Raw genomic sequence first — 144,179 nt, forward strand, 5'->3', positions numbered from 1 at the left:
GAAAAAAAGAAGAAAACACTTAGGAAAATAGAAAAACAAGAAAAAAAAAAAAATTAATGAAAAAAAAATTAACATTCAACTGAAACGGTAAAGTGATTTCTGTTAACTTATTAACTGAATTTCTTCCCAATAAAACAAGCCTCATAAGAGGTCAGTGCTTTTACATTCATTCAAATTCCTCCTCTATAACTTAGTGAGCCAGCTATGGTCAGAAAACTCCCCGGCTAAAGAAGGGGCCCACTCTGGCCCTGCACATAATTATAATAAAAAAGTCGTTTTAGCGTTTTTGTTCTCTTTCTTTTGTTCAACGTGGATCAGGAAATGTAGGCTGTTTGTATTGAGACAATTTTTTTGCATTCTACACTCAAATTTCCCTTCCCTCTATACTAAATATTACAACAAAACCCTACACAATATTACAAATCATAAGTGTTTATACAAGCAAAAAGTAACAGACTATACTGTCATGATGCGTTTGGTTAGAGTATAAAAGAAGGGCGGCACAGATTCCAGCGTGTATTATTTGACCACTAGACCTCTGCATCGTGTAGTGCAACTGAAAACAAGTGCTAAAAAGCACAATTAACATGACAAACTATGAAAACTCAAAGTGACCAAACCGCACCATTATTTATCAATTTTTTTTGTCCGGTCTTTTGTAAAGTTTTTGATTGTTGTTGCCCGTAGCAGCACGATAGCAGACTATTATGTTAGTTTCCTCTAAGTGAGGTTCATAATATCTAAATAAAATACAAATTTCTCACCTACAAGTATTTTTAAAAATGCACGTTTATATGATGATTAATGTCTCATCTCATCTCATTAGCTGCACAGCTTATCCTCAGTAGGGTCGCAGGGGTGCTGGAGCCCATCCCAGCAATCATCGGGCAGTGGGAAGGGGACACCCTGAACTGGTTGCCAGCCAATCGCAGGGCACACAGGGACAGACAACTCGCTCGCTCATTCACACCTAGGGACAATTTGGACCGGTCAATCCACCTGAAATGCATGTCTTTGGAATGTGGGAAGAAACCGGAGTGCCCGGAGGAAACCCACGCAAGCACGGGGAGAACATACAAACTCCGCACAGGAAGTCCGGTAGCTGGATTTGAACCCAAACAGGAGGTTCCCAAGACCTTAGACTGTGCCGCACACACGCTAACCACTGCGCCGCCGTGCTGCCTGATGATTAATGTATTTTTGTTTATTTTTTAAATCACCATTTTTGATTAATGATTTTTTTCACACACTGTCCTTTTCATTTATGAAGTTTTGTATTTTAACTCCAAAATAGAATAGAATAGAATAGAATAGAATAGAGTATAATTTACTTTTATTGTCTGACTCCCAACACAGCAGTTGGGTCTGAAATGGCGGCGCCCTGTTTGGCTGCGGCTGCATCGGCTCGCTACAGTTTAACTGGACGGGTCAGGTGTATCGACATATTAAGTAAGTTGAGTTTACGATAATTGTATATTATGGATAACCATTTGTCCACAGTTATAAACCCTCCCCTCCATACTAAATGTAGATTGCTCAAAATGTACACTCACCAGTTAAACAGAAAAACAACATCAGACAACACAGCAAAGACAATGGCAGCATAAGGAGCCCTGATGCACTTCACAGTGCGTCTGTTTGCGCACTCCCTGCTGGGACCTTACTGCCATATGTGCTGACGCTTAAGTCCACGAGACAACAAAGCTTTGACATGCGTCAGGATGCGCTGCCTTTTATTCGACTGATATTGCCCCAGTCTCAGTGAAATGCCCCCAGGGGCCGACCTTCGACCCTAGGCGGCAAGCCTAACAATGCAAGTGACGCTCTTTTCCATTTGGCAGCCTTGATCGTGCACGTAAAGGCTTTAGGATTATATTTGGGCCGATACGTTAAAAGAGTGTGGACGTAAGAAGAGCTATTTATTCTATAATTGAGAAGGTCTTGCCTATCCAGACCCCAAAAAATAATTTCCCAATAACTGGCAAAAAGTGTTTCTTTTAAAGTGTATTTTTTTCTTATTTTATTCTTATCTTTTGTTGTGATTTAGTAAGATTGTAAAAATAACGACTGATTCAATTTTAGAACGTTTTTATTTTTCATCAAGATAAGAAAAAACTGCATATTTGTTTCTTAGATAAAAAAATACGATTTAAAAGGTGCTCTCCGGGATTTTGAAATGTTCTAGTCATCATTACACTGTCAGGACCAGAACTGAAACAGGACCCAAATGCGTAACGTTTGACACAAGTTTTATTGAAAGAAAGAGGAAGGGCTGCACCCACGATCCGGTGTTCGCTGGACGCGGGAAGCAAGTTGTTCTCGCACTCAGACTGTGATCCGAACACGGATGTGGATCTCCCATAGCGAGCGATGGCGGTGTGAGGAACAGAAAATTGATCGGTAGCTGGGACTAGGAGAGCAAAGCGTGGTCATGGTCAGAAACGAGTCATAAGCCAGGATGGGAGAGTAGACGTAGTCGGGATCTAAAATGGGTCGTAAGCCAGGACGGGAGAGCAGGCGAGGTCGGGATCAAAACAGGTCGTAGCCGGAGACAAACGGGAGCAAAAACGGGACAGGCGGGAGTCAGGGTCGAAAAAGGCTTGCCTTGTATAAACAGAGGTTCGCAGACGGACTGACAACACGGGATTGACAGGACTGGGTTTAAATAGGGACAGCGAGCCAATCAGAGCCCGCAGCGGTTGGCGCCAAATGAGCGGGCACAGGTGATTCACATCGGTTATTATGACATACACCCAGACATGGGGACTTGAGACTTAGTGACTTGGACTCGAGTCGACTCGAGTCGCTGTTTTTATGACTTGTGACTTGACTTGGACTTGGCAATCTAAGACTCGGGACTTGACTTGTGACTTGACTTGCCCAAGAAAAAAATACTTGGGACTTACTTGGGACTTGAAGGTGAAGACTTGAGACTTACTTGAGACTTGCACATGTGTGACTTGGTCCCATGTCTGCATACACCCTCTGTCAAGCTGCTTGTATTGCGAGTGCAAGTACGTGCATTTCCAAGAAATGAATCAACTCTTCTTTATTTATCTTTTTGGGGGTTTGGTTTAGTGTTTGGACTGTATTTGAAACAGTCCTCTTCTTACTTTCACTATTTTCATGCTACACTAACAAATATATTTTTGGCTAGTATTGAAAGCGATGTTTTTCTTTTTTACTGAATGAAAGTATTTGGAGCACTATAAGGGGCACTAAATATTACACACTGTCCCTTTAAACACAATAAGTCTCAAATGGCTTTAAAGACTACTATAAGACCACCCCTAACCTAAAACCAAGAGGGCAAGAAAAAAACTCAAATACCTCAGCATGAGGAAAATGAAGAAACCTTGAGAAGGGGGCACACATGAGGAAATCCCCCTTCCATGATTACCAGGCTGCAATGGATTTTGCAACAGCATCAAGGGACTATGAATGAATGACTGAATGAATGAAAATTTTTATTTCGAACATAAAAATAAAAACAGGACAAAAACAAGGAGTCAACAACAAAATAATGTCACATAACATGTTCGAAAGGGGGTAGTCAGAAGCAGATGCTTATTTTTCCTACCCCTTTATCTTCCCTATTAAATACATTTTATAGATAGCTCCTCTTGTGTCCAATACAACAAAATCTCATGGATATACTTATTACATAAGTCAGATATCAATAATTATAATAGTTACAATAATCACATATTTTATACACTAATCTTCGCAATACCCATCCCTCAATGTCATTTACATATACATATACACAGACATCCTCAACATGGAATAAAATTACTTAATTTTGTGCAGGCTTGGGGAGTAACGGAATACTTAGAACGGCAAAAATCATGTTGGCAAGCTGTTTGGATTTATTTTCATTTTGTTTCTGTCGCATTTTATGTTAGTTTTACCGGAGATCAAAGAGATCAAAGCCAGGAGAGAAAGCTTACCACGTGTTGTGAGTCATAATTTCATTCATATTTAGTTTCTTTTGTCTTTTATTAGCATATTTGGTATTGGAGTAATCCAAAAATAATTGAAAGTAATCAAGTTAAAGTAACCCTACCCAACGCTGAATATAACGTGCCGCTGTCAATGACGCTAACCGTTGCTAGGGGATACTAGCCGACGCCCTGCGCACACACAGACAGCTGCAGATGAAGCGCGTGTCCGCCCCCCGCCCCACCACGTCCTCCACCCCCTTCCCCACTTAAGTAAAACACCTACAATCAGGTGTCATGGAGCGCACTACATATGTTATCGCTTTTCACGATAAACGTCTCTTTGGACCGAGTCGTTAGGAGTTATGAGTCTGCCGTGCGAGTGGGGCTTCTCGGCTAAGCAAATGAGCCTGGGGGAGGACTTTTTCATCGACTACGGCGAGGAGGAAATAGTCGATTACCGAGACCCCGGTCAACTCGTGGCTGCGCTTAAACAAAAGGAGGAAGAGGTTATTTTGGCTGCCCAGCTGGGGAACGCGTTGCTCCTGGAAAACCGTCAACTCAAAGAGAAGAACGACAAACTGCACGATAAGTACGAAGGGAAACTCGAGGTAAGTTGTTGTTTTTTTGTATTCAAAGACAAGGTTTGTTTGGAGCGTTTGATGTAAGTTAATAGCTGTGTTAAAGTGTAACGCGTCATCGCTTGAATAACACACACCCATTTTTATTGAAATCATTTTTTTTAATAAGAAGTTTTGTCGCATGCGTTAAAAGGTTGGGTCCGTTTGAGTGAGTATATATTTATATTTTTTACATCAAATAATACTCTTGAGTCGACAAAACAATAATTTTTCCATGTCAGCATAATCGACATGGGTTGCAAGGAATAAACATGCAAGCGATGTATTTTACATTGATAGCACTGCGCCACAAAAGTTTAAATATTTGTTTAATTTACGACAAAAAGGGGAGTGTGTCTTTGTCGTAGTGAGGGAAAGGAAACAATACAAAAATTAACAAAATGAGGAACATTGTTTTTGCAACCTGAAATTATTTTTTAATCCACATACGAATGCAAAAAAGTTTGCCGAGTCACTAAAAAATACTCAATGTCAGACTTACGCAGGGTTGGGTAGGGTTACTTTAACTGGATTACTTTCAATTACTTTTGGATTACTCCAATACTAAATATGCTAATAAAAGACAAAAGAAACTAAATATGAATAAAGTTACTAAATTTTGTGCAGGCTTGGGAAGTAACGGAATACATGGAACGGCAAAAATGATGTTGGCAAGCTGTTTGGATTTATTTTCATTTAGTTTCTGGCGCATTTTATGTTAGTTTTGCCAGAGATCAAAGCCAGGAGAGAAAGCTTACCACGTGTTGTGAGTCATAATTTTATTTATATATAGTTTATTTTGTCTTTTATTAGCATATTTGGTATTGGAGTAATCCAAAAGTAATTGATAGTAATCCAGTTAAAGTAACCCTGCCCAACCCTGGACTTACGCAAGTTATCTGGGTTGTTTTAATATATGAGGGGATAATATTACAAAATATGTATAAAATTTTTACAGCAGTGACGTCCGTGTTTGCTTGTGGATGTCATATTTTTACACTGAAATTAAATTCTTAAAAAAATTGACACAGAAAAGAAAAAAGCTGTTGACAACCCCAACAAATGTGAATGGGAAAAAATATCATAAACCACAAAATTGGATGCTGCTTCTTCCGACATCCTTCTTTTGCCGACACATCTCTACATGCTCAGCTATGAAGATGACCAAAGATGTGCAAAGATGTGAATTTGTTTCGCAGAATGTTCGCATTATATTATGAATATTATTAAGTCAAGTCATGTTTATTTATAGCCCTTAATCACAAAGAGTCTCAAAGGGCTGCACAGACCACAGATTATTGCAAACCAGACTATTATTCTACCATCCCCTGATCTAAAACATATATGAAGGCAAGGAAAAACTCAAACATATTGCTGTTCTGAGTATCAGCAGACTTAGATTGAGGCACACAATTATCTTGCCTCATATTAATAAAATTTGTGTTCAATGTAAGACTTAGCTATTTGTCTGCAGATGCAGGGTGAGGTGTGCAATTATCTTGCTTTATGGCAGACCAGAGGGAGACCAAATAAAAGTTTTAGGGATAGCATTAGCAAGCCAACATCATGCCAGCCAGTCCAGTAATTGTTTTCTTGTTGCATGGACTTTCATAATGGGGGATAACCTATCTGTTGATTCTTTCATTTTTAATTTTTGTTTTTCTTCAAAATGACGAGCAGCACATGGACTTCTTTTATTAGTAAAAGTAAGAAAATAAAATACATTTGTTTGATGCTACATTATACATATTGCTTTCTTGCTCTGCCAATCAAATGGTGAATAAAATTTTAGGTTCATTTATCAGTAAATCTGACAGTGCCTCACCAAATGTCACAGTATTGCAGTGTGGTAAGACTCAGTGTTCGACATTTCAAGCCCCAGCTGGTATATTGTAGCACCCTTAGCAGTGGATAAATACATGCTTCATTAAATAAACAATATTACTTTGAATTATGAGCAAAAATAAGTGTATTCAGTATATATGAATTTTCGAAGCGCTCATGTCCTGTTGCTTGCTGAATTGCTCCTTTGGTGTTGCAAAATATAAGAGTAGGATTTTAAATGTTGTGAAGTGGAATCTTTCTGGGCTTCCGAAGTGCGTCTAGTTCGACTGGATACATTTGGGCTCCATTCCATGATACAGCCAGGCTGAAGTTACACACGGTCTCTTTAAAAATAAACAGATGACTCATTTGATTTTTCCTCCCCCTCACTCAGGAGCTGGAACAAAGCAATCATGATCTACGCGTGAAGCTGGAAAACTGCCGGTCTCAGTGGGAGAATCAGGTGGGCTACCTTGAGAGGGATGCCAGGGAGTTGACTGCGCAAGTTGAGCAGCTCACTCAGGCCTTGAGCCAGGCTGAGAGGGACAAGACACGAGCTTTGATGGATAACAGTGAAAGTAACCATAGACTGAAGGAGAAACTCAATGCGGTGAGTTTTAAACTTGACTCAAGCGGAAACCATCCTCCTCCCCCTACGCATGCAAGCAAACACTGTCTGTGTGTGACAATAACTTACTCGTGTCTATGTGAAAAGCCCTAAAGGTGATCAAGTAACACCACACTTTTCCTCGAAATCAGATAAGACGAGCACTGACCCAATCCACTGTGCTCTTAAAGCCTCTCAGGTTTGAACCTGACACACGAGGCCAAGCTCACAGAAACAACTTCCAACTTTGAGCTCTCTCGCTGTGCAAAGCAAGGATTCCTTTTATTTGAACAATATAAACTGATTATATAACCACCCCAATTTTGTGGGATACCGGTTCTAGTTAGGTTGTGAGCAGAATAATGCAAGAGTACAGTATTTACGAGCTTATAATGCACATTTTCTTTACCTAAAAAAGAAGTGACGTTTGGGTGTGCATTATACACGAGTTTTTACGGTAGTATATTACTGTATTTATGTATGTTCTATCAGTCAAAAAATAACGTTGACTACAATTGCAAAACATTGGATGCAACAGGAAACGAACCTCTGTCCCGGCAATGAGAGCACTAAAGCCTAACCACTAGAATACCAGTGATATAAATGAAATATACAAATTCATTCAATTTTTTTTCTCTATCATACTATTTGTAGTCACGCTGGGTGGGTCGGTTGGTGAATCCCTCAACTACTATGTGTCTTGGGCAAGTACAGCCTGGTGGTGCCCATTCCTCTCCAGGCTAGTCATTTTACCAGAGACAAATATTAGAGAATGGAAAACAGAAAATTGACCTGAACAATATAAACAAACACAAAAAAATGGCGGCGCCCTCTGTTGGCTGCGGCTGCATCGGCTCGCTACAACGGGTCAGGTGTATCGACATTTCGTTCTGTGTACATTGTTACACAGAATGACAATACAAAGGAAATTATTATTATCATTATTAAAAAGCAGGACAAGAAAAACAACTCTTTGGTGTATCTGATGATAATTTTTACTTTAAAGGACATTAAACAAATACATCGAAATGTTATGTTGGTATTGTGTTCATAGTTTACACTGTCAATAACCCAGGTATTCAAGATTGTTTTTTTTTTACTTCCGATGGTTAGTTTGAGCTGAGAAAAACAGTAACAACATTTAATACAGTTTTAATCTAAAACTAGGGGTGCGTGTTACACACTAATAAATACAGTTCATGTTTGGCCTGCCATATAGACGATTAAAATTCATCTGATTTTTACCGATATAGTTCATTTGATTTATAGCCCAGCCTAAATTCATTGTACAATACAGTTTCAGAAATTAGTTTGTTCTGGTACATTGTGTTACTCCCTGTAGCTATTTTTGTTCACCACGTGGCCTAAATAGACAATTATCCACAGTGGTATAGCAAATTCATGCTCATTTGATGTCAGTCAAACATTAACAGTTATGGGTTAAGGAAACAAAGTTTACTTTAAGGAACATCCAAGCTATGACGTGTTTAATGATTTCTTATCATCTAATATACAGAGACTCTGAACTTTGTGATCATAAGAAGTTAATGTGAACTTGTGAATGTGTATTTTGCCTGATGTAGAAAAGTTGTGCATCATGCAAGATGATTAAAAATAAGTTATTTGTGCAGAACGAAAAGATTAACCATTTCGTGGCCGCTCAGTTAAAAATGAATCCCAAACAACATTCCACTCCTGTGGATCAAGGTCCACAAAATATCAGACTGTTGACGTAAATTCCTTCCTCCAACCATGTGCTTGAGAGTCTCTTGAAGTGCAAGACACAGCAATTTTATATGAAAACCTACTCCCTTTGTTAAAGTTAGGACAGAAAAGGTGCATACAGGAGTCCGTTTAATGGCATTTTTTACCCGACTGTTCATATTTGCGATGGGCCTTTGGTGAGGAAAGTCGATACAATTGTACCATTTGTGTGCAGTCGGGGAGCAACAAAAATACATGTGAACAGGAAAGCTGTACAGTCGAGGGAGTGTTTGTATGAAAATAAAGTTGAATGTAGTACACTGACGTTTAGATTGCCACTTAAGTGTTGAGGTGGTATGCGAAAGAAAGATGACTTACATTTTTTCACCACAGTTCCCCATTAAAGCACTTACTGCAACCACCAATCCATCATTGTTGGAGTTAATATTCAAATCCACCTGTCATTAAAGCCTTTCGTAATTAGATTTGTCTAAAGGTCATTCTATAGGGTTCCTCATTTGCATACTGTACATTGTTACTTCAATTATAAATGAATGAGCTTGCAATAAACCTTTTGTTAAGACTCGATGAAAACATTGAAACACTTAATTTTACAGGGCGTTAACCATTTGCTTATGGGTGAGTTGAGGATATTGGATGACTTTGCATTTGATTTAATAGGACACAGTAAAGTACACTCTTATATGGGCGAAACTAAACTGGAGCAGTCTAATCAGACGCTTAACTTTCATTTGAAGTTTGTACTCTTGCTATTGAACTTTACATGAATGTCCATTTGTTTTTAGTTTTTTCATCGGAAGCAATTAATTAATAACATTATTATTGCATGAATAGATAATGTATCATTTACTATAAAAAGTGAATGTTAACTTGTTATGACATTTTTTGGTCTTACACACACATACGCTTAGACCAGGGGTCGGGAACCTATGGCTCGCGAGCCATATATGGCTCTTTCTATGAGTATCTATGGCTCAGAGACCAATTTGATTGCATGCAAAATTTCTCCATCTTGTTCAAAACCGGGATTGTCTATCCTATTCAGGTACACGGAAAGCCAAACCAAAGCTAAATGTAGAGGAAACACTTCGCAGTATATATAGGGCACGTTTTTCACTACAATTTACAGTCAAGGTGTCACACAAAAAAAAGGGGGAAAAAACTCGTTTGGGCTGTACAACGCTAAAGAATCCTTTATTTAAAAGTTCACTATATAATCTGTGTTCAGTGTTCAGATACTTTATGATGAATCCACAGAACTGTAAATACGCCAAAACACCGGAAGAGAACTTAGTCATTTGATTGGGTGAGTGGGAGGGATGGGTGGAGCTATGCAAAAAGTACAAGCATTCCCTCCCATCTCTCGCCAAAGGTAAGCACATAAGGCTCCCTATTCTCAGAATGTTGTGACGTTTTTACAAAATAAATGCTTGCATCTGGTTTTGAAACAAATATGTATGAAAAAAAGGGTCAAAAGGAGTTTAACTGATCTTAAGTAATTGCAAGAAAGAGACAAGTTTAAAGTGGTCTGTTTGTTGAATTTGGGACAGGGGCTCTGGCATTATTCTCTTTTCATAATTTTTATCAAATCATCAAAAATAAATGTGCTGAAGACTAAGCTTTTGTCTGGGGCGCGGGTTTAGCAATTTAGTAAATTTGTCTCATAATATATGGTGTGGCTCTTTCCCAAAATAAAATAAATATTTTTGGCTTTTATGGCTCTTTGAGTCAAAAAGGTTCCCGACCCCTGGCTTAGACGGTCAATTGGTTGGTAAAGTAAGACAGCAGTCAGGGGGGTATGTTTGCATGCAAGGAATAGTCTGTCTGGAATCAGAATTAAGATTTTTGGAGCAATCTTTATTGACATTGATTTTTGTCAAAAAGTTGACATGATTCTGCTTTCAAGATTATATTGTGTTTTTTGTTGTTGTGAATTGTGTTTCAGGTCTGTCACTTTTAATCACTTGGTAAACAAAAACAAGTTTAGTCATTCTGCAAGCCTCGGTAAAGTAATAGGATTCGTTTTTAGCCCTATCTCCCTACCAGACACACTTCAACAAATCAGAGATCTAACGGTGTTACTTTATCAACAGCAAAATTTCCGTTCAACAAAATGTTATGATAACAGGTCTTATTGTTTTCTAAATCCGATTATGGCTCAACATAGTTTGAAATAGGACGGTTTTGGTTCCTCAAAATGCTCAGGTTAGCATCATCAACCTTAATTTCAGTCCATCTGCTTAAAAACTTGTATAAATTAGAGCCAATGCAAATAGCTAATTTCTTCAAATAAACTTTTTTTTGGATCATGTTGTCTCCGCATGCTATATAAACATCCAGATGCTACCTCGGCGTGCATTTGACATTTGCATGGGTGCCAATATTGCACATTTTGGAAAAAAATCGATAAAGTCCGTTACGGTTTTGTGTCTTTCCTAGTTTCGGACTTATAAACCTTTTCTTCAGGCATTGTTATAACATTTGTTCTCTCATTAAAAAGAACAAAACATTTTGGCCTCATAAATACAGTGTTTTCATACAAAAATGGTTTTCCTTAACACGAAAATGAAAAGGCGGCACAGTGGACGGGTGGTTAGTGTGCAGCCCTATGGTGCTGAGGTCCAGGGTTCAATTCCAGCTACTGCAGCCTCCCCGAGCAGAGTTTGTGTGTTCTCCCCGTGCCTGCCTTGGGTTCCCTCCGGGCGTTCTGGTTTCCTCCCACATCCCAAAAACATGCATGGCAGGTTCATTAGTGACTCCAAATTGTCCTTGAATTTGAATGAGCGTGTGAATGGTTGTCTGTCTCTGTGTGACCTGCTCTCGCAACCAGATAAGGGTGTCCCCTGCCCGTTGCCCGAGGTTGGCTGCGGATGGATGGATGTTTTTTCCAAATTGTGAGGGAACATTTTATATTCTAAATATATGTATCTGTCTAAATTTAATTTGAACAATCATTTTTATGCAGAATCAATGATTCTGATCAACCAGGGTCATCGCTATTGGAAGATATTGAGTTTAGGATGTAGAAATGATAATGATTCCACGAACATGGAATTTATTACACTGTTACCTTGAAATCCAACTCTGTGAAATGTTGGCATCCAATCTAGGACAGACTCCAGTTTAACAACCTGTTATTAAAAGAAAAATGCTTGGCTTTGAACTTCTCAGTTGAGTGCAGACATCGCTTTGTCACCTAACATCAAAAGGAAAAATAGTCATGTGTACCAGAGGCGTGTTCAGGAGAGTGATCAGACATGTAGTCTCTTGTTAATCGCTTGCCGCGCACTGCTGAACGGTTGTAATCGCTCACTGTGATTGCCTTACTGATCCAAAATGGCCGACGACATTTAATGGAGACACAAATTTTGTGTGCGAGATGTCAATGTGTATCAGTGTTGAGTGTATCATTATGAATCAGTGTTTATTATGAGTGAAAATAGACTAAAAGGGGTCATACCTGTCTTGCATTGTTCACAAACATTACCAGGCAATGTAAGACGATATATTACATCGCCAACAGCACTCGTCAGGGTGAGATCCTCCATCTTCTGCACTGTCGACGCCATGTTGGAAATCAAAGTAAGCGGTCTTTCTCCCGTGATTACTCGGGCACGCGAGCGCTCAATAATCACTGGCCGTTCAGAAGCTAGCGATAGCTCGCGATAGCAATCACTCACTCTCCTGAACACGCCTCTGTATATACAGTGGCTTGCGAAACTATTTGGCCACCTTGAATTTTGTGACCTTTTGCCACATTTCAGACTTCAAACACAAAGATACAAAACTGTAATTTCTTGTGAAGCATCAACAATAAGTGGGACACAATCATGAAGTGGAACACACTTCATTGGATATTTTAAACTTTTTTTAACAAATAAAAAACGAAAAAGTGGGTGTGTAAAATTATTCAGCCCCTTTACTTTCAGTGCAGCAAACTCTGAATCATTCAGAGATCCTCACTGAACTTCTGGACAATGTTGATCTAAACGACTAACGATGATAAATGGAATCCACCTGTGTTTATTCAAGTGTCTGTATAAATGCACTTGCACTGTGATAGTCTCAGAGGTCTGTTTAAAGCGCAGAGAGCATCATGAAGAACGAGGAACACACCAGGCAGGTCCGAGATACTGTTGTGGAGAGGTTTAAAGCTGGATTTAGATACAAAAAGATTTCCCAAGCTTTAAACATCCCAAGGAGCACTGTGCAAGCAATAATATTGTAATGGACGCAGTATCAGACCACTGCAAATCTACCAAGATCGGGCCGTCCCCCCTAAACTTTCAGCTCATACTAGGAGAAAACTGATCAGAGATGCAGCCAAGAGGCCCATGATCACTCTGGATGAACCACAGAGGTCTACAGCTGAGGTGGGAGAATCTGTCCATAGGACAACAATCAGTCGTATATTGCGAAAATCTGGCCTTTATGGAAGAGTGGCAAGAAGGAAGCCATTTCTTGAAGATATTCATAAAAAGTGTTGTTTAAAGTTTGCCACAAGCCACCTGGGAGACACACCAAACATGTGGAAGAAGGTGCTATGGTCAGATGAGACCAAAATTGAACTTTTTGGCAACAATGCTAGATGTTAGGTTTGGCATAAAAGCGGCATATCTCATCACCCTCAACAAACCATCCCCACAGTCAAAAATGGTGGTGGCAACATCATGGTTAGGCCTGCTTTTCTTCAGCAGGGACAGGGAAGATGGTTAAAATTGATGGGAAGATGGATGGAGCCAAATACAGGAGCATTCTGGAAGAAAACCTGATGAAGTCCGCAAAAGACCTGAGACTGGGACGGAGATTTGTCTTCCAACAAGACAATGATCCAAACCATAAAGCAAAAGCTACAATGGAATGGTTCACCCAAAAAACATATCAAGGTGTTAGAATGGCCAAGTCAAAGTCCAGACCTCAATCAATTGAGAATCTGTGGAAAGAACTGAAAACTTCTGTTCATTAACTCTTTCCATCCAACCTCACTGAGCTCTAGCTGTTTTGCAAGGAGGAATGGGCAAAAATATCAGTTTTTCGATGTGCAAACCTTTTTTATTTGTTAAAAAAGTTTAAAATATCCAATAAAGTGTGTTCCACTTCATGATTGTGTTCCACTTGTTGATTCTTCACAAGAAATTACAGTTTTATATCTTTATGTTTGAAGTCTGAAATGTGGCAAAAGGTCACAAAGTTCAAGGGGGCCAAATAGTTTAGCAAGCCACTGTATATGTTGAAAGATATATATTTTTCATTTGCTGTTTTCTTTTTTTTTCTTGATCCCGAAGCAAACTGTTTATTGTCCTAAGGTAAAGCCCTCCTTTCCGTCCCCTTCCTGAGGGACTTGGATTCTCATCTGCCCTATACTGTAGCTCTTCTCGTGTGTTTGACATTGTCTGAAGCAGGGGGGCCAACTAAGGGAACATTATCTCAGGCTTTGTGTTTCTAACAAATGGTGTGTTCCCCTTCCACTTGTGTGCTTATTTCCAGCGGGTCGCTGCCTCTATTGTGAGATGTTGATTAGTCCAGCCGGTAATTAAGGATTCTCCAGAAATCGGGCTTCTTTTTCCTCATTGTGCTTTTGCGAAGCAACTCGCTTTTTCTTTTGTTCATTATGTACTGTACTATGTGTTACTTCAGATGCACGCTTGCACAGGCCTCATATCCTATTTCCATGCCTTCAGACACGTACGTTCAAGCTGTCCCCATTTCACCCTGCTGGCACATTTGATCCGTCTGCAGATATTTTTTAATTATGTCACAAATCATCTTGTATTATTCAGCCATTATGAGACCTGACAGCAACCCTCCCAATTGCTCAAAAATTCAACCTAAGATGCCCTTTCTTAAAAAGCCTTTCGGGAAAAGTTATCTGTTATCTGTCCAAGAAAGCGGATGTTTTGGTCCCAATGTGTTAAAAGAGAATGTTGATACCGAAGTTAAATTACTACTAAATACTACAAACTATTTAACCTTTTTAAATGTCATATTTGTAAAGATACCCCCCAAAAATGAACCATACCAATAAAATGCTGCTTTGAAACAATGACACCAGTGTTCCTATCCCGGGAAGTCTTTACTTATCTTTCTTTTGTTAATGAATTAAGAATACCGTTTTGTTATTGTTTATTTGTTATTCCGATAGACATTGACATCACACACAAACGCTAAACGTCCATGCAGCCACAAAAAAAAAACTTCAAAAAGTATTGCAACCTGAAACTGTCAAAAAGAATTGGCCCATTCATTAAAAAAAAAAAAGTCAGCATGCTGCACTGCTGCGTGTCTTCAGCCTTTCCTCTTTCTACGTTAACTGAAGTCCTGCTCTCCGATTTTATGGTTTTGGGCCTTTATACATAAAGCTCATTTACAGTGTGTTACACAAATGTTAGTTAAAGTACCATTGAACTGTGCTATCTTTCACCCTCTCTTTTTGATGCTCTCTCTCTTTCATTTTCTGCTCCCTCAATGCTTGAATCGAATAGAATAGTCCATCTTGTCACTGATATCAACAAGGTGAAACATCAAAATCAATCGCACCACGAGCTTCACCCAGTGCATTTTATGTCGGATGCCAAATACAACTTTAAAATTGATGCCATGGTATATCTGTGTGCTGCTCTTGATACATTTTGGTACCTTTTCCCGATCAATGTAGGCTAAATTTGACATTGGATTTTTGTCCCACAACTATAGTCGGCCACTTAATCCGTTCTTTTAAGTCGTAAAGTCTTTATGTCCATTTTGGCGCTAGCCTCCTGCATAAGCAAACCTAAAGTGTTATGTTGGGTTCTAATTTCTATAAACAAACAAAAAAATCAAACATTAACATTTTTTAGACTTTGTTAACTCATTTCTGGTTTGTGTGTTGTGAATTATAATCCCCTCCTTATGTCTCATTTATTTGTCTTAAGCATGTTTTTTTTTTTTTTTTAGAAATTATTTTATTGCTCTATTAACAGGGGAATCATTGAGTTTCTTGTTGTTAGACAACCTAAACATTGGTAAAGGAACCGCTTCAGGCTTCCACTGTGTTGTGAAATGCAAGCATACATATAATCTGGGTTGGGTTGGGTTGGGTTACTTTATCTTGATTACTTTCAATTACTTTTGGATTACTCCAATACCAAATATGCTAATAAAAGACAAAAGAAACTAAATATGAATGAAATTACTAAATTTTGTGCAGGCTTAGGGAGTAACTGAACACATGGAACGGCAAAAATGATGTTGGCAAGCTGTTTGGTTTAATTTTAATTTTGTTTCTGTCGCATTTTATGTTAGTTTTGCTGGAGATCAAAACCAGGAGAGAAAGCTTACCACGTGTTGTGAGTCATAATTTTATTCATATTTAGTTTTTGTCTTTTATTAGCATATTTGGTATTTGAGTAATCCAAAAGTAATTGAAAGTAATAAAGTTAAAGTAACCCTACCCAACCCTGCATATAATGCACTAGGGCCAAGAAAAAAAAAACATTTATCGTACATTTTTGAATGGGTTTGAATTACATGTATCATAGTGTATTTCAATGTCCTTTACAATAGGAACAATAACAGGATACATCTCCAGAATTCAAAGGAAGATAGCTACTGTAAACACATTCTTTGGTGCACATGGTGTTTGAAGGTGAATCTTTCCAGATTGCACGGCTTGAATCTTGCCCCCCCTGCTCTCAAAGACCTCACAGACAATCTCAACTGAGATTTAGAAGATCACATCAGGCTAAACAATATGGTTAGAGGCCATATTCAGATGTTTTACTTTGGATATTGTGGCCTTAAACAGCACACACCTGGAAGATTTTACCTCTTAAGACAACAAATTCCATTTGGGTTTGTTTTTACAGTGTCGCCCTCCCCCTTACTTTCCTTTTCTAATAGGATAAGACAGAAAACACTTCTAATATGCTCTGAAGTAACTACTGCCTACTGTTTTCAGGCAATGGAAGTGGAAAGGGTCATGGCCAGTGAGTTGCAGACCCTTAAACAAGAACTCAAACAAAACACAAATCACAACCGGTCCCAGGACGAGGAGGTGATCAGCGCTATGAGAGAGCAGGTAAGCAAACACATACCTGTCAACCTCCAGGGCTCCATGCCCTTACAAACTGTCGTATTTTCCCTTACAAATTACAAAATAATCTTACACCATATTTTTTTTTCAAACCTGTTTTTTTATGTAGTTTAACATGTTATATTGTACATGTGTTTCGTTATATCATATATATTGTTACTTAACATTTTGTTGTGAGATACCGAGTTGCTCGACATGAATGAGGTTTATTATAAAAAAACAGTTCAAAAATTAAGTAGCTTAGACGTTCACTGTAGAAGGAAAAAATAAATGCAAATATAATTAAGTAGAATAATACATTTTCTTATTCAAATTATTAATTCATTTTCTGGATTGAATTATTTTTGGTAATATACTGATTAAAGGGATAACCACAAACCTGTCTTTTCTCCTTTTATACTTCCTTTTTTTTAAACTTCTTTATACAACATAATAATTCGTAATTATAATGCATCAAAGCAAGTGAGCCGTTTGAGAGCCGGCTCTCTTTAATGAGTTGAGGCGAAAAAGCTGGTTCTCTAAAAAGAGACGGACTTCCTTTCATTACACAACTCAAACTTGTTTGACTTGATTGATTTGTCGTATCGTGATAGTCAATGTATACCGAATGGTACTCATCATTGCCAAATTTGCGTTTTTTCCGTATTTTCTTGTACGTCGTACACGTCTTAAAAGGCATAATAAACGAACTTTGTACGGCAAAAACGTAAAGGTTGACAGGTATGCAAACACTAGACGAGAGACCTAGCGTCAGCTGTGATATATTTGTTTCATTGAGTTTCTTTTGAAGTTAAGCTTTGATTCCCTACACCACTTAAATACAAGTGTGACCACAAATCTGTGTTGGGACACATTATTTTAGTGAAGAATAGCGGTTTCCACTTGAAGTTTTTACATTGTTTCAATAAAGAAGAATTTTGTTTGAAGTGTTATTGTGCACAAGTTGGTTTTTGTTTTCACAAAACTGAGGGAAATTGGAAACACATCTCATAAGAACATCAACCTTTGCATAATTTATTAAGGAGTGTAATGGAAATAAAGATAAGCTTGTGGATGTGTCTCCAGGTGTTACGCCTCACGCAGAGGGAACAGGCTCTGGAGGAGCGTTTGGAGAAAGTTTGCCTGGAAAATGCTGGGCTGAGAGCCAACTTGGCCACTTTAAACCAGCGTTTAGCTATGCACGAGCAACTCAACCAGAAGCAGAATCAACGGGTATGTGACATCAATGCTTTGTGTCTTTAAGAATTGATAACTTCTGTTCTCTTAGATCCCACAAATATCCCGACACAATTAGTTGAATCTTAAATACAGTTCAATAATAATATAATTTAAAATTGCTGTCAAAGGCTCAGCAGGAATTTGAATGTATACCAGAACTGACAAGATTTACAATTCTTGCTGTGACTATCACCTGCAGGACTGCATTCCATACATTCGTCGAGTTTTATGTTTGTTTCCGTAAAATTCGGACTATAAGCCACAACTATTTTCCCAAGCTTTCAACCCGGCGGCTTATCCAACGATGCGGCTAATTTATGCATTTCTTATAATGGCCGCCAGGGGCGCCCTAGCAGTAAAGGTAAGGGTGAGACACGTAGAATATACAGTGGAACCTCGGTTCTCGACCAGAACCCTGTTCGAAAACCGATTTGTTCGATCACCAAAATCATTTTTCCCATTAAAAATTATGTAAATCGTTTTAATCCGTTCCAACACCCTGATTGTTTACCTTGAATGTTTAACGTAAACAAAGCTAACCCAGGCTAATCGTATGTTCGCGTTATCGTAATCTTCCGTACGAAAGATTACGCTAACATGAACGTGTAAAAATTTAAAAAATCAGGTCGTTTACAAGTCATTTAGCACCTGGGTCTCCACAACAAGTGGTGAGCGGTTCATTGGAAAGGGGGCTCCGTTCCAACACCCTGAATTTTGGGCTCCTTTACCAACACCCTGAATGTTTAACTTGAATGTTTAACGTAAACAAAGCTAACCCAGGCTAATTGTACGTTCGCGTTATCGTAATATTCTGTATGAAAGATTACGCTAACACGAACGTGTAAAAATAAAAAAAAGGATAAAGAAAAGAATTATGAATAGGATTTCTTACCTTTGTGGTGGTCAGCAGAAGCCGCAGGTGGACTGTGGGGTATTCCCTAGCAAGATCAGCACACCTTCTTCATATTTTGCTATTATTTCTTTCTTAAATGCAATAGTTGTACGCACTACTTTTCTTTTTTCACCTGTAGCAACTTTGCTTGCACTGACTTTCTTTGCAGGAATAATTAGGGGCTAAAACACTTCGTACACCTATATTAAAAGCGAAAGCAAAATGAAGCACGTCCGCACGCGATAACACCCGTACGCCGCTCAGCATCGCATCCTAGCGTACGCACTCACGCATTACCGGCGTTCGAACTCCGATTTTTTTGACCGAACAGCGAAGCAAGAATTTCTCGAAATTTTGGGTCGGACTCCGATTTGTTCGAACTGAGAGGCGTTCGAAAACCGAGGTTTCACTGTATGTGTCAAAGATGACGCAAGTTCAATGTAACTTTGTGCTTTATGCATGAATTAAACTTGCATGGACGAACCCTCATCATGGAAAAGGAGTCAATCGAAAGGGGAGCGCTAACTACCATATTCGGAATAATTTCACGAGTCTGCTTATTTGTAAATAGAAATAATGTGGTGAAACGGACGATTTTTGAGATTCCTTTTGATCTGTCAGCCTTATCGTGTGCTTTGGAGTAAATATTTTACACGATTGCATTCTATGTAACAGTCGTTTTCGCAGAGATTCAAAGTTAAAGACGGCCAGGGGACGTATTGGTTAGTTACCTCGGCTTTATAGTTTTCGGGTATCTTGTTTCAGACTGATCGTGATGTTTTTCTGATGAGTTTATTTTGAAATGGTCATCATATCTTAAATCCCAAGAGTTCAAACCTTCCAATGTTATGTGGCATGACTTATTTCAGTGACTAGTGACATCGTACTGACTCATATTTGTTTATCAAAAGTCTGGCGGCCCATCGACAGGCCGTCGGAACGTTAAGGGGTTAAGGCACCATATATCATTAAAACTCTTTCTCCGTACCGCCTCTTTTTGTAAATATCTCTTGTTTCAATGTGGGCACATGTGTAATAATTAGGTGCAGCTTAGGTAAGTACAAAGTGTTTTTTCTTTTAAAATGTACAGGGTGTGGCTTATAATCAGGTGCGCCTTCTAGTCCGAATTTTACAGTAACTAGGAATGTGGCTTATTAGATTTTATCATTTAATGAACTTACACAACCTAAATCCAAATGGTTTTGGGACTATAAAAATGGCCGCATATTGATTTAGAAAAAATGTTCAATACTTTAAAGGAGCTTTGGTTGCTATTGATAAGAAGCCTACAGTTTCTCTTTTGCTTTGCTGGCATCTTAAGCAGTAGCTGACGGCTTACACCTCCAAAAATGTTATCTTTTTAGGGGAACGATTAAAGTGCACCAGTTAAGATATTCAACACGTTAGATTGGGAAAAAATAGCTGAGTAAATCTACACCGACAAAATTAAGGAGTGATCAAAAATAGATAATTGATAATGGACATGAGGTTTTGGCCTGCCACAAGTAATAATTTTAATGATTGTGTTGTAATTTATATAATCAGTTGACGATTTCCTTTTAAATTGTTGATTTGGTAAATTTTGGTCTATTTTTGTTTAGCTCGCTGAAGCGTTCCAGAAGCTAGAGGTGGCGCAAGGTCGGTCACGGCTGCTACAAGAACAGGTGGAGGAGCTCGAAGAACAGGTGTCCTTACAAGAATCCAAGAATCTCGGCGATGCTTCTTTACTTTCCGAGTTGGACATGGCTGACTTAGGAATCAGTAAAGAAGAGGTACTAAAAGTTTTTAACTCATCTTTTCATAGTTTCACAAATATTGCTTTACTTCAATACTTTACTAGAGCCTAACTTTAGTCTTGTTTGTTTGTTAATCTTTTCTGTTACTAATACGTCAGAGATTGTCTTAAACTCACACTTATCATATAAGAAATCTGGATTTAAAGAGACTCAACTTGAAAGTATACTATGATTGTACATTTCATATAAAGAACAGAGTGCACAGTATTTTTGGGGGGTCAATGTCTAAAGGAAACTAAAGAATTCAGTGAGACTGACCAGCAAAACGCACTTTATTCATTCAAGCGCTTACCTGGTTAAAATATGATTTACCCAATGAGTCATTCTTCATTCATTAGGTTTCCTGTTTTTCACCCGCATTGTTGGAGGGCTTCCTTGTTCCCTACAACTTCCAGCACGTGTTTACACATACATAATGGCCAAATATTTTTTTTCCCAGACCGATATCGGTGCGGGTATGCAACTTTTGTGTAGTTGCTGATACTAGTTCTGATACCACCAGTGCGTTTAGTACTATACCACCCATTACATTAAAAAATAGTTCTTCCTTTTATCGATCTCCAAGTGTTATACTTTCACTTTAAACTACATCTAATTAATATCAATTTTCTATTCTTTTAAGTTTCAGTTCAAGATTGCCATGTACACTAGATAGACAGAGATAGCCGTTGAAAGTCAGATAACTGGCTGGTGGCACAAAAACTACTCCTAACTGGAACCAGCATTTGCCAATCAGTTTTCACAAGTGATTGCATTGTTTTTTGTTTTTTCAACTATTTAAACAATTATTTAAATTTTTACTTTTCAGTTCAAAAGCAGTTTTACAAATAAACTTCATGCGTTCATTATGTTTTTAAATTTTGATTCATAGCATATATTAAATCCATATAGTAAAATCTAAATTGACATATTAAGCAAAATAAGTCAATCTATGTTTATTTGTATAGCCCTTTATCACAAGGAATCTCAAAGGGCTGCATAAACCACAGAATATTGCTAATGGCAGACTACACCATCCCCTGATCTAAAACCTACATGAGGGCAATGAAAAACTCAAAACCTTAACATGAGGTAAATGAAGAAACCTTGAGAAGGGACCACACATGAGGTAACCCCTTTTAGGATGACCAGGCTGCAATGGATGCTGCAATAACAAATAACAAGCAACCTGTATTACTTCATGCCCCACCGTAACCATAAATGTTAAAAAAAAATCTACTGTTAATTCAGTTAACATTATACGATAAAAAAACAACAACATGAAACTAGTGTCATAAAAATCATTTTTCAAACACCTTTTATGGACAGTGTGCTTTAAGATTTTTTAATAGAAAAAGTGTGTCTTGGCACCTAAAAGGTTGGAAAACACTATATTAAATAATGAGGAGGAAGGTGTCAAGTGTTTTCCCCAAATAAAGCAGATGCTTGCAAGTCTCAGTTTGATGAGTGTGTTATTTTATGATTCAATTCAGATATTAAAGTATAATACATGCCTTTTCAAGAGGACAAAATAAAAAAAATTGGGGTATTTTAGCTAGAATATTACAGGTGAAACATAGCTAATCCACCATGTGTGTTTCCTGGTTTAAATTGAACAAAAAAGTTTGTGTTTTGTCCATGCTTTGAACATAATATTTTTGTCTTTCTCCCTTTAAATGTAGCTAACAGAAGAAATTGCATCGATCGTTCAGAGACTGAGGCCATTGGTGCAGAGCAGTGCCACGTGTTGTGCTGATACAGAAGAAGAGAACCTAAAGGGTGTTCTGAACCAACTGAAGTCACTGGCCCAAAGTGTAACGCAGGCCTCCGGAGAACAGGTGACACAACTACAAATGAATGAATGCACAAATGTCATTTTTTGAGAAACATAATTGGAGGGCTTTACCTTTCAGTGTAGGTGAACAAACACTAAAACATTAAAAAACAAAACAAATATATTAATGATATAAAAGAAAAAAAAACGTATTATAATTATTCTGAAAAAATGTTCAAACATTCTCATTCGCATTACAAAAAGTGAGCAAAGATATTTAATGTCACACACTTAAAGCCCCAATGTGTAATATTTGACCATTAGATGGCACTGTTGTCTAATGCGATCAAAAACCAGTGTCACAGCAAGAAGCAAGACAACAGACAAACATGGCGGCGACCTTAGGTATGGATTCCACTATGTATGAGAAAAACAAATTTCTCGACATCAGATTTTCTATAAAAATTAACATTGGGATGATAGTTTATGTAGTTTTGCCTAGAATTCAAATCAATGTATTTTTTTGTAACACGAGAAGGCACTAAATATTACACACTGCTCCTTTAAAGAAAAGTGTGCAAAGTTTCTGTAGACACAGCAACTTTCTTGCACCTGTAGATGTTATGTGATAAGACATTACGCTGCTTGTATCTTTGTTCTGGTCACACTGTAAACTTTGGCTAATTATTACAAGTGATTAGGCTTTCCTCAGCCTTACTTGAATGTGGCCAATCGTCTACTGCATGAGCACCTACGATCCATTCCTGTAACTAGATATGTCTTCCTGATGCATTGTCCGCTTGTAAAAGCATAGGAATAGGTGTAAAACATCATAATGTCGTTGGGGGTAAAATGTGGAACAAATACTGTACGTTCCTGCAATCTGATATTTTGGTTCTGCCTGGAGCTGCATCATGCTTTGTTTGTCACCGCATGATCAGTGTCGGAATTCGAGCTCAGTGCATGGCTAAAGAGATCAGGTGACACAATGCCGCAGGGGAGGGTTTGGACCTAAGTGTTTTTTTATGAGTGATCTCATCTATGTGCTCTCCTTTCATTCTATCCAAATACAAATAGAACACGTTGCGTCAAAATAAAGAAATTGTTTTGTCCTAAGAACAAATAATGAATGCATCTACAACTAACCCATAAAATAATCTGCAATAATATCATAATGAATCCCAAGAGCCAAGAAGAAATCCGCAGGTTTGAGAACGTTCTTCATTCGGGCCCGGGTGCCTTGGAATGCTCTCCCCTCTGAGATTCCACCTGCAACCTCAGTGGAACTATTTAAATCTAGCAATAAAACACACTTATATTCTATACTATAGCTTATGAATGACCTATATTTCATGTTGATGATGTCTGCGTATTCTTTGTTGATGCCCTTGCAACATCCATTGCAGCCTGGTTATCCTTAAAGGGGGATTACTTTCAAGCCATGAAATGTCAAGGTTAAAATTTGAGATTATATTATGTTGAAGAAAGAAAACACTCCGAGTCGGAGTTTAGGTTTTTGATAGCCCTTTCAACGGAGGCGCGTCCCACCTGAGCTTTCCACTAGATCTGCTTCCAAGATGGGCACAGAGAGGAATAACAACACCCAATGACTTCAGGCTCATTTATTGAAAACACAGGCGTAAAACAACACATCTAATTGGCTTAAACGAGGTCACATGAATACATGACACAAATCTGATAGGTTTGGACAGAAATCACACGTTTAAATGAAGCGAATAATGCTGGTTGATAGATGCTGTGAGAGCATAATAAATGAGCAGTAAGAAAAGTGAAACTTTGTAACACAAAAGGACAATGCTTCACTGTGAAGACAAGGCAGTGTAAAAGGGAGGCAAGTTTGTGACCAGACTTCCTGGCACTAAAGTGGAGGCCGTCTTGATTAATAGTTAGCGGGGCCCAAGAGGATACAATTGTTGTAAGAATACAAACATCACCTGGATAATCTTTGGCTTTGCTAAGGTACTTTTGATGATAAAATCATGCAAAGGCACATTCAAACTATAATCAAACTATGATTTCCCTTGCAATTATCTCATGTGTGGCCCCTTCTCAAATTTTCTTAATTTCCTCATGCTAAGTTTTTGAGTTTTTCCTTACCCTCATGCAGGTTTTATGTATTAGATCAGGGGATGCTGTGATAGTTGGTAGCCAGTACAGACCTTTGAGACTTCTTGTAAGTAAGGGTTGTACAAATAAACATGACTTAACTTGACTATCCTTGTGTCAAAAATACTTAGTCCAGCACTACCATTACTGGCATTGTAGTTAATATCCAAAGTTGCCAACTTAAGAGGATTAAATTTATAATAACTTGTAGAAATATGACTCAACAACACAGCGCACAATCATCATAGTAAATTTCCAGCAAACAAATAAACAAAGATTTTTTTTTTTATCTTCAGAAATTGCAGCTGCAGCAGGAGAATGCCGCAATGAGACAGACACTGCAGAACGTGAAGAAGGAGGCGGAAATCACCCAGCAGGCCATCAGAGACAGAGATGAAGCAATTGCCAAGTCAGTCATTCTAAATTTCTAAATCTCCTTAAGTCAGCATTCATGTTTGGGGTCCCGCTTAGCCATGGAAATCCAGAGTCCTACATTAAGGCCTCATTATCCTTAGGGTGTCAAATAATCTTTTAATACACTGTCTATCTTCTGACTATTATGATCATACTTGATTTTACGTACATTCCTACATTTTTGTTGGACAAACACAAATAGATAAATGAATAAATTAATTTAGAATCCACAATCCTACAGTAATGTAAAAAACATACAATATCGTCCCCACATCTTAGAATATTATCATGTTACCCACATCAACAACACATTTGCATTCTGTGTTATTTTCAGTTTATTTAGGGTGAATCTGAAATTCAGAATCCAGAAATCACATTGGTTTTGCTCAGTAGTGTCAGGTTTTTGACATGTTTACATTGTTGTTCACATATATGCATGTGTGAAGCATGCTAGAAGACCTGAAGTTTGAATAATTGGGACGCAACATGCAATTTATGTTTACTTACCTTTTAGTTTACAGGAATTGATCATTGCATCATATATCAATATCTATTGTTGGAAAAACATAACAAAACAAAATAATTATGTTTATTAACAAAAAATAATCTGATAATGCCACAAAAATGAAATTTTGTCACCTGGTTGGATTTTTTTCCAAAACCTGACCTGATGGAGAGAAATGGATTCTATTTCCTGATTCGGCACTGACAAAAATACCCTAAATGAAATGTGGATATCCAGACAACATTCAAAATGTAAAACAAAAAAAAAGTGTTGGAATTAGAGATGTTCGATACCACAATATTTTAGACGGATACTCAAACCTCAGGTAGCCAGTGATGGTGATTCCATAAGTAAGTCAAATTCCCCCTCCCTTTGCAAAAAAAATAATATTTTTCATGAAATGAATCTCAACATAACTTTTCCTTAATATTGCTTTTATTTAATGTAAACTTATCATTTAGTTAATTCTAGGTTCCTTATTGTGAAATGGCACTAAAAATGCAGCTGATTCCTTTATTAGCACAAAAATGAATGAATGAATGAAAACTTTATTTCGAACATTATAAAATAAAAACAAGACAAAACAATGACTCAACAACAAAAATAATGTTAACATAACATGTTCGAAAAGGTAGTAAGAAGCAGACGCTTATTTTCCCAACCTCCTCATCTTCCCTATTAATTACTTTTGACAGATAGCTCCTCTTTTGTGTCTAAATATAACAAAATCTCACCGATATACATATTACATAAGTCAGGTATCAATAATTATAATATCAATATTCACAATTTTTTTTACACTAATCATTGTAGTACCCATCTATTAACGTTATAATGCTACTAGTCACTAAATATCATTGTGACACCAATGATAATAACAACAATAGCAATAATAACAGTTATGATTTCATAATAGTAACAAGAACAACAAGGTTAACTATAGTTGTAAACGCATTATTTCCAATCTCTAGTATCACTCATAACCCATTTTCTTCATCTCTGTATTCTGCCAGTAATGTTATTTTTGTATCTAAATTTGAACACATGAATAGTTGGCCATTGTTTGATCTCGTCTTGTAAATTGTTTTAAAGTTTGACTCCACACACAGACACGCACATACTTTTCCTAGTGGTTCTCACCTTTGGGGTTTTGAATTTACTACAGCCCCTTAAGTTATAACTTCCATCTTTCCGAGTGAATAATTTTTGGAAGTTTTCTGGCACTATGTTTTTGTTGACCTTAAATGGCAGTTGTGAAGTGAAAAATTTGACTAAATCATCCAAATGATTGAAACTATCGGTAAGTATATCTAAAAATGCTGAGAATTTTGGAACTAAATGTGATACATTTCCAGGTATTTAAATTATGATGCAATATCATTTAAGTTTTCAAAATATTCTGACTTTTACAAAAAATTTCCATATTGGAAATATATATTTTCAAAAATAATTTCATTTTTCTGGGTCAAAAACAGTTCATTTCGAAAGAAGAAACATCCTCACGCATAACCTGATTGAAAGACATTGTTGGTTTGTTAAAAATGGGAATTTGAGAATTATTTCATTTTGGTATACTATTATTAAGACATGGCACATTTCCGTGGGGGAAAAAAACAAACAACCTGAAGTCTCAAAACGTACCCTGCATTTCACATTAGGCTCATAAAACCCATTTCTGTTTCACATTAAGGAGTTTAAAGTGCTGAATTCTGCCCAAGAAAGGGCTTTTACTAAACACTCCCAATTTTTTTTTTGCCTTCGCTATCAGTGCATTTTAGAATAAATTAAAATAAAGAACAACAAATAATCCCAGCAAATCTGGTTGGCAGCTGGAAGTTCTCACAAAGTTCACACACCACTGTAGCCTAAGGGTGACCTACTTTTTTTCTCTTTTCTATGAAATACTTTAAAGAAGACTAATGGGATCTGTGGTTTTGGTTTACAGTCACTAAAAGTAACGTGTATACTATATTTTTATCACTCCCTTTCGAATTGGTTTGAGGTTAGCACATCCGCCTAGTACGCAAAGGGTCCATGGTACGAGACCGGTTGGAAAAATACGTTGGTTTGTAGATGGATGGGTGCCATCAGGTTGTACTTGCCCAAGACACACCACATGAACTGGTGCCCCTACGGCCCAAGTGGTTAAGGGATCCAACCAACCAAGTCTTATTATGAACATTTGTCTTAAAGTGGTAGTTTTTATGCACATGTTTGTACACAAATAACGTCTAACACAAAATTATTTTCTTCACATCCTGATTTGTTGCAGGAAAACCTTGATGGAGGCCGAGTTAATCCGGAGTAAAAACGAAATGATGTCTCTGAACAACCAATTGTTAGACGCTATTCAACAGAAACTAGCGCTTTCGCAGGAATTGGAGGCCTGGCAGGTAAAGTGTTTTTGCAAAACCGACAGAAATTTGGGACAACTTAGCTTGGTGTTTACAATTTTCTTCCTGTGAGGAATAATTTAGAATTTATTTTCAGTCACCAATTTAATCTTTGTTAAGGGTTACATGATCATCTTGTCTAAATTCTCAAGTTTTTCCTATCATTTGTTGTCATCGTATAGCTCAGCAAGAAATATAGGTTGACTTTGGTGAATAATTTCGCCGCACCATATTTATTCGTGTGTAAAGTTTGGGTGCGCACTATAGGGTTTTCTATATTTGAGCAATGGTTGAAAAGTCGAAAAATAGCTGACCAGAATCGCAAATGGAAAACAAACTATTTTAATCATGGCCGCATATATTCAACAACGTTTGTCACTTACAATGATTACTAGAATAGAAGAGTAGAATAAGATTTACTGTCAGTGTAACATGTGAAATGCAGAACAAAATTCTGTGGTATCAAGAATAAAATAGTGTAAAGATATGAAAAAAAACCCCCCAGAAAAATGCCCTTTTGTGTTAGTGGTTAGGATTCGGCGCTCTCACCACCGTGACCCAGGTTCGATTCCCATTGCATTCAATCACAAAATTTAAGCTGAGAAAAAATGAAACTAAATTTTATACTGGATTTGTGCGTGTCATTTACAAACAAATACCATTTGAATTTTACTATACATATATATTTTTTTAAGGTTATCTTTTTTTTTTCTAGAATAAAATTACAATAATGATTTTTAAAATAAAAACGAAGCATCTGCCAATGGACAAAAAGTGTTTTACTATATCTTTTACTTTTTAAAAAAAATATTTTTTAATAGTACAAAATGCTGCAGCTAGGCTTTTGGCTAAGACAAGAAAGTTTGATCAAAGGAACTGTTTAAACCTAGGCTTATGACACAGTTTTATTTTATAGCATATGAATAACTTATATTTTACATTGACAATATCTGTGTATTATTTATTATTGCAACATCCATTGCAGCATGGTCATCCTGGAAGAGGGATTACCTCATGTGCGGTTCCTTCAAAGTTTTTTCATTTTCCTCATGTTGAGGTTTTTGAATTTTTCTTTGCCCTCATGTAGGTTTAAGATCAGGGGATGGTGTAATAACAGTCTGTAGTTTGCAATAATCTGTGGTCTATGCAGCCCTTTGTGATTCTTTGTAATTAAGGGCTATACAAATAAACTTGACTTGACCTATTTGATGAGAAAATAATTAACATCAGCAAAATGATGAGAGATTTTTACATATTTTTATCAGTTTTATAATTTTTTTTTGCAGTGCAGTCTTGAACCTCTTCATCAAACAAAATTTAAAAAATGGTTATTAAATATATTTCCCTGTACAACTTCACGAGCAAATAATTAGTCAATAAAAAGACAAGAAAATAGTAATGTGCTGCCACCTACGGATATGGATGAATGTTACAGTTATGAAATGAATGATCTTCATTTATATAGCGCTTTTCAAGTCAATGACTTCCCAAAGCGCTTTACATTGTGCTTCACATTTCCCAATAGCGGCCGTGATCTGTGCAGCCATGTAAGGGGCTAACCTGCTTATTGGGGGTTCAATGTCTTACCCAAGGACACTTCAGCATGTAACACGGACAAGCCGGGATTCGAACTGGGATCCCTTAATCCTAAAACGATCGCTCTACCTCCTGAGCTACTGCCGCCCAATATAGTTATCAGGCTGATCACTGGAAGAAAGTAAAGATCCTGGACAATGCTTGTTTTTACGAAGTTAAAATTGAGCAATTTCCTGCAGAGCGCAAGACGAGGTCTAGTTGTGGCCGGCCGGCAGATGGAAAAACACTGCTGTTAACAATCGATTTTGAAATTTCTTCTTCCCAGGATGACATCCAGATCTTCATAAACCAGCAGTTAAGGACTCAGCAGCAGTCTGAACAACCTGCAAAGAAGATCCCCTCACAGGGGATTTCATTCTTCCGCAAGTCCAACAAGACAGCTTTCTCTTGGAAAGTCGACACCAATCCGGACAAAACCCAGACCCCGTGGCGGGAATGGTTAAGACGTGGCATAGGAACATCATACAGCACTTAAAAAAAGGAAGATCGAGCCTGGATCAACCTTAGGATACTTGAGCAACAAAGCACATTCAAAAAAAGCTTCTAATATTACAAACTGTCAGTTCCCCCCGCTCCCTACTGAAGTTTTGCCTCAGATTGTAAATATTGTTCATTTTTTTGGAATGTTAACTTTTTTGTAAGTGTATTTGCTTTGTTGCTTTATTTGTTGGTCTATATCCAAGAGGCAGCTTTGATTCTGTTGTAAAATTAAAAAAGAGCACCAGGGAATAACGATCGAACATGGCATTTGTTTTGTAATATTATTTTTACTTACAATGTAAGAAAGTACACGCTACATTGTCTTCTCGAAAACGATTCTCAGAGGATTTCACAGTTTTTATGAAATCTCTTCTATTTTGGTTTTCTGTGAAAAATTATAGAAACGTTGAATGAATCAATCGTTTTGTTAACCGTTTTAAATTACATTTCGAATGTTTTCCATCTGTCATCTGATAAACCTTTATCGGGTTACTTGATATTGTGAGTTTTTATTTAAACATTATGACAGACAAGTAAAATCACCATCCATTTCTGAGCATCTAAAACAAGAAACAAGTCTCTCTGTAATTTCTATGAAAAGTTCTGATTTTTAAAATGAATTCAAAACAAATTCTCCATCTGGTCATTGGAGGGCATCAATGGATTTACTCTCAGCTTTAGTAGGCCCAGCCAAGTAGTTTGAGCTGATGTTGTATAATCTTATTTCCCATGCAGTGCAAAAAGCTTTATTTTGTATTTTTTTATTCATTTCAAACCAGTACAACAAATATGGAAAGCGCTTTATTTGTTTCAGAACTCCAACTTGAATTTGTGGTGAGTTGGGTCAGGTGTAAAACTGCTTTTACTCAACTGTTAAAAAAAAATAGTTAAACCAAGTGTGCAATATTCGACCACTCAAGGGCACTGTTGTCTAAGGAAAACTAGTGCCAAATGATAGCTGCGCAGCAGCTAGATGCCAGATAAACCTGACGGCGACCGCCATGTGAAAGAAAAACACATTTCTCTACCCCACGTTTTTTTTTTTAAATAATAACATTGGTATAATAGTTCATTTATTCTTGCCTAGTATTTAAATCAATGCTTTTTTTTTAACTGAGTTTTTTTTGTAATGCTAGAAGGCACTAAATATTACACACTGACCCTTTGATGCATTCAAAGACAAACACGACAGATTTTTCCCACATGTTTTTGTGAATAAACGTGTTATGCCTAAAGAAAATCCCGTTGTCATCCATGATTATGATATCTAGGGTAGGCTATTAAAGTAGGCTAAATGAGAAAGCCATATATGTGTACAAATGCCTTTGTTAAAAGTAAACTTTAAATGAGACTATCGCTTTTAACTGTAAAATGATATCACACCCAAAAAAGCAAAGAAAACTTTAAACATGATTTTGGCCATATCTTTAAAATTCATCATAAAAAAAGCTTTGACTACGGTATCATTTTAGGCTAATTTCTTATACTTTCCATTGATACCAAACCCCCGAATTTGATATTTGCCTCACTGTGACTCATTTCGGTAGATCGGGTCACATATTTGATCCTGCCCCCAAGACCATTTTGAAAAAAAGCACAAAACAAACATAAGCTACAGTTTTAAATACTTCTACAGGATGTAGCCAAAGAAAGGTGCTTCTCTCAATGCAAACCACCCACTGCAGCTGTATTTGCTGACTGCCATTTATCAACCAGAGAACATTAAGAAAACACTCATCCTAATGTTATTTTCTTGGAGAAATAAAGAGAGAGAAAATGTGCCTTTTCTTCTCAAGGTTTCTTTATTATTCCCATGTTGAGGTTTTTGAGTTTTTCCTTGCCCTAAAGTAGCTTTTTGATCAGGGGATGGTGAAATAATAGTCTGTAGTTTGCAAAAATTTGTGGTCTTTGAAGCCCTTTGAGACTCCTTGTCATTAAGGGCTATCCAAATAAACTAAGTTAGATAGATAGATAGATAGATAGATAGATACTTTGTTCATCCCCGAAGGGAAATTCACATTTCCAGCAGCATCCCTGAGCTGAGAACAATCGAGAACAATCGAAAATAACACGGGAGCTGCTGGAGTGGCTGCCATTCGTGACGGCGCCGGAAGAAAAGATTCAATTTGAATCATGTACAAACAAACAAACAATTGAATCATGTACAAACAAACAAACAAACAAAATATTCATGTTTCAATAAGTGGAGTGTTAATAAAATGGGTGGGAAAATAATAAACTGAAAAAAAGAGTAAATTGATATTCTTTTACTGATCTGGCCCGCCTCAGAATAGAAAGTCTGGATCTGGCCCCAGAGAAAAACTGATTTTGACATCACTGCCTTATGATCTCCTTAACATTTTAATATTATTGATAATAATTGCTATAACGACGGCAATTTACTGCGCCAATTTCATCATCTCGTAAAATTGTGATGATGTAATCCCATGTACTACTAACAACCACTAGAGAGCGTAATTGCATAGCCACTGCACTGTATTGTCTCAGCTAAAATATATTGCTGCAAGATCTCATACAATTTTTTTTATCAAGCTATAAGCATACGCAAAATTCTTGGTGCATTGTTTCAGAATCAGATAACCACACGTCAGAGTACTTTGGCAATTATAATCATTTTATTGAAATAATCACATTTCCTTAACAGGTCAAGATATAAGTGCATAATCATGAGGTGAGCATGAGCAGCATGTTTACAGAAATAGATTGACATTCAGAGGAGCATTAATCGAGGAAATCTGGGGTTGCATAACACATGACATGAGAATATTCAATAGAAAGTACTGCAGAGTTTGTATTGAAACAGTAACAATTCAAAAGCTCGATTTCAGGATATAAACGTTTATATTCTAATTGTTAAAATTCCTGTCGGAGTGCCTCGATCAGTGACTTGATCTTGGGATTTAAATGGAATGTGGGAGCAGAGTTGGCAGTGTGGTCAATGATGAAGTACACGTGGAGTATTATAATAAATCAGTTGCAGTTGTTACAGTCATCAATGGAAGCACATGGAAAATGTCAGTGTAACATTTTGGGCAGGTATGAGTCTCTTTGGCTGGCAGTATGAGCTCCAGATGCTGTGGCAGTTTCAGTAATTTACTCTAGGAAAGTATATTTGGTCATTTTTTCTTTAATTTTTACTATAGAATTGTTTACCCTAATATAGCTTCTGCCAAAAGCAGTCAATTTTGAGTATTGTTTTAACCATATATCAGTGGTGGGCCGTCAGGGCCTGCAAGGCCTTCTGTGCTAGCCTGAATAATATCTGAAACATCCCGTGCTCACAAAAATGCTGTGTACCGCAACATCAGTCTTCGAGAAAGCTGTTGGCTTAGCCCATCCATCCATCCATCCATTATCTGCACTGCTTATCTACAGTAGGGTCGTGGGGCTGCTGGAGCCCATCCCAGCCATCTTCGGGCAGTGGGCAGGGGACACCCTGAACTGGTTGCCAGCCAGTCTCAGGGCATGGTTTCGCGCAGTGCTTCTCAATTATTTTCCGTCATGCCCCCCCACAGAAGAAGAAATCCTCGAGCTGAAGGCCCAGGTGTAATATGCATGGCCCACCACTGCAATATATGGTATCTTTATGGTCTCTTTCCTTGATACCAATACAATTGAGTGCAAACAGTTATAAAGTTTGTGGCAGCAGTTGGTGTAATGTGTTACACTTGTTTTTTTTTTCTACAGCCGAGTATAATGTACCGTGATAACGTACTTCATATATTGTGAAAATGTTTTTTTGGCCTGATACTATCATTTGTTGCTATTATGTACACATGTATTTGAACAGCAAACTGAGACAACAGGCCTCTCATGACAAGTTAGGTGGATTATATACAATATAGTCTAGTTAGTATTGCAGCAGTGCTTGTACACAGTTATCTGATGATTAGCATTGTTGCACTTTAAAGTAAACGGACAATGGTGAGAGTTTTTGTTCACATACGGCTAAAGTACTTCAATCTTAACATATATGATATCATTCAAAATGAGTAATATTTGAGTGCACAGAAACTTTGGCTTTCAAGTAATACATTATCCTCACCCATAATAGTTTTACTTTTATACCATTGCAACTTGCCATGATACTTCATACCAGTGTAAGGTAAATGCCAACTTTGGACAGTTTCCAGGTGTTCAAAACATATTAGTGTTGAAAGAAATTCTTTTGAGTATGTGTGTTTTCAATAGGACCCTCTGAACGCTACAAATTATTCACTTTAAATTGCCCTGTAGCCTAACGTCAGATTATGACATTGTGGGGTAATTCATCCGTTCTCCTGTTTGAATTTTACTCTTTAGATGTTATTTAGACACTGTTTGTGTTCACTTATCACGTAAATAGTAAACTTTTATCACTACCCGATCGAACATAAGGTCCTTTTCTACAGTGTTATATTAACACTGCTTACTAGACTGTGTGCATACAGTACGACGTTTGATGTATGACAAATTTTCAAATGCAACATACTTCCTCCTTTGTTTTTGTAATATTTACCATCCATCTTAGCATCAATAGCATCAATAGTATCTATGAAAAGTGCGAGAATTCTAACACATTCACTGTGAGATACATTCCATGGGACAAAATCATCACTCTTCTCTGTTCTAAAGCAAGTGATCAATCACATTTGATACAGATCCCGAAAGTCGTACCTCAGTACAAGAAAAATAGACATCAACATGTATGAGATTCAATGTATATCCGTCTTCTATAAATATATTCAATACATCAGCCCGATTTACCGCAATACCCTTACTGTATTTTACAGTGCCCTCAACAGGCATTTTGTCCTCACGCATTTCTATAGTGTCTTTTGACACATTATTGCATAATAATATCTGTATTATTGCTTCCATTGAAAGCAAAAAGGAAAATTCATAACATAAATAAGAAAGCATCTGGCTGGCCAGATTAATATGTGTACCAAAAAATAATTGTATGGATGTTAGGGTGGTCCTTATATACACTACAGGGAGAATTTCCAAAATGAATACTTTGACAAAAGAAGACCTGAATGTGGTGTGAAACCAGGAGAAAATACATCTTGTGAAGTTTCAGTTGGATATATTTAGGAGGGTCCCCCAGGCCAATTTGGCACGGTAATGTAAGCAACCAGAGCTTTGCTTTGAAAATTGATTTTTAAAATTTTTATTTGGGTTAAAAAGATTCACACAGGGTGTAAAACATCTCACATAAACACGTGTGTCACATTTATGTGGTAAACTGTATTTTATTTTTCGCTAAGTCAATTTCAGATGTTATTTGGGCCGAGCTAAGTATTGGAGTGAAAAGTATGACAACTGCCGAGCTCCAAGCTGATAATAGGAAATCAGCTGTTCTCCTTGAAGGAAGTGTAGAGTATTTAACGTTTGGTCAGAATTCCGTTTTGCAATGTCAGAAAACGATCAAACAATGTCAAAATATGTGACTTGAATCCTGTGTTATCTGACTGATACTGGTCGACTGTGAGGCTGGGGGAGTAGCTTGCATTTGCGCAACAAAGGTTGCTGTGACAACTCCACCACAGGGGGTCCACCCCTCCCAGGAAACTGTAACCCAGAGCTGGTACACGTCTCACCTCGCAAGGGCAGTCTGAATTTGGCCAGCAAGACGCCATATCCTAACAAGAACAACTGGACCAAAACCCTGGCCGGTCCTGACCAAGTCTCAGCTCAACAAACAGCCAAGCTTGATCAAGCAAGTGGCCAAACCAGTGGGACAAAGCCAAGCGACCTGAGAAAAGCCTCAAGCCACCAGCAGTTAACATTTGCCTTAACACCTTGCATCCTGTGGTCCTCGTCCCAACTGGCTCTCAAGCCTGCCAGGATTACTCATCACTCTACAGCCAAGGACATAAAGACTGGGCCGTTCTGGGCCAAATTGTGCCAGTTTAAGTTCTCAACTTCTAGTTGTCTTTGTTTTATTTTCTTATTACTGTTTTGTGTTCTATTCAGGCTTCTTCGGTAGATGATTAGTAAAAGAAAAGTCCATAAACTCAAGTGTGTGTCTTGATTAACGTATATTGAACTATCAAAAACGATAAAAAGAATTCCCCTTAATTCTGTGTAGTCATCCTTCAGAATAATTCAACGAGGTTTTTCGTCTGTTTTCCTGACGTAATGACCTAAAAACATATGTGGTGCTCCAAAAAGGCGAGAGAATGATTTATTTACCACCCATATTCGCTCCAGAAGTCCTGAGTCGGTTCTTTCACTATTAGATTACTGTGCCAAAATGGCTTTGGGGTACCTTTTAAATAAGTGTGGTCGATGTGAAACATCACAGGATGTGTTTTCTCATGGTTTCACACCAAATCTAGGCTGATGAAAAATCAAAAGTTCGGAATCAAGGTCCACCGCTGAAACTTCTAAATGAAAAGGGACAAAAAAAGAGTTGTGATTGTTGGGAATTGTTTGCAATTTTTGTATGAGAAAATAAGAGTTGATTTGATTTGTGCAGCCACTTCAAACAGTGGTAAAGTGCTGTGTTGTGAAGGGGCGATGTTGTGTCGTTGTATGTGAATCATTCAGCTGTCCCATTTATCTCAGGTATGTGCAAGGGTGTAAGGTTGGTTGTGTATGCCAACTTCTCAAATAGCTCTCGTAAACCTGTGCAAGGGCACAGGGAGAAGCAGCTTGCAGCCAGATGGCACTAAATCATTCCTTTTGCATTTTTTGGGAAATACGAATAAGTTATATTCTAAAATGTAAATCATTTAGCAGTATTATTCCCTAGACCAGGGGTGTCAAACATACACCGGCCCCTAGGAGGTTCGATCGGGCCTGCAGGGTAATTTAAAAGTGGACGACATGGAATTCATAATTTTAATAAGATGCAATACACGGTTTGTCCACTAGGGGAAAGAGTTCTGCTGTTTCGATCAATGCAGTGTGGGTAAATTTGCCTCCGTAAGTCTGTACAAATTTTGTCTACTTCGAGGAAACCCCAAAGTTGCAAATAAATCTTCTCAGTAATGAATATCAACAAAACAAAAATGCGTTCAAAGCTGTTCTTTGATTTCCACATAGTTTAGGGCAGGGCAAATCTGCTTCTGTAACATAGGAGATATACTAAAAAGAAAGGGCTTGAGGGAGGGCCTTTAGAACAGGTTGGATTTTCTTATCTGAAGGTGTCTCTTCCTGTCTTCGCAAGTTCAAAACTCATTGCTGTCTTCTCTCCTTATTTTGAGTGTTTACCAAACTTGAAACTAACTGTAAGAAAAAATACATTGACTGTCAAATACTTCATGTATTTTTACTTAGTTTTTATCAATCAAGTTTTTTCCCACGAGGAGGCGCTGAATAATACACACTGTCCCTTTATGAAAGGGTCCTGAATTAGTAATTGTGATGCCAGTTTAAGACCTGCCACATCACAAAACTATTAAACATCACCAATCAGTGTTAGAATAAAACAAACAAAAATGGAGTTTGGTTTTGGTTGGTATGTTAATTGCAATTGTTTATATTGATGACAAAATGCGAGAAGTTTTGCAATGTATGGTTATATTCTAATTCCATAATGACAGATACAGGCCAATGTTTCATCGAATGTATCTGGAGATTTTTTATGGAGGACCGGAAAATCAAATCAAATAAATGAATGAATAAATGAATACATAATTGAGTGACTTAAGTAATATATAAAATAAGGCTGTAAAAATATAATTCTAATTAAATTAAAACATATATCAATGCAAATTTAAACAACAATACACATAGATGAACACAAATGAAATCAATTCAAAAAAGAGAAAAAAAACGAGATTAAAAAATAAAATATTCCAAAAATGAATATGGAATGGAAATAAAAACACCATGAATCGTGCATTTTTTAGAATTTAAATATAACGATTTGCTCTCTATGTTAATTTGCAGTCAGTGTCAGCATTGAAACTTGTGGATGAATGTGGCTCAAATGAGGGAGCCATCTTAAAGGGACAGTGTATTATTTACCACCTCCTAGTGGTTAAAAAACCAAAATCGATTCAAATAATTGGCAAAAATATACAGTATGAAAACATGCATTTTAAAAATAGGTTGAGAAATTATGGATATTATTTATTTCATGTAACATTACCTGCTACTGGTACAAAAAAAAAAACTAAAAAAGGCTGGGCAAAAATTGAGAAGTAAAATGGTGCATTTTGGTCACTTTGAGTATCCGTATCTTTACTCTTCCTTTTGCTTTTTAGCACTCGTTTTGGGTTGTACTACACTAAACAGCTACATCTATTTATCAAAGGTCAAACAATACACACTGTCCCTTTAAGTGTGCATATATATATATATATATATATATATATATATATATATATATATATATATATATATATATATATATGAATAAACTTTATTTATTTATTCATCTATTCATTTGGTTCTTCCAAAATTTTCAACCATATGAATTTACAAAAGTATTCCTCCTGTGATATTGACAACATATAAATCGTCTAAAATGAATGCATGCTCTAAAAGGAATACAATTTTAAAAAGGGACATATCCTATTGACAAGTCAGAAGCAACATGATCCGTTTCATTCTCTTCACGGCATTGGGTAGTCTTGAGATTGTCTCGGATGAGGTTGAGATAGTTCACTACCCCCGCAAAATATATCTTTTTTACAGAAATTCTCCCATCAACAGAAGGAGAAGCAAAACAGGCACCTAGGCTTTTCCTAATCTAAAGCAAAACAATACAAAACGGGGAGAACTGCGATGAGGAGTATCATTTGTTTGCAGCCACTCCAAATAAATATAAAATCGGCGCACTTTGAAACTGCCTAAGAGAAAAAAATATGCAGTGGAGTACATTGAACAAGCTCAGTACATAAAGAGTGACTGAGTTCTGATGATATAAACCAATGCTTTTCAACCTTTTTTGAGCCAAATCACACTTTTGTTTTTATTGAAACCCCATCCGTTAAATATATTTTATAGTGAATTCCATGCACCAGTTTCATGTTTTTTTTTCAAGATTAAATTATCGATTTGCCTAAATTGACAGGATAACATTTAGTAAATAAAAAAATATAGATTTGCTGTAATTCGGAATTTAACTACATTTTAAACCATTTTTTTCTTTGTTGTAGAAAGAGAAATACTTTAAAAGATTACAAATAATTTGCCAGTGAAACCAAAAATGTTTTACAAGGGGATTACGTTTTCAGTTTTCAGTAATACAGTGATGCCTCGTTTATCACGAGGGTTAGGTTACAAAATGAACCTGTGATAGGCAAATTCCGTGAAGTTTTTTTTTTTTTTTTTTTTTTAAATTACAATTATTATACAATTAAATACTCTACAATACACTGAAATCAAAGAACCATTAGAGGAGCCCAAGCATTCATTTGACAAAAAAAAATACTTTAAACTGTAAACATTTATTTCTTTATGACCAGTGTTGGAATTAACGCATTACAAAGGACGTTCTGGAATTCAATTTCTATTCTCAACGACCACAGTAACCGTTATTCATATTTGTGACTCTGGCGTTACTACATTACTCCACTACACTGTTATTTTAAAAACATTCGTTAATGTGATCTCTGATCGTTGAGTACCCCTTACTTATTTTGTCACATACATCCCCCGATTTAGGGAAGGTAGTCTCTGAAGAGTATCTCTTTTACCTAAAAAAATCCAACTAAAAACAGTAACGGTCTGTCTGTCTCAGTCACGAGTACGAAGACGCTGAATTTCTCCCCATGTAGATATTCTCCCTACCGTACCTACTGGCATTCAAACCGAATATACAATAATCAAGCCAACGTTGTTGTCCGTCACGATCAGTATTTATATCCAGTCCTGTCAGTCCCCTTTTGTCAGTCCGTCTGCGAACCTCAGTTAACACTAGTCAAGCCTTTTCGACCCTGACTCTCACCTGTCCCGTTATCTGCTCCCGTCTGTCCCCTGGCTTCAACCTGTGTTTGATCCTGACCACGTCTTCTCTCCTTTTCTGGCTTACGACTTCCAACCCCGACCACGTTTTTGCCCTCCTGTCCCGGCTACTGACCCGTTTTTCTGTCCCCAACAACACCATCGCTCGCCACTTCCGCATTTGGAGCACAATACGAGTATCCGAGCGACCTGCTTCCCGCGTCCAGCAATCACCGGATCGTGTGTGCAACCCTTTCTCTTTCTTCCAATAAAACTTGTAAGAAACGCATCGCAAGTGGGTCCTGTCTCTGTTCTGGTCTTGACACCCAATGCATTATGCGAATCTGTGAGTCAGCAAAACTGAAAGAGTAAATCACGTTATAGCGAGGGATCACTGTATTACAAATTATTTAAAATTAGCAAAAGTATCTTTATTTTTATCTTTATTTTTGGAGTGCAAAGATAAACAGTTTCATCAAAATTAATAAATATTTTGTTATATTTTCCTGTAGCAACTGATCAGTAGATAGTATTAGAAAGAAAAAAAAAACAGTAATCTGCTACTAACTACTGATATGGATAAATGTTACAGTTACTCAGGTGATTAATATAAGAAAGTTAAAAGAGAAAAATGGCATACTCTCTGGAAAAATAAAACTTAGCAAATTTCCTGCGGTGCATTACACAAGGTCCCACGGTCCACTTGTGTGCCTCGGCCCTCTGGTTGAAAAACACTGATATAAACCATGAGTGCTGCAATAAATAGGTATCCTTGGAGATAAGCTTTTCCCCGATTTTTTGAATTTCAAGCGTTAATGTAAGTGTGCATTTGCAAGCGCTCTATTTAGCAACAAGATAAAACAGTCCATTCATTGATCATGTACATGAGTTGCGACATATTTACAAACATACAGACGTACGCTGCGTTTTCGCTCATGCCTTTGGTGTTCCTTTGTTGTCGGCTTTGGCTCCTGTGTGTCCATTTTCAGTGTTGTCGTTCCCTGAAGCGTTAACCAGGCACTCTTTACTGCAAGGCCATTGAAACAAGAAAAAGGTTAGTGGATCAAGTATTCGCAATTGAATAAAAACTATTGCTATTTCTAAATTTAAAAAAAAAAACTTCATTGCACACGGTTTAAATCTAAGCATTTAACAGTAATTGACAATAATCATTAAGCATGTATATTTAGATGATTTTTCAATTCTAAAACTAACATTTTTTTAAGCAGTGGCATATTTATTAATGTATAGTCAATCAAATCAAACCATTCCAATATTTGTATTTAGAGCACTAAATGAAATTGAAATAATTAGCCAAATAAAAATTCGCCCGTTTTATTGCCACTTCTCTTGCCCTTCCAAAGATTTTCTGCAAACGCTAGTAAGGCGTTTACAAGTAAGGATAGCTCGATACTACGTGCTCATATGATATACTGATACAAAAATTGTGTCGGAACAGAGTACTTTTACTCTGCTACATTAAGTGACATTGAAGTCGTTACTTCGTTACTAAATAAATCCCCTCCACTTGAGTACGCCTGTCTTTATTTTGATGCAGACCTCCGGCAGGCTCTACCATGTTTAACCAATCAAACGTAACAGCCTCGTCACGTGACGATATTCAACTTCAGCGGGGAAAAAAAGTTGTTTACGGATTAAACAGATGGAACATGTCGCTTAGCAATACCAACTATGAAAACACAGAAGAGGAGGAGCACCCCTGGCCTCACATCAAAAGCATGTCCCCCTTAAAAGGGTGCCAAACACCAGTCACAATATGCAATGTCTCCTTTGTTCGAGTTCATGGGCTAGCTTGTTGTTCTTGTCAGGTTCAAAACGATGTCAGAAACTTTTTAGCTACAAATAAACTTATTTATTAAAGAAAAGCAAGCTCAACGGAAAAGGTAGAAGCACCCTTAGATCGGCATGTAAAGAATTCCACAGACTAATGCGTGAGCGGCCTTCATATTCCGTTTCATGGATTCTGATTGGAGGATAGAATAAACCAAGTGCATGTAAGAGTATTTTGATTAGTTTAGACAGGAATCACATATTCAAATGCAGTGTATAATGTTGGTCGCTAGATGTAGTGAACTTTCTCAACACTGAGAATAAATGCAAGCTTTCGCGCGGCTTGAAATATGGGAGTCAAACTCTACCAAAACCGAAACATATATATAATGTGAAAGATTATCGATTTTGAAAAAGAAAATCCGAAGATTATGAAATTTAATGGGAGAGGAGGAACTTTAAAACCAAATGAATACAACCATTTCATATATTTTGATTTTAACATATCCATAATGAAAGGAGAGGCACAACCTCCCCTGCCACTCGCGACTGCATGTCAATGAAGTAGACACATCAGCTCCACCTACACTCAAACATTTTGAAAAAAATTCGACCTAGTTTAAATATTAAAACTGAGCAAAATAAAGCTACAAACTTCTGTTTAAATCTGCATAAATGATGATTTTTTTGCATTATCTTAAACATAAAATTATAGATCTGTCTCACTTTTTCGTTTAATGGTGGAGTGCTTCGTTTGAGGCGTCTTTAAAAATTTGAAAGTTAAATATGTGTAAACAATGCCCAAATGAGTTCGAAGAGCCCTTATGCTTTCTTTTCCACTGCGCATACCTGCTTTTATCTGACTTTTATCAGGGCTGTTTGGGGCGGAACACAATAATTTCAAAGAACGGGGGCTGGAGGGACTGCTGAAGACGTCTTGCTCATCTTCGAATGCTTTGTATTTGTCAGTGTCACATAAACACGATGAAAATAAGGAAAGGCCCAGGTCTTAGTAGAGTCCAAACACCCCTCTCAACTCCAATTAAGATTAAAAAATAAGAGTTTATTTGAACACATCTAAGAAATGGACGTACTTGCACGCGCATCATTAATGAGCTGATTCAGGCTACAATCATGACTTTAAGCCAGGAGATGGCGGAAAGGAGTACAAAAGTTCCAAATTCCGTCCTGCTCCTTTAGTAACTATATTAGGTTTATTCTTTAATCAAGTTCGTTGTCTGTGTTTAAAATTTCCTATTCTGTAAGGGAGAACAGCTAGCATGAGTTTTTTCCCTCAAATTAGTTAGCGTCCGTTGAAAAAAATGTATGCCTTGATTCAAGAATGTCTCTTGATGCATGGGGTGCCAAAGTATGAGTTTTAGCACCTATCACGTCCACTTTTAGTGTTTATTATTCATGTGGAAGGCCTGTGCTGGTAATATTTTGCGCTAGCATGCTAAAAAGGCTAATGATGTGTTTCGCATGACTGTTTCCATTTTTATTTATACCTGCCATTCTTTTTTTGAATTCAGTGAAAGTGCTTTTATATATTTGCCTTTGTTTTGATTAATAGTGAGATCATGTGCTTCGCTGAACTTTTAGAATTACAAACTAAGTGACTCCACAACAAGTAAACAAGGGACCACCGTTGATAAAAATTTGCTCCTCTGACCCTATTCGATCCTGAAACAGATATTTTTCCTGCGCTAAACCGGGAATGATAGTGTGAATTTGATTGAGTAATCCCTATTTATGAATCTACAATAAGTTTGGAACCATTTCACTAGCATGCTGCGTTGAGCGTCATTTCCCACCAGGGGACAACTTACTTTTTCTCATCATCCTTCATCAGGAATTGGACCACCAAGGCTTTTATCACCATAACAATGATAACTAAGCCAATGACTCCGCCCAGCGCAGAGACAATGATGACAGTTAACGTATTGTCAACCTCCCTCACTGTAGGCGTGGACAAAGACACATTCAGTGAGAGTTGTTTAATGGGGAAACATAATCAGGATGATAAATATCAATATTATGCTTACTTTGATCCACCACTCTGAGAGTGAAGATAGCGCTGTGGTTGCGATCCTTCTCTTTCGGATTTCTTGCAAAACAGGTGTATTCCCCATCATCTTCAAATGTGATATTCCACAGCAGGATGGAGATGTTGTGATTCTTGGAGGAACCTACAAACTCGACTCGAGGGTGGTCCACTTTCACTCTGGGTTCCACCCCTTCGCTCGGAACCACACCGTCGCACAACTATAAACACACCCCAAACAATATAAGCCACGGTTATGCATCAAAGAGCCGACAAAAAAAAAGTTTTACTGTTTCCTTGCGAGGCTTGTGAGGTTAGTACCTTGTCCATTGTGCCGTTGTTGTTATAATGCCAGCTGAAGTAGAGCCTGTAGATGCCAATGCAGGAGGAGAAAGTGCATGGGATAAGCACCGTGGAGCCATTCATAGCGTCAATTGATGACACTTTTCCTGTTGATACTTCCAATCCATCAACGTGCAGCACATCTGAGTCAAAGACTGCTGAAGAATGCAGGAAACATACAGTGTGGAGTGTTCAGTGAGAGGGGAGTGCAGAAAAGTCAAATATTTCTTGTAAATGTTGCGAAAAAAGTGTAGTAGGTTAAAAAAACAACAACACCACGTTGCTCGGGAAAAACTGCATGTTTCTTCCATTACATTAAAATACATTTCCAAAGTACCGTATTTTCTCGACTATAAGGCACACCGGGTTATAAGGCGCAACCCCCAAAAATACTTTTTTGCCCTATATTGTCCATACATAAGGCGCACCAGACTATAAGGTGTTGCAGTGGGAACGTCAACAAATCAGTCAGACAATTCAGTCAAACTTATTAACCCCTTAACATTTCGACGGCTCGCAAAGAACCAAATACGGTGTCTGTACAATGTCACCAATCACTCAAATCATTCCACATATCATTAGGAAGGTTAAACTCTTGGGATTTAAGAAACGCCAACCATTTCTTAGGTTCTATTTTCTTTTTCGCTGGCAACTGTGTGGACAGCAAAGTAAGAATTTCATTGTGCAGGGAAACGTGGTTATTTACTGTGCATAAGACAAGAAACACTTTGAATTGATTTGAATTTAAAAATAGTCTAATTGTCACAAGCCAGAAACGGAGACAGGACCCAGTTTTATTGATTAAGAGAGAGCAGAGCTTGCTTCCACGATCCGACGATCGACGGACCCGGGTAGCAGATTGCAGGAACGCCGAAGTGGCACTTCCGTGTCGAGCGAGGATAGTCGTACGCAGGAGGAATACTGGTCGATAGCCGGGACGGGAGAGCAAAGGCGGTAACGAGTCCAGAAAAGAGGTTGGCAACAGGTATCAGGCAGGAAACAGGGCGAAACAGGTCGATGGTCGGGACGGAAGAGCAGGGCAGAAACGGGTCCAGAAACAGGTCGGCAACAGGTATCAGGCAGGAAAATGTCGGAAGGTACGGAGCTTGCCTAGCTGGGAGCATAGGTTCGCAAACAGTCTGACAGCTTCCTCTTGGAACCCGGGAGTTTAAAAAGAGTCCTTGAACCAATCAGCGCTCAAGGCTGTTGGCGCCAATTGGGCAGTCGCACGTGCCCCGAATCAGTAATCAAGACACTAATCACAGAAACATCAAGATGAGTCTGAAACAAGATACTGGGAAAATATAAAGCCAGGGTAGCTCACCAAAGTCGTCTTGCAGCCATCACGTTCAATAAAAATACGCAACCACGGTCCTCTTACATCTGGAGTGTAGTAAATCTAACCGTGTCAAATATTTACATACTCCAAAACACGCAATAATGCTGACAAAAGAAAAAGTCCGCCTTGAAGCTTCTGCATCAATGGATGTTGCTTGTTGCTAGCTGTCTGTTTAGCCCCATAATTCCAGTTTACAAATACAGACTAGTAAAAAATATTTACATACTCCAAAACACGCAATAATGCTAATAATAACAAAACTGGAAACAGATATTAAACAGGACAATAATGAACGGGAACAATACCGGACTGGGCATACCAACAGGAAACCTGTACACTTATCAGAATAAGTGTCCAAAATAAATACAAATAAATACATTACAAAAATATACAGTTGCAAATACATATTATACATGGTTACACATATTTACAAAGAAAGACGGTACACCGAGAGTTTTCAAAGCTTTAATAATAATATCATAACTTTCATCCCAAACCGTGCCTGTGAAGTGTAGCAAAACGCTACTAACAACAGGCTCGCAATACAGTTAACGGGTCTGTTAAAAAAAAAAACATACATGTAGGAGTCACTTCAAATCGTTCTCGTCTTCCCCCCTATAACTGACCTCATCAAAGTTGTCCTCCTTTAGATGGGAAAGAGATTTTGTCTTACAGACTACGTCCCTTGCTCCCTTATTCAAAAACACACTAGCAAGGTAAAGTTTGCATGCAGTAGCTCTGTTTCCTTCTTTATCGGACTGCTCGATTACGCTTGTAAGCTGCGTCATGTGCCTTGAACTCGAGCGCCGCTGGCGGCTGTTAGAAAAATGACATCAATTGACCGCATCACTGAATAAGCCGCAGGGTTGAACGTTTGGGAAAAAAGTAGCGGCTTATAGTCCGGAATTTACGGTATATACACCGCGGACTACTTCACCTACAGGGGAAAATCTAGTTGGCGTCTGCTTGCCTTAGTTGCAAGACCTTGTGACTCAATATTGATCCACATATAAGGCGCACTGGATTATAAGGCGCATGATCAGCTTTTGAAAAAAAATGAAGGTATTTAGGTGTCTTATAGTCTTGAAAATACGATACTTGATACCGTAAAGGTGTTTTTGTTCAATGACAGACACTTTAATCTTAACATTATTAGTGTGGCGTCTGGCAACACATGAGGCCTATTTATAAACGCTGTACTCGCGACACTGACCACCACGAGATCACATTGCACTTTGCACTAACTGGGATCAACACATGCACTTGACTTTACACCTCTAAATTGGGGCTTAAGAGATAATGATTCATCCCAGTTTATATTCTAGTTCAAACTACAAAAATAAGACGGCATAACTGGACTTTTTATTATTAGGATCGAGATATTTGTCACCTCTAAAATCCTTTGTTGTGTTCACATCTGTTAAGTCTTCACTGGGTGCGAAAGCAAAACTGTTACTATTACAGAATGACACCATGTGTCAGCTCATGTCATCCTGGGTTTTGTTTGTAACTAATTCCGCCTCCTGATCTCTCGCTTTTATCTTGACTCCGACTCTCGGATATTTTTATCTCCTGCCCGCATTCGAGTTCACTCGTCTTCAGAAGCAATTTGAGCTTGTCGAATGCACCTTATTTTTTTTTTCCTGTTTTAGGATCTTGTCACTGTTAATGCACTTTCACTTATCTTTCTGCCTCGGTCACTTTTAGCTCGGGAGTCTTATTGTTTGGAGAATGCATCGGTGATGTTAGAGCGAGATAGGATAAGAAAATTGCAAAGTGGTCTGCTTGCGTATTCTTAGAACGATGTTGTGTTATCGATGACCACACAAAGATTCAGAATATGCCCATGGCAGGACAGAGGTTTGAAATGTTTGGGTCAGCATATCAATCCTTGTAGAATGGGATATTGTCAATTATTTAGAGCATTCTAATTTGGACAATAAGCAAACATACATCATCTATTATACAAAGATGCTTTTTTTTTTAATAGTCGATTTTTTAAAATTGATTTTACATAATATGAGGCTCACCTAGAGGGATTTGGCAAGCTTTTCCACCATCTTGCTGCTTAAAGTACCCACAAGAACGCAAAACTTCGAGAATCGCCGGGATGAAAAAAATAGAATAAATGGTGTTTTTTCTGTCACTCAGAGTCCTTAGTTTGTAAGTTTGTATTCTTCCTTGTGATTTTTAACACTCGTTTTTGATTGCAGTAGATGTGGTCAGGATCAAAAACGGGTCGAAGCCGGGGGACAGCAGGGAGCAAAAACAGGTGGGAGTCAGGGCTGAAAAAGGCTTGCCTAGTGTTAACTGAGGTTCGTAGACGGACTGACAAAAGGGGACAGACAGGAGTGGGTTTAAATAGGGACAGGAAGACAATCAGAGTCCGGGGCAGTTGGCGCCAAAGGAGCGGGCACAGGTGATCACATCGGTAATCATGACACCAATGTTGCTTAGGAGAACTCCAAACTTTTTGATGAAAGGTGTAATTTAGTACAACTATTTTAAATACTATCATTTTTTTTTTATTGTTTGTTAATGATACGGTTTCTATTGAAAAGGAGTCCAAATGAAATTGAATACTTACAATTACATTCATATATCGTAAAATGTATGATGTTGGAGTTTATCGATATTCCTTACAAATAAATAAAGAAAAAAATACTGTATAGGTTTACATTGGAATTCACATTATCACTCACAAAAGTAAGTAATTGCCTGTCATGATTACTGATGTGATGCACCAGTGCTCGCTCATTTGGCGCCAACTGCCGTGGGTTCTGATTGGCTCCCTGTCCCTAGTTAAACCCAGTTCTGTATACCCCCTGTTGTCGGTCCATCTGCGAACCTCACTGTATACGAGGCAAGCCCTTTTCGACCCTGACTCCCACCTGTCCTGTTTTTGCTCCCGTCTGTCTGCGGCTATGACCCGTTTTGATCCTGACCACGTCTGCTCTCCCGTTCCGGCTTACGACCCCTTTTTGTTCCCGAATACGTCTACTCTCCCATTCTGGCCTACGACTTGCTTCCGACCACGTCTACTCTCCTTTCCCGGCTTACGACTTGCTTCCGACCCCGACCACGTCTACTCTCCTTTCCTGGCTTAAGACTCGCTGCCGACCCCGACCATGTCTACTCTCCTTCCCCGGCCACTGACCCGTTTTTCCCGTTCCCGACACCACCATCGCTCGCCAAGGAAGATCCTCCTCCGCGTTCAGAGCCACCTGCTTCTTGCGTCCAGCTATCACGGGATCATGGGCGCAACCCTTTCTCTTTCTTCCAATAAAACTTGTGAGAAACGCAACGCAAGTGGGTCCTGTCTCCGTTCTGGTCCTGACAGTTCCTTATGGTTCAGTGTGTATTACGTATGAAAAAATATATGATAAAATACTATTATTTTGGCGTTATAATTGTGCAGAAAATACGGCGTTCTTAAAGTAGTAGCTCCATGTCAAAGATAAAACATCAACATCCGGATCACTTCAGCTAATGGAAGGATGTGCAACCATGTCCTTGGCAGACAGTCAAGGTGAAGTGTCTTATTTAAGTAGGCCAGATGTTGAGGGGTTAATGTATTTCCGAGCAAACCCACAGAGAACCGACCGGGACACAATTACCACTATGCGAGAGCAGGGTGAGGTAGCGATGCTGGGAAGAATGGAGAAAAAAAGAGTGAGGAAATGGTTACAGAGGAAGACAATTAAATCGGGACATGGACGAGAAGGGAGATGCTGAGCATTTCCAGGAAGAAGAGGGACTACCAAAAATTCAAATGTTTTTTCCAATCCGACTTATTGACAGAAGTGGTGAAAATAATGCTGGTTTGATACTCATACATATGACGATTTAACTAAAGAAATATTAGTTAAAAGGCTACTGCAGAAACTTCAGGAGAGTTAACAGGGTTTAGAACTGGGAACAGGTGTCAGAACCAGAACAGATACAGGACCCAATCGCGTGACGTTCTTACACAAGCCTTTATTTTACGGGAAATGGGGAGTCATGCACGTTAGGTAGCCGGTCTGGCGTGGAAAGACCGGAAGCCAGAGACCGACTCCAATTTCCGGAGTTGATATTGGACAGATGGGGTGGATACCGGACAGGAAGTGACAGACAGAATAGATAACAGGTCAGGACATCGAAAACTAACAGGAGTAACTAGACGGGAACGAAAACTGGAGAAAATGATAAACAGGACAAAAACAGACAGAAACTAAACTGGAACCCGGAATTAAACAGGACAACAATAAACGGGAACAATACCGGACAGGAGATATCACAGGAAAACAGTACCGAGTCAGAACCCAAGTCTTGTTGGGCAGAAGTTTGTTTGGCGGGCTGACACTGAAGCAAGAGAGCGCTGAGCTTTATATAAACAGAAAGTCAATCTCTCAACGAGCCGCAGCTGGCACCACATGGGCGGGGCCAATCAGGCAACATGGCAACCATGACACACATGGGCGCGGCCAAGTGGGCGCCACGGTAACCATGACAACAGTTGTGTCCAATCCTGACCCTTTATAATGACTGTTTGGACAGCACACAGGGTCAGGTCAATTCCATTTCAGGTTTGTTTTTTGTTTCTGGTTTCTTGTTTGGAAATGGTTACAGTAGTTTCGTGCCCACTTGTTTTCTTTTTACCTTGTTTCTTGTTTTTCTATTTCTGTCTTTGTTTTTGGTCTGGATCATGTCAAGTTTGGTTTTCTTTGGACATTTCTGTCATAAACCGGAACAGGATCAGGACCCAAACGTGTGACGTTCTCACACAAGCCTTGTATTATACGGGAAATATGGAGTCATGCACGTTAGGCAGCAGTCTGGCCTGAAATGATAGGAAGCCAGAGGCCAACGAGATCGATACCAATTGCCAGAGTGGATTTCGGACAGATAGGGTCGATACCGGACAGGACTGACAGACAGGGTTGATAATGAAACAGAATATCGAAAATAAACAGGACAAACTAGACGGGAAAAAAAAACGGAGAGAATAATAAACAGAACAAAAATAGACTGGAACAAAACTAGAAACTGATATTAAACAGGACAATAACGGGAACAATACCAGACAGGGCATACCAACAGGAAACCGGACCGAGTCAAAACCCACGTCTTGTGGGGAAGAGGTTCGTTGACGGGCTGACTAAGGAAGAGTGAGAGCACTGAGCTTAAATAGACGGAAAGCCAATCCTTTAACGAGCCGCGGCTGGCGCCACAAGAGCGGGGCCAATCGGGCGCCATGGCAACCGTGACAATTTCGTTGATTTGTTAGCCTTTGTTTGTTAAGTTGTTTCTTTGCATTCCCATTTCAGGGTTGGTCTTTGTTTCTGGTTTGGCTATTGTGAGTTCTGATTTTGTTTGGACATGTTACTTGTTTTGTGCTTCTTTGTATGATTGTTACTTTGTTTATTGTTTTCCATTTCCAGTCTGGTTTTTGCTTCTAGTTTGGATAATGTTAGGTTTAAGTTTGCTTGGATGTGTTAACTGTTTTGTAAAACCTTGTAACTTAGCTCCTGGATCTGTGATCAGGGTTGGGTAGGGTTACTTTAACTTGATTACTTTCAATTACTTTTGGATTACTCCAAAACCAAATATGCAAATAAAAGACAAAAGAAACTAAATATGAATAAAATTACTACATTTTGTGCAGGCTTGGGGAGTAACGGAATACATGGAACGGCAAAAATGATGTTGGCAAGCTGTTGGATTTATTTTCATTTTGATTCTGTCGCATTTTATGTTAGTTTTGCCGGAGATCAAAGCCAGGAGAGAAAGCTTACCACGTGTTGTGAGTCATAATTTTATTCATATTTAGTTTATTTTGTCTTTTATTAGCATATTTGGTATTGGAGTAATCCAAAAGGAATTGAAAGTAAACCAGTTAAAGTAACCCTACCCAACGCTGTCTGTGATTATGTGCCATCCTTATTTTGAAAATCCCTGCTTCCTGTCACTTGGGTCCACCCGCAAAACTGTTTTCCAAAAAGTGCCCCCTGCACACCTGACGCCATGAGCAAAATGCCAATCCCCAGTGGTGTCGCAGGGCTTGAGCATGACAATGCATCACATGTTTTCAGAACATTTCTGTTGTAGGAATGTTTAAAGCAAGAATACTGCAGTGCTTTTGGAGACACAGGTTATGTTTTCCTTGCTTTGTATGTAACCATAATCTACACACCTGCCTGATAGAGTGGCCAAAATAGACAAGCGCTAGCTGCTATCGTAAAACAAGATAAATCTTTCATGTGAGACCAAGGATAGAGAAGAGAGAAAGAGATGTGCTGCAGCAGGCAAGTTGCACGGAGGATACAAAAAATTGGGTCCACAAAAAAATAGGAAAATAAATAAAGTGTTGCGTTCACTTGTGCACGAAAAACGAGAGTTATCCCTAAAGGCAGTTGTTCCGAACAGTCCTTGAGCTATAACACAGAGCACATTGACCGGCTAAAACAGGGGTGTCAAACTCATTTTAACTCGGGGGCCACACAATAGAACAAACATTCTGTCGGGGGCCAGACTAGTAGATTAAAGAGAAAGAAAAAGAGATAAAGAAATAAGAGAAAGAGGCAGTGAAAAGGAGAGAGGGCGGGACAAAAAAGAAAAAGAGAGAGAGGGAGAGAACATGAGAAACAAAAGATAAAAAGTCGTGAGAAAGGGGGAAAAGAAAGGGAGAGGAAGAAAGAAATCCAAAGAGAAATAGGAAGACAGAAGTAGAGAAAAGAGAAAAGAAAGCACAGATGGTACGAAAAGAGAAAGAGAAAAGAGAGAACAGGAAAAAAAGGAAGTTAGAGCAAAAGAGGTTAAAAGACATAGAGAGAGAAAGAGACAAAGAGCAACAAAGGAAGAGAGACACAGAGAGTGAAAGAGAGAGGGACAGAGTGGGAGAAAAGGGGCGGAAAAGAAAGAGTGAGAGTTCGAGAGAGAGAGAGAGAGAGAGAGAGAGAGAGAGAGAGAGAGAGAGAGAGAGAGAGAGAGAGAGCGAGTGAAATAAATACAAGTACAGTGTCTTTGTGAGAGGCACCTGGCTTTGGCAACATCCAGTTGACATATTTCAACCTGCAGCTTGTTTTTCTCTTGCGCTTCTCTGAGTATTGTCTCGCGGGCCGGATTCAATCCCTTAGCGGGCCCGATCTGGCCCGCGGGCCCCCTTTTGACAGATGAGGGCTAAAACAACATTTTGCGTCCCCAAAACAGTAAGGATTCCTTGGCGTATGTTTGGGACTCATCTATTTATAAGTTAAAAATATTCAGTTGACTAAGACCTGAGCTTCGTATTTTTATTTGCATCTGCTGCACTGGTGCAAGAAGAAGCTGCATCATATTATTTTACATCTCGCAAGCTAGCTGAACTCTAGCATCTTATGATCGTTGGAAGCTACTGGCTCACAACAGAAAAGGTTTAAAAGTTGAAAACTTTAGTAGCCAATCAAAATAATGGGGAAATACATGAATGGATTTGAAACATGCAAGGAGGACCAGGAGAGAAGCCTTCAGATAAGAGAATTCCATTCCATCCTATAGCCCTCCTCCGAGACCCCTTTTTATTAAAAAAGTTTACAAAAACAGATCAGATCAGCGTGATTCTATCAAAGAACAGCAACATAATTGGTCAATAACCACAATGATGGAATAGACAAAACAATTAACTGGCATCCTATGAAATCTCCTTTGCATTTTTCCAGTATTCCAATATTAATAACATAATAAACTAATTAACTAATTAATTTAGATAATAAGCAAAAATACTTGTACAAACGTTCACTTAAAAGAGATAGCTGTTGGGTAAGAAATTTGCATTTATTTCCTACAACATTAGCCTCACTTAGAGGAAGCTGAAATAAATGTCCGACATCTTGCTGCTACGGGTACTCAAAGATCCCAAAATTTATGAAAGGCTCTGCGAAAAAATGAGAAGAAAACGAATGTGGATGGTCACTTTGATACCTTATTAGTTTGTATTCTTTTTTTGGGCTTTTTTGCACTTGTTTTACATCGCCAACTAGTCGTCACACAGTTCCTTTAAAGTTTTTTCCTAAATGCTTTTCCTGGTTTTGATGAAGGATTTTATCACTTTTAATCTCTGTAGTTTGTATTTTTCCCTGCGATTTCTCACACTTGTTTTACCTCAAAATCTAGTGGTCAAGTAATATAGACTGGCCCTTTAAAGCTTTTGTTCGATTATATTCCTGGATTTGATCAATTATTTGGTACTTTTGGTCTCCGTAGTTCATATTCTTCCTTGTGCTTATAGCACTCGTTTTTGGTTGGGCAACACAAGCGCCATCCAGTGTTCAAATAATAAACACAATCATAGTTTATGCCTCAAAATAGTGATGATGCCCTCAACCAACTGCCCCTACGGGAAGTGACTGGACTCTACAGCAGTGTAATAAAAATTGGGAAACGGCTGACTGCTCATTTATAATCAAAAGATTAATGATCTGCAACTGTGTGTTATATTTAGGCCAGGAATTATTTCAAGGCATGTCTGAAGTAAAATTATAAAATCATAATCATTAAAGCTGTTATAATTAGAGAACTCAACGCTCAATTTCATGATTTAGGAAATGATCAAAACTGATGAATTCATTGAATGAATTTGAGGGAGAATAGAAAGGGTATTAACAATATTTATGCTTGTTTGTTCAATTCAACAATTTATTTTAAAAAAAATACAAAAATGAATACAACTAAAAAACAATTTAAAGGTTTTCTATTGTCACTGTATTTTAAATAAGTGATACTGCATACATAGCAGCCAATAGCAGACACACTATAAACTCAGATAATAGTAATAACTTATATTTTTTATTAGACTGTAAAGAGTAGATATTGGTGTGTAGTCTATCCAATTAAAACGTGTTTACATCTATTAATGTTTTATGACCCATACAGTAAATGGGACTAGGCTAATCTTATGATTTATAATTATCTCAATTGGCTTCTGATTAATTGTTAGTTGTTTTGGTTTAAGCTGCCAGTCCAAAATAATATTAGGTTGCGTAAAGTTCGTCTGTTTTATTTTACGAATTCAGTTTTTGTTTTGTTTTTACAACAAACGATTGATTTTTGACCTTATCATTTTAAACAAACACCAAGAGACGTGAACGTATCTTTCCTGTTCTTGATTCCCTTATGAGATGATCATCCTTTTTGAAATTCATTTTAAACTTTTAATGTCTGTTTTAAAATCTCTTAATGGCCATGCACCATTATATTTAGAAGAGCTTTTAACTGTTCGCAATCCTGGTAAAGCTCTAAAGTCCAAGGATCAACTTCTGCTGGAAGTGGCCTGGTCAAAAATATAAAAGCCGGGGTGACTGAGCCTTTTCTGTTGCAGTCCCCAGGCTCTAGAATCAGATTTTTGACCTGGGCCTCTTTAAATTTAGGCTAAAAACCCACTTCTTCAGGCTTTTAGACCTAGTAGTGTGATGACACTTCTGGTATATCAAGTCAAGACAAGAAGTTTGATCTAAAACCTACATGAGGGAAAGGAAAAACTCAAAACCTCACTATGAGGAAAATGGAAAAGCCTTGAAGAAGGGACCGCACATGAGGTAATCTCCCTTTCAGGATGACCATGCTGCAATAAAATAATAAAATAATAAAATCCTGTTGTATTTATTGTCCTATTTGTCCATTATTATTTTAATATATTTGATTGGTTTTTGCTAATTGCTTCACTTGTATTATCTACTGTAAAGCACTTTGGTACCCCGAAAGGACTGTTGTAAAGGGTTGTATAAATGAAGTACATTTACATTTTGCAAGTACAAAAGACTTAAATAAAATGTTTGTGAATAATTCCGGTATGCTTACAATGTTCAAACATCTGATATTTGGATTTTCTGTGTCCTTGTGACCAAATCCCATACATTTTTCTTCTTATTTTTGCACAGCCTTTAGTCTTTTGGGTAGCAGCAAGATGCTGGACAACGATTTTAGCTCCGTTTAGGCGAGGCTTATGTTACGCAAAATGAATGCAAATTTCTTTCTGTATATATTCATATGTTTTGAAAAATTCATGTTTGTATGATAGTCAATGTATTTTTTGCTCACTGTTTAAAGATACATTTGTTATATTGTTTTATTTTACCACTAGGAGGCACTAAATAAATCACATTTTCTTTTTAAATGTAGTGTATGAAATATTTGGGGCCTCCTAGTGGGACAAAAAAACTTTCATTCAGTCAAAAAAACATTGATTTGAATACTAAGCAAAAATACACGATAGCAATGATTGTCACGGTTGCCATGGCGCACAATTGGCCCGCCCTTGTGGCGCCAGCTGCAGCTCGTTGACAGATTGGCTTCCCTTTTATTTAACCCGGAACTGTGTCACGAGACGTGGTGGCGTGGAAGGGGACCGGACCAGAACAGAGGCAGGAGGCATGAAGGGAGAACTCAAATGCGTTGACGATCCATAAGTTTTATTTAATAAAATAAAAGTCGCCCAATACTCCGGGGCAAAACAGAACAATACAGAGTTCCTCCGGCACGAACTCAACGGGACATGGCATAACAGACTAAAACAGGACAAGGCATAACAGACTAAACAGGACAAGGCATAACAGACCGGGATTGTGAAGAATGAGTATTAATGAACCCGCACCCGCCAAACCCAAAATCCAGCCTTAAATTGCAGAACAGCAATCAGCTGATCTGCTTCAGCTTGAGTTCAGGGGCGTGGCATACTGGTCGTCATGGCGACCGTGACAGAGCCCCCCCTCTTAAGGGACAGCTCCCGAGGTCCCAAAAAAGAAAAAATTACTACCTCGCGCCCCGGAATGTTGACGATCGCGATTGGGGCAACCCTGCTCCCCCCTCCGAACACGCAGGAACGGGGAGAGGCAGGCGCCATCTGCGTCGGGCGGATCGGAATCGGCGCTCGGCAGGGGGGGTCTGGTGGCCAACTGGACAGGGGATGACAGACAGGCAGAACCGACGAGAACAGGACAGATAAACAGGACAGGCAAAAACAGGACAGATAAACAGGACAGGCAAAAACAGGACAGGTAAACAGGACAGGCCGATGCAGAAGAGTCGCACTCAGGACAGGCCGATGCAGAAGAGTCGCACTCAGGACAGGCCGATGCAGAAGAGTCGCACTCAGGACAGGCCGATGCAGAAGAGTCGCACTCAGGTCAGGCCGATGCAGAAGAGTCGCACTCAGGTCAGGCCGATGCAGAAGAGTCGCACTCAGGTCAGGCCGATGCAGAAGAGTCGCACTCAGGTCAGGCCGATGCAGAAGAGTCGCACTCAGGGGGGTCAGATTCAGAAGAGTCAGACTCAGGGGGGGATCAGATTCAGAAGAGTCAGACTCAGGGGGGATCAGATTCAGAAGGGTCAGACTCAGGGGGGATCAGATTCAGAAGAGTCAGACTCAGGGGGGAACAGATTCAGAAGAGTCAGACTCAGGGGGGAACAGATTCAGAAGAGTCAGACTCAGGGGGGAACAGATTCAGAACAGACAAGACAGGACAGGAAAGACTGAACAAAATCAGTACAGGGAGAGTCAAGGCAGGCATGGGAGTCGAACAGGCAGGCTTGGGAGTCGGAGTCGGGCTGGCACGCAGGGGAGACGGAATAGCAGGCAATCGGCACGGGAGTCGGGCAGGCAGGCATGAGAGTCGGGCAGGCAGGCATGAGAGTCGGGCAGGCAGGCATGAGAGTCGAACAGGCAGGCATGGGAGTCGAACAGGCAGGCTTGGGAGTCGAACAGGCAGGCTTGGGAGTCGAACAGGCAGGCTTGGGAGTCGAACAGGCAGGCTTGGGAGTCGAACAGGCAGGCTTGGGAGTCGAACAGGCAGGCTTGGGAGTCGAACAGGCAGGCTTGGGAGTCGAACAGGCAGGCTTGGGAGTCGAACAGGCAGGCTTGGGAGTCGAACAGGCAGGCTTGGGAGTCGAACAGGCAGGCTTGGGAGTCGAACAGGCAGGCTTGGGAGTCGGAGTCGGCCCGACGGGCAGCGGAGTCGGATTCGGACATGCACGCAGGGGAGAGGGAATAGCAGGCAATCGGCACGGGAGTCGGGCAGGCAGGCGTCAATTCTTCGTGGGACCCCATTCGAGGCACAGCAAGGGCCACGACGGGCGGGGCCGTGGTTCGAACGGGCAGGGAAGGCCAACTCAGTAGGCGCCTGCCGAACTGCGCTCTCCAGCTCTCCCAAGTCGCGCTGGGATCGTTCGCTGAGTTCTATTTGTTGGCGGGTTCATTCTGTCACGAGCCGTGGTGGCGTGGAAGGGGACCGGACCAGAACAGAGGCAGGAGGCATGAAGGGAGAACTCAAATGCGTTGACGATCCATAAGTTTTATTTAATAAAATAAAAGTCGCCCAATACTCCGGGGCAAAACAGAACAATACAGAGTTCCTCCGGCACGAACTCAACGGGACATGGCATAACAGACTAAAACAGGACAAGGCATAACAGACTAAACAGGACAAGGCATAACAGACCGGGATTGTGAAGAATGAGTATTAATGAACCCGCACCCGCCAAACCCAAAATCCAGCCTTAAATTGCAGAACAGCAATCAGCTGATCTGCTTCAGCTTGAGTTCAGGGGCGTGGCATACTGGTCGTCATGGCGACCGTGACAAACTGGTTGCCAGCCAGTTACAGTAAGGGTAAATACTATACTGCCAACTAGTCCTAATACAGATAAGTGATCTCATGTAAATGAAGGTGTGAGAGGTGAATTCCAACAATAGTGATATTGATGTTTGCATTTGAAGGTATTGCTTTACTGCTGTGGGCAATGAGTAATCTACCTTGCATACAGTTTGTCTGGCACAAAATAATAATAATAAGTTAGTAGACGTTTGAGGTAGACATTAAGGGTGGGAGATACTTGGATTTTTGGTACTGATCCAATTCAAGTAGTATCTGGCAATACTGATCTGATACTGATACTTTTAACTCAAAAAAGACATGATTGGGGAATGATTGACACAACCAGCCATCTTTAAATTAGGTAATAATTATGATTAACACAGCACAATAATTTTGGGCACTAAACTGGTATATTTAATAATAAATAACTACCATGCAAAGTCAACCAGCACAGAAAATACATATAAATATTTTATTACAATTGTTTGAGAACAAAAGTTAAGGAAGATAAACCGAAAAAATCAATCAATCAGATCAAAGCATTTACTTAAAATCGATATGTGCTTCGATTCACCCATCCTTGGAAGACAAAGCAAAGTCTAACTCACCCAGCAGAAGTGTAAGTAGCAGAACTGGAACACTCCAGTGGCTGTGGTCTAATGACGCCATGACACTGCCTATCTTGTTTGATTCCTCAGGAGTTTTCCAATTTCTGAGTCTTGTCCTGCCACTATGAAATGTACCTTTGGGGCAAATTTGGCTCTGCTTCTCAGTTCCTCACTTTCCCCTCACTCATGTCCCAGGAAGGAAACGTACGGAGTTCTGTCCAGGCTGAAGAGTACGAGCCCCCTACCCCCCTTGTCTGTGTCCCTAATCTTCCCCTCTCACCAGTCTCAGGTCCAGCACCCTAATACAAAAAGGGAAAGCGTCCAAGCTTTTTGGCGACGTGCTGTGGTGTCAGAGAGCCTTGGCACTCTGGCAGCAACGGAATCCGTCAGGATATCTGGGAGGGAGGGAACACAGCCTGGATGGAGCATAGGGGGAAGAGGCAGAAAATAGGATGCTGGTGCAGAGGAGCTGAGAAGAGCAGAAAAGCAAACGTCTCTGGTCCCCGGCCGGCCAAGGGAGAAATGAGTGCAGGAGGTACTGCAGAGGGAGAGAGGGGACGAGAGAAAGCGAGGGAAGGGGGCGGCGGGTGCGCGTTGGGGTTCGTGTTGAAGGGGTGAAGGTGATTACCAATGCCGCGTACCGACACGTGGCCATTCAAGAAGATTTGGCTGAGTCAGCCTTACTTTACGAGCGTTGCAGACAAGAAGAGTGCATGGCTTCTGTCACGCCACGGCACGGCGGTTCTATGTCTTCTTTTGCGGCATCTTTTTCGTTGTGTCTCACTTTCATGCGTCTTTTACTTGTGCTTCTCCCTCCCGCTCTCTTGCACCGGGCACCGTCTGACTTTCTTCAATGCAAGACAGACATCGTGATGTGTTTGTGGACGTTACGGTTGACCCCGATAGACTATCGTGAAACCTCCAAGGTCAGATGTGGAAAGAAATAAGCCTTTTGAGATTCAAAATCTCATCTCATCTCATCTCATTAGAAGAAGAATAGAATATACCTTTATTGTCATTGTTACAACATGGGATATTCTGTGACAAAGAAATTGGACGTGGCACTCCAGGTCCACATTTTACAGTGAGGATAAGGAAAACAAAGAGATGAAGGAACAAAGAAGATGTTTCAACTGTCTTTGTTGTATAGGCTTTGTTTTCCTCCGGAGGGGGGGGGGGGGGGTCTGAGGGGGTGAGGGACAGACAGAGATGGGCGGATCCAACTAGATGTTTGATCTTACTGTACACACGGTCCAGTGTTTTTTCCCTAATTGCTCAGTCCACGTGTTGAATGGATTTGGGAAGTACAGTCCTTAAACATGCCCGATTAGGTGGTTACCTTGCGGGGGTGCTGGAGCGTGTTGGAGCCCATCCCAGCAATCATCAGGCAGTGGGCAGGGGACACCCTGAACTGGTTGCCAGCCAATCGCAGGGCACACGGGGACAGACAACTGGCTCGCTCATTCACACCTAGGGACAATTTGGCCAATCCACCTGAAATGCATGTCTTTGGAATTTGGGAGGAAACCGGAGTGCCCGGAGGAAACCCACGCAAGCACGGGGAGAACATACAAACTCCGCACAGGAAGTCCGGTAGCTGGATTAGAACCCACACAGGAGCTTCCCAAGACCTTGGAATTGTGCCGCACACGCGCTAACCACCCGAGATTCAAAATGTAGGGAAATATTTATTTGTTTGTGGATTATTATCGAGGCATGATCTGCTAGTTATAGGAACGGAGACGGGACCCGATTGCGTCCGTTTACTCAGTTTTATTTAGAAGAGAAAAGAGGACTTGCATCCACAATCCGATGATTGTCTGTCACGGGTAGCAGATAGCAGGAACGCGGAAGTGGAACTTCTGTGTCGAGCGCAGGCAGTCATTGACAGGGAGAAAACAGGTCGATGGCTGGGGCGGAGGAGCAAAAACATAAACGGGTCCAGAAAAAAGGTCGGCAACAGGCATCAGACAGAAAACAGGGCAGGATATAGTCGGAGAGTACAAAAGCTTGCCTAGCTGGGAGCATAGGTTCGCAGACGATCTGACGGGTTCTTTTCGGAAGACGGGAGTTTAAAAAGAGTCCAACAGCCAATCAGGGTCCGTGGCTGTTGGCGCCAACGAGGCAGCCATAGGTGCCCCGCATCAGTAATCATGACACAGTGTGTAATATTTAGTGCCTCCTAGTGGTACAAAAACTTGAATTCAGAATTTTTTTTTAATATTAAGGAAAAATATCATGAAGTATCATAAGATGTTAATTTGTAGAAAAAAAAAATTGACGTCAGGAAATTTGTATGTCTTTTACATAGTGAAATCCATCCTTAGAAGTACAGCCATGTTTGTCTGGCGTTTTGCTGCTGCGCTGTGCTCTGTGGCACAGGTTTCCATTCGCATTGATGTATTTTGTGAATTGCTATGTATGTGTTTCTTTGTGTGTGTGCATGTTTTGTGTACTGTTAATTTATTGTACCCTGGTCATCCTGGAATGGGGATTACCGCTTGTGAGATCCCTTCTCAAGGTTTCTTATTTTCCTCGTGCTGGAGTTTTGAGTTTTTCCTTGCCCACATGTTGGTTTCAGATCAGGGGATGGTGTGATTGTAATCCTGTGCAGTCCTTTGAGGCATCTTGTGATTAAGGGTTTTATACAAATAAATGTGACTTGACTTGATTGGACAACAGTGCCATCTAGTGGTCAATTATTACACACTGGGGCTTAAATGCAAAATTTCACTTTCTTAGAAACCATCTCACACTCTTAAGCAACTGTTGTATTTCTCACTTAGTCTACTTCTAATTTGAGCTCAAATCGATATTTATCTCACAAAGAGGCATCACTGCCTACTAGATTTGTTGGGTTTGTTTTTTGGCTTTTTATTTAGGGGCAGCACAGAAAACCAACAGCATCCATAATTATTATTGTATTGCTAGTGTACTGAGACAATATTAGCAATCTACTGTCCAATGACATTGTTGTCTGCTACTAGTGAACAAGACAATCTGAATTAGAGCCAAAATCGGCCAAACAAGAGCAGTCTAGCAAAAAAAAACTATGAAACAAATAACATTTTCCCATATAAAAATACGGGACACATATTTTGAAATGTTCACAAAAACATAAAATACGGGTGAAATTTACAAGTTGACAGGTTTGAAGCCCTTAATCACTTAAATTCTCGAAAGGCTAAACAGACCATTTTTACATTAGTATGAGATCAGCATTACTCTTAAGTTATAGAGTAAAGCACTTTCTGAACAAATTTCAACATAAAACCAATTGTTTTCTTTTATTGATGTTCACTATGTTTTGTGTACTATTGCCCAATGCTAAATCTATTGCACCCTGGTCATCCTGGTAGGGGGATTTTCACTTGTGAAGCCCCTTCTAAAGGTTTCTTATTTTCCTCGTGCTGTGGTTTTGAGTTTATCCCTGCCTGCATGTTGGTTTGTGATCAGGGGATGGTGTCATTGCCATCCTGTGCAGTCCTTTGAGACATTTTGTGATTAAGGGCTAAACAAATAAATGTGACTTGACTTGATGTGTCTTGGGCAAGTACAGCCTGGTGGCACCCATCCCTCTCCAACAAATGTTTCCACCCGGTCTCAAACCGGGGACCTAAAAAATGGCTAGATAACTGGAATAAAAAAACGAAGGTTCAGATGAGGAAAACACATGAATAATACAGTGTGTGTGCTAACGTTGGCTCCATGTAACTTTATAAAACAAGCCGTCTTGCTGTGGTCTTAGAAAACTACTTGCAGATGAATCATTTTAATGGAAGGGACGATTTCATTTACAGTGCAGTGCTGGTAAAATGAGTGACGTAGTCTGCAATGATATGCAACTGTATTAGCTAACCACTGCGTGGATGTTGACCACCCTCTAAACATGCCATTATTTACTTAAGACTACTCAACAATTCCCCCGGCCTCAACCATTTTTGCTATTAAAACTTGTGTAACTCTGTGGCGGTGTGCCTCAAAAGTTCCTGTCTCAGTTTTACAAATTGCAATTACAAACAAACCAACACAATGTGTCTTAAAGTTGAAGAAATGACAGTCCTGACAAAACTAGTGTTACTTAGTAACTCACCACAAGAGCGAGTGACTCAGATCTTCAGTTTTCTTCTCTTTTTGCTATTAAAAGCAAACTAAAAAAAGTAATTCCGGAATGTAAAGTGCTTCTTGCATTAAGCTCACTCAGTGCCTTGTGCATTAACATTAGACAGGAAACACTTTTGATGTTTATCGAACCAAGGATGTGGTCATTTGATGTCATGCCTGTGATGCTTTTTAAAACGGCAATGATGGATAATTTAACCTCACAGAGCCTTGTTCCCTAAAGGGAAACATGTAATAATAATAATAATAATAATAATAATTTCCTTTGTATTGTCATTCTTTGTAACAATGTACACAGAACGAAATGTCGATACACCTGACCCGTTTTAGCGAGTCGATGCAGCCGCAGCCAACAGAGGGCGCCGCCATTATACCAATTAGGTATGTCTCGGCCGAGGCGCGAACCAGCGACCTCCCAGTCTCAAAGCGGGCACACTACCATCTAGGCTACTGAGCTGGTATTTGACCAGTGGATGTTGCTGTCTTGTGTAGTGCAACCAAAAGCTACAAATTATGAGGAAGAATACAAACTACCGAGACCAATCAGCACTCATTTTTTGCAAGCCTTTCATAGGGCTCTTGTTTTTTGGGGTGCCCTCAATCCCTGTGCACAGTAACAAACATGTGTGATGATTTTGGCACTTGGTCACCAAATTCCTTAAGAGGAAAACAGTGAGCTGCTCTTCGCATGCGCTCTAAATACAAAACACCATGGTGACATATAAAAACATTTAGGACGCCTTTCTAAAACAGAAATTAGTTAATGTTTTTGCAAAAATTTTTCATATCATACATAAGGAGCAAAACTGGCAGGTTGACATTACTTTATTCAATATTTACTACGTACTCACAATATTTCAACGTTTTCACCCATAAATCAAGAAAAATCCTCATTTTATTTTCCCAAAATTTAACAGCAGGGAAGTTCCACATAAAAATCATTACAGTTCTCTTTCCCTACTATCAGAGTCATTGTCAGATCGCTGGGGTTTCCTTTAACCCGCCAGGGCCGAGGACAAGTGAATGCAAGTTGGTCTATTACCACGGGAATGAAAAATGACTACAACACAAAAAGATGATTTCCTATGTTTGAGTGAGTGTGTTTTTTTCATGAATTAACTTTGTTTTCTATGACTGACTGGCACAATATCCATTTAGGAGAACTTCATTAGTCTGTTGTGTAGTTGCACCACATTTTGAGATTCTGGTCTCAGTTCAATGAAAATATGACTCAGAAAATTTTCCTTATTCTGTTATATAGATGGCGGGCAATTTTTTTAAGACACAGGCAAAATAGGGTTAAAAAAAAATCAGTTGGTGGGTTGGGATCAGAAGAAAAAAATGATTATATTTTATACAAGTCGATTACAGTGTTCAGAATTCGATACCTCAGCAATATATGAGGAAAAAGGCTTACAGTTTTTTCTCTTTAATAAATATGCATGAAGACTGTTAAAGTGAGGCGCGCCTCCATCCAGCAGAGGGTGCCTAATCAGTTTGTAAGTGGGACAGGTGTGTCCAATCACCCCAAAACTGTCCCTAATTAGACTGGCCTTTCATAGGGACATTTTGGACCGCTCCCAGTGTCAGGTGATTATTTTCCACATCCATTTCCTAACAGTTCTGGTTTCTAAGGTTTGTTTTTTCTGTTTCAGGCAGTTTTATTGTGGTTTTGACCATTGTCTGTTACTTTATTGATGATTTTGTTATGAAACGCCATCTTTTTAAGCACCTTGCCTGGCTTCCTGCTTACTGCGTTTGGGTCCACCGCAATATCACAACACAGACATCTACATTTACAGGTAGTGTTTAATCCTAAATTGGTTTATAAATAAGCCATTTCTAAAAAATTGGTTTTGAAACATTGAGAATTAATGTAATATTAATCACTTTTTAATCATGAAACTGACAAACTCAGTATGCATTAGGGCTAGCTCAAGTGTCTTTTTTACATGAATTATACGATATCTTATATCTATAATTAAAAAATAGCATGTACAGACTATTAGATGAATGGTTCCTAATCACATGATCTACATCCTTGGTGGCAAACATGTTGGATGGATATGTGTATACATTTTTGTTTCCTTTGACAAACGTTTTAGGCTCCACTAGGACGATAAATGGCCACACATTGTCATCTTCTGTGGTTGATGTACTTCCATGTTTTTTTCGGACTTTCTGTAGAATTATGCTCTAAGTGTCATGAACCAGAACAGGATCAGGACCCAAACGCATGATATTTCTCACACAAGCCTTTTATCTTACGAGAAATGGGGAGTCATGCACGTTAGGCAGCAGTCTGGAGTAAAATGATAGGAAGCCAGAGGCCGACGAGATCGATAAAATTGCCCGAGTAGATATCGGACGGAAGAGGTCGATACCGGACAGGACGGGATAGACAGGATTGATAATGAAACAGGATATCGAAAATAAACAATAAACAGGACAAACTAGACAGGAACGAAAATTGGAGAGAATAATAAACCGGACAAAAATAGACTGGAACGTAACTGGAAACTGATATTAAACAGGACAAAAATAAACGGCAACAATACCGGAAAGGGAATACCAACAGAAAACAGGACCGAGTCAAAACCCACATCCTGCGGGGCAGAGGTTCGTTGACGGACTGACAAAGGAAGAATGAGAGCACTGAGCTTAAACAGACGGAAAGCCAATCTGTCAATGAGCAGCAGCTGGTGCCACACGGGCGGGGCCAATTGGGTAAGATTTTTGAAAGATATGATTTCACAAAGAGTACAAGGCAAATGGTTTGCCCGCTAAATAAAAATTCAGTTCAGAACTACGGTAATTCAATGGGAGTGTAAGGCTGTAGAATTACAATATGTAAAAGAGCATTTCTGTATTTGGCTTATGTGGACAGTATTGGAGAAAAGTACCGATAGTTGGTACCTAGCCTCAAGAACAGACCAAGTGTTGTTATTGTTAAAGCTGGCACTTAGTAGGAAAAACAAATGTCGGGCCTGACAAGTAACGTTAAGTTACCTGTTTATTCAAAAGACAGTCAACAAGAAATACAACATTATACATCATATATTTTCCGGCAAGCATGATTAAAAAGGCTGACGGGCAGTAATTTGCCCACCCCTGTTCTACATGAATACCAACAGGCAGATACACTGGTTGGTTGTATCTACCTTTTATAGAGCACAAGAGTACCGTATTTTCACGACTATAAGGCGCACTTAAAAGTGTTTATTTTTTTTTTCAAAAGCTGACCATGCGCCTTGTAACACAGTGCGCCTTATATATGGATCAATATTAAGTCGCAAAGTCTTGCAACTAAGGCAAGCAGCCGCCGACTAGATTTTCCCCCGAAGGCGAAGTAGTCCGTGGTGTATGTTGGGATATATATACACCTGCATTTCATTTCCTAACCAATGTGTCAATCATCATTTGAATCAGTCACTATTGGCTAAAGTTTTTCGGAGGTAAAGGAGGCGGATCCTTTTCATCATTTACAGGCTTGCATAGGCTAAAGCGGGGCAAAACAAAGCCCGAAAAAGATGAATGTGAATCACACGTTGGGTTGCACTAAGGCATAGAGAAAACATTTTTTACTAGTCTGTATTTGTAAATATTTGACACAGTTAGATTTACTACACTCACGGTTGTAAGAGGACCATAGTTGCGTATTGTTATTGAACGTGATGGCTTCAAGAGAACTTTGGTGAGCTATGCGGCTTTATATTTTCCCGGTATCTTGTTTCAGACTGATCTTGATGTTTCTGTGATGAGTCTATTTTTAAACTAAATTCAATTCAAAGTGTTTATTGTCATATGCAGGGTAAAGAACCACGTTTCCCCTGCACAATGAAATTCTTACTTTGCTGTCCACACAGTTGCCAGTGAAAAATAAAACAGAAACTAAGAAATGGTTGGCATTTCTTGAATCCCAAGAGTTTAACCTTCCGAATGATATGTGGAACGATGCATTTGAGTGATTGGTGACATCGTACAGACACTGTGTCCGTACATGTGTGAGACACGTATTTGCTTCTTTGCAAGCTTTTGAATGTTAAGGGGGTAATAAGTTTGACTCAACTATCTGACTGTTTTCTCGACGTTCCCATTGCAGCGCCTTATAATCCGGTGCGCCTTATGTATGGAAAATATAGGACCAAAAACTATTTTTGGGGGGTGCGCCCTATAACCCGGTGCGCCTTATAGTCGTGAAAATACGGTAGTCCTTTATTTTCCCATGTTTACGCAGTCACCATCTCAGACAACATCATGAACCTGTAAGCCTCCCGGAGCTTTAAATCGCGCTAGCTAGGTCACATACCTTATCTGCGAGGGACCTACTTGAACCCATAAAACGAGTCCTTCGCCAAGATTACACAATGCGGAGAGACCTTTCATGAATCTCATCTAAACCACCAACTCAAGCCTGCAATAACAGTGAGGGATTGCGATCCGTGCCCCAATGTGCGCACTGACCTCCTTCACTCAATTCATCCTGGCTTACCGGACTCTGATGTTCTCATCAACATCTGAGCCTAAGACTTACACGTCTGCAGGTTGGGATGGTGAGGTTCTACTGTCACATTGGTGATATTTAATTACTGATTATACACTTATCGGGTATTGTAATTGACATGGGTTGTCCAAAACTCATGCTACAATTTTCTGCATTTTGTTAAGTACACAGAGAAGGTTGACAGTTCATAGATCTCTTCACTACCAAAGTCGTAGAGGGACCACTTCCTGTGGTGTGTCTTGGGCAGGTACATCCTGGCAGCGCCCATCCCTCTCAAAGCCAGTTTTTGTGGTAAAGGTTTGCTCCCCCACATGAAACAGATAGTACTGGGTTACATGGTTACCAGTATCAGGAGTAGCCTCCTGATCTGACTCAGATACAGCACTTTCATCATCTGGTCGCTGTTCTTTTTTTTTCGGTGTAAAGCGTCATCCCACTCTTCAGAGATGAGCAGGACCTCTGCATTGACGGGCAGGGGCCCCAGCTTGCTCCCAAAGACTTCTGGTACATGTGTAACATGTAACTTCTGAGGTATTTACAACTGAAAGGTTATCCATTTTTTTTTTAAACACCCGGTATAGTCCAGTACAGATTTTTTGTTAATTGATAGGCTGCATCTTATATACAGGTGCAACTTATAGTCTGGAAATATACTGGCTTCTAAAAAATGTTATTCACACACTCTAAAGCTTTAGTATTTACGAATTTTTCACTAAATTATAGAACCTTCTATAATGTCATCGATAACAACATAGTTAACACTGTTTATAGCAAAAATCGACATGGCACTCCAGCATAAACAGGTAAGAAAGACTCCAAAGAGAAAAATATGTTAATAGGCAAATATATCTCCAAGGTAGTGCTCTAGTTGTGAGCGCATCAGAACAATAGTGCAATAGAAAAGTAATGCAATAACATTTAGCAGCAAAAAAAATAATCCAAAATAAGTCATTAAAAAATAATGATTCGTAATTTTCTTAACATAAGAATGATTTATATACATTTTCACAGTCTTGTGCACTTGTGCCCGCGCCTTTGGCGCCAACTGCCTCGGACTCTGATTGGCTCCCTGTCCCAATTCAAACCCATTCCTATCTGTCAGTCCGTCTGTGAACCTCAGTTTAAACTAGGCAAGCCCTATTTTTCGGCCCCGAGTTCAACCTGTTTTTTTCTCCTGTCTGTCCCCCGGCTTCAACCCGTTTTTGATCCTGACCATGTCTACTCTCCTTTCCTGGCTTCCGACTCGCTTCCGACCCCGACCATGTTTTTGCTCTCCTGTCCCGGCTGCTGACCCGTTTTTTTGTTCCTGACATCGCCATAGCTCGCCACGGAAGTCCCACTTCCGCGTTTAGAGTGACCTGCTTCCCCCGCCCAGCGATCACCGGATCGTGGGAGCAACCCTTTCTTTTCTTCCAATAAAACTGAGAGAAACATAACACAAGTGGGTCCTGTCTCCGCCCTGGTCGTGACATATTTAGGATGGTGAACGCCATGAGGACAATGGATTGTATCACTGTCTAGTTTCATCATATTTTTGCGATTTAAGATAAGTCAAAACATAAACAAAGCATAATTACTCTGATGAACTTCACAAAACATTATTACCAACAGTTTTGTAAAATTATTGTAACCCACCTAACTGTTGGCGGCCGGGACGCAGGGAAGAAACCATCCAGGGTGGCATCTCATTTATTAAATCTATTACTGTATTTTTTATCCAACTACTATTTGAATGTGTTTCTAGGGTTCAGAATTGTGTTTCAAAGCCATTTTGGTATAACCTGGATGATTTTGGAAAGTGTGCATGATGGCAGATCAGTAGCTACCACTTCTGCTCAACAGTCTACAAGTCCCTGGTTCAATTCCATGTGTCTGTGCTGCATTTGCATATTCCCTCTGTGCATCCATGGGTTTCTTCACTGCACTTAAGTTTCCTTCTACATTCAAAAAACGTGCATGGTATAGATTTTTCGAAGCCAGGAACGGATTAATTGGTTTTCAGTGATTTTGTATTGAGAATATTGACTCGAGGTACAAGAAGATCTAGGTACTGACATGAACCAGGAACAAATCATTTTTGAGGTACCACTGTATTGAATACATAGATTAGATTTGTTAAAGCGCTTCCATATAAAGTTTTCCTTAGAGGTGTACAGCCTAAATGGGTCATGTGGGTGTAACACCGTTGAGTGTAAATCTGCCTCACATGCTTTGGACTGAACCACAAGCTTACTGTGATGTTTCGGCTTTGTATATTCTTGAATACAGAATCATGGAGAAAATATACTCATGAAAAAGGCCGTATGTGTTTCGTGAACCATAGGTTACCGAACCCTGCTGTGTTGGTTTCTAATACAGTGGAACCCAGGTTTTCGAACGCCTTTCAGTTTCGAACAAACCGGTGTCCGACCAAAAATTTCGAGAAATTCTTGCTTCGCTGTTCGGTCAATAAATCGGAGTTCGAACGCCGGTAATGCGTGAGTGCGTACGCTAGGGTGCGATGCTGAGCGGCGTACGGGTGTTTTAGCCCCTTATTATGCCTCCGAAGAAAGTCAGTGCAAGCAGCAAAGTTGCTACAGGTGAAAAAAGAAAAGTAGTGCGTACTACTATTGCATTTAAGAAATAAATAATAGCCAAATATGAAGGAGGTGTGCGAGCGCCTCCTGCTGACCACCACAAAGGTAAGAAATCCTATTCAAAAGATTACGATAACGCGAACGTACGATTAGCCTGGGTTAGCTTTAAGTTTACGTTAAACATTCAGGGTGTTGGAATGGAGCCCAACATTGAGGGTGTTGGAACGGAGCCCCTTTTCCAATGAACCGCTCACCACTTGTTGTGGAGACCCGGGTGCTAAATGACTTGTAAACGACCTGATTTTTTTATTTTTACACGTTAATGTTAGGGGAATCTTTTGTACGGAAGATTACGATAACGCGAACGTATGATTAGCCTAGTTAGCTTTATGTTTACGTTAAACATTCAAGGTAAACAATCAGGGTGTTGGAACGGATTAAAACGATTTACATTATTTCTAATGGGAAAAATGATTTCGGTGATCGAACAAATCGGTTTTCAAACAGGGTTCTGGAACGGATTATGGTCGAGGACCGAGGTTCCACTGTAGTAAAAATTGGTATCAAACGATTCCCTAACTATTTCTTACCATCAGTCTAACTACCATTTATAAGTCTGTCATTCATTAGGTTGATTTACTGCAAATTCATACCTGGTTGCATGCAAAGAGACAGGACACATTGTATTTCCTCTGCATGTGCTCTCTAATACGTAGTGGCAGTGGCATATGTTCCCGCACACCTGCTCCTGCACAGGGTGACCTTGGAGTGCTTGGAAGGTGGAGCAAGAGAGGACATTACACTGATGAGAAGAGGTGAGAGGAGAATATTAGTGAGCAGTGGGAACAAAATAATGGCGGGGGGGAGGCAGGAAAGGTCTAAGGGGAGTCCATGTGACAGGAGGCAAAAGGGAGTAACATGAGCGGGAGGGGTTTGGGGGAGGGTGAGGAGAATCTCTTTCTGGGACGGTGCTGAAATGCTGCAGTGAAGCCACATGGTTTGAGATCACTGCTACGCACACAAACTTGAAAGTCTTACATGTTTAACCTGGGGTGCCATGTCTAATTTGATATTTCACCGAATTGATATCAATAGAAATAAAGACAATTCTATTCTATTCTAAACACACATACGCAAAGGTCATGACCCTTCTTTTGCACATCATCTTCCTGGTTGTGACTCCCACCGATACGCACACACACAAGGTCTGATTAACCTTCCTATCACCTAACGCTTCGGCCCGTTCCATCCTCGGCCCCCTCCACCCCACACACACACCCACTTTCTCTCTTTCTTTGCAGCAGCCGGTGAGTGAGCACATTTCAGAGAACATCCTGAGCGGGCCTGCCTCATCTCCACATTTGGGGCCGGCAAAGAACCTTCTCTTTTGTGACAGGAGCACGCCCCAACTGACTGGTTAAAAGGTGAGTCCAGTTTAAAATGGAGCATTTGGAGACCAAATTTTGAGTTGCAGACATTGCATGTGAGATGTTTGAGGGGCATGCGTGCATGGAGAGATGTTGCGATGGAGAATAGTTTTCAAATGGTTGTGGTGAACTTGATAATGAAATAAATGTCAGCTTGTTGTTTTTAATATGTTTTATTGACTATGGTGATAAGTTGTGCACAGAAATAGCTTAAGTCGAATGAGTATATATACAGGGGGTCGTAGTTGACAAGTGCACATAAAGAAGGAATGTCAGCTCGGGCCCTCTCATGTGAATTTGCCCGCTGTTTCTGTATTTTTTTCTTCTTGTTGCCCCCAAACATGCTTTTTAGAGTGTAGTTTATTTAATTTAACGGTGAGGCTGCGTTGTTTGAGGAGTCCTTAAAAAGTTCAAACTGAAATACCTTCTTTTTAAGTATGTGTTAACAATACTCGACTGAGTTTAAATACCCCTTATGCTTTATTTTCCACTGCGCCTATTTGCTTCTATCTTACTTTTATCATATCTGTTTGGAGTGGAACACATTAAGTTCGAGGAATGAGGCCTGAGGGGAGTGCTGGAGAGTGATGTCTTGCTCTTTTCTTACATTTGTATGTCAGGTAAGCATGAAAATGGTGAAAGTAAGAAAAGGAAAGTTTCGAGTAGAGTCCAAATGCCAACCCAAAGGCCAAGAAAGATGAAAAAAGAGTTTATTCCTGTGTACTTGCAAGTTAATTATGAACGAGCTGATTGTGTAAGATTGTGTATGATGTGAAGGTTTGATCCCCTGAATTTGCCCTACCACTGATATTTCCATATTAATGAGGACGAATTCTGGCTAGAAAATAAATGGAGGGATTACACAAATTGAAGATTAAGCACTTAGGAATTTAATAATAGTGTACACGGTTCAAGGTGTTCTTAAAAATAATTAACTTTAAGTACACATTGTAAAGACTATTTAAATATTTTAAAAATGTAAAAGCATTGAATAATATGTACAGATACAAAATGAAAGTGTATTTCCCAATGCATTTTAAAACAAAACAAAGGTAAAATGTATTTATTTTCTTTCTTGACACTGACGTTCTTTCGACACAAAAAATCAAAAAAATCTGACCGGGGTACGAATAATATCATATTATGTTTATATTATATATATATTTTTAAATAAAACAGGTGAAAATTTAGATAAAAAAAGTAATTTGTCAGGGCAGCACGGCAGCGCAGTGGTTAGTGCGTGTGCGGCACAGTTCTGAGGTCATGAGATCGAACCATCCTGTGTGGAGTTTGCATGTTCTCCCCGTGCTTGCATGGGTTTCCTCCGGGCACTCCGGTTTCCTTCCACATTCCAAAAACATGCATGTCAGGTTATTTGGCTGGTCAAAATTGTCCCTAGGTTTGAATGGGCGAGTGCGTAATCTCTCTCTGTGTGTCCTGTGACTGGCTGGCAACGAGTTCAGGGTGTCCCCTGCCCACTGCCTGAGATAGCTGGGATGGGCTCCAGCACCCCTGTGACCCTACTGATGATAAGCGGTGCAGATAATGTTTGAATAAATGAATGAGATCAATTTGTCCTTTGTACTTAAAAAAAAAATTATTTCATAGTTACGCCAGATGTTATTATAATCTACAATGGATATGTACATGTATTTATTCTGAGACAAATATTTAGGGCACAATAATTTATGTTAAAAAATATGTATTCATAAAGAAACAAAAATAGTAAAAAAAACAATCACTAAATATCAGACCAGGGTTTGAATAAAATCCCAACAGATGTTATAGTTATTATAGTTATAATGATTTCATTTTCCCAAGTAAATTAGGTGAGAAAAGTTAGATAATGTAAGTAAAACCTCACATTTGTGTTTAAATTATTTGGTAACATGAGCTGTTATTATAATATAAAATTAATGTGTACATTTATTTGCTATAATAGAAATATTTAAAGAACTGTAAGTGATAATAAAACAAATATTTATTAATAAAAAAAAAGCAGTGAAAAACAGTCGTTGTGTGCCGCAAAAATATGTAAATAAGAAGGAAAATGCAGTGAGATGATTCAAAAGTTATCTTAACATGTAAAAATTACTTATCAGGTAATTCTTTAAATGGAGAAACTGTATTTTGTCTTATTTATGACGACAAAAAAGGATCCTTTTTGTTTTGAATGACTTATAGAACAAATATTGTATATTTGAACCACCCTGCTTGGGCTTTGTGTCCTTATATTTAAAGCGGCTAGGTGGTCTATGCGCAGCCCCATGGTGCAGAGGTTCAGGGTTCAAGTCCACCCCGTGTGGCATTCCGGTTTCCTCCCACATTCCAAAAACATGCATGTCAGGTTAATTGTCAGGTCCAAATTGTCCGTTGGTGTGAATGAGCGAGTGAGTTGTCTGTCTCTGTGTGCCAACCAGGGACACCCTGACTGGCTGCCAACCAGTTCAGGATGTCCCCTGCCCACTGTCTGGGGAAAGCTGGGCTCCAGCACCCCCACGACCCTACTGAGGATAACCGGTGAAGATAATGGATGGATACATTTAATAAGTGAAAGCAAGGAATAACAAACAATTACAGGCAGAGTAAAGTGGTAATGGGTCCCCGTCTTTGATCTATAAAACAGATAAAAATAATCTTTTGGTTTACATTAGTTTCTCAAAAAGGGACGTTAGAAGTTGGATACTGAGAAAGTTGAGGTTACACAGCCGAATAGCTGCAAAATTACAACGCTTCCATCTGAATTTTACATATTTTATTAAAAATATCTCAAGTGCACAAATAGCAGATATTATTACTCAATTGACTGATAAAAAATAAATCCCTTATACTGAAATCTGACAATGAAAATTATTGAAATTACTAAAAGAGGCTAGCGAGTGAAAAATGCAAAGTAATGCAGCTTGTCCCAGCTGACCTCAGTTTGCAGATCGGTTTGGTTTTGCCTCTCGCCGGAATCGCTAAGATGCACTGCAGCGTACGTGCAGCACACGTTCCAACCTGCTGAGTGATATGTATATTTTACGATGATTGACTCGTGTCATAAAATATGCGTAAAGAAGACCCAAATATACGCATGTCATTGACAGACAAATGGGTTCCTAATAGTTTGAAAGCACACTGCAGTACCGGTAGGGATTCTGTTCAATAAAAGCACGAACATGTTTGATATTTGTGTCATTGTATTTTGTCTATTTCAGAGGTGTCAAAGTCAAACGGATAGGAGGGACGAATAAAAATGTGTCTGAAAGCCGAGGGCCTGACTAATGGATTATTGAACATTTTTAAAATGATGCATGTACTTTAATGCCGAGTTTCTTAACTTTCCGACTTAAGGACCTAGCATCCCACCCTAGTTATGAGCCAAGCCCCAAGTCAATAAAAAAAGTCCACGTCTTAAATTTATTGAATGGAGAGATTGTGCAATAGAAACCAGACATAGACTAATGGAATGTTGAACATTTCTAAAATGCTGCATGTTTTTAAAATGATGCCTGGCAGCACAAAGGCTGAGTGGTTAGCGAGTCCGCTAAGTGGTTAGCGCGTTTGCGGCACAGTTCCTGTGTGGAGTTTGCATGTTCTCCCCGTGCTTGCTTGGGTTTCCTACGGGCACTCCGGTTTCCTCCCATATTCCAAAAACATGCTGTCATGACCAGAATGGTCGCCGTGGCGACCGGCTGGCCCTGCCCCCTTGGCACCGGCTGTGGCAGATTTTCTAATTTGCGTGTGTGCTTCTTAAAGGCGGGTTTTGGGGATTGCCGGGTGTGGGTTCATTGCATTACTTTGCATTATTCTGTTCTGTTTGACTTGAGGAAACCTGTACTTGCCCGTTCTGGGTAAAAGCCTGTTTTGTGAGTATTCCTAGTCTGAGTTCCTGTTTGCCTGTAAGCCTGTTTTTTGTTTTGTCCCTGAGTGTTGGACGACTTTTATTTCCTTAATAAAAGTAACTGATCGTTAACGCGAATAAGTTCACCCTTCCTGCCTCCGATCTGGTCTGGTCGCGTGACACATGCATGTTCGGTTAATTGGCCTGGCCAAATTGTCCTTACGTGTGAATGAGCCAGTGATTTGTATGTCTGTGTGTGGCAACCAGTTCATGGTGCCCACTGCCCTGAGATAGCTGGGATGGGCTCCAGCACCCCCGCCACCCTAATGAGAATAAGCGGTGCAGGTAATGGATCGATGGATACTCTCACGCCGTGGTTCTCAACTAGTCTGACTTAAAGACACAGCATCCCACCCTAATCATGAGCCAAGTGTGATGGTCCACAAATCCTAAATCCCAGACCCAAATCAAAACAAAATGTCCAGTTCTCAGATTTATAGAATGGAAAGACTGCAATTTAAACCAGACACTGAACGATATATTGAAAAAAGGAGAAAAGAAAAACACCAGTAAATTCAAAATTACTTTAAGTAACAATATTCCCTTTAATGGGACAGGATGTATTATTTAGCGCCAATTAGTGGCCGCAAAATACACTGATTTTAATTCAAACGCACAACCTCAAATGCCCATTTTCGCCTTGAATCTATACAATTCACGTAGGCCACCCTTTTTTAACTTCAAATATGTGAATTTCTACTAATGTGTGGATATGCTCATGCCTGGAAAATTCACTTCTGTGGTCCCAAACCATGTGACAATTCCTAAATGGACCAGCAAATGATTATATTATTATTATATATTATATAATCATGTACGACTTGATAAAAAATAGAAACAATTCAAAGAAGAAGTGTCTAAACTTATTTTGTTTTTTATTTTATTAATTTTGGGATGTGATAGATAGATAGATACTTCAATATAATTCACATTTCCAGCAGCATGTTTGGGAGCAACAAGAAGAAGAAAAAACAGCATCCCTGAGCTGAGAACAATACAATAATAAAGCAAAAATAATACAATATACAACATGCTTGAAGTGAAAATAAATGAGAAAAAAATAAAATAAAATTAGAAATACAAAACAATGTGACAGGTTTTTGAAAAAAAAAAAATAAAAATAAAATAACCTCATAATTATTAGGTCAGTCAAGAAAAAACAGCTTTTACAAAGAGATGGTTTATTGGGGGGTTTGTCAAAAGCAATGTAAGCACACACCAAATAAATGAAAAATTTGATGATGTATTAATTCTACATCTAGACCAGGGGTCTCGAACTTGCGCCCTCGGGATGACAGTTTGAGGCCCCTGCTTTAATAAGAAAGTTAAATGTAAGTGCATTTCACCTGAATTATTGATTATTATCATATTAATTCTTTCTTTTTTTATGCTTAACAATGTATTTTGTAAATAACATTTGAATATATATATATATATATATATATATATATATATTTGAAAAATGTGGAATGTTTTATGAATAGATTTTCTGGTGGAAAACCCAATTTGGCCAACCTCCCACAGACCCTAAACTCAAAAATAAAAAGGACCATTTAGTGAGTTTTTGATGTAAAATTAAATTAATATTTTAATAGATGAAATACATGATATGAAAATAGTAAGTGTTAAACAATGCTTCAAGATTTTTCGTCACACTAATTACATAAATGTCTGTTAATTTTTAGGACTCATGAGAAAAAAAATGACTAGAAAAAATTAATCTAAGTTCACGTACATGAGTTAGGCAGAAATGCTATTTTTTCCCGTTATCTGCACTATGACTGGGTGACCGACTTTGGTACTTATACAGTTAGTTCACCTTACTATAGGAAGCTAATTGAAGCAGAAATCTCTGGTTGGCCCCAATTTGACTCGATGTGGACCGCATGTCCTTGCGTGCCCACTTAGAGGTACGATCGGCCCTAAAAAAATTCAGCCCGACCCGAGTCGCAGGTATATGAACCCGAACCTGCCCAAACCCAAAGGATTTACTTGATTTGGTAACCGAGCCCAAAATAAACCCGATGCTTTAATTTGCTGCCAAGTAGACACATAGCTTTACTTCTGCTGTGCGTATTTAAGCGCCCCATTGTGCGTTTCAACCTGAACTACACAGCTTGGGGTTTACTTGAGTCCATCAAATCAGGTGTGCACTGCAAGTAGTAAATAGTGAAAGATTTGGCCAAAAAGCAGAAAGAACATTAGTAAAGCTTGCAAGCTATTGGCAAGAAGCGAAAATGACGTCTGACGTGAGGGAGGTGGAAGAAGGAAGCAGCGCGTCTTTTACCCCAACACTGAGGATGAAAATTTGGTGATATTTGGAGGGAAACTGATAGTGTGGTAAGATTTTTTTGTTTAAATAATTACTTGATTAAAAGTAAATGCATGTTGTGCAGATCCTCCACGAAGGGTCATTTTAAGCCCGGGTCAAGTCCGGGCTCAAAACCTTACCTCTCGACTGCCCAACCACGCTTTAAATGTTTAATAGTGATTTTTTCAAATCGCGGCATCAGAATTCACTTTATCCCTTTGTATTGCAAGTTGAATTAATTAATTAGGCAAGTAAAATGCTCAATGACTTATTTCTTGACATCTAAATGCACTGAACGAATTGTGTCATAAAACAAACCAGCCACTATGATGAAATACTTTATTAACATGGTACACTTTTTCAACATTCACAGTGCTTAAAATAAAACATAGTGTGATCTTCCTTAGCATACAATCACCATGCCATGTTCTGATATCAAAGTCTTCCTTCCAATACAATTTACATAACGTTTCAGATGCTTTTTTTCATAACACTTTTTTAAAAACATGCTCTCAAATGCATTATGTAAAACTGGTGCTCATTTGGTGAGACTTTGGGCCCCGCATTTTTATACAGTGATGAAACAAAAACGTGTTTATTACAAGTTAGCAATCAAGCATTTTTGTTTGGAAAACCCTCTCTCGAAATATTAACAGTCACAGTATGTAATTTGTGTAGAAGTTAATCATTTGGTCTCAAGGTATAGAATAAAGTAACTGAAAAAATAAAGGTTACTCTATGTGTTTTTAATCGTGATATAAATTGTGAAGTCCTTGCAAAGGGAAACTGCAGTAGAGATATGAAGCAAATTTTACGCACAACATGAGAGTATTTTTACAATCTTTTCTTATTTACGTGGTCATAAATTTTATAAAGTTGTTGACTGGATTTTTATACAAACACGTTTCTGATTAACTACCAGGTAAAAAAAAGACTTTATTGAAAAAAATGTAACTCTTTCGAGAGTAAATTATTTTCTGTTTCGACTTTGACAACAATTGTGAATTTACTTTGAGGTTGTACATGTATAAAACAATAAATCAATAAAGTGGCCCCTCTGCATATGAGATTGGTTCTTTCCTAGGGCCAGCTCGTATGTTGTATTATTCAAATCTTGAACAAAATTTTCCCAAAAGGAATAACTGAAAACCAGTAATCCGTTCCCAGCCTCCTAAAATCATCCAAGTTAACCCCATAAAACTATAAAACACATCTTCCTGATAACAAAAACACATTCAAATAGTAATTAAACATGAAAATACAATAAAATAGGATTAACATAAAAAAATGCGACTTCATTATAAACTTACCATTGAGTAAGTCGGTGGTTGCTAACTGAGATATATGTGTAGTGATGGACAATTGAGGGAGAGTGGTGCTGGAGGAGTGAGGGAGCACAAGAGAGCAAGTGTGCGGGATCAAGCCTAAAATCTCGTAAAATGCATTTTCTCTGGTTTGTCTGGCAATATTTTTGCTCGAAAGACAGCTTCTATCTCGAATTAGTAGTAGCTCGTATGTAGAGGGGCAACATACGACACACATTAATATACAAACAAAACAAAAACACTTTTTTACAAGTTGTCTGCAACCTACTTTTGGGTCCAAAACCAACAGTTGATTTTCACAATAAAATGTCTGACAATGTGCAAAACTGTGACTTTACCCTCTAGAACAGTAAAGGATATACAGTAATGATCATTTTTCAAAACACACCCACACACACATCCACCGAAATATAAGACTTTTGCGTTGTTGCAAATGGAATGTAAATCACTATAAAAGCCAACCCCAGTTGGATTTCATTTGGATGCTTCTAGATTATACTCTTGTAGAGATATTTAAATTAGGGAAAGACATACAAAACATCTAGGCAGCATTTTGTCGCACAATCAAACATGTGCTATTTAAATAAACGGTTGCTACACTATGGATAGGATCAAGCATGCATGGACTTGTGTTGGTATCTCATTCTACTATTGGTACGTATTAGAATGTGTGAAACATGCATTAAGGGCACTATAGTGCACTGTACATGCTTTTATATTATCAAGTGCTAATGGTGCAGAACTCAACAAAACAAAGTCTGGCAGTTGTTGGAATGTTGAGATAAGATACAATCAATGTTTTGTACCCTTTTACTACATGAATTAAGTTATAATTGCTATAACTTATAAGGAAATGGAATAGGAAGGAATGCTATGGTAAAACAAGCGGACAGTATTTTTCAAAGTTGAGTATTTTTCTCTATCATAACAAAAAACATTTATACTGTGGATGAATACAAAAAATGGTTGCCAGAAAGAAAATTGAGAGACACTCAAGGCAACAATGAATTCTCTTATAAGAAAAAAGAGGCCAAAAACCCCTTATCTGTTCTGCTAGGGTACGCTTTTCATTTTTTGTTGTTGATCACTGATATGCTTTTTGAGCTTAAGGCAATTTAATTGCTTTTGGTTCAGTGCTCCACATTGCTTTGCACACGATACACTTTATACGTAGCTTATTTATATTGGGAGAATATCGTCTCCCCTATGATAAAATATTCACATTTGGAAAATAGTGCAAGGTTTAATCAATTTATTTATCACCCAAAAGTTGGCCTAAAGTTTAGAATTAAGTATGCTTCCGTCACTACAATATTGAATTCATTAAATCAGGAGTTTTCCTAGGCCTAGCGTGCAAAGTTCTTCAACCATTGATTGGATGAGTTTGATGTGGAAGCAGTCCCAACCCTGACCCATACCCCATCAAACATGGGCTGAATTAGAATCAATATACTTTGGTCCATAATACTCTATATATTTTTCCAGGTTTTTGTTGTAGCTAGATTTCAATCCTACAGCAGAAACCTGCCAAAGATCTCCTATCCCGAATTTGTTTCTTTGCTCAATGAAAGATTCCAACAGTACCGACGTTGTAATCGCGGCCTGTGAAGAAACACACACACAGACATTCAAAAAACAAACAAAAAACTTCAGTGAAAAACACAAACATGCAGAAGGAATGGATGCTCGAAGCGCTTCATGAATCAGTACTTCTTATGGACAGGCAACGAGGACGCATATCTTCTGTAAGAAAACAAAAAAAAACCCAAATTTTGTTGGCACCTCAGATAAGCGATCAAAAAATAAAGTAAAATCATTGTATTGCATTTTAACATAAAATAAACAGTGTCAAACTAGGGAAAAAAACATTAAAATATCTTTTCCATCTTTGAAATATTCAAATTTTGATGAATATCTTTAATAATATATTGGCTATGAAAACAGTGTTAATACACAATATGATAACAGTCCTTCTATGTATTATTTTAAAGGCAAGGAAAAGAAGTTTACCAGGGGAAGTGCTTGGTTCGGCAGCTCTGCAGCCAGTTAGTTTGTTCTGATGGCCCATCTAAGGTTGTCTACAAATGTCACAAAATTAAATTGGTTAAAGACGGTCTCACGATGTGAAGCTTTGTTTACAAATTATGAACAGAACACGTTAGGAAAAAGTCTCAAGAATTTGTCTTGTAATCTGTTTTAAGCTGGACAAATTCCATTTTTCTAGTACGGATACAACTTGTCATGAACTCTCGAAAAAGATTTCTACTGGAACCCGCCAATTTTTAACATCCCACTGAAAATTGTCTTAGGCCAACTGGATACAAATATTAACGACTAGACGAAAGACTGTATTTTTTGTTTTTGTTTCTATAGTATTGCTTTTTCAGGAATTGGTCAAATCCTCCACAAAAAATTCCTTTGAACATTTTTTGGAGGTGAAATAACTTATTTCTTGCAAATCAGAGCGTGCCTTCATTGATTTGTAGGGGATCATTTCAAAACGCTTTCCTAATCGGAGCATTCACAATTAGGTCGTTTAAACATGATTTGGAGTACTGTACTCCACATCGTCAGATGTCAAGGTGAGTCTTAGGAACCATCTTCAAATTTCAAGTTACTGAGCTCTTCTCGCATTTTGCTACTTCTACTTTGGGCTCAGGTTGATTTTCTTAAGAAGAGAGCCGTCACTGACAACTAGTGTCAGGACTTAGTCAGTATAGTAAATAAAAGGTTTGATTTTCCCAGCAGAGATGCCTAGGCCAGGGATGTCAAGTCAAGTCACATTTATTTGTATAGCCCTTAATCACAAAATGTCTCAAAGGACTGCACAGGCTACAATCACACCATCCCCTGATCCTAAACCAACATGCGGGTAAGGAAAAACTCAAAACCTCAGAACGAGGAAATTAAGAAACCTTGAGAATGGGCCTCACAAGTTGTAATCCCCCTTCAAGGATGACCAGGGTGCAATAGATTTAGCATTGGGTAACAGTACAAACTCAGTTTGGCTGTGGGGCCTGATTCAGACTTTCAATTCTCAGGCTGGACGAATCAGTTAAAATAATTCAACTCAGAATGTTTAGCTTTGTTTTTCAGCATGTATTACCATTCAGCCTACTTTAGCAGCCTACCCTACCTATTATAATCACGGATGACAAGGGATCTCCTCTAGGCATAACTCATTTATTTACAAACAGTAGAAAAAAAAAGGTTTTTATGTTTGGCATTGAATGCATTAACTAGTTCAGTTTAACTAATCAGTGAATGCAGTTTAACACCTGAACCAACACATCACTATATACAAACTAAAGTGGGAGCTATGAAAAACGTATAATCTTTGCCTTAGATGTCATACTTTAAATAAAAATAAATACAATGTTCCTACTAAAGCGGAGAGTAAATTCTCCGTGTCCCACACGTGCGGGTCAGGCTAGTGGTTTCCCAGCACTGGTGCGACTGGGTCATCCCCTGGTAGGGTTTGGTCTGTTTCTTTCCTGATAGCAACCATGTCCCACCTTAGTCTGCGGCCCGTCCACCCTTGGTAACTGTGGTCCGACTGCCCTTGGAATCTTAAACTAGTTGCTTGGTACGCTTGTTCCCTGCAACTTCGGCTTAATAGTCCCCGCTATATGTCTATTTCCTGGTACTATTTATTCAGTCCGCATGCTGGACATCAGTTCTTTTACAAATTTAATGCTCTTTAGCGCTGTTAGCATTTGGTTTGCATTTATCTAAAAAAGAAAAATGATAACTTTGAAACAAATGACCTAGCCCCAGAGGGTGTCAGACAGGCATACTTTTATGAATACTTGCCTTGCCCCTGTCGCTAACTGGCCACTGGGTAGCCTGCTACTTCAAGCCAGAGGAGAGGGCGACAGAGAATTTTGGATAGCCAGCCTTATCACCCCCACCCCATCTTTAGTCAGAGACAAAGAGGAAGTGCAGTGTGGACTTGTTTTCAATGACAGGAAAAGACAATGCCAGGGGTAATTTGTGTGGTAAAGTGGTTTGCTACTGTGGCAACACCATACATTTACATAAACACACAATAAAGCTCATCCTGCAGAGAGAGAGACGAGCTGCAATCAAAAATGTAAAATCCTGAAAGGGGGATGCCACATGTGCGGTCCCTTCTCAAGGTTTCTTCATTTTCCTCATGATGAGGAGTTTTTCCTTGCCCTCATGTTGGTTCCAGATAAGGGGATGGTGTAATAATAGTCTGAAAAAATAGTCTGTGTAATAACCTGTGAAGCCCTTTGAGACTCTTAGTGATTAAGGGCTATACAAATAAAAATGACTTGACTTGACTTAAACATGTTTTTGTTCCTGAACAAAACCCTGTAGTAAATCCATTGTCACTGTGGCAACACACCCAAAAGGGATTCTTAATGACTTTATTTTCAAAATATCGGGCAATAAAAGATATTTTAGTTGGCTTGTTGACTGTCACACAGTATTTCTATTTTTGTTACAGTTCTTTTTGGGTGAGACTTTGTCTTTTATTCTGATACAGGTGTAACTAAACTTTTTAGTGCCTGAAATGCTGTGTTTATTGTTAATACTGTATAGACTAATTCAAAGGGAAGGGCTCCATCATTCAATGATTGTGACGTATCCATGTAAAAAAAATATCGGATTCGTCCCGATTGAAACAGCCCTGCATTGACTTGGATCAGATCGACACCCAAATTCCCAGTTTCACCCACCCCTAATTTTGGCCTCGATTATGTGATGGTTCAACAAGAGTTTCTGAGTTGAATTTGTGATTCCTCACTTTGTTCCCTCCTCTGCAGCACCTTCTGCCTCCAATTTCCCCTCCTCTTCAATCTTCTCCTCTGGGGGCAGATCTTTTTTGAGATAATGGCGGAGAAATTTCACAACTACCATGGACAGGATGAGGAGAGCCAGCGCTCCTCCCACCGATGCCCCGATCGCGACGGCAATGGTCGAGTCTCTCGGCGGTGGAACTGAGGGAAGCGAAGGAGAAGGTTAAGTACATCCTAAGTTTAGGACAGAAATGGAGTGCGGCGCTAGGCTAAAAGCTCTGCTGGGCTGATTTAACAGAGTGGAAAGGAAGTAGTGCTGAGTTAGCCTGGCTAGTGTGCGAGTGGGAGAAAGATGCTGAGGGACAGAGTTCAGTCTATCGTTGGCCATTAATAAATAAAAAAGCTGACTCATGAGCAGAAAGTCCACAGCATTAAAGCAACACACACAGTTTGATCACTCAGCAATAAATGTGATCGTGAGTCAAGCAGAAACTTCCACTTGTTTTTAGACAATTCCGAAGGTGACCATTTTGCCACGTGTTGTTGATTTAATCTGTCAGGGCACATGTGACAACCAGTCGTGGTTTAAATTCGGGAAAATATGTCTGCTTTGATTGGTCAGCCATGGTGATGTCGCTTTCTGAGTGGCAAATTTTAATAAAAACTTTCCTAAAAAATATTCCCCAACATTTATCTTACAAAAAATATTTAGCCACTCCTTGGCAAAGTTCTACCTGAGATACACAACCTACAAAGTAACTCACTAATTTAACAACGCAAAAAAAACATGAAACAAAAAACGAAAGGCCAGTGTGTATACATAGTATTATTACTACTTGCCATAACATTGCTTAGGTTAAAAGCAATCATGGCTCAGCTTTGAAAAAAAAGGTTCACCATGATTGGTCAGCCACTATGGCATTAGGAAAAATGGTTGCTGCCCGAGTTAAAGGTATTCCCATCTTCTTGAACATGCAAAATGTGAGGAAATTGTATGTTTTTTTGCATAAAATCTACCGTAAATTCCGGACGATAGAGCATACCTAGTTATAAGACGCACCTGGTATATTTTTAAAGAAAAAAAAACCTCTTTGTACACATATACGCCGCACCTGAATATAAGCCGCACGTGCCCACATTGAAACACAAGATATTTACAAAGAAAGTCAGTACACGAAAGAGTTTTAATAATATACAGTACCTCAAACCTTTACGTTCCGACGGCCCGCTGGACTTTTGATAAACAAACAAGTGTCTGTACAATGTCACCAGTCACTGAAATATGACATGCCACATATCTTTGGAAAGCTTAATCCTTGAGATTCAAGATATGATGACCAAAGTATACTCTTTAGAGAAACATCACAATCGGTCTGAAACAAGATACTTGAAACCTATAAAGCCAGCGTAACTCACCTTTACTCACCTGGCCGTCTTCAACTTCTTTGAATGTCCACGAAAATGGCTTTGTTACATCAAGGATAATCCATAGAATCCAAGTGTGTAAAATATTTACTCCGAAACACATGATAATGCTGCATCATTGCATAAGCCGCAGAGTTGAAAGCTTGTGACAACATTTGCGGCTTATAGTCCGGAATTTACGGTATATCCATTTCATCGGTATAATCCAATTATCTTCCGAGATCATGCATTTTGAAAACAGCCTTATCTGTCTTTGACTGGCACCCAAGCAAGACAATCACCATATTGGTTGATGTGTTAATTAGTCAAAGAGGTCACGAGTAATTTGAGCCAAGTGTTGGTAGTTTTTGTGGAGAATGGCTATGTTTTGTTTCCACGAAGATGCAGTAATGGTACAACAAAGAACGAGCAGCCAAACAGGGGCTAGCTGGGAAAAATGCAAAGCTGATGGACTAAAATACACGCAGTTAGCAGCCAGGCTAACTGGAAACCAACAACGGGCTAGCCGATCAGTGTACAGCTACCGGGAGCTAATCAAAACAGGAAGCCTTCGGCAGCCTCAACACTGACGGGGAGCTAGATGGACAATATTATACCAACTGCGACACGCATCGGAAAATCCAAACAAAAAGCCACAATCGCCCACCTAAAAGGAGGCAAAGGCAAGGAAGGAACGCATGCTTTAACGGCAGCAGGTTAACTTACCCAATGTAGCTTTTGAAGGTCGAATAACTTAACTACTACAAAACAGCCCCAAGCCCCCCAGGAACAGGGTAAACAAAGTTCCAATCTATCCAAGCAGAAATGAGAGGTTCATGACAATCGCCATCTGTTTCAGAGCTGCCTCACAGGTTGTGATAAGGAATTGTCTATGTTAAAAGCGATGTGTTCCTTCAACGACATCACCGCTATGAGCTAGATGCATCAACTTTGAGTCTACATTTTTCGAGTCCCCTGGCCTGGTACCCCTTCTTACGAATTTATTTGGTTCCAGCTGTGACATTGTACAATGAAACAGTTGTAAGTCGAATTTAAATAAAATTTAAACAAGATTAGGCTGTAATGCAACCGGATAGTTCTCATTGAACATCTCAATCGACTGTCTTCTTTCGGTTTTATCTGTTTGCATTTTTGTGATAAAAGTCTGCAGTTTTTCCCAGCAGGCAAACAATTCCTAAACTTTCTTCCCTGATCGTGTCCCCAGCATATCCAACTCATAAGATGCTCTTCCATATCTCCATTTATCGCCTTCTGGATAAAACAGTGATAGCTTTAACCACTGTTGCAGACTTAAGGGTCTCTTTTTGTCTTAAGACAGTGGAGATCATGGACATGCTTATGCCAAATTTCCTCGCCAAATTTGCAAATTTGACCCCACTTTCATATTTTGTGATAACATTTGGCTTAGTTTTGATTGTAAGTGGAGCTCTGGCTCTCTTTTTCTCCCCTCTTTTTGCAGGACCACTGGCTGGAAACATAAACAATGCGCAATGGTAAAAATGAACAGAACCCTAGTGGCTGCAACCAATTAATTAGCGGACTAAACCATTTTGTGATATAATGGAGGGGGGTATCAACAGTCTCACTTAGCTAATAAATCACGCAGGATGCTGTTGGCACGTACCTGCGCTAACCTTTAGTGGTTTAGTCATTGAATTTGGATATTGGAAAACTGACCGTATAACAGGGAAGATTTTAGCTGGGCGGGAACTTCGGATCCCGAAACATTTGTAAAATGGTTCGATGGTAAAATGAGGTGAAACTAAATCTGCATAATTTGGGGGAGGAATACAACACGTTCTGTGCCTAATTGAAAAAAACTGGTCTTCTTGAGAAAGCTTTAAGAAAATGATCTATTGAATGAAGACACGGTATCTCCGGGGTCGATCTTAGGATTAAAAAGAATAAAAGTTAATATCTTACGTTCATTAAAGACCTTGAGCTGTATGGCTCCGTGTCCATGTATGCGGTCAGGAGGATTGATCACATAACAGTTGTAAATCCCTTCATCTTCCGCTTGGACGTCTAGAAGGGTGATTGAGAGGTCATTCTTTTCCAGGTTTCCCGCAAACAGCACCCTGTCACCAAAGCGCTCGGGAAGCAAAGCCACCATTCCTTTCTTCCTGTAGTAAGCCAAAAACTACGGGAACACACAAAAACTTTAATTGAAACTGACAATGTCTTAGTTCAATTTGACTTTTCTTTCTTTACCATTCTTTCGGTATCGTTGATAGTTTCATGGTAGGTCCAGTTCATGACAAACTTGTTTGTGTCTATCTTGTAACAGGAAGTGAAAGTGCATTGGATTTTGATATCTGAGCCATTCATTGCGTTGACTTTACTGGGCACGATGACATCCATACTCCGACAACCTAAAGGTAACAAATACATATTATGTATAACCTGTTCAAAGTAGGAAAATTGCCTGAATTTTATCTTTTTTTCACATTCAAATTCCCGTATTTTCCGCACTATCAGGCGCACCTCAAAGCATTGCATTTTTTCAAAAGCTGAGCATGCGCCTTATAACACAGTGCGCCTTATATATGGACCATTGAGTCGCAAGTGGTGTTGAAGATATGTCACGAAAATACAGACGTTTACTCATTTTGTGAGTGAATTGAGTTGTTAGAAACCTGGTTTGTAATCTATTAATAAAGTTTGTGTGAGAGCTATTCAAGATATAAACGCTCTGTTGGCAGAATTACTCAGATGAAAACACTCATTTAGGTTTTAACCTCCCTCGCGAATGGAACGTGCACGACCGAGCAGCCATCTTCCCAGAATCCCCGGCCGTACACCCCCCAATCGTACAGTAGGCGTGGTTTATTTTTTTGACACATGAACAGGAAATGAAGTCACACACAAGCGCGATTTCAAAATAAAAGGAAATAAGATTGAAAAACGTATTTACAAACAATGAAATTAGACTGATCTTTGAAACGTCACTATGTGTTTGTGTGTGATGATTGTTTTTATATTTAGGAATATAAAAACAGGTTAATTTCATTGCATGGAAGTCTGAGAAATACACATCCAAAAACAGTCAACTTTACATTTTGACTGACCTATCTGTTTTGTTGACGTTCCCTTTAACGCGGCACCATCTAACGGATGCATAACATACTGTAACTGTAGCGCCTTATAGTCCGGTGCGCCTTATGTATGGAATTATATGACAAAACACTATTTTACATATCTACATATCTACCCATCCTTTAGAGAGAAAACGGACAAAACAATAAACTTAACTGAAATACATCTTTGGGAGACAATATCCTAGATTGCACCAGGATGGCAGAAGATAAAAAAAATGTATATCCTCCTTTGACAAGACAACCTTAATGATTAGATTTCAGGCATAAAAATGGGTGGTGGTGAAAAAGGTGAGAAGGGAGGCGGGGGTTGATATTTTTCGGGTTCTGTACAACACAACAAAATATTGAACGTGGCTGAATTAAGCCTCAAGTAACTTGTATGGAAGCAGGTTAGATTTTGCTCAGCTCAGTTACTGTGGTGATTTACTCCCTCCAGCTAGCTTGCTCCTGATCATGCTAATAACTAAGCTAACATTTTTCCCTGAAATAATAATATAATAATAATAATAATAATTTCCTTTGTATTGTCATTCTTTGTAACAATGTACACAGAACGAAATGTCAATACACCTGACCCGTTGCAGCGAGTCGATGCAGCCGCAGCCAACAGGGCGCCGCCATTATACCAATTAGATATGTCTCGGCCGAGGCGCGAACCAGCGACCTCCCAGTCTCAAAGCGGGCACACTACCATCTAGGCTACTGAGCTGGTACATCTGGTACTTCAATTGTCTCGCATTAAAACATTTTCTCCCTGGATCTACACAATTCACGAAGGTCATCCTTTCCGACTTCAAAATCGTGAATTCCTCCAGAAGGTCAGAGATTTTCATACCTAAATTTTCCTTTTTCACTTAAAAAAGATGAAAGAATAATTTAAAAGTCTATTTCAAACTTGTGGCAGTTGCTCAAATTAAATGATGTTTTCATTTACTTGCGAAAATGTACTTATAACAAGTTTGTTAAGCAAGAATCTGCATTCCCCCAGACAAAATGTGGGTGTGTATATGAGATGGGACTCTGCACCATTCTCCTCTGCAGTCGGGTGTTTCTGGCTCAGTTCCCACTGCTGCTGCACCCCTGCCTCTCTGCAGCGTGCACACACATTATATATATATATATATATATATATATATATATATATATAATTTGTGTGCATGTTTTTACCTTATATTAAAACATTGTGAACATTGCGTATTATTTGGCGCCGACTGAAAAAATTGTTATTTATTAAAAAGAAAACAATATTAAGTTGAATAATAAGCAAAAATACACGGAATATCATATAATATTGCATTGTTCTTAAATACTCGTTGGTCGAGGAATGTGAATTTATTTTACATAACAAGAGGCTCAACTAGATGGAACTGACATGATCGTCCATCATCTTGCTGCTATAACACTAAGAAAACAAAACCTTGTGAAAGGCTAAGCAAAAAAAGTAAGAAGAAAAATGGTGCAGTTTGGTCACTTTGAGTGTTTGTAGTTTGTATTATTCCCTGTGCTTTGTAGCACTTGTTTTCACCTGAACTACACGGTACAGTGACATATTACACAGCCACTGTGTTTTTAAATATTGTTCCTTGTCGCTGTTATTGATAAAAAAGGATTCCTTTTTTTATATATGGTCGTTTTTTTTTTTTTGCAGTTTACATTAATTGCAGTAGTTGAAAGTTGAAAGCCAGGTGTCCAACTAAAGGCTCGGGGACTAAATCAGACCCTCAACATGTTCTTAACATTGTAAACATCACAGACATGCTTACAGTGTGGGCATTGTCTGTCAGAGACCAGAAACGGAGACAGGACCCACTTGCGTTCGTTTATTACAGTTTTATTTAGAAGGAGGAAAAGGCTTGCACCCACGATCCGGTGATTGTCGGTCACTGGTAGCAGATCGCTCAGAACGCGGAAGTTGCACTTCTGTAGCGAGCGAAGGCAGTGTTGGGAGCGGGGGAAGAACGGATCGTTGGCCGGGACGGTGGAGCAAAACGGAATCGAGTTCAGAAAAGGGGTCGGAGCCGGGAATCAAACAGGAATCAGGACAGGAGAAAGTCAGGGTCGAAAAGGCTTGCATAGCAGGAGCTGAGGTTCGCAGACAAACTGACAACCAGTGACAGGAAGACGGGGATTTAAAAAGTGACAGGTAGCCAATCAGCATCCGAGGCAGTTGGTGCCAAAGGAGCAGGCTCAGGTGCCTCGGATCAGAAATCATGACATTGTCAGCATTGAGTAAACAAGTCAATGTCATCATTTACATGATCAATGTCTTTAAAAAAATTTATATTGGTTGACTTTGCTTATTTCAACCCTGCTTATAATAATTACAACATTGTAATACCAATACTAACATTGTAACAAGATAGTAAGAGCATTAGTTGCTATTTTAGGAATACAATTTAAACTGATATCCCTTCGTGCTAATCAGTGACAAAAAGTAGCCCTCAGGTTCAAAAAGGTTGGCGACTTCTGGAGTAGCGCAACCAAAAACAAGTGCTGAAAACCACAAGGAAAAATACAAACTACAGAGACTTCAAGTGACCAAACATGCTATTTTACATCTCATTTTGCTTTTTAAAGGTTTTACACATAGCAGCAAGATGGCAGACACTTAAGTCAGTTTCCTTTTGGTAAGAATCATGTTATGTAAAATAAATGCTGATTTCTTGACCTTCGAGTATTTTTAAAGATGCAAGCTTATATGACAGTTCATGTGTTTCTGCTTGTTATTAAAATCAATATTGGGTCATGGACCAAAACAGGATCAGGACCCAAATGCGTGATGTTTCTCACACAAGCCTTTTATTTTACGGGAAATGGGGAGTCATGCACGTTGGGCAGCAGTCTGGCGTGGACGGATAGGAAGCCAGAGGCCGACGAGATTGATACCAATTGCCCGAGTAGATATCGGACGGATAGGTTCGATACCGGACAGGACGGGACAGACAGGATTGATAATGAAACAAGACATCTAAATTAAACAGGACAAACTAGACGGGAACGAAAACAGAAGAGAATAATAAAAAGGACAAAAATAGATGGGAACGAAATTGGAAACCAATATTAAACAGGACAAAAACAAACGGGAACAATACCGGACAGGAAATACCAACAGGAAACAGGACTGAGTCAAAACCCATGTCTTGTGGGGCAGAGTTTCGTTGACGGGCTGACAAAGGAAGAGTGCGAGCACTGAGCTTAAATAGACGAAAAGCCAATCCGTCAACGAGCCGCAGGTGGCGCCAATTGGGCGGGGCCAATTGGGCGCCATGGCAACCGTGAAATATTAAACTTTTTTAGTGAATGTTTTTTTCTTTACCACTCGGAGTCGCTACACAATACACAATGTCCCTTTAAGGTCATGCCACTACTTTTGGATTGTTCTCATGACTGATATTCTAACTAACAATTCTCTGATGCAATTTAAGTTATAGATTATGTAGTACATTTTGAGAACCCCAAAAACTGTCAGGGAAAGTCAACTACAACTTAACATCCTATATATCGAAGTGGGGCAGCTCAGCGGCGCAGTGGTTAGCGCGTGTGCGGCACAGTTCTAAGGTCTTGGTCCTGTGTGGGTTCAAATCCAGCTAACGGACTGACTGTGGGGAGTTTGTATGTTCTCCCCGTGCTTGCGTGAGTTTCCTCCGGGCACTCCGGTTTCCTCCCACATTCCAAAGACATGCATTTCAGGTGGATTGGCCGTTCTAAATTGTCCCTAGGTGTGAATGAGCGAGCGAGTTGTCTGTCCCCGTGTGCCCTGCGATTGGCTGGCAACCAGTTCAGAGTGTCCCCTGCCCATTGCCCGATGATTGCTGGGATGGGCTCCAGCACCCCCGCGACCCTACTGAGGATAAGCGGTGCAGCTGATGAGATGAGGTATAGAAGTGTCTTTGTTATTCCAAAAGTTGAAATTGCACTACGGTTTGCTGGCTTTTTATATCCACTGTACAATGGCAATGAATGACTCAGCAGACCTGTGCGGGAAAGATACATTAAGAGACACAGGCACTCTAGCAAAGACAGCAAATACTGCAGTGAGGAAGCCTTGTGCATACCTCAGTTTTGTTGCCCCTCCCATCTTGCTTGCCTGCCTCATTTACCTCATCTTATTTCATACCAACTTCAGGTACCCAAATTGGTAGTCTTGAATCATTTCCTCATCTACCTTCCGAAGAAACGTGTCTACAATATATGCTCTGTCTTTGTTTCTTGAGTGTATCTCTCAAGGTCACTATTGGATAACATTGAGTGGATGCTAGTGAAAGAGTGTGGTTTGGAGGGAGCATTGAACAATACTGTTGGGCAAAATTGGTGAGCAGTTTGGGGATTGAATCTTAGCTTAAGCTAAAGATAAGATCAAGTTTGTAACACACATCTAGTTACATTTACTGCTAACTGGGGAAAGCTATAAATAAAGAAGAGCAGGGCTAGATTTAAAGATCAAAATTGCAAAAAAAACTGCAATCTAACCCCAGGTATTTCATTACTCTATCACATTGAGCACTCAATCAAACTGTTATTGACATGTTATTGACATGTTATTGACATGTTATTGACATGTTATTGACATGTTATTGACATGTTTTTGACATTTTATGTAAACTTGGTGCAGACTAGAGTTACAAACGCTGCCCTACTTAAGGTCATTTTCAGACATTGCTGTAAGTTAGATTTTGTATTGTGTGCACATTTTCCAAGTAGAGGACATTACTGTAGTGCTTTTTTCTGCCGCTACCGGCATGTGGCGCTGTGAGAGGTCACTCAGCATCCACCCGGAAGAAAACGGATCCGCTTCCTCTTCCTAGTTCGTGTGTAAACATTCTATATCGTCTATGTCTATACTATCGCCAACGTGCTAAGAACTTTGACATTTTTATTGTTTAATATCTTGTCTAAATTTTAAAGAAGAGGTGAGCCGTTTCTTTTGAAACAAAAGTGGAATAAGAAAGCTTGATGTGGTTGAGAAAATTGTCACAACACTTTTTTTCGGCCTCTTTTTATTATGGAGGAGGACCTCTTGAAGCGCATCTTCCAAAAGCAAGTTAAACTCAACTTTATTTATCTTTATAGAGCATAGTATTTTATGAAGTGTTTATTTTTAGTACTAAACAGTACAGGCTACTTATACAAGCCATAAACATACTTGTACAAACTTTAAACATACAAAAAGAGTTCTGCAGGACAAATTCAACTTAAAACCAACTTACAAGTGATCCAGTCTGTGTTTATATAGATTTTCGTTTAAATTCTGAAGCCTATGATTTAAAAAGTGTTTGTTTCATTTGAGCACTAGATGTTGAGTGCTAAATAATAAATAGAAGAATTCAAACTACTCAAAGTGAACAAACAGCACCAATTTTATTTTCAAATTTTTGCACAGCATTTGGCAATGTTTTGTTTTTTTGTGTACACGTGTCAGCAAGATGACAGACAAATATGTAAGCTCCCTCTAGGTGAGGCTCATGTTATGTAAAATGAATGCAAATGTATCTATCTATGAATGATTGGAAAAAAGTTAATGATTGTTAATGCATATTTTCCTATTTTTAAATCATTTTACCTTTTTGATGGATTATATTTTTTATTTCACCACTGGGAGGCGCTAAATAATACACACTGTTCCATCCATCCATTCATTATCTGCACCGCTTGCCCTCAGTAGGGTCCCAATTATCTTCGGGCAGTGGGCAGGGGACACCCTGAACTGGTTGCCAGCCAGTCGCAGGGCACACAGACAGACAACTCGACAATTTGGACCGGCAAATTAACCTCATATGCATGTTGGAATGTGGGAGGAAACCGGAGTGCCCAGAGGAAACCCACATAAGCACGGGGAGAACATGCAAACTCCACACAGGAAGGTTAAATCCCATGACCTTAGAACTGCGCCACACACCCGCTAACAACTGAGCTGCCGTGCTGCAATAGTTCTTTACTTGTTATGCAATATTGCTGTAATAGTATTTTTGTATTATAGAATCACTGTAGTAGTATTATTGCAGTTTTTTAATACGTATTTTTTCCCTTTTAGTGTAATACATATTATTATTGATGGTGTATTGGTACAGTCCTTTGAGACTTCTTGTGATTAAGGGCTATACAAATAAACACGACTTGGCAAGACGAGAAAGAGGTTCAAAAAATTTCAAATTCAAAAATAGATTATAGACCAACACAAATAACCTATATTACCTCCTGAGCGACATGATAATTTAAGGTTTACCCAAATAAACAAACATAAAAGAAACACTGGCGCCTGGAATTAATTTTAACATTTTAAATGGACGTCGAGTCTCGAGATTTTTAATGCAAAGTCTGTCTTTTCTAAAAAATAATGAGAAACCCTGACTTGGAATAAATTGGATTTAAACTGCTGTAAATAAGGATGTTGATAAAACTGAGTGTCGTCGTGCTAATTTCACTGCGCGGCCTGTTGCCGCCCCCTAGTGACACTCACCGTAACTGAAGATTTAGAGCTAATCGCTTAAAAATATCTGCACTTTTAAAATGTCGGTCGTTTCTCCTAAAGGAGGGAATAAATCTTGAATGTAAATCAAGTTCTCATTAAAACGCACGCTTATCCTCACATTCAATTTCTCATGTTGCCATGGCGACCGGAAAGGGTGTGGCAGGCAGCCCACTAGGCCTCAGGTTTTCCCTGCCCGCATGCATTTTATATTGTCAAATAGGGTAACCTCACCTTCTCCACACATTCGCTAAGTATTAATTTTATTTATAATAGTACCCATAGTAACAGTTCAGGCTAGCGATGGGAATTCCGGCTCTTTTAGCTCTGTTCACGAAAAAGAAACGGCTCTTTTTGTCTCCCAAACGGCTCAGATTGTCGTTGTTGCATTAATCCATATATTGCCAATTATGTTACAGTGTGCAGGTAATGGCTTTAAAAACAGGTAAAATAATGCAATGACACAGATAAAAAAGACAAAAAGTATCAAAGGAGACAAAGTAAGAAAAAAAAGAGAAAGATAAGGAATGAAAGAAAGCGGGAGGGTGAAAGATAAAGGGTAAAAGAGAGGGAAAGAAAGAGGAAGTGGGAGAGTGTAAGAGAGAGGGAGAGAGAGAAAAAGGGCATGCAGAGGAGGGTAGAGAGAGAAAAAGGGAGAGAGAGAGAAAAATACAGAGCAAGACAGAGATACGGGAAAAAGAGAATAAGAGAAAGTGTACAAGAGAAAGAAAAAGAAAGAGAGACACACAGAAGGAAACGAAGGAAGTGTGACAGGAAGAAAAGATGGACGGATAGAGAGAAAAAAAGGAAAAAAAGAGAATGATAGAAAGAGACCACCAAAAAAGCAAGAGCAGGAGATCGAAAGAGAGTGCAACAAATGGAGAGAGAAACAATGAAAGAGAGAGAGAGTGAGTGAGTGAGAGGGGGGGAGAAAGAAAGATGGAAAGCAGAGGTGGGGGGTAGAGAGAGAGAGAGAGAGAGAGAGGGAAAGCAGAGGTGGGGGGTCGAGAGAAGAGAGAAAGAGAGAGGGAAAAAGGGGGAGAGAGAAAAACACAGAGCAAGACAGAGAGATATGGGGAAAGAGAGGACAAGAGAAAGTGTACAAGAGAAAGAAAAAGAAAGAGAAAAACTGAGAAATAAAGAGAAGGCAAAAGATAAACAAAGGAAGTGAGACAAGAAGAAAAGAGGGATTGATAGAGAGAAAGAAAAGGAAATAAAGAGAATGATAGAAAGAGACCACAAGAAAAAACAATAGCAGGAGATCGAAAGAGAGTGCAACAGAGGGAGAGAGAAAGGATGAAAGAGAACGAAAGACAGATAGAGTGAAAGGGAGATATGGAGAGTGAAAAAGAGAAAGAGAGAGCGTTTTGAAGAGAGGTGGCTCCTAATGGACAGGTAGCCGGTTCTCATCAATCACTTCATAGAGCCAGCTCACAGAGCCCTATCGTTCACAAACGAACCATCACTATTCTCAACCCAATTGATAATGAATTGATAATCAATGAATTGAAGGTTGAAAAAACTATAAAATGCATGTTTGGACTCCAGTGACGTAACGGGATAATAAATGAACACGTGTTAATTGTGCTTCATCTATATAGAGTCCCTATATTAATGATTGGCGTGTTTTTGACAAGTCTAAGAGCCTTTGTTATGTTTAACTCAGGGTTAAATTATCTTCATATTTTGAAATGTGGCCTTCAAAATAAGGGCAAAATGGCTAATCGGCCCGTCAGAATTGTCCCTAAGTGTGAATTAGCAATTTGTCTGTCTTTGTGTGCCCTGCGACTGGCTGGCAACCAGTTTGGGGGGTCCCCTACCCTAAGATAGCTGGGATAAGCTCCTAAACCCCCGCGACCCTACTGAGGATAAAAGGTGCAGATAATGGATGGATGAATGGATGGCCCTTAAGGGCAATATGGCAAAGGTAGCTGTTTTAAAAACATGCCTCGGTGAAAGAGGTGACTTATTTCTGTAATTCTTATCCACTTCCCAAACATAGTGACAAAATGTAATAATGTGAGTTATTTAGGTATTTTGGCTCCAAACAGCCTTTCACATTGTTTTTGTTACTTTTAATCCAGACATTTCCATTTACGATGTAGTAGTATACACAAAATGACTTAAAAGAGGATAAATAAAATATGGGAAAGAGTGATAGAGAAAGAAATGCAGCTAGAGAGAAAAGAGGTTTAAGAGAGAAAGAAAGAGAGCAAGAGAATTCGAGAAATATAGTGAAAGAGAAAGAAAGACAGAAATAGAAAAAGAGAAAGTGTCATGATTACTGATGTGACTCACCTGTGCATGCTCATTAGGCGCCTACCGCCGCGGGTTCTGATTGGCTTCCTGTCGCTATTTGAACCCACTCTTATCTGTCTCCTTTGGTCAGGCCGTCTGTGAACCTCACTTATCACTAGGCAAGCCTTTTTTTGACCCTGACTCCCACCTGTTTTTGCTCCTGTCTGTCCCCCAGCTTTGACCTGTTTTTGATCCTGACCACGTCTGCTCTCCCATCCCGGCTTAAGACCTCTTTTCGTCCACAACTACGTCTACTCTCCTGTTCTGGTTACGACTCGTTTCCGACCCTGACCACGCCTTGCTCTCCCAGTCCCGGCTACCAACCAGTTATTCCGCCCCTGACACTTCCGTGTTTGGATCACAATCCGAGTACGATAGCGTTGCTTCCCGCGTCCAGCCAACACCGGATCGTGGGCGCAGCCCTTCCTCTTTCCTTCAATAAAACTTGTTGTAAACGCTACGCAATTGGGTCCTGTTTCCGTCCTGGTCCTGACAGAAAGAAAGAGACAGAGAATGAACAAAAAAAACGAGAGAAATAGTAAAGAGAGAAAGAAAAAGAGAGCAAGAGAAATGGAAAGGGATACAAAAAGAGTGAAGAGAGAAAGAAAGAGAGCAGTATGGATAGTTCACTTCAAAGAGTCAGCTCACAGAGCCGTCTGGTTCCCGAACGACCCATTAATATGCTCAACTCATTTGATATTGTATTAGCAGACATATTTTTAAATTGTGAACGCTCTAAAAATGTGAAATAATATACCAAGCTAATGTATAACCCATGTGATATAACAGCATCATCATCTGTTTATACGCCCGATAATTATGGTTTGTTTGTGTTTTGACAAGTGTAATCTCATACACTCTTTTTTACACTTTGTTATATTTAGACATTACATTATTTACATTACATTATTTACATATTACATAATCCTTTACACATTATTATATTTGTCTCAGGCCTTCACGGAAAATCTTGAACTACAGTATCGCCTTCATTTGTAATATTTTGAAATCTGGACCACAGGCCTTAGAAATAAGGGCAGCAATGGCGAAGGCTGTTGTTTTGAAAACATTCTACGACGAAAAACGTTATTTATTCTCAACAATTCACACCCACGTCACAAAAATAGGGACAAGATGTGAGAATAGGATATCTTTCTTTCTTACCGGAGAGCGCCAGCATCACCATCACCGACAACAGCAGAAGCCGAACGTCAGAGATCCTTTCGCCCAGCGCACTCAAACACATGGCTGATGCCTTTTACGTCTTCGGGAAAGAAAACACGAGGATGGTAACTAAAAGGCGCAGAAATATGATTTAGGGTGAATAAAAAAGCTTGAAAGAAAAATAAAAAGCACGCGGCGTTTGTTTAGAGGCAGGACATGGCTGGCAGTGTCTGTAGCCTTATGGCGGTTGGTCTCATGGTTGCCTGATTGTTTGCGACGCAGGCGGGAGGGCGAAGATGGAGCAAACGGAATCATTTTTTTGGTGAGTGTTTTTTTGTGTTAATTCATTAAATATATTCAAGATACCATTGTGAATAAACCTGACTGGATCCAACGGAAGAATAAAGAATTATTAATGATCTGTAGGGATTTCAAAAAACTTGCGAATTTCAAGGAGGTGTACGGGTCCTTCTGGTTGAAGTCAACCTTCCAGCCTCTGTCAAGCTCCTTATGTTGCACGTGCAAGTACGGGCATTTTTTAGGACGTGCTCTAATACAATCTTATTTCAGCTCTTTGGGGGGTTGGGTTGGCGTTCGGACTGCCCCCATTTCCTCCTACCAATGCATAATGTTTTGCACATTCCGAACAGCATAAGACAAAAGCAGATAGGCGCGGTGGGAAATAAATTATAAAGGCTCTATTTAACTCAGTTGGGCATTGTTAAAATATTCTACTTTCAACGTTTTGAGGAGACCTCAAACGACAAACCCCATTTTTGATGGCAACTCACAGAAGATGTTTTTTTTTTCTGAAAAACATTTAAATCAGCAGATTAAGAAAAGAGAAAGACTTAGCATTCTGAAATAGTTTCCCTGTGTGTGTATGTATATATATATATATATATATATATATATATATAAATTGGCTGAAAAGCATTCAACTAATTCAGTGTATTAATCAAAGATCTATTATTCTAAAATGTTTGAAATAAATGAAAGCCAATGCGCATAGAAAATGTATTTTGACTGTTCTTTACAATGTACTTTTTGGGTACTGTCATTGTATTAGCATTTTGTGTGTTTTCCACAGGCTCTTGTATCTACACTATATTAGGTTTGTTTTGATAAATAAAGTTTTATTTCTAAATGGAAATTGATCACGGCCCCTTAATGCTTTGTACATTTGTATGATGATAGCATATCATATTTGTTATTGTTATTGTATAGTGACTTTACCTGACTGCCCATTTTGCACATCTAGTTAGCTGCTCCTCTTGCACTCTTTGCACTACTGTATAATACTATACATAGCTATAATTATTTAGTATATTATTAGTACTTCAAATACTCTAACTCAATACAACATTTTATTTATATCTGTACATTCAAGGAAACTCTGCGGGTCAGATGTATCGACATTTCGTTCTGTATACACGTGTACAAGAATGACAATAAAGTATATCTGAATCTGAATCTGATAGGTTGAGAACATTGTATTCCTTTCACATAGTGAACCCTTACCTATTGGTCTCCATAGCCTAGATGGTAGTGTGCCCGCTTTGAGACTGGGAGGTCGCTGGTTCGCGCCTCGGCCGAGTCATACCTAATTGGTAAAATGGCGGCGCCCTCTGTTGGCTGCGGCTGCATCGGCTCGCTACAACTGGTCAGGTGTATCGACATTTCGTTCTGTGTACATTGTTACAAAGAATGACAATACAAAGGAAATTATTATTATTATTATTATTATGTTGCTTGCCCTGGAGCGGGTTTTTGTTGGCATTAGACAACAGTTCCCCCTAGTGGTCAACTATTACATACTGGGGCTTTTGGCAAAGACTGTTCCGCCATGTTTGAATTTCCTGTCGAAAAGGGTGTCGAGTGAAGTATTGAAGAAGGCAGTTACAAATCAAAATTGCCTTCAATTATTTCATTTGTGTCCACGTTTGTCTGTTAAAGAGTCGGTTGAGTAGTCAGTAGTGAGTTGGACAGTAAGGTTAAAAACTTGTTGGCAAAGATTAATGTGATGATGTATGATTGTCTGATTTAAATCTTACATCCAAATTTTCAAATGTTATACAAAAGAATGAATGCTAATAAATACAAATATAAATAAATATGTCCACATAAATATAATATAACTGACTGAAATGTTTCCTGTGGTTTACTTAGGTAAGTACAACTGGTGGCACATCCATCTCCAGGCCAACATATGTGGAGCATTACCTCCAACACTACAATTCCCATGCTGCAACAGTCCAAAACAAAGAGGTGGACAATAGCCACCAGCACACCGTTTATTTACTGTTTGTTTTTCGTGTCGTTTGCTGTTGCAAACAATACATTTTCTTTTTTTTTTTGTGTGTACTTAATATCGTCCGTTACAGTTCTTCCACAGGACTGAGGACCTCTAGTCTTCTCACGTTTCTCCGCAGGGTAACTGTCGTCAGCTGTTCGGTGTTCTTTCCGTGTTGTGCAACTGCCAAAAAAGCTGGTAGGCCAGTGTAGGTCTTCACAAATCCGTCGCTTGACAGTCCTTCCTTGTCTGGGTACACCCTTTGAATTCGTCCATTGACCTCACAGGGCGTTTGGGTCAGTAATCTACACGATATACCCAATGAACAAGCAGGGTCCTGCAAATTCACTCATCTTTTCCAGAACATGTCCATGCCGATCTGAATCGTTCGGAGTTGACGCCAGGGGTGAATGGACAACATGATTCCACTTGTATCTCCTCCGTCCGGGGAGCAGGGTGTTGGGGATAAGACACTTGATGGAGTCTTGTTCACCGGCCTTTCGTTGGTTGGATTGGCTGCCTGGTAGAACAAGGTTTGGAGATCACCCCATGTGAGAGAGTTTGTGAGTTGGAGTGAAAAAGGGGTGCCAAAAAGTTATTGTTAGGACAGCTTGGTGGAGAACTTGCCAGAACTGAGGCAGCAGTCAGCTGACACTAAGGATAAGAATCCCAGCTTTATCCCGGCCATCGCAAAGTCCAAATGGAAAAAAACACACGCACGATAACCAGGTAATTCAAAACAAGCACAGAGATAAAAGAAGTCACGCTTCTCCAACTTTTTCCTGTATTTTGTGTGACATGAAGCGGGCTCCTGTACCTTGTCTTGAGATCTAGTACTTTTGGCCCAGGGGTTAATTCCTTCCAATCATGAAGCATATCTGCTACTTTCCTGTCAAGGCCACAGTTCCTGAGTTTGCGGTACTTTACTGCTTACAATGGGTCTTGGTCCTCTTCCTCAGCAATGCTGATTGCAAATTCAGCTGTCCTGGGTTGTGTGAAGAAGGCTTGTTCCGCAGGCTCACTCCAAAAGATTCCAGTTTTCGTTTTCAGCTCCCTTTCCCTCTTCAATATCTACTTCCAACAGAGCCTCCACATACTCCTGTTCGGCGTTGTCACCTTTGTGAAGTAAGTCTTAGACCGCCTTTACTTTTCCAGGATTTCCAAAAGCTCCAGCTTTTTTAAGTGTGTCCAAATTCAATTTGCTCCTTTCATAGTTGATTTGGAGATTATTTCACAATTGAGCTTAATATTCCTTATCAACAGGCAGGGTTAATAGCTTCACTTAGATGTCCATCAAGCAGCAACCGGTCAACAAATGAATGCAGTTTTTTAAACAGTAACAGTGGTTTGAAACAGACATAATTGAAGAATACTACAATTGTTCTTTTTTTAAATTTGTAATTCATAAATCCAAAGCACTGCGTCAAATTAAGTACTGCATCGTCCTCAGGTGGTCACTAGTAGAATTACATCTGGATAAAAAAGGCAGATAAAACCAACTGCATTAGGGAAACATGTATTTGAAGTAGTGAAATCAAGAACTTAAATTGGATAATTAGAAATAATGCAGTTATAATCAATGAAAAAAAATACTTATTTTGTGAGCTTGTCCTCAAAGTTTCCCTTTACAGTACTCCTGTTCTGAGGCAGGGGTGGGCAAACGTTTGGATTTGGGGGCAACATTGGTTTAAAAAAATGTAGCTAGGGACCCAGCCCTAGAGATCTATCAATTTTTTTCTTATTGCATGCATGTTACATTTATTTTTATGTCTGATTTTGAATAAATTAATTTCAACTAATTTGTTTCAAAACGCTCAAAATTAAAGCAAAATCATGTATTAGGTACATGTTTTAAGTCGTGTTATATTGCTATTCATCTTTGTAGTATTAATGTAAGCTTTTTTTACTGTTTCTGTAGTAGTAACATTTCTGTATTTTTCTAGAATTTTGCTACTAGTATTCTTTTAGTTTTTGTAGTACTTCTGCAAAATAATTGTAGTATTAGTGTAGTAGTATTTCTGTAGTATTAATGTAATTGCATTTACGTAGTATTTTCGTATTATTACAGTAATTGTATTGTATTTTTGTTGTATTTCAGTTGTACTATACCTGCAGGATTTTGTAGTAATTCTGTCGTAGAAATGCTATTACTCCGGTAGTATTTTCAAACGCCCAGGATTAGAGCAAAAATAATATATTAGATCCCTGTTTAGGCACTTATATTTATTTTTAGCTTTATAGAATTACTGTAGTATTTTTCTAGCATTTCTTAGTATCTTTATTGTATTTCTGTAGTAGAACATTTGTCGTGTTACTGCTGAAGTATTTGTTTAGTAATATTTTTGTGGTATTACTGTAGTTGTATTTTTTTATTGTGTTTTTGTAATACTATTCTGTTGGATTTTGTAGTATTTCTGTCGTAGTTTTTTTTTCTCTTTTTTTGTAGTATTACTGTGGTGGTCCGGGTACGAGACCGGGTGGAAACATTTGTTGTCCAGGAGAGGGATGGGCATCACCACACTGTACTTCCCCAAAACACACCACAGGAAATGATGCCCCACCACCCTGGTGGTATAAGGGAAACCCCCTGTGGTAGTATTTCTGTGGCAGCATTTTTTGTATCAATGTATTGCTGCAGTAATTTTTTTTCAACATATCTCCAGTACTTTTTTTTTTCAGAATTTAAGCAAACTAAGATATTAGGCCTGCTTCTGTTTCTCAGAACCAAATTATAAATTTAACTTTGAATTCATTTTGTGGTATTTATGCATTAGTATTTTTGGAGTTGACACACAAAAGGATAATGGGGACAGAGCTGGCAAAAAAACTATATATATATATATATATATATATATATATATATATATATATATATATATATATATATATATATATATATATATATATATATAATGTGTGTGTGTATATTAGTAGTACTTTAATCATTATTATATACATTGTAATATTATTTTTAACATTTTTGTTTGGCGGGCCGGATTCAAAAGCCTGGTGGGCGGCATGTGTCCCAAGGGCCATAGTTTGGCCACACCTGTTTCATGTAAATTTGGCAGTCTACAACCTGCCAATAAACACAAACAGGTAAAGTACTGTAGTGCCATTAGTGTACCTATTTTTGCAGATATTTTGCATTCAAAAAATTACCCGCACACCGTCAAATAAAATATCTAAGGAAAAGAATGAAAATAATTAGAAGGTGAAATTTTTAAAAGCGTTAACAAGATAGCAATCGGCATGATTCAATTAAGTGCAGTTCTTAATATGGCCAGAAGATGTTACTGTGATACCGTTTTCTCCTTGATTATGAATCAGTCTTTTGAAACATTTTCCACTTTCCACTCCGTTAAGGTGTTAAATTCATGATGAACTACTTTCCTATGCAAACATACCCTTTTTAAACCCTATCAGTGACAACCTGAAAACAAATATTCCTCTTTATTTTCTGTGAGACAACATGTAAAATAGTCATATGGATTTTGACCTACTGATAGTGTCCTTTCGAACTTCTCATCAATTTCAACCATCCATCCATTATCTGGATCACTTATCCTCAGTATCACCTGACATTCATGTTTTTGGGAATGTGGGGTCGAATTCGGAGTGCCCGGAAGAAACCCACGCAGGCACGGGGAGAACATTCAAACTCCACACGGGGAGGCTGTGGCAGCTGGACTTGAACCCTGAACCCCCGCACCGTGGGGATGCACGCTAACCACCCAGCTGCCGTACCACCCTCATCAGTCTCAATGCTGCCTAATAATTTATTTTTTTGTCCTCTGGTTTCCCCTCCAATCCCCTACTCATATAAGTTTTTCCCATAGCCTATGAGTGAATGTTTTATGTTCAGGGTTGGGTAGGGTTACTTTAACTTGATTACTTTCAATTACTTTTGGATTACTCCAATACCAAATATGCTAATAAAAGACAAAATAAACTAAATATGAATAAAATTACTACATTTTGTGCAGGTTTGGGGAGTAACGGAACACATGGAACGGCAAAAATGATGTTGGCAAGCTGTTTGGATTTTTTTCATTTTGTTTCTGTCGCATTTTATGTTAGTTTTGCCAGAGATCAAAGAGATCAAAGCCAGGAGAGAAAGCTTACCACATGTTGTGAGTCATAATTTTCTTCATATTTAGTTTCTTTTGTCTTTTATTAGCATATTTGGTATTGGAGTAATCCAAAAGTAATTGAAAGTAATCAAGTTAAAGTTACCCTACCCAACCCTGTTAATGTTAGTGTGGTCCACGCTGTGTGGAGCATAATGAGCATAATGATATTAACGACGCCCTGCGATTGGCTGGCAACCAGTTCAGGGTGTCCCCTGCCCACTGCCTGGAGATGGCTGGGATGGGCTCCAGCCCCCCCGCAACCCTAATGAGGATAAGCGGTACGGCTGATGAGATGATGATATTAACGACTGTCGATTGTTCTTTTTTAATTAATTCGTTCAAACATGATTACAATTAAACGATTTAACACATCGATTACTGTCATGTAAAACTCTCCAGTCCCCCAAAGTCCAAAATCAAGAGCCTGCAGCTGGTACAAAATGCTGCAGCCAGGCTTTTAACTAAGACAAGAGGGTTCGATCACATTACCCTGATTTAAGCTAACCTGCATTGGCTCCCTGTTAGCTTAAGATGTGATTTTAAGGTTCTGTTAGTATGATTCAAAATCATGCATGAACTTGCTCCCTCATATCTTTCAGATTTTATTTCCCCGCAACGTTCTAGTCCAAAGACTTTGCTCTGAAAATGCTGGTCTACTAGTGATCCCAAGAGCCAAGAAGAGATCCACATTTCATTCGGGCCCCTGTGCGTGGATAGCTCTTCCCTCTGAGACTCGATCTGCAACCTCAGTGGAACTGTTTAAATCTAGGCTTAAAACACACTTCTACTCTGTAGCTTATGAATTACCTATATTTCCTGTTGATGATGTATGTGCATTATTTGTTATTGCAACATCCATTGCAGCCTGGTCATCCTGGTAGAGGGATTACCTCATGTGCAGTCCCTTCTCAAGGTTTCTTCATTTTCCTCGTGTTGAGATTTTTTAGTTTTACCTTGCCCTCATGTAGGTTTTAGATCAGGGTATGGTGTAATAATAGTCTGTAGTTTGCAATAGTCTGTGCAGCCCTTTGAAACTACTTGTGATTAAGGGCTATACAAAAAACATGACTTGGTCTGACTTAACACTTAAACTATGAAAAGGGTATCTAAATTGTATTTGTTTCTGTATTCAGCGTACCTATTTTTCTGTATTGTAAAACATGTAGAAAATCTTGCAGCTATTTAAAGCATACACAGCAGATTACAGAGTGGAGATACCATAGGATTCAGATTACAAAGACCACTAAAAATGTTCAATTGAAATGAAAAGAATGACGAAAATTTGCTATCGCTTTAAACGATCCATGTTACTGCGAACACTGCAGTTGTACTGCTGAAAACAAAACATATTCTATATGGGGACACATGCATAGATAATAAACATTTGAAGTGCCTCCAGCATGTCAGTCGAGATTAGCGAATCAACGGAACTTCTTTTCTTAAAAAAAAAAAACTATCAAAGAGGCCTCAGCAGAAATTGGCCAGCGTTCACATCTTCATTTCTTTTGTCCTTCTCTTATTCTTTCGGGATTTTTTTTTTCGCCTCGACAAAATTCAAAGGGATTGGATTTCAGAAGCCAACATTCAAAGCTTTGTTTGCTGATTAGTCAAGGCACCCAAAGACAATTCAGCATGCACTGGTGGGTGTGTAAGAGAGTAATGTTTATACGATGGCCCTTTGGTGACAGCTAATGTGATATTGACACCTTGAGATAAGTAATTTAGCTCGGGTTAATTCTTGACATCAAAATGTTTATATTTACTCACAGTTGCGTTCAAAAGTCGAGGGAGCTTTTATTTTTTCGTTGTGTGTTCATTGTCTCTTATGCTTCAGTTATTAGGAGTTGAAACAGTGTTGAAACAGTCTTGTGAAAGTACATTTCTCTTTCAACACAAGTTCTTTTCTTCCTAAACAACTGATATTGTTCAGGGTGTGAGGTGAAAAGCTGTGCAAACCCATTTTAGTCACAAGTCACTCATGTCTAAACTAGCGATAGGTAGCTGATAGACTGTGAGATAGGGAAGGGCGGATCAATACAAATATCAATCTTATCAATACCAAACAAGTACCTGGATCAAATCAATACTGTTGGCCTGGGATCTATACTGCACCACTCTACTAATTATCTCTAAGTGCTACTTCTATCTGTAGATAACGCCGTCCTTCTCTTTCTCTTGGCCCTCTCTAAGGCTAGGTGAAATCCAATGTTTTTGTGAGATCGTTCACATTTCCAACAAAATGCTTCTTGTATGTGATCTTCTATCCCTCATCCGCGTAAGAGGACACATTCCATCACACACAAGGCGCTCATTTTTTACGGAGGTTTTTACTGGATGCTTCCAGCATAGCGTATCTAGTAATTTGAAAGTTATTGTGCCACCGGAGGCTGACTTTTGGCACGTTTCCCTACCTGGCCTACTGCTGCAACTTGCCTGCCAGGCACAAGAGAGGGCCAAATCTACGCGCACTCTTACCAGACACTAAATATGACCTAGGATAACTGGAAGCGCAGTGCGGTGTGGAGTTTTCTTTCCAACAACAGAAAAGGACAATGCCAGTGTGATTTGTGTGGTAAAATTTAAATGTGGCAAATTTATATAAATGCATGAAAAAAGTTCAACCTACAGAGAGCAAAGAGCTGCAAACAAAAAATGTAAACATTTTGCTGTTCCTGAACAAAACCTGTAAATCATTTCAGGTCAAGTCAAGTCCTCATCGGTGCCCAGATGACCCATGCGGTTAAGGGACACGTGAACCGTGAACCACGGAAAAAAACAATATTCATTCAAAAAAGAGGCAAAAATACATTTACTAACATATTATTACGCATTCTTAAAAATAATCCCAGGTCAATAAATCGGCTTTTATTTTATATAACATGAGCCTCACCGAGAGGGAGCTGAATTAATTGGCAGCCCTATTGCTGCTATGAGCACCTGAAAAGCCAAAAACCTCGCAAAAGGAAAAATAATGGTTTGGTTTGGTCACTTTGAGTCAATGTAGTTTGTATCCTTCCTAATGCTTTTCATCCCTTGTTTTTTGTTGCAATACAGCAACATCCAATGGTCAAATAATGCCTTTAAGATCAATTAACACACACATTTTCCAAATTAAGTAAGGTCAAGTCATGTTTATTTGTATAGCCCTTAATCACAAAGAGTCTCAAAGGGCGGCACAGGCCTCAGATTATTGCAAACCACAGACCATTATTACACCATCCCCTGATCTAAAACCAACATGAGGGCAAAGATTTTGCAATAACAAATAATACACAGATATTGCCAACACAAAATATATTGAAATGACAAAATACGTTTATTTTCAATCCTTTTTATTTCTGCTAAGTCCAAAACTAATTTTAACATTATCTGTACAAACTGAATATCCATCCACCCATCCATCCACAAAGATGCGCAGGTTATGTGCACGACCAACACGCACTCACACACTTCAAGCACTTTATAAGTACTCTCAACCTTGGCTTTAGTTTCTCCTGCAGCTGAAGAAAAACAACCATAAAGAACAATAAAGCTGCCATCACAAAAAAAAATCTGCTGGCTGTCATTGTTGTATCAACATGAGCATTGTTATATTCCTATTTACCAGGAAACACAATAGGAGACGACAGAATAGGCCCTGCGTAAGCACAATGTTCATAATTTATGTTGTTTTTCACACTTACTGTAGTGAACATTTTTCTAAACCAACAAAAACTCTGTTAAAGACTTCATACAGTAGTCATATATTCAGGGATCAGAATGGAGATTTTCATTTTCAGCTGAAATAGCCAGCGTCCAGGAATAAACCATGTATTCCGTTACTCCCCAAGCTTGCACAAAATTTAGTAATTTTATTCATATTTAGTTTCTTTTTTCTTTTATCAGCATATTTGGTATTGGAGTAATCCAAAAGTAAATGAAAGTAATCAAGTTAAAGTAACCCTACCCAACCCTGGTCACAAGACATGCAGGGAGTGTGACTGTTACACTGCAGGCAGGGATCAACGAGTTGGTTCAGCTCTTCTCATTTCCTTAATATCTCCTAATGATGTATGCAAAATTTGTTTGTCAAAGATTTGTGAGAACATGGCTTGGGAAATTCCTATTGAGTGGTGGAACATATGAGCCTGTTCATGTTGATGTGCGTTAAACCTTGTCAATAAGGTGCTGAGAAAGCAGCAAAACAGAGAGATAGAGTGTAAGATGATTCCTGTATGCATACATCCAACTTGAGTGTATGTTGTTTTTGTTGTTCTGGAATGAACAAGGCCCAAGATTTTTTTGTTTCAACCCAATTTTGTGGGTTTATGACAAATATATACACAATATATATACCGGAGCCATATCCCGCTAGTGACTCTTTCTGGGAGATTAATACAGAGGAGGGGATTCCCAGCCCCCTCGCTCAACCCAACTAATGTGTTGCAACATCTCATTGGGAGTCATTAGCTGACCAAACCCCCCAATTCCAACCCCTAATGCCAAGCGCCAAGCAGGGAGGTAATGGGTACTAATATTGTACGTCTTAGGAAAGACCCGGTCGAGGCTCGAAGGTGTGTTTATTTGTGCACGAAATAACAAAGCAACCTTTGTTGTTGAGTAGTTTTGGCATGGACAGAGGGGATGTGTCCCTACCAAATGTTAAGTGGCCAAGATCGAACCAACGCCTTTCATGATTACCGATGTGAATCACCTGTGCCCGCTCCTTTGGCGCCAACTGCCTCGGACTCTGATTGGCTCCCTGTCCCTATTCAAACCCACTCCTATCTGTTCCCTTTTGTTAGTCCGTCTGCGAATCTCTGATAACACTAAGCAAGCCTTTTCGACCCTGAATCCCACCTGTTTTTTGCTCCTGTCTGTCCCCCAGCTTCGACCCGTTTTTGATCGTGACCACGCCTACTCTACGTCCCGGCTTTCGACCTCTTTTTGATCCTGCCCACTTCTACTCTCCCGTCCCAGTTTTTGACCTCTTTTCGACCTCTTTTTGTCCCCGACCACGTCGCCTTTCCTGGCTTACGACTCGCTTACGACCCCGTTTTTGCTCTCCTGTCCCGGCTACTGACCCGTTTTTCCATTCCGGTCACCGTCATCGCTCGCCACGGAAGATCCACTTCCACGTTCAGAGCGAGCTGCAATCACCGGATTGTGGGCGCAACCCTTTCTCTTTCTTCCAATAAAACTTGTGAGAAACGCAATGCAAGTGGGTCCTGTCTCCGTTAGGGTCTTGACATCGCCCTTGAATTGCACTCAATTTTTTAAAAGTTTTAAAAGTTCTTTAGGATGACAGTGAAAATAATCAACAAACGATTTGAGTTGATATCATTTATGCAGTACAACCTAAATATGGAATTTAGTGTATTGGTGTATCTTACTATTTTTATTTTTAGACGATTTAAACTCATTTTTGTATATTTGCCTTTCTCTTGTTTAATGCGTTTTGTTTTCTTAATCAAGAACAATATAGCCTAAAAGAAAAATGATCAGTATTAATCTAAAGGAAAAATTAACCGACACATCAATGCCTGATATACTTTTAATTTTTGTGTGAAGGACACACCTGTCAAGAAGTTATTTTTTCTGCTTTATTGATTGAAAAACATTCATTTTTTTACACAAACTAATGCACCCTTGCCCTCTTCAACAGGAAGCCAACATGAATCATCGAAGAGTATTTCCATTCTTTCATGTAATTTGGGCACAACACCTTCTATCTAAAATCTAGACGATGCTTTAAAAAACAGCCGTAGGCCTCATACAGTTATCATTCTGACCATTGCTTGAACTTAAAACGGGGTAAGTCTACTGAGAATTATAACTTTGACAACATTTATCAGAGGACATTGAAATTTAATAAACACAATTGAAAAAAAGATATCTTGAAAGGGTAATTCTCCAAAAAGAGACTACCAGCCCTAAAGATTTTGAGGCAAAACAGATTTGCTTATTTACAAACGTGCACAGACTTAAAGGGACAATATGTAATATTTAAGGACTCACGATTGTAAAGAAAAACTCAGGACAAAGGAGTTTTATTCAGTTACTTTGGATCTGGTATGTGTTCTTGACGTTCTTGCTAGGGCCGTTGCCAGTTATTGCCAAGGTCTGGCTCATATCTGAAGAGTGGACGCTTTACCCCAACAACGGCATCCAGATGATGAGGGAGCAGTATCTGAGCCAGATCATTGTCCTGCTGCTAGTAACAATGGAAATTAGTTTTATCTGTTGCATGAGGGAGAGCAAACCCCTACCGAGAAATCGCACAGGGATGGGCACTGCCAGGCTGTACCTGCCCAGGATCCGTGAACCATGAATGTTTCATTGAAAAAGCAGTACTGGTGTAAATAATAAACTCAAATATGAGACTTATGTCATGATGACGGATTAACCTCACCTGTGCCCACTTGTTTGGCGCCAGCCGCTGCGAGCTTCCTGATTGTTTTCCCGTCCTGTCCAAGCTCAGTCTTTTCACTCGCCTGTTGTCAGTCCGTCAGCGAACATCTGTTTCTACTAGGCGAGCACTTTGACTCTGACTCCAGTCGGTCCCGCTTTTTGCACCCGTTTTTCACCCGTCCATTCCTGATTTCACCGTTTGTCTCCAACTACGACCTGTTTTCTGACCCCGACCACGTTTTGCTCTCCCATCCCGGGTTATGGCCCGTTTCTGATCCCAACCACGTTTTGCTCTCCTGTCCCGGCTATCAACCTGTTTTTCCGTCCTCGACACCACGATCTCTCGCTCCGGAAGATCCACTTCCGCATTCAGAACACGTTTCAATTCTGTGAGCGGCTTGCTTCCCGTGTCCAGCGAGCACCGGATCGTGGGCGCTGCCTTTCCTCTTTATCTCAATAAACTTGTGGTTAACGTTATGCATCTGGGTCCTAATTCCGTTCTGGTCTTGACACCGTATCTCATAAAAGTGTTTTTTAAAATAAATAAAATACTCATAAATAGACACATTTGTATTTTTTTTTAACATAATTGACACCTAGGGACAATTTGGACCAGTCTATTAACCTGACATGCATGGTTTTTTTTGGGATTGTGTTAAAAAAAACAGAGTGCTCGGAGGAAAACCATGTAGGCACTGGGAGAACATCAAAATACTTTTCATTGTACAATGTTTTAAAAATAATGTCAGCAGTTCAAACAAAGTGCAACCACTGTCGAACTAATTTTAGTGTGCATATTCGTTCAATCCTCTAAAAACATTATGCCAGTTAAAATGGGAAGACAGTATCAATCCCAAGACAACAGTATCGATCGGATCCAGTTACTTGCTCCATATACAAGATCTTGATATTTGGATCGATCCACCCACCCTTAGTTTTCGATTGCATAACACAATACAACAACATCTAGTGGTCGAAGAACACACACTGTCCCTTTTAACTTTTCTAATAATAAAGCCCATTAAACGTACAGTTCAATGAGAAACTGAAAACTACAGTAATCAATGTAAATATTTCAATAAAATGAAAGACTAACAAACTAAATCCAAGCAAATTAACGAAGAAAGGTCCAATTCGAGCAGCACGGCGGCGCGATGGTTAGCGTGCGTGCGGCACAGTTCTGAGGTCATGGGTTCAAATCCAGCTACCAACCTTCCTGTGCGGAGTTTGCAGGTTCTCCCCGTGCTTGCGTGCGTTTCCTCCGGGCACTCCGGTTTCCTCCCACATTCCAAAAACATGCATGTCAGGTGAATTGGCCGGTCCAAAATTGTCCCCAGGTGTGAATGAGCGAGCGAATTGTCTGTCCCTGTGTGCTCTGCGACTGGCTGGCAACCAGTTGAGGGTGTCCCCTGCCCACTGCCCGGAGATGGCTGGGATGGGCTCTAGCACCCCCGCGACCCTACTGAGGATAAACGGTACAGATAATGGATGGATGGATGGACAGGTGCAATTCGAATGGAAATGGTTGACAGACCTGATTACACACAAGATCGGCAATCAAAGGGTGAGTAGGGCAGGCCGTGCCAAGAAATCGCCAGCCACTTCAGTGGATTGACAGGTCATTTCCGCACCATTAAAGACGTGAAATGATTGGAAAGGCACGCACACCTCCAACTTCCTGACATACGGCAACATACCTAGTTAAAATTCTTGACGCAGTTGCGAGGGGGGTCAACAATACTTGACAAAGCTTGCTCGCAGCCCAGCGGGTCATAGAGAGCCGAATGAGCAGCCTCCAATGTGTCAGCACTATATTTAAAGCACAGGAATTTTAGCCCACAAAAGTAATACTTTTTTAAGCCGAGGCGATGTGATCAGAAAACAATTAACAGAAAACAAATGCGGTCTTGTAGAGGTACTTGCAGGTGGAATAAACTAATGGCAATCCCCAAAAATATGAGGGTTATACTCTGTATACACAAAATTTAGTCCTAACATATGCACTCATTTGGCAAAAAACACAATTTCACTTTGCAGTTAAATAGTATTCAAACAATCCACAAATACATCAAAGATGAACTATTAGGAGGTTTAAACAATGACTGCCACTTTATGGATTTTTGTCGGGCCGGTAGATTTTTTTCCCAAACGACTCCATAGGTGTTTGGTGGAAAAGGTATGAGACAGGTTGAATACCTAGTATGTGCCGATGAAGACCCTAGTTAGGACAACTGATCAAGGAAAATGGTAAAAGAAAAGCACATGTCGCAGCTTTAGTGACCTGTTATTAGAATAGAATAGAATAGAATAGTCTTTGTTGTAATTGATAGCTTAAGTTACGTGTTATTAGAATAGAATAGAATAGAATAGAGTAATCTTTATTGTCATTGATAGCTTGAGTGACCTGTTATTAGAATAGAATAGAATTTAATAGAATAGAATAGAAACCTCCTGAGTGGGTTCAAATCCAGCTACCGGACTTCCTGTGCGGAGTTTGTATGTTCTCCCCGTGCTTGCGTGGGTTTCCTCCGGGCACTGCGGTTTCCTCCCACATTCCAAAGACATGCATTTCAGGTGGATTGGCCGATCCAAATTGTCCCTAGTTGTGAATGAGCGAGCAAGTTGTCTGTCCCTGTGTGCCCTGCGATTGGCTGGCAACCAGTTTAGGGTGTCCCCTGCCCACTGCCCGATGATTGCTGGGATGGGCTCCAGCACCCCCGCGACCCTACTGAGGATAAGCGGTGCAGCTAATGAGGGGGGAGAATAGAATAGAATAGTATTTATTGTCATTGATAGCTTTAGTGACCTGTTATTAGAATAGAATAGATAGATAGATAGATAGATACTTTATTCATCCCCGTAGGGAAATTCACACTTCCAGCAGTCTACCCCGTTGTTTATTAACAGATTACCATGATGCCCTAGGGATGCTTGTAGCGGAGTGGATGACGTCACGCCAGTCCAAAAGTTCGACATCCCTGCGGCAGATGGAAAACTTTTCTTTGTGAAAATCCAGGGATACACCACCTCGTGTTAGCAAGTCCGCCTCCTCTCCGATTCCCCCCGGCTTTCGTGTCTCTGTTTAGCGGCGTTGAAGCCGGATAGCTCCGGGTAGCTCCGGGTGGCTACACGTTAGCGTCCGGAATGCTAAACGTGAGCCACGTTTCCGCAAAACACAGCAACTGCGCTTGTCATTGATAGCTTTAGTGACGGGTTATTTGAATAGAATAGAATAGAATAGAAAATAATAGAACAGAGTAGAATAGAATAGAATAGAATACAACAGAATAGAATAGAACAGTCTGTATTGTCATTGAAAGCTTTAGTGACGTGTTAATAGAATAGAATAGAATAGAATAGAATAGAATAGAAAAGAATATAATCGAATACAATCAAATAGTCTTTATTGTCATTGTTAACAACGTAGTGAACATTGTTTGCAATAAGGATAAACAAGATCAACTGAATACAGACTTATAAGAGAAAACAAGCTGCAAGAATGTCAGGATAAACAGAACAAATATTTACAAGGTAGAATTGGAGACTGACCGAAGTTATAATAATATTGCAGTGGGAAATAGTGCATCATAACAGTTCAATGAAAGTAGTGCAATAACATTCAGCAGCAACCAAATATGAATACCTATTATTCAATACAATGCCTGCTGTGTTAATGCCAAATAATGGGCATTGTTTGAAAAACAGTCAAGGTATTTTATTTAAACTTTAAACTCATATGTCTTTTTTTGGAAATATTTTACATTAAAATGTGGCCACATGCGGCTTGTAGACAAGTGAGGCTTATGTGCAAGTAAATTATGTATCGGGGCGTATCTTATAATCAGCTCGATAGTCCCGAAACCAATTCTGTCTGAAATATAAATAAGGGGAAATTAATTCAGATTTCAGGGTTCATTGCTCTCCATGAATCCTTTTAATTTTTTTTTATTTTTTTTTAATCGTTGGGAATAAGTACAAATGATTTGTTTTTATTACATTTCGTAATTTTTGAAGTTAGGAAAAGTATTACTATATCCTTGCCCTATATATAAATGAAACTAAGTGATGCATTTATATAGCACATTTCCCAAAAGCAGCCTTGTATTGCAGCCATGTAAGACGCTAACCTGCTTATTGGGGGTATTGGGGGTTCAGTGTCTTACCCAAAGACACTTTGACATGTAACACCGACAAGCCGGGATTCGAACTGGGATTCCTTGATCCCAAGACGAGCGCTCTACCTCCTGAGCTACTGCCTAAATAATAATAATTAAAAAAAAGAAGTAAAAGTATTTTTGAGGACGAAATGAACATAGGGTTAGATTACGAGTTTAACATAAACACATACAAGATACTGTATGGGGACAGTGGTAATAGACTGCTTAAGCAAGAAAAATCATAATTATAAACAAAGGAACATTAAAGTATCCTTTTGTGACAAACAACAGTGATAGAAGGGGACCAATCAAGACAAATGCACGGAAAGCTCTTCCCGCAGAGCACAACTGTCATTTGTGCTTGGAATGAGATAATCAACGCTACCTGGAGTGAGGACAAGTGGCACATCAGAGCTTCATTTGAAAACAGCCTGCCTGCAATCAGAAAACACGACAGTCACCGCCAGACCACATAAAACCGAAGAACCTATGCTCAAGAGAACTCGATAAATCAGACGCGATGGCCTTGTATTTAGCAGGACAGTAAAATAAAGAAATGTAATCGGAACACATGATCAGGTTTTGATTACCGTATTTTCCGGACTATAAGGCGCACCGAAAATCCCCAAATCAGCCAGAAATTTAGATGTGTGCCTTATAACTGGTTGCGCCATATGTACTGCGAAATACATCCATACAGTATTTATACATGTGTTTTATGACTTGAGGTTTTACAGTGTACATCCGGATTTTGGGCAATGATTGATTAATTGGAAAACATCACTGACAATCACAGAGCATTGTACACAATGGGAATCAAACCTGGGTTGCGGTGGTGAGAGCGCCAATACTAAACCAATAGGGTCTTGTGGTCCTCAAATGGTCTGATCTTAGGATCAACTCTTACACCCAAATTACAAGCTGCGACTTATGTCAAAAAACAAATTGCACTCTCAAATGTATTGAATGAAAGGATTATGCAGCTAAAACCAGATATAGTGTAATATATTCACATAAAAAAAGAAGAAGACAACAAATAACTAACAAAACCAGAACAATACGGGCATAAAAACCTACATCGCATATAAGCCGCCCCCTAAGCCGCATTAAAATAGCCAAATACTGAAAGAAATTCAAAACATGATAAAAACGTGTAACTAAACAATTGTTATTATTAAATTATGTACATATTAAAGATGAATAACCTGGTAAAATATTTACTAAAATATATCATCTTTAAACCATTTTCTGTAATTTCCAGCAGCATCAATGGCACTCATACATCATTTTCATATTTTGCAACCATTTTTTCTTTGACTTGATTTTCTGGGACCCATTCTTATGGGCCGAAAAGGGAAATAAAACCAACAAAATCACAATAAATCGAGATGTGGTCCTTTTAAACACAGTTTAAATGGCGGCGATTGACTGAACAGGAAGAAAAGACCGAGGAGGGCATTATAGAAAGCTACTTGTTAAGGAGTGTAATTGACCCTCTGATTTTTTCTTCTTCTTAACATCTTTTTGCCAACGCAAAGGCTTGCGACCCACTTAAAACAAGCCAGTGATCAACTTTTGAGTCCTGACCCACCAGTGGAGAAACACTGGCGTATGGAAGGGCATTCGATTTTATCTCTTAGCTGTTTTTACGGTGCCAGAAAAAAATGGTTTGAAAACTGAGAAAAAATAAATGTTTTCCTGAAAGATATAAATGAACGCAAAGTCCCATTCACGTTGGGCGCCACTTATTTTGGAGAGAACGTTGTTGGGCGTCGCCCCAAAAAATACGCAGAGAGGAGATATGGCGAAAAGGGAACGCGCTTTATTGCATTCGGGACACGTTCAAAGTTCCAGATGTTCAACATTGGCTTTTATAGTGTTCTCAAATAAAGTTAAGATATCTTGTAAAGGTCGTCCGCCCCAACTCCCTCAGCTTATCAGCCTGTGACCTCTTGCAACAACGTCATCCCACGACCTTCACCAGATGCCTACATACTTATCATTTGTTACTATCCACATTCCACAACAGTCTCTGCCAGGATGGCATCTTACTTCAAGGCTGAGATGCCATCTTGGAATAGACCCTCGCCAAACAGACAACCACACTCAAAAATGCCCTTGGACAAGGTGAAGGAAAACATCCACAGCAAATTCGACGAGTTTTACGTCCTTCAATGTCAAAATAGAAATAACTGACAGACAGACCAGCTGACCATAATGGTTACATCGGATCAAGAGTGACTTTTTCATTATTTTACTATTTCACTTTTTCCTTATCTTGGCTCTTCTGAGAGAAATTACTCAAATATTAAATTGAGACCAGAACAAGGGGGTGATGACAAGGCGAGGGGAGTGAAAGAGTCGATGAAAACAATAAATCAATTTATTAAACTTGATGTATTATAGGACACATGGATATGTAGATTTAGATTATTTTCAATGAAGTGTCATGATCACTTCTCGTGTGACAACGATATGTGATTTATGGTACATATAATGCTTTGTCGGTGCAATGGTTAGCGCGTGCACGGTACAGTTCTGAGGTCATGAGATCGAACCTTCCTGTGTGGAGTTTGCATGTTCTCCCCGTGCTTGCGTGAGTTTCCTCCAGGCACTCCGATTCCATCCCACATCCCAAATACATAAATGTCAGTTAATGTCAGAGTTGGATCCGCCCATCTCTGTCTGTCCCTCACCCCCTCATACACCCCCCTCCGGAGGAAAACAAAGCCTATACAACAAGAACAGTACAAACATCTTCTTTGTTCCTTTATCTCTTTGTTTTCCTTACATCCTCACTGTAAAAGGTGGACCTGGAGTGCCACGTCCAATTTCGTTGTCACAATATATCCCATGTTGTAACAATGACAATAAAAGTATATTCTATTCTAATTGGCCGGTTCAAATTGTCCCTCGGTCTGAATGAGCGAGTGAGTTGTCAATCTGTTTGCCCTACAACTGGCTGGCAACCAGTTCAGGGTTTACCCTGCCCACTGCCCGAAGACGGCTGGGATGGGCTCCAGCACCCCCGCAACCCTACTGAGGATAAGCGTGCAGATAATGGATGGATGGATAATGCCTTGTTATAAAAATCAAATAACACAACATGATTAATGTGAAAAGTGTTTTGATTGATAAAGAGATTGGACTGGCTTTTTCCCGTTAGCCCTTTTCTCCCATGTGTTTTGACAATTGTTCATCAAAGCTGTTGATCTTGAATGCATCACAACATTTTATATGATGAACAGTGGAAAAAAACATAAAAATGTCAATAAATCAATCATCGGATGCACCATACATACAAGACACCCATTCACAGATAAGATTCCTACAGGCGACTTTTCCACTGAAAAGATAACAGTGGCATCAATACAACACTTCCTAAGTGGGTCGTGGTTTGTGCTGTATTGCATATTGATCCAAAACACACGCTGCCGGTTGAAAAGAAGAGCACAATCGGATTCCTCAGCATGAAGAATGAAAATGGAATTGGCAACCCCGAGCTGGCTAATCCTCCTGTTTCCCACAGACGCCATCGATGTTGGCTCCAGAACATACAGCACCTGATAATCCTCAGTGATGCCGTTTATTAATACTGAACGATTGAGGACTGGTGTTCTGAAATTCCTTCCTACCCCTTGAGACGTCTTACCAATGCCCGGTGCTTATGCAGACAATGCTGATAGTGATTTCTTCCTTTGATAGCAGTGAGTACTTACGATTATCGTTTTTATTTTCTCTCATTTGACTTTTTCACTGCATTATAATACTGTTTTGTGAGATAGCTTTTAAACCTGGTGTGTTTTCCTGTGGTAGTTTGTAGCACAGTGTTTGTTAACTACGGTAATCACGCAGTGCATGGATCCATGCCAGCCCTTGTTTTATAGCATCAATAAAAGTTCTGTTTGCAATAGTTTTAGTAATTTCAGTGTTGTTGGTTTTACTTGATTATAAAGAAAAAATAATTGCTGCTGTCGGACAGTCCAAGGTAGGACGTCTCGATAGGCCTGATTAGCTAAATCAGGTGTAGGGGAACGTATGGCTTGCAAGCCAAGTCTAAAATAAGGGCCATGCCGTACTGTACTTCTTAAAATAGGTGCAAAACAAACCCAGTTTAGTCCGGCATATTTAAGGGAAGAATTCCAACTACAGTTTACAGTCAAGGTGTTGCACCAACTGACCCTGTTTTTGCTCTATAAAATCCTGCGAACCCCTCTCCAAAAAAATGACCAGAAAAACAAAAAAACTTCAAGCATGGGTGTAACCAGCCTGCACATGGAAGCTCATTAAACCATCTACAGTATGTTTACTGTTTTGACACTTTATAAAGAAAACCTACAGAACAAACTGAGTAATGGGACTGGCTGAGCGGCAGGGGTGTGCAGATCTCTGCACACATGGCGCAGTCTACTCTTTCTCTCGTCAAGTGCCCTCTACACCAGGTATGGCCCTTTTTGTGAGTACATGTGACTTGATAAGAAAAAAAATCACAACATTCACTAATTTATGCTGGCAGTGCATTATCACGTTCCTACCACTATCGACAGGAGCACTGTTGCGCTTTTTTACCTTTAAGGCTGGTAATAAGGAATGTCCTTGGGATTTTTTCCGTGTCTCTTAGAGAGAGAAATGTATCAGAATCCACATATATTGGTGATTTTTGCCTTTTACGGGAGATTTTTTTTAAACAAGTGTAATTTTAATAGTTCGGCCCACTTGACATCTACCGAGTCCATATGTGGCCCGTGATGCGAAATGAGTTTGACACCTCTGGTTTAGAATTTTTATAAAGTAATAAGGTGTTACTTTCAATTTTGTCATCATCGAATGGGATCAGAGGGTATTTTAAAAAGCTGTGAAGGCAGTAACTTTTTTTTTTACGGGCAAATAACCTTTATTACAGGCTGCAGTCTGCTGAAAACAGCTTTGACACAACAATAAATTCTTTAACGGTACAATCTAACTGACCAGGGTTGCTAAGTTGTTACCTGGAATCTCCTCAAATGATAGCAAAAAAACCCTAAAAAACCTGAAGCTTTCCTTGAAAGTTATAAACAATGATTGGACTTTAAAAGATAGACTTCACAGAATTGTATCCCCCGCTAATCAAACAAGCTTGTCCCGTCCCACAAAAAGCCAACATTTGAATCAATCCAGTCTAAAAATATTAGACTACCCCTGATCCAGCCGATCAGGCCGATGTTCTGCCAAAACGTCCTACCCTATCGAGATGTCCTACCTTGGACTGACAGACAGCAACAATTCTGTTTTCTTTATGATCAGGTAAAATCAAGTAAAAGCGTATACGGGATCAAGCGGCAGTGGCTCAGGATGTCTTGGGATTAAGAGATCGCAGTTAAGAATCCCGGCTCCTCCGTGTAACATGTCGAAGTGTCCTTGGGTAAGACACTGAACCCCTAATACCCCCAATAAGCAGGTTAGCGCCTTACAAGGCTGCACGGCCGCTATTGGGAAATGTGAAACACACTGTAAAGCGCTTTGGGAAGTCTTGACTTGAAAAGCGCTATATAAATGCAGATCATTTTATTTCATTTTCATTTCATTTCATTTCATTTCATAAAATGCAAATATGAACTTGCCATTTTTGCAGTTTAAAAAAAAACAAAAAAACTATTGACCGGTATATACACTTGTCAGCTAACTCGCTCACTAGCATATTGTGAGGCCTTCTACCGCTGATTTAATAAAACGTAACTAAATTAAACTAATTGTCAGTTTTTAGTGGAATATCAATTCAATATAGTTTTAAATGATGTCAATGAATTGATAGTTGAAGCGACCAATCCTGACAACTCATGTTAAATGATAAACCAACACAAGCTTATTTAGTGTTGAATATTATTACTGTCATGATTACCGATTTTAATCACCTGTGCTCGCTCCTTTGGCGCTAATTGCCTCGGACTCCGATTGGCTCACGATCAGTACTTGTATCCACTCCTGTCTGTCCCCTTTTGTCAGTCCGTCTGCGAACCTCAGTTAACACTAAGCAAGCCTTTTTCGACCCTGACTCCCACCTGTCCTGTTTTTTGCTACTGTCTGTCCCCCGGCTTCGACCCATTTTTGATCCTGACCACGTCTACCCTCCCGACCCGGCTTTCGACCTCTTTTTATCTCCCACCACGTCTACTTTCCTTTCCTGGCTTACGACTCGCTTCCGACCCCGTACACCGCCATCGGTCGCCACGGAAGTTCCAGAGCGACCTGCTTCCCGCGTCCAGCAATCACCGGATCGTGGGCGCAACCCTTTCCCTTTCTTCCAATAAAACTTGTGATAAACGCAACACAAGTGGGTCCTGTCTCTGTTCTGGTCTTGACAATTACATGAAACTGACTTTCTATATTTTGGCATCTTCACATGTACAAGAAGACTGTCTCAGAAAAGTTTAATATCTTTATAAAGTTCTTTATTTTCTATGATGCAATAAAAAAAAAGTTCTGGATTCATTCCAAAGGTTTTCATTATTTTAATAATGCTGATTGGTTAAATCGCCTACTAGTTTACTCGTTCACAAATTCGTATTATTTAGACTTCGGATACTCTCATGACAATCTACTATTATGAAATAAAGTAAAACAATGAATCGGTTATGCATCATGGTATGTAATTAATTAGATATATAGATAGATAGATACTTTATTTATACTTTATTAATTATGCTTACAAGTATTTTTTTGTACTTGCAGAATGTGAAAGTTCCATTGTACCTGTTCTTCATTTTTTCAGATTCCTTTTCAATACTTGAATAAAAGCATGTCAGACCATGGTTTACTAGAATAGAATAGATAGAATAGAATATACCTTTATTGTCATTGTTACAAAATGGGTTAACATATTGTGACAACGAAATTAGGCATGACACTCCAGTTTTACACATTCACAGTGAGGTATGAGCCAAGAAGATAAAGGAACAGAGAGGATAAGGTTATAAAACAAGGGGGATAAGGCTATAGTTATAATTTATATGGTATTTACACAAGAAATGTCGGCATGTGGGATGTTACATACAGTGTTGTCGTGATACCGTTGGTATCGTAAGGGTTGTGCAATATTGCATTTGGTGCAAAGTCATCATAGTGCAAGGACGTGACAAAGAAAAAGGCAGAAGCTACTTCTTGAGCCGTAAAACATTTTCTGCATTTACACATGATGTAAAGCAGGGCTTAATTAAGTTACATTACTGCAAAACAAATACAACCGAAGGTGAAGCAACGTTCAAGGAATCACGCACCACAGAATACGACTTGTGACAAACATAAAAAAAGCAAAAACGTTCCTTCAGAAGTCCTGTGGGAATGCTGAAAGATGCTGTTTTTATGCTCAGATGCGACTGTGAGTAATTGCTTTGACCTTCTTGTGCTGCCTGAAATTTAGTTTGGAATAATGCAGGTAAACTCCATAACAGTGACTCATCCACGACTAGAATTTGAGGCGGAAAACAAACTAAAGTAGTGGTCCGCATCGTCCAGGCTGGGGATTGGTACCGAGACATAGGTGGTTTGGTACCCGTGTTCTGAAATTACTTCTTACCGAACGAGACATCCTACCAATGCCCAGTGGGCAAGCACAATGCTGATAACGATTTGTATTAGAAAGCCGTGAGAATGTAGAATTATCCATTTTATATATTCCTAAATAACTTTTTCACCACTTAACTCAAATACTTCACTTCACATTAAGTCACTCAACTTCTTGCACCTTAACTCTGAAAAGACCGAAATGCTAGTTATTGGTGTATCTAAATGCCGTGACTTGTTCTCAAAAACAGCTCTGAACATTGCCAAATGTAATATCACCCAGAGTGACTCAGTCAAAAATGTAGGTGTCATATTTGACCGGATCTGTCCTTTCAAACACACGTGAAGAATATTACTAGAAAAGCTTTCTTCCATCTTTGCAACATTGCTAAAATTCGTCCTATGCTTTCTCAGTCGGATGCGGGGATTATAATTTACGCGTTTGTTACCTCCCGTCTCCATTACTGTAATGCACTACTCTCCGGTCTCCCGAAGTCCAAAATCAAGTGCCTTCCGCTGGTACAAAATGCTGCAGCGAGGCTTTTAACTAAGACAAGAAAGGTTTGATCACATTACCCCGATTTTAGCTAACCTGCATTGCTGTTAGCTTAAGATGTGATTTTAAGGGTCTGTTGGTGGTATACAAAATCATGCATGGACTTGCTCCCTTATATCTTTCAGATTTAATTTCCCCCTATGTTCTGGTCCGGAGCCTTCGCTCTGAAAACGCGGGTCTATTAGTGATCCCAAGAGCCAAGAAGAGATCTGCAGGTTCGAGAGCGTTCTCCATCCGGTGCTGTGGAATGCTCTTCTCCCTGAGATTCGATCTGCAACCTCAGTAGAAATGTTTAAATCTAAGCTTAAAAAACACTTCTACTCTATAGCATATGAATAATCTATATTTTATGTTGACAATATCTGTGTATTATTTACCCTCATGTAGGTTTTAGATCAGGGGATGGTGTCATAATGGTCTGCAGTTTGCAATAGTCTTTGATCTGTGCAGCCCTTTGAGACTCTTTGTGAGTTCGGGCTATACAAATAAACATGACTTGACTTGACTTCAAAATACAGTTTTCTGGGGTAGCTTTTAAGCCTGGTGTGCTTTTCTGTGGTAGCTTTTTAGCATGGTCTTTGTTGATTACAGCATTCACGCAGTGTATGTATGCATACCAACCCTCGATTTATATCATAAGTTAAAGTTAAGTTTGCATTAATTCTGAGTTTTAGTGTTGCTGTTTTACTTGCTTTTTAAGAAAACGAAATTGCTGCTATCAGGTCAGCCTAAGGTACGATGTCTCCAGGGGGTAGGACGTTTTGGCAGAAAACTGGGCCACACAAAAAAGATAAACAGTAGCCTTAATTTTTGCATATACTATTTATTTGTGTATAACTCAAATTTTTTCGTATCCCCAAAATAATTCAAAGTTCGTGTGCAAGTTATAGATGATGTTTTACGGTAATTATATTACCGAATTTGAGCAATGACTGGTAAGTGAAAAAATATCGCTGACCACATCTGGACAATATCGGACGCAAGGGGAATTGATCCTAGATTGCAGCATTGAGCCCTTTGAATTTAAACCACTAGGGATATAGGTGACTTAGAAAAAGATATTCGATCTCATTATCACACTATTTTTACTCATGGTACCACGTCGATGAATACGTAGGTTCATGATCGCAAATATATATTGACAACATAAAATAGGCATGTCAATTTTATGGCCCGTTTAATAATTTAATGTGGCCCGCCATACATTTCTGAGTAAGTCAAAAAACAAAGCGAGTGTCCAAGTAAATCCCATGAAAAATTATGATTTTCAAATTAATGTTAAATAAATGCTCCATCTGGCTGCTAGAGGGCAGTAAAGGATGTACTTGCAGTTTTAATAGGCTCAGGCTAGTAGTTTGATCTGATGTAGTCTAATCTTATTGCCCATGCACTGCAAACACTTTGTTTTTGTATATCTGCTCGATTCACTTCGAACCAATATGACAATTAAGGCAAATTTATAGTTTTTCACAGCTCTCACTGCAGCTTAAATAGTGTGGTGAGTTGGTTCAGGTGTAAAACTGTTGACAGTACAGAAGTTATTTATTAAAAAACCGTCTATAAAGTACAACACTTTCATTTGTTAAACACATTCTTAAGCCTGTAAATTGGGTTTGTTTTTGAGTACAGTAATAAAGGTTTCTACTTTGAGGTTTTTCACGTTTTGCAAAAGGTTCTGCCCTCCATTAAAAACGATAACCGAGGGGATACTGTGTATTTTTCAGGATGGTACCATGACTAAAAATAGTGTGATAGTGAGATAAGAACATTGCCTTTTCATATGTCATCTACAGTGCATCCAGAGTGGATTTAGGCTTTTTATCATTGTTATTATTATTTTTATCACTAATGTAAATATTGGGTGGAGCCGCGTGGATATTTTCAGACATTTGACCAGTCCACATCAGAGAAAAGATTGACGACCACTGAGCTATGGTACGAAAACTTTAACAAATCAGAATGCAAAATCCGAGCGTGAATCTAGTTCATTTTTAAGCAGTGGGCATAAAAAACGACCACTCATAGATAAAACGGAATTTATTTTTCTCTCATTGTGTTCCCTGAGGAAATAGCACCACATCAACATAACTCTCATCGATTATTACTCGGCCCGGGGCGGCGTTGAAGAGGTTCAACTAATTCGACTTTTGGCATTACAAGTACGTCTGCACCAGTCCACGTTAATAGATCATTGATTAATCTTGGAAGTGTGAAGTGAACTCTTTAAACTGTCGACACACAGACAGTCCGTGATTGATTCCCTCTTTCTGCAAGGTGAGACCTTTGATATTTTAAGGGCCAATTGGTGTCTGATCCCGTCTGTCTGTCTATGCATTCATACAAACCGTTCGTCCTTCTATTCGATTGCGTAAATGCTTTTGTGGCAGGCAGCGTGTGGAAGTGTTTTTCTGCAAACACAAATAACTCAAATAAATAGTGAGATAGAGGTTTCCTGACAGACTCATAGAGACGGTGACAAAGTAGGTTTTCTGTTGAGTGGGCAGTGAAGCGCTTTTTTGTGCAACTAGAGGTCACTGTTCCACCACATTTGCGGTTGTCCTCGTTTGAGGAGTGCCCAAGGGATTTGGCGACATTTTGCATGGCGCTTTTGGCTTTTCTGCTGCATTTGTAAAAGTTTCAATGGTTCATGGAAATATAGCTTTAGTTTTGTTTAATCATGAGTAAGGGAAGTATGGGTCGGTATTTTTTAAATTGAGGTCATTGTTTGGAAAGTGAAAACCTGCCTCAGGAAAATTACATGATACTGTTGTTCTTTAAAGTATTGTTTGTAGAGAAAAGAAGGAATTGGAAGACATTTGTAAAGAAAATACAATTTATTTAAAAAAAGTAGAGGATGCTAGATAATTTTGCTCATTTGATATTCAGAATGAGATAAATGATCCACGATGGGCTAGATACGATAATTTATTTTAAGAAGTCTTTTTTATTTTAATTTTTTTTAAAACACAACATGGGAAAAGTTTTGCTTAACACAAGCATATTTTTCTGCCAATCGGTTAAGAATTTAGTGTTACAGTGCATTACTAGCATAGTAGGGCATCTCTTAATTGTGTCTTTCCAATATTGTATCGAGTGACCAAAAATTACAGAGACTGAAGTTGAACTACTTAATAAAAGCCAAAACTAAGTGCCCGGTCAAGGAATCTCTTTTGCCTGTCGTTAAAATAAGGTTTAATCTATCCAATTTGCTATTTTTGTTCCTTTGATTTATATTTGTTTCTATCTTAGCTAAGACGGAGGTGTAAACAGCCTATGTGTGAGTGAAAAAGGTAGATGAAATGAATTGGAAAGGCGACAGTGGCTCAGGAGGTAGAGTGCTCGTCTTGGGATCAAGAGATCGCAGTTCGAATCCCGGCTCCTCCGTGTTACATGTCAAAGTGTCCTTGGGTAAGACACTGAACCCCTAATACCCCCAATATGCAGGTTAGCGCCTTACATGGCTGCACGGCCGCTATTGGGAAATGTGAAGCACACTGTAAAGCGCTTTGGGAAGTCTTGACTTGAAAAGCGCTATAGAAATGCAGATCATTTCATTTAAAAAAGGTAGATCATTATCTGTTCCCATTGGATGTCTACTCTAACATATTAAATATTTTTAATCACCACTTTTGCACTGAGAGAATCACTGACTGTACAATTTCGTCACGGTTGCCATGGCGCCCAATTGGCCCCGCCAGTGCGTCAAATAACTACCATAAATTCCGGACTATAGAGCCCACCTGATTATAAGCCGCACCCACCACAGTTTAAGAGGAAAACCAATTTTGTACATACACAAGCCACACCTGTATATAAGCCGCATGCACCCACATTTAAACATGTGACACAAACAAAAAATTAACCCAAACCCGACTTCAAGTCCCGCGAATGAAACTAAATGTCCTTCATTAAAGTTCGCAGTCCAAAAATCACAGCCGGCAAAATGAACGGAAAATGATACCGGTACTTAAGGTTTGATGCAGACCTGCAGAGTCCAGGTCCCGTTGAAAGTAATCCAAGGAAAAAAGTGTATATTTCCAAAGGTAAGGGTGGGAAAAATATATCAGATGAACACATTTACTCACGCAACTTCTTTTTCTTTAACCAACTTTTTACACCCTCTTCTTTCCTCTTCTGTCTGTCCCTCACCTTTAGCGGTCCCCACTTTAACTTGGCACCTCGCGTTTGTTCATTTTTCGTTCACCCGTACAAATCATATCAGAATAATTCTCTAAAATAAATACAAATAAATACATTACAAACATATACAGTTGCAAATCCATATTATACACGGGTTACACATATTTACAAAGAAAGACGGTACACCGAGAGAGTTTTCAAAGCTTTAATAATAATAATATAGCTTTGACAGGGCAGTTAATGGTAGCAACACTCGAGCGCCGCTAGCGGCCGCTAGAAAAATTACATAAATCGGCCGCATCACTGAAAAAGCCGCAGGGTTGAAAGTTAGGGAAAAAAGTAGCGGTTTATAGTCCGGAATTTACGGTATTTCTGAAATGTTAGCATGTAAACATTAGCCAAAGTCCAGTTAGCGGCGAACAAAAAGGTTGAAGCAGATAGACACACAAACCTTTTAGGAAATTTCTAAATGCTTGGCCAAGCTCCCGTTCTGACCTCACTCTCCTTCCTTCTCGAGTCCAAAATAAAAAAATCCGCAGCCGTGACATTCGGTGCATCCCTATTAGAAACGTTTTTATATTTTTTTTGTCGGAATTTACATGTGCAGGTGGATCCGTGCAGCCTGTCAGTAAGATTGCTCCTAACCAGGGTTGGGTAGGGTTACTTTTTTACTTTCAATTACTTTTGGATTACTCCAATACCAAATATGCTAATAAAAGACAATAGAAACTAAATATGAATAAAATTATGACTCACAACACGTGGTAAGCTTTCCCTCCTGGCTTTGATCTCTGGCAAAACTAACATAAAATGCGCCAGAAACTAAATGAAAATAAATCCAAACAGCTTGCCAACATCATTTTTGCCGTTCCATATATTCCGTTACTCCCCAAGCCTGCACAAAATTTAGTAATTTTATTCACATTTAGTTTCTTTTGTCTTTTATTAGCGTATTTGGTATTGGAGTAATCCAAAAGTAATTGAAAGTAATCAAGTTAAAGTAACCCTACCGAACCCTGCTCCTAACCCTGAAGGCCATATGTGCACTAGCAAACACAAAAGCATGTGGGATTTAAACCCATTTTTAATGAAAACGAATGGCTTGACATTTTTGGGACTTGTTATACGGCGTTGTTTAATTCATTCGAAAAAGACATGCTCTTGCCTTAACATGCTTCTGTGATTCTGACAAAGTACTAAAAGGCTAAGAAAATGCATCCTTGTACTTGCCTGTGTGTGAACACGCTCCAAGAAGTGTGTGTGACAGAGTGTGACCCTGAAAATGCACTGCTTTTGAACGAGTGCCAGAGGTTTTCCAGAGATAAATAAAATAGAACAGCAGTCAACCTCATACTCATCTCGCCAGCACTGCTACGCCACCGTTTACAAGTCAGTTCGAAGAATGTAGAGGCTGGAGTCGCTTGATTTGTTCTCCAATACAAATCGCCAGGGTTGGGTAGGGTTACTTTAACTTGATTACTTTCAATTACTCTTGGATTACTCCAATACCAAACATGCTAATAAAAGACAAAAAAAAAAAAATATGAATAAAATTATGACTCACAACACGTGGTAAGCTTTCTCTCCTGGCTTTGATCTCCTTGATCTCCGGCAAAACTAACATAAAATGCGACAGAAACAAAATGTAAATAAATCCAAACAGCTTGCCAACATCATTTTTGCCGTTCCATGTATTCTGTTACTCCCCAAGCCTGCACAAAATTTAGTAACTTTATTCACATTTAGTTTATTTTGTCTTTTATTAGCATATTTGGTATTGGAGTAATCCAAAGGTAATTGAAAGTAATCAAGTTAAAGTAACCCTACCCAACCCTGCAAATTACAACGTGCTTGAAGACAGCAGTGTCAGTCTATTCTTATTGGATGTCTGATATTGTCTTAAATGTACTTTGTGCCACTTTCAAATATAGATTTTGAGTCAACACATCAATGTTTACATGTCTACTACCTTTAAAGCAGGGTGCTCAAACTAGACCACAGGTGTCAACCAGGCGGCCCGCGGGCCAAATCAGGCCCGCTAAGGGATTGAATCCGGCCCACGAGACAACATTTAGAAAAGCGCAAGAGAAAAACAAGCTGCAGTTTGAAATATGTCAACCTGATGTTGCCAAAGCCAGGTGCCTCTCACAAAGACACTGTACTTGTATTTATTTCTCTCTCTCTCTTTCTTCCACACCTTTTCTCCCACTCTCTGTCTCTTTCACTCTCTGTTTCTCTCTTTCTCTCTGTGTGTCTTTTTAACTTATTTTGCTCTAACTTCATTTTTTCCTTTTCTCTATTTTCTCTTTCTCTCTGCCTACCCTTCGCGCTTTTTTTTCTCTTTTCTCTCATTCTGTCTTTATATGTCTCTTTGGATTTCTTTCTTCCTCTCCCTTTCTTTCCCCCTCTCTCACGACTTCTCTTTTTATCTCTTTTGTTTCTCACGCTCTCTCCCCCTCTCACTTTCTTTGTCCCGCCCTCTCTCTTCTTTTCCCTCCCTCTTTCTCTTATTTCTTTATCTCTCTTTTTCTTTCTCTTTAACCTACTAGTCCGACCCCCGACAGAATGTTTGTTCTATCGTGTGGCCCCCGAGTTAAAATGAGTTTGACACCCCTGAACTAGACCAACTGAGGCCTGAAGAATGGTAGTTGTGGGCCCCTGCCTTAATATAAAAGTTGTTGTGGATCACGACAGGTCCCATAGTGAAACGGTGACCATCTTCTTGTGAGGAAGCAGAGCCTGGAGACTCTGATGTGGGCTCTCATATTTCTGGGATTGAAGTCACTAAAGTGGTTAAAAAGCCCATCAGTGGAAAGGCCAAAGGGGTAGAGCAGATCCACTGGTAGTTCATCCAGGCTCTGGATGTTGTTGGCATGTCATGGTTGACATGCCTCTGCAACATTGCGTGGACATTGGAGGCAGTACCTCTGGACTGGCAGACTGGTGTGGTGAAAGGGGTACCGTAGAGTGTGTTCCATCTACAGGGGAATCACACTTCTCAGCCTCCATGTTAAGGTCTATTTGGGGGTACTGGAGAGGAGGGTCTGTCAGGGAGTTGAATCACAGGTTCTGGAGGAGCAGTCTGATTTTAATCCAGACCGTGGAATAGTGGAACAGCTCTATATTCTCTGCAGGGTCCTCAAGGGTGCATTGGAGTAATTCCATCCAGTCTACATGTGCTTTGTGGACTTGGAGAAGGGTTTGGACCGTATTCCTCGGGGAGCCCAGTGGCTGGTCCTTCGGGAGTATATGATACTGGACAGTCTAATCCGGGCTGTACTGTCCCTGTATGCCCGGTGCCAGAGTTTGGTCTGCACTGCCGGCAATAAATCAAATTTGTTTCTTGCTGGAGTTGGACTCCGCCAAGGCTGTTTTTTTCCACCGATTCTGTTTATACATTTTATGGACAGAATTTCTAGACGCAGCCTTGACATCGAAAGGGTCCGGTTTAGGTCCTTTGCATTACTTCTCAAGTTTACTCTTTCCCTGGTATTTCGTAGTTTATTTATTGTTGCGCTGCAAAGTAAACTTTTTAAATTTGCATTTGCTGTGTTGTGTTTTTATTGTTACCATGAGCACCAATGAGAATTATTGTTATTATAATAGCTACTCTTATGATATAAGTTAACATTGTTTTTGTTTGTTGACTTATAGGTTTTTTTAAATTTTGTTTTCTCATGTTCAAACTAAAGTTTCATTAATTCATTCATTCACTCCTTCATTCCTTTTTTCATTTTTTCATGCATTCCTTTTTGCTTGATTTTAAAGTTTCTTAGTGTAAAAACAAGTTTAATTTAGTTAAAAGTTCACTATAGAGTAAAAACATAACTTTTGTTTTAATCAGGTCGCAATTTCCACCACTAATCAGCAGATATCGAGTTGAAATCAAATCCATTTTTGTCGCCCGGTCACATTTATTTCTACATGCAGTAGGATCGGTCCTCTATAGTGATTGGCCTGTAAGTGAAAACGAACATTGTCCACCCTGATTGTGTATGTCCGTATGAATGTTTTTTTATTTGTAGTCATTGTTGAACAATGTCACCAAAGGACTGCAAATCTCTTGCAACAGTCTATCTGACATTGACTTCATATCAGAGGTTAACATGATGACAAAGAAGCAAATATCATATGAAACTGCATGGAATAGATAAGGTCGGTTGCTGAGGGGAGCTTTGGGAGATGTCAGGCATTTACAGTTGACATGTAATTCTGGTCTTAAGGGGGCCCCAAACATTGAGCAGAGATGACACAGTCACTTGTGTGATAGCCAACTAAGCCATTATCAGCGGCTTTCACGGACCACTCCCCTTTTTAGTCTTCCCAAGAGTTTGTCAGTCTTCTTCTCGCCGCCATCACTCACCCTCCCTGCTTTTTCACTACGTGTCATTTTCACTTTGAATTTCTTAGACGGAGAACCTATTAGCCAACACCCATGTGTCTTTACGTAGATTATACACCAGGCAGTCAGCAATAAGCCACATGTGATTCAACTCTCCCCGAGTGCTTACAATCACCGTTTGACTACAGCCTTATCCTTTTTGAAGTGAGCATATGCAAGTATAAGGTCCCGGATGTCCGCAGGATTTAATTAAGCAGCATCCTGTCAGATGTACAAATGTCAAAGTCACTCAGTGGTGCTGCATCGTTCAGTTTGCTCAAAAGTCTCCTCTGACGATTCAATAAGAGGAAACCAAGGAAATGTATGATGCATCCGTTTTGTGAAACAGTATTATGCAGCTGTGCAGTTTTACTATCCAAATGCTACAGCTAAGCAATTTACTTGCGATTGTGCTGAGGAGGCTCTATACGCTCCACTGATAAATTTTGAATTAAAATGCCTCTAATAAAGATGCATTGTCATGATTTTGCCTCTATGGTGGTTGTGGTAACTGAAATATAACTGATGTTCAATGCTTGCAATGTGATTACAGAGGGAAATATCCAAAGAGAGAGCCTTGGTTTTAGCAGAATAAAGCGAAAGTGCAAACTTGGCTGTGGTTTGGCATGTGGGATGTACAATATATTTTGAATTACAATCGTCTTTACAATGTAGATAACATGGTATAGAATGAGGTTTGACACAATATCAGGGTAGATAGGCAAAAAAGGTTCTAAAGGTAGACTGGTCTGAGTTGTAAGTGCATCGTAAGAGTAATGAAAGTAGGAGAACTGGATTTAATATGTTTTTTGCCACTGCCATTAAAATAGTCTCATATTGTAAACGATATCCTTCTGGATGAGCTTCATCCAATGATTTATGCCATTGTATCGGTGAACATATATGCTTCGGTAGGAGTAAAAACGTCATGAAAATGTTATGATTTGCTTGCTGAGAATATTTTCCGAAACAAATTCCAGCTAGTGAGGTTTTCTTTTAAAATAAGTAGACCCAGTCAGGGCAATTATTCAGTAAAAACAAAATTGATAATACTAATAATGGCATAATTAATCTAATAGCTGGTGAGTGGATTTTAAAAGGGGTTAATTGACATGCTAGTAAATATGGGCCTTGAAGGATGTGTTACACAAATTAAAGACACACTATTTGGCAAGCAATGTTTAAACAAATAGATACATTTTGCAGATCATTTTTGTCTCTCATACCTTATTTTAGGTTTTAAAGTGTAGGTTCTGTCCTGGAGTTTTCAGACCTAATTTCCATTGACAACTGCACATTTATCAAGATTTATTCTAAATGTGCTGAAAAATGGATTTGGGGTTTTAGTGCCAACACAATGTACCATCATATTGACTATAAGGCGCGGCTTTTTTCCCAAGCTTTCAACCCAGTTGTAGAGTATATAACGTTTGGTCAGAATTTCATCTCGCAATGTCAGAAAATGATCAAAAAATGTCAAGACATGTGAAGTGAATACATAATTTTAATTAAATCACATAAATCTGACACATACTGGTGAAATGTGAGGTTGGGGAGTGGACGTTATCTGGCATTTGTGCATCAAAGGTTGCCTTTAGCACTCCACCACAGGGGGTCCGCCCCTCCCATGACACTGGAACCGAGAGCTGGTATACGTCTCACGTCGCAAGGGCAGGATAAATTTGGCCAGCAACAAGGGAAGAGGGCATATCTGGACCAAAATCCTGGCTGGTCCTGACCAAGTCTCAGCTCAACAAGCAGCCAGAGAACCTTGCCGAGTCAGCAGCAAAACTTGATCAAGCTAGCGGCCAAACCGGTAGGACAAAGCCAGCAACCTCAGAGAAGCCTCAAGTCACCAGGAGTCAACCTCTCCTTCAACACCTTGCATCATGTGGTTCTCGACCCAACCGGCTCTCGAGCCTACCAGGATTCTTCATCGCTCTACAGCCGAGGACATAAAGACTGGGCTGTCATCTTCATTACCGCAGAACTTCGTAGAACATCTCCTTTTTGATAGGTATTGGAATTGGTGTGACGTAAAAAGGGGAAGTCAAAATACAATAACGTAATAATCAAGCCAATGTTGTTGTCTATCCAAATGGTGCTAGTTTAAGTTCTCAACTTCTAGTTTGTTTTATTTTCTCGTCACTGTTGTGTGTCCTATTCAAGCTTCTTCAGTAGATGATTAGTAAAAGAAAAGTCCATAAATCTAAGAGTCTGTGTGTCTTGATGAAAGTATATTGAACTATCAAAACAGTAAAAATAATTACCTAAAGTGTGTGTAGCCACCCTTTAGAATAACTAAACAAGGTTTTTTCAACCGTTTTCCAGACGTAATGATCTCAAAACGCATTTGGTGGTCTAAAAAGGCGAGACGAGTTTTAAAAAAGTATAAACTCGTCTCTTTAATTGAATTGGACAATAAATTGTTTGTTAAAATAATTTATTTACCACCCATATTCGCTACACTGTACATGCAGGGAACATTTCAATATCCTAACAAAAGCAGTGACTGGTATTCCTATATAGTACTTTCCTTGAGATTAATTTACTTTTCAGAAAAAGTTTTGACATTTAACTTTATTGGTGGCCTTTGAGAAGTCAACAGCCCTGTTCTATTCGTGTATCAGAGAAAACATTAAATATCATTTAGAGCTCAGAGAGAAGATGCGCAACGGGTATCACACTTGCTCGGTGTGAATTGCATGGATGAACTCTGCTATTGAAAATCCAACACATTTCCTGTATTTATTTGAATAAAGGTAACATGATGTGTTAATTGCTGTTGTGTGACCCCGAAACTGTGAAAAAAAACCGCGTCGCTCGTAAGAAACAAAGAAACTGTGTCCGCAGTATGAGTTAAGCAACCCCATGTCATTCAACGCCGTAATATCACTTAATAAGCCGTCTTCCTAATTATCAAATGAGAGGAAAAACACATTATATTTCTCATTCACAACACTCGTCCCTGAGCCACTTTTTCACTCTGCCTAATTGACATCGAGGCGTGCGGTTCCGTGCGTCTCCTCCCCTGAGAAAATCTCTTTGACCCCGTGCGTCATCAGCATAACAGTGTTAGGGTGATTACTCTGCGAGGGAGGGAGATGTATCAAAGTGGAAAACATCTCGCAGCACATCCTGATTAACAATCTGTCTGAGACGTGCTGGGCACTGGCTGTCTTCCTGCAGCGATTTTGGATGCCGGCTGGCAGCTCTGCAAAGGGGGACAAGGACTGGGGTCCAAGTGCATTAATGGTATCAGGTTTAGTTGGTGTGTGTTGGTGTGTTGAAAGAGAATTATATATACGAGTGGAAGATTGATTTAAATATCAACATTATGGATACTGATCTAGTACGTGGATCAGATCAATACTAATGTCTTAAAATTGATTGTATCTTCCCAGATTTTCGGGGGGGTTGCATTTCAAGAACTTCCGCATTAGTCAAAAAATCACTATATACGGACGTAGCAACATAACAACTGTAGGTCTACAAATAAGAATACAGAACACAGAATTACAGTTGAATGAATGGTTTTTATTGTCATTTTAATGTCCTTGTTATGAAACCGAGCTAAACCACCAAAGAAGGACCATGACTACAGTGGATCTGATATTTATAGTTTAATTCCCCTCTCTGAATGGTGAAAACTGCAAAAGTACATTACAATGCATTGAGACCATATTCCAATAAGTTCACAAAAAAGTAGATGCACATGTTTAGGAATTATTACAATATATAGTGTATTATACATAATATAAACACTTTTTAAAACTTGAGGCATTTACTTGTCAATCATTCAACCTGTATGGAGATATATTTCACATGCAACCAGCTTGTTAGTTACTGTGTCACAATACTAATGAAAACCAGATCGCAGAACCAGTAGTGATGCGGAAAAGCCAGGAACATTATTATTTTGCCGTTTTTACTCAACTTATAGCTAAAATAAACACAACATGTCTATGTAGAACGCGTCTTACTTCGATTCTTCTTAACCTTGAATACAAAAACAGTTACTTTAAGGGCAACACAGTCGGTATGCAAAAGTACAAAAACATTGAAGGGCTTCTCCTTTCAATCTAAGAAAGCCATGTAGAGAGCAGCCAGCTGGCTGTACACTAGCATTGAGGATCCTCGGTCTATGCGATGATCAAAATACAAAAATAGCTCCAGGTCACCCGTTTCATGAGTAATGGATTTGGGGTTGATAAGATACAGGCTCTGCAGGGTTGTGTTGTTTTGTGAATTGTTACATAGCCTTGCTGTAGCAGTAGATCAGACCTGCTACACCGCTATTCCCTTCTCTCTCAGTTCAGTCACTTCCCACTAACAATCCACGGAGCACACAGATGTGTTCTGCATTTTTCACAGTATTTTGACCTTTCTCAGATTCTGATTTAATTCATGAATCTCTTTTCAATGTAACGAGACAATAAAATACTGTCTGTTGACGTTTTTTTGCAGTTTGTTTTGGTGGACACATTGACTTGGGCTCCTTCCCCACCATTTGACTGACAGTATACACCAGCCTATCCCAGTCGCGTACACAGTCACGTCCACCCAACACACACACACACAAGCCCTTACCACCCTGCCACTGTGATAGCTTTTGCTGTGTTCTGTCTGCTGCAAAACACTGCACAATACGTTGATATCAATGACAAAGACAATTCAATTCAAAAGTAAATTTGAAAAAGTACACTGTAACATAGCAAAGGATTACGGTTTAAGGCACACATGACAATAAGACGCACCTTCAAAAATACCACCTTGAAATAGATTTTTTTTTCATACATAAGTCGCATCGAATTATAGGGCGTCTGCGATTGAAACAGAAGATAAAAAAATGTATTTCATAGCATATAGATATTACAGAGTCTGGATCTACATCTAAAATGAACTGATTCATTAATAAATTATTCCCATATGTAGAAACATTTCGTCGTAATTATACATTGCAGAATTTATTTACCGTGTTTCTGGTTTTTTAAAGGCACACTTGATTAGAAGGCCCACTTTTAAATGTTTGAAAAGATAATTGTTTTTTGGGTACGCCTCATAGTCCAGAAAATACAATAATTTAGTTGTCCTGTTGACATTGTTATATAGTGTTTGTATATTTGTTATAGTTTTCCTTTTTTTTTGGTTTGACTTTCTTAACTTTTGTTCTGAATCAGTTCTTGTCATTATACTATTTTAGTTTTTATATGGCTAAAGGTTTTTATATTGTATTGTTTACACTATTTGCACTTCATTTCCAAAATATTATGCAATGAAAAAAAAAATTGTCTTGTGACTCTATTAATTTGAATATGACTTTTGTTCGGAAACAGTTGTTATAGAAATTTCTATCTTTATTTTTTTTATACTGCTAAAGTTTGCATAGCTGTTATTTAATAAAAACGGACATTTTTGGGCTGTTTTTGTTGTAACTGTAAACTCAAGAGGGGAGGGGTCCAATTATTTAATAATCATGAGACCTCCACACAAAAAGTATGGATATCCGATCGGTACTGACCGATACTGTCACGGTTGCCATGGCGCCCAATTGGCCCTTCCCGTGTGGCGCCAGCTGCGGCTCGTTGACAGGTTGGCTTTCCGTCTATTTAAACTCAGTAATCTCACTCTACCTAAGCTTTCAAATTAAATGATACTTTGTTGACTTAAAAAAAAATAGAAGAAAAACAAAAGAGGTAAAAGTAAAGGGCTCATTTTTCTTTGGACTCAATTAATTGGTACACTTTGTCAATGGCTACTTTGCTGCTTAAACCCTGAAGCTCAGAGTCCCCCGCCATGTTTTTACACGATTACCGGCTGAAACTGATGAAGCCGAGTCGATTTGTTGTCAGGGTGCTATTTTCCCTTCAGTTAACGGGTGTGCTCCTCGATGCCTTTGGGTGTTTGGAGTTTTTGAAAAACAAGGGGAGACACTGACAATGACAAAAGGGCTTTGTGGGTGAAGTAGATGGGTTACATTCTCTCTTGTTGTCCAACCACAACACAACATTTTGGATGTTTTCCTCCTGCTCGTAGTAGATGTGGAAAGAAAGATCAGCAGTTTTCCTGTCACTAACATTGAGGCTGAAGGCACCAGGACACTCACGGACCACACATCTGGATAACCGTTCTAAAAATAGTTTCACAGAGATGGGAACTGATCATTAAAAATATCCTTTCATAATGATATGCGACTGCTGGGAATGCTATTAGTAATCAGTGATAGTGAATGTGGGAACTTAATATGATCAGTGTCTACTCGTGGATTGATATCAGGAATAATAACTGTCTAGAATTGCAGGCCAAAATTCCTGATTGCATGTAACATTTGAATCTTTAATCATTTAGGTTACTGATTGTAAGTTTTCCTTCTCAAGAACATGCCATATTAGATAGATAGATCGTTAGATCGTTAGATCGATAGATCGATAGATCGATAGATACTTTATTCATCCCCGTAGGGAAATTCACACTTCCAGCAGTATCCTTGTTTTGAAAATAAAATAATAATAAAATAAAATAAAAAGAATACATAAATACCCAATATAACGTGTTGATATAGAGTATATTACTCCTGAAAATCAAAATCAAATTTTAGTGTGTTGGAAATCGTTATGTTGTGCTAAGCGCTTCAAATAATTTAACATTATTTTTTTATTACACTTTAGAGCTACACCAAGGGTCGGCAACCTGGTCCTCAAGGGCCCCAAGCCTTGCTTGTTGATGGAGGTTTCCATCCTCTAGCTCAGATGATACAATTTCTGCAGGGGCTTGAATGTTATCCCGGTGATTGAAATAATCTATATTGGAGCAAACTCAAAAAACATGCAGAACATGTGGCTCTCCAGGACCATATTTGCCCACCATTGTGCTATTGCAAGCATAGCAATCAAATAACTTCTAATTTAGTTTTTTTTTGCTTTGGTAAAGTATTGACTTTACACACTACCACATTCATAGTTTTTGTATAAGAATAACTACGTGGTTAATACAACAGAATGGTTAATACAACTGAATGACAAACATACAATGACAGTGGGACAATGAGGGCAGACTGATTAAATAAGTCGGTGGTGCCTGTTCTTTAGAAAAGGTAATTGCAGAGGAGATCAGGCTTTTCCCGAGGCTTTTTTGACTTAATCTTATTGTTCTGTATCTGTGTCCTGACGGCAGAGGGATGATGTGTTGGTGTGGTGCAGGGGTCGTAACGCTTTTTGACCCATAGAGCCAAAAAAGCAAAATTTCAAGACAGAATTCTACAAAACCACCAAACCCGCTCTCCAGACAAAAGCTAATTCTTCAGCATATTTCATTTCACTGTGTGACATTTGAAGATTTGATAAAATCTATGAAAAAATGCCAGAGTCTGTGGCTCATATTAGTATAAGTACACCACTGGGAATTTGTCTCCCTCTGGCAGTTACTAAATAGTGTTGAGGTTCATTTTGACGGTCATTTTTTGCCCTGAATGTTAAGAAATGTGTGAGTAAAGTTATTTTGTAAAATAGTCACAAAATACAGCAAACAAGGACACCAATGTATTTACCTTCAGTGCACTGGGCGAGAGGGAGAAATAATGTGCACACTGTATGTATAGCTCCGTTCATTCATACTGCTCACCCAATTCAATAGCTTTGGGTGCTTTAATAGAGGTTTTGGGTGATTACAGTTTGTTCCGTGTGTTTCATCATAAACTTCCATATAAAGGATTCTTCAGCGATTTAAAGCCAAAACGGGGTCTCTTGGTGCGACACCTTGACTGTAAACTGAAGTTGCGACTGTGCCCTATATACTGGACCGAACCTTACATTCAGTCAGTGCTGTCTTGGCTTTGCAAGTACTACTATAGCACAGGTGTCAAACAGGCGGCCCGCGGGCCAGATCAGGCCCGCTAAGGGGTTGAATCCGGCCCGCGAGACAACACTCAGAGAAGCGCAGGAGAAAAACAATCTGCAGGTTGAAATATGTCAACTTGATGTTGCCAAAGCCAGGTGCCCCGAACAAAGACACTGTACTTGTATTTCTCTCTCTCTCTCTCTCTCTCTCTTTCTCTCTTTCTTTTCCACCCCTTTCCTCCCACTCTGTCTCTGTCTCTTTCACTCTCTGTGTCTCTCTTTTTCTCTTCCTTTGTTGCTCTTTGTCTCTTTCTCTCTCTGTGTCTTTTAACTTCTTTTGCTCTAACTTCCTTTTTTTCCTTTTCTTTCTTTTCTCTTTCTCTCTTCATACCCTTCAAGTTTTCTTTTCTCCTTTCTCTCCTTCTCTCTTTCTATTCCTCTACAGATTTCTTTCTTCCTCTCCCTTTCTTTTCCCCCTCTCTCACGACTTTTTATCTTTTGTTTCTCACGCTCTCCCCCTCTCTCTCTTTTTCTTTGTCCTGCCCTCTCTCCTTTTCCCTCCATCTTTCTCTTTTTTCTTTATCTCTTTTTCTTTCTCTTTTATCTACTAGTTCGGCCCCCGACAGAATGTTTGTTCTATCGTGTGGCCCCCGAGTTAAAATGAGTCTGACACCCCTGTACACATCACAGTAAATCATTGTGCAAATTCAATTTTATCTTAGAGCCAGATGTACAAATGACAAGGGCCATATATGGCTTACGAGCCATGAGTTCCCGACCCCTATTGTAGTGGGTGAGTGATATCCTGGACTATTGTGTTGACAGTTGCATGATGAAGCTGTTACCTTTTGTAAATCATCCGGCATTTAGACACTTGGGCAAAAAATATTGATAATCAGAACCACTTTTAAGCAATTTTAATTAAAATCTTATATTTCTTCACAATTTAACACATTTTCAAATCAAATTATTTGTTTTTTTACCCAGCCCTACATTTACAATTGACATTTTTTGAGGGCCATTTCAAATATCTATTTCAGTCAAACCATAATAATGCAAAATGGGCCCCCAAAAACAAGATGAAAATCAAAATGTGGCCCTCAATTTAAAAAAAATGTTTGTGATCCGTGAGCTCAACTAGTTGCCTAAAAACCCGTGTCTTGAGTGAATCAAATAACCTTTAAAAAATATTTAAATTCTTATGAATAGGTAAAATATATTCCTTCCAATGGACCTTACTCATTTGCTGTTTCAGTTTTAAATAGACAGCATCAATTGCTATACTTATACATGTCACCAATGCTCTGAATGATTTACTACCTGAAATCAATTCCTTTTGTGTTCTCTTTAAAAATGAGTAAGTTGTACATGTATGTATTTGAGACAATATACATGTGCCCACGTGTTATTGTCACTGCTAACCCCAGGGGTGATGTGGATACAAATGAGGAAGTGCTATTGACTCAAAAGATTGATTACTCTTTTCTTGGTGCAAAAGGTTAAGCTCCACATTTGCTGGTGTCAAAAATGTGTGTGTGTGTTTTCAGGGTAAAACCAAACATTAATTGACTCGAGGAAGTCACTTTTAAGAAAATCGCCATAGAAAAACTGAAAAAACAGACACTCAGGCGGGTTTAACGAATGCAGGGGGTAAAGGGATCGTCACAGAAAAATATATTGAAACAGGGTGACTGTACGGAAAGTTTCAGAGCTCTTTCCTAGGGTTTGTTAAATCCAGAGCAACAAAGACAATAGACACTACAGCTTGATTTACACATGCATGAGCTCAGGGAACCGCCACACAAACATGGGTCGAAATTGAGCGACCACAGAGAAAGATTTGTAGCCAGACTCTTTCCTAGTGCTTGTTCAATCTAGAACAGGGATAGAGCCAGTTGCGCCCCGTAGGACGATATTATGAGGCCCCCGCTTTAATGAGTACGTATTTGGTTTGATATATAAGTATGTATGGTAAGAGTATACTATGGATACTCCCTCCAGGAAACATATTATCATCGCTGTTGAACTGTAGCTTAAATAAGGTGGATGCACCTTGCACTTAACTTTCGATAATTTTCTGTCTTTGAGACAAGTATGTTAATCATGATTTCGAAGAAAAAAACAATACATTTTACTTTTTTAATAAACACAAAAACATCGAAAAAATATAAATTTTAAATTGCCCCGCCACCCCTGACCCAAATATCTCCAAAACAATTCAAACCTTTTTTGATGCTCAAAAAAATTGAATGTCAACAACATAGATTCCCCCAAAATGCATCGTAAGCAAACATGAGAGAAAAAAGTCGTCTTGGAGGGAACCAGATGTTCATTGGTGGTGAACCAGCTCCTTTCGTTCACTTCTAAGAGCCGTCTCATGGAGATGCTTTGTTCACACAAGACACGAGTCGTTTGCTGCACTAAAAAAAAACCAGTACTGTCAAATATCGGGCTTACATTTTTCGCGACTCAGCCTTTATTCGTGTTTTCTTTCGGCGCATACGTAAATACTATATTCGTAATAGCTATCCAACTATATGGTAGTGTTGGGAATTAATTATCAAAATGTACCTTTTACCTAATTGTTAGAATTAGTTATTTGATTCCATTAACCAAACACAAACTACATTCTCCCAACAATATATGCACGCTTGTTTCTTGAGAGAAAAATGACAAGGAAAGGCGACATTTCACACAGGGGCGGATGTTTATTGTTCCTAACAGAAGACCTAAGTGTATCAACAGGAGACTGCGCTCCCCTTCCAGTTGCCCTGGATCATTTTTACATTTCACAAACAAAGGAAAGACATCCCATTGGCTATGTTCTATGTGTCATCTGTCGTTAACGTTAGCTTTCTCTTATTGGTCTTTCCCTCGCATGAGGGCGTGTCGACTGGGCTCCGCAATGTTCACAGCGGCGCCCCGACGTCTGTCCTTGTGCGTCTGGCCTTCTCTGTCAGCACTCACAGGAATTTTGTTATCAGAAATACGTCTGATGCATTCCACACAGCCTAACCTTCTAATGTACCTTGAATAAAAACAATCAGTGAATATCTCTACTGCATCAAACTGAGTACATGTACTTTGTAGTCAATCGTATAATATCCTTTATAGTCAAATGTATAAAATCCTTTAGTAGTCACTATTTTGAATGGTGACATGATCCGAAAGGACGTGACCTCAACAATTTGAGGAGAAAATTGTGCCACTGAAAATGGCGTCAAGTGAGTTTACACATTTACTGAAAAAAATAATGCTGTTGCGTAAACATATAATAACGGCGTTATTCCCAACACTGTTGGTGATTGATTGAGTGATTTTTCTCATTACATCTTAGCATTCATTTATTTTTTCAGCTTGTTTGGGTAGAAATGCATCCCACCTTCACCCAGACCCAGGCTTTGATGACCTCCTCAAATAGAGATATGTGAAACTCCTGACTAGTACAACAAAGACAACAAGCACTCAAGCTTGATTTACACATGCTGGCAGACTGGCACTTGCACTTAGAACCATTCTCTGTACCACTAGTTTTTTTGGACAAAGTTTGTGCCCCTTTTACGTGTTAAACAGAGAGTGTTGTAGATATTTAACGGGAAGAAGTATGTTTTCATATCTTGACAAAGGAGATTGTTGGTCATCGATTTCAAAAAGAAGTGATGATCACATGAGCCCTTTGAAATTGTCAGCAACCAGAAGTCCTACAATAACTGATCACTTAGAACTGAAAAATGTCAGGACCAGAACGGAGACACGACCCACTTGTGTTACGTTTCCCTCAGTTTTATTGAGGAGAGAGGAAAGGATTGCACCCACGATCCGGTGATCGCTGGTTGCAGGAAGCATGTCGATCTAAACGTGGAAGTGGGACTTCCGTGACGGGCGATGGCGGTGTCGGGAACGGAAAAACGGGTCAGTAGGGCAGGAGAGCAAAAAACGTGGTCGGAAACAGAAACGAGTAGAAAGCCAGGAGAGGAGAGTAGACGTGGTCAGGATAAAAAAACAGGTCGAAGCCAATGATGGACAGACAGATGGGAGCAAAAACAGGTGGGAGTCAGGGTCGATAAAGCTTGCCTAGAGTACACTGAGGTTCACAGACGGACAAACGGTGACAGAAAGGAGTGGGTTTAAATAGGGACAGGGAGCCAATCAGAGTCCGAGGCAGTTGGTGCCAAACTAGCGGGCAGATGTGCTTCACATCAGTAATCAAGACAGAAAAATATATGTTCAAAGAGAACATGTATGATTACTTTATTTCAAACATTCACCTAGAAAATATATTTTACCAGGCAGTACTTGCCTAAAACAAACCCCAGGAAGTGATACCTCAAAGACCTTGGTGGGGGGGGATCATTGAACCGTGATCAGAGCTTAATAATATTAATAGTTGTCTTGGCCGGTCAATAAGTCGTCAAAATAAAAAATAACACACACATGCCAACATTTAGTGAAGTCCAACAGATATTAGGCAACATGCATTTACACCCTATTGCATCATCCTTCAATCCCTTCAGGGTACTTTGAAAAACATTTAAAGAGACTTGCTCCCTCAGGCCCACGTTGCTGGAGCTGCATATCTAAAATGCCTTTTTTCCCCCTAAAACGTGTAATACTTTAGGAATCAGCAGCAAAATTACTTTTTGAGAAAGAGTTACAAAGGCATGCATGTTTCAATATTTCTTAGTATGACCAGAGAGGTATGAGGAAAGCAGATTAACAGTTTCATGAATGAATTCTATGTACAGTGCAAGCAATGCAAATTTGTAGGGCACCATGGCATGTATTAGCTT

The 144,179-nt window shown here is 39.2% G+C and overlaps 3 protein-coding genes and 1 long non-coding RNA gene across 9 annotated transcripts; 2 read left to right on the forward strand and 2 right to left on the reverse strand.

Moving 5' to 3' along the window:
* Positions 1-4,190: 4,190 nt before the first annotated feature.
* On the forward strand, positions 4,191-30,593 carry LOC148358649 (BICD family-like cargo adapter 1). The gene is made up of 9 exons (XM_088345408.1): positions 4,191-4,552; positions 6,780-6,995; positions 16,654-16,773; positions 17,854-18,000; positions 20,500-20,670; positions 22,356-22,511; positions 24,871-24,983; positions 27,766-27,886; positions 29,748-30,593. Exons 1-9 carry the CDS (start codon positions 4,307-4,309, stop codon positions 29,955-29,957), a joined length of 1,500 nt encoding a protein of 499 aa, XP_088201534.1. The 5' UTR covers positions 4,191-4,306; the 3' UTR covers positions 29,958-30,593.
* Positions 30,594-35,991: 5,398 nt separating this feature from the next.
* LOC148358650 (sodium channel regulatory subunit beta-4-like) lies at positions 35,992-59,107 on the reverse strand. Of its 5 annotated transcripts, none has more exons than XM_088345327.1 (6): positions 58,598-59,107; positions 44,022-44,200; positions 43,702-43,921; positions 43,486-43,615; positions 40,786-40,892; positions 35,992-37,198 (listed from the first exon to the last, which is right to left on the reverse strand). In XM_088345327.1, the coding sequence occupies exons 1-5, from the start codon at positions 58,656-58,658 to the stop codon at positions 40,799-40,801; spliced, it is 684 nt and encodes a 227-aa protein (XP_088201453.1). In that variant the 5' UTR covers positions 58,659-59,107; the 3' UTR covers positions 35,992-37,198; positions 40,786-40,798. The 5 variants fall into 5 exon arrangements, with proteins under 5 accessions (XP_088201453.1, XP_088201454.1, XP_088201452.1 ...); XM_088345328.1 differs by having other exon boundaries at positions 35,992-36,354; positions 40,778-40,892; XM_088345326.1 differs by having other exon boundaries at positions 40,778-40,892.
* Positions 59,108-64,348: 5,241 nt separating this feature from the next.
* Positions 64,349-97,261, forward strand: LOC148358651 (uncharacterized). Its single transcript, XR_015851503.1, has 6 exons — positions 64,349-64,521; positions 70,516-70,614; positions 71,101-71,223; positions 83,542-83,736; positions 87,227-87,317; positions 96,977-97,261. It is a non-coding gene; the product is annotated as an uncharacterized LOC148358651 (long non-coding RNA).
* Positions 77,749-98,231, reverse strand: scn2b (sodium channel, voltage-gated, type II, beta). Of its 2 annotated transcripts, XR_015851502.1 has the most exons (6): positions 97,966-98,229; positions 87,151-87,311; positions 86,863-87,079; positions 83,523-83,715; positions 80,759-80,826; positions 77,749-80,491 (listed from the first exon to the last, which is right to left on the reverse strand). XR_015851502.1 is itself a non-coding variant. In XM_088345462.1 (4 exons), the coding sequence occupies exons 1-4, from the start codon at positions 98,045-98,047 to the stop codon at positions 83,519-83,521; spliced, it is 657 nt and encodes a 218-aa protein (XP_088201588.1). In that variant the 5' UTR covers positions 98,048-98,231. The 2 variants fall into 2 exon arrangements, 1 of the variants encoding a protein (XP_088201588.1); XM_088345462.1 differs by lacking the exons at positions 77,749-80,491; positions 80,759-80,826 and having other exon boundaries at positions 83,519-83,715; positions 97,966-98,231.
* Positions 98,232-144,179: the final 45,948 nt, after the last annotated feature.

Source organism: Urocampus carinirostris, chromosome 10, assembly GCF_059441175.1.
Source record: "Urocampus carinirostris isolate Australia breed hairy pipefish chromosome 10, RoL_Ucar_1.0, whole genome shotgun sequence".
Taxonomy (NCBI): domain Eukaryota; kingdom Metazoa; phylum Chordata; class Actinopteri; order Syngnathiformes; family Syngnathidae; genus Urocampus; species Urocampus carinirostris.

Coding starts and splice junctions, on each gene's coding strand:
- scn2b (XM_088345462.1), bottom strand. CDS start 98,047: ATGTGTTTGAGTGCGCTGGGCGAAAGGATCTCTGACGTTCGGCTTCTG. Junction 87,312..97,965: donor GGTGATGCTGGCGCTCTCCG/GTAAGAAAGAAA, acceptor TGTTACCTTTAG/GTTGTCGGAGTATGGATGTC. Junction 87,080..87,150: donor TCAACGATACCGAAAGAATG/GTAAAGAAAGAA, acceptor GTGTTCCCGTAG/TTTTTGGCTTACTACAGGAA.
- LOC148358649 (XM_088345408.1), top strand. CDS start 4,307: ATGAGTCTGCCGTGCGAGTGGGGCTTCTCGGCTAAGCAAATGAGCCTG. Junction 18,001..20,499: donor ACCAGAAGCAGAATCAACGG/GTATGTGACATC, acceptor ATTTTTGTTTAG/CTCGCTGAAGCGTTCCAGAA. Junction 20,671..22,355: donor TAGGAATCAGTAAAGAAGAG/GTACTAAAAGTT, acceptor CTTTAAATGTAG/CTAACAGAAGAAATTGCATC.
- LOC148358650 (XM_088345327.1), bottom strand. CDS start 58,658: ATGGCGTCATTAGACCACAGCCACTGGAGTGTTCCAGTTCTGCTACTT. Junction 43,616..43,701: donor TCTCAGAGTGGTGGATCAAA/GTAAGCATAATA, acceptor CCACGCCTACAG/TGAGGGAGGTTGACAATACG. Junction 40,893..43,485: donor ATGAAGGATGATGAGAAAAA/GTAAGTTGTCCC, acceptor ATGGCCTTGCAG/TAAAGAGTGCCTGGTTAACG.